Source organism: Andrographis paniculata, unplaced genomic scaffold (assembly GCF_009805555.1).
Source record: "Andrographis paniculata isolate CXL003 unplaced genomic scaffold, ASM980555v1 Contig69END, whole genome shotgun sequence".
NCBI classification, from domain to species: domain Eukaryota; kingdom Viridiplantae; phylum Streptophyta; class Magnoliopsida; order Lamiales; family Acanthaceae; genus Andrographis; species Andrographis paniculata.
The window spans coordinates 630,906-749,338 of record NW_026137605.1 but is presented as its reverse complement, the minus strand read 5'-3'; the positions used below and the strand labels follow the sequence as shown (position 1 = coordinate 749,338).

The following is a 118,433-nucleotide window of genomic DNA, read 5'->3' as shown; positions in this document are numbered from 1 at the left end:
AATCAATTAAAATAATATTACTCTCTCCATTCCAATATAATAGTCTTATTTATCATTTTTGTCCTTCACAAAACAATAGTCTCATTTCCATAAATAATCATATCACCATAAAATTATCCCTACCTTTTCATTATTATTACACAATTGTCATTACTTTTTACACTAATATACTCAAAGGGCAAAAAAGTCATTTATCTTTACTTTTTTACCAACTACCAATATAATACTCCCTCCGTCCCAAAAAAAGTGTCTTATTGAGAGTTTGCATGAGAATTAAGGAATAATAGTATTTAATTGAAGATGGATATAAAGTAAAATGTAAATGACTAAAATGCCCTTACTTTTTGAAGAATTTCAAAGAGTATGTTAGAGTAATAATTAGGGGTAGTATGAAAAAGTAAGAATAATTTTGTTATAAAGTGGGGACCACGACTACTAAATAAGGAAACAAAACAATTGTTTTGGGACAGACGAAAATGGAAAAACAAGACAAATCTTTTGGGATGGATGGAGTATCAATATTTCTTAAATCTCGTACCCAACACAACAAGACTATACTTTTGGGACGGAGGGAGTATTATCTATTATAATTTTATCCCATAAGAGTAAATAGCCCTATGTTTACTACTAATATTTATTATTCACAGCGAAAAGATTTTTACAATAAAAATATTATATTTAAAATTTATTATTTTTTAAATTTAAAATATCATATAAATAATATATTATTCATCTAAAAATTTATTTAAAATATTACATCAATAATATTTTTTATTTTTTACTTCTATTACTAATGTATGAAGTGTGTAAAAAAAAATATTGATTTACCGAACGTTAATCTAGTTAATATGTAAAAATCGTGAAGAAAGTTGGTCATGCGAATCTTACTCAACCTTCATAATACATTTACAGAACTTAGAAATTATTCTATTATGTTTAGGTTTCTGTTGTCGTAAAAAAATCGCCACCGACGGCTTAATCGGAAAAGTCTGTCGGAATTGATTTAATCGTAGGGTTCCCTGGCCTCCTCAAGAAATGATCCGGGCTACCTCACGATAACCGAAAAATTAATGAAAAAAGAAGGTAAATTAAACAAGAACGAAGCTGAAATTAAATTGAAATTAATCGAAGAAACTATAAAAATCTGGAAAAATTACAAAAAAATAATGCAGAGAAAAATTATGAAAAAAAGAAGAAGATTCATGATGAACGACGGTCCTCTTTCTGTTCTAATATGCTCTATTTATTTGTTTATTTTGAATCATATTTGGATTAGTCAGATCGGTAGCCCACTCGCTGATCTGGACCTTCTGTTGGGCTGCGAACTTCGAAGATTTGGGCTGCACTTGTGTTGGACCGGTCCAATTAATTTTGAGTGTGTACAGTTTCGAAGAAGAAAAAAGAAAGTGTACTTTGCATAAAAGACATCGATCATTTTTTACGAGAGCGTTTAAGACAATACAAGAAAATCTAGTCGTCAATGCCACATTTTATAACATTAATAATTATGGACCCCTTCAACGATCGAGAAGCCATGACAAGAACACAATAAGGGTGCAATTGTTTGTGGATTTGAATTTTTTAATAATAAAAAATTGAATTTAAATAACTGTTTCATATGATATTTTAAATATATAATAAATTTTTAGTATAATATAAAAAAATAAAAATAATTATTTAATTTAATATTTTTGAAAAAAAAAATTAAATAGTAAGAATCCGTGATAGAACTCACAAAAAAAACACAACCCAATGTGTTCTTTAGCGAACGAGTTTGTAGAGCATCGGCCAAATTGATCGAATGGAATTGAACCATGCTTGTTTCTTTTTAGATTGTATATAATTTTTTACTATACAATATATCATATAAAATATTATTTAAATAAAAATTCGAACTTCTTCTACGCAAAATTTTGAGGAAAAAAAAAAAAAAAAAAAAGATGATTTTTGGCCAATGATAATAGAATTTGATAAAAAGTTTCTTTCAAAATTTGGTTTAGGAACCAAAAAACTCCATAAGAGTGTGATGATTTGTTACAATCTACTATAAGGTTATTTATATGTCTTTTTGTATATTACAATTATTTTGGCTGTCCCCTAAATTGCAAGAATTCCGGCGGTGAAGATCTGGCCGTTGGCGTAAGGTGACGTGGAAACATCGACGGCTCTGGAAGCTTCCGAGCTGCAATTCTCTGTGCGCTCGTCCACCACAATTTGCCTGTACCTGCACTCAGCACTGCAGAAGGCTTTCTCTCCCCTGCAAAATTAAGAATAAAAATCCCCAAATCAGAAACCCTAATTTTGAATTTCAATTCACAAGACGACGTCGTTTAATGAATACGCTACCTGTACATATATATATCTTCGCCGTGAAGTTTCTTCTGGCATAAATGGCAGGAGCTGAGAAAATCAGACGGCGGAGCTCCGGCGGACTCGTTGATCCTTGCCGGAGAGATGTGGAAAACGCTGCTGCTGCTCTGTATCCTGAAAGGACTCCGATCGCCGCCGCGGTACACCGTCGTGAATGACCTGTCCGGCTTATGGCAAGTCACGATTGTGTACTCCTCGTCCTCCAAGCTTTCCATCTCCTCCAACCACGCCTTACTTCTACACGACGACGACTCCTTCACCGGAATCGGACTGGATCTGCTCAATTTCCGACCGAGAACCGCCGGAGTTTCGCTGCGACAGTCGCCGGATCTCTCTAGCGCCGCCACGATGCCCAATCCTACTCCTCCGCGGTCGAAATTCTTCAGCGGCTTGGGAGTTCTCGGAGTGGAGGGGATTTCCACAGCTCCAGATCTATTGCCGGAAATCAGCGATCCGGTGAGCAATCCGATCATCGGCGGCCTCGATTTCCTGCCTAACATCACCGGTAAACTCTGATTCGTGAACAAATCTCGAATTTCCGGCGAATTTTGAAAGATTGATTGCGAAGCTCCTGCCGTGAAGAAGAAGGAGATCTTCCAGACTCCTCTCTCCCAAAGTTATGATTGCTTTGAACTCGGGAAATTATATAATACCAATAATTCATTTAATAATAATAATAATAAGTTGAATTATTGAACAACTTTTTTTATTTAAATAATAACATAAATAAATATAATCATTGAGCTGCTTTATTGGTTTATTATTATATTTATATTGATTGATTAGGTTGTTTTTTAAAAAATTTAAAAATAAAAAATATTATGAAAATTACTCTCTTGCTAAAAAAAATAAAATACTCCCTCCCTCTCGTTCGAAATGTGGCATTTGTTTTTTCACTAGTATTATTATATTAGATTGCAGTAAAAAATAAAAATACTTTTATTAGTATTGTATAATATAAAAGTAATGTTATTTGTGTAATATATTGTAAGTTGAAAGGGTATTTTTTATGGTATATATAAATTAGGAAATGATAACCTTATCGAACGGATAAAAATAGAAAATAGTAACTTTTCAATGGGACGGAACGAGTATCATTTTTTATTTTTGTCGGTCTTAAAAAAAAATATCATTTTCTAATTTAGTAATTTACTATATACTTAATATAATTAATATCTTTACCAACTTTTAATATATTACACAAATGTCATTACTTTTTTATCACACAATTTAATAGGAACATTTTTGTCTTTTCTACTATAAACCAATATAATAGTAATATTCTAAAATCTACGTGAAAAAAACAAATGTTACTCTTTTTGCGAGACAGATGTAGTACTATTTTCGTCATACTTTAAAAGTATCGTTTAATTCTTGCGTGATAATATTTGAATATTAATTATTATATTAAAATGCATTACAAATAAAAAAAAAAAGACAAAATACTTATATTAGTGTCTTATAATACTAATATTTGTGCAAAAATTATACAAATATAAAAATATTTTTAGTATTAAGTAAAATAATATAAAAGGTAAATTAGACTTTTAAATCGGAATATTATTAATATAAAAGTAATATTTTGTATTAATATTAATTTTTTTTTATAAAAATAAAATAATTAATTGGTGTATAAATAGTTTATTAGTTATATTACTAAATTTTTAGTAGTATTGTATTTTTAAATTGATGACATTGTAATAATGATATATTAAACGTATTTTTTAAAGTTATATAGATAAGTTAAAATAATTTAAAATTATTTTTATTTAAAAAATATTACATTAAAAAATATTTATTGATATAATTTTATATAATTATTTATATTTAAAATTTTATTATTAAAAAGAATAACACTAGACAAACATAAATAATTTGTGTTTTCTTATTAAAATAAAATAATTATTAAACAAAATATTTTTATTAAAAATTATAGTACATTATATTAATATACTGTAGTTGCGATTGAGAAGAAACAAATAAATAATAATAAGACATTATTATATAATGTATGCATTTATTTATTAAATAAAATTAGATTCCAAATTAATTTATTAAAGCGACGTCCATTTCCAATGATTGGGACCCTCCAAGTGGTCCGGGCCCTCAGACTCGGTTCTGACTCAGCCGGGGGCACGTGGCGCGTTTTGATAGGGTATATTTATTAGGCTTGGTGTGTAGGGCCCTCTTTGATTTTGATTTTTTTGGACTGTTCAGACAAAGCCCACTTGTGGTGGGGCCCAAGGACTTTGTCACTGAAAGTGATGTCGTGTGAATTTACATATCTATCCCTGTATGTATTTCGTATGCATTCTGGGCCAGATGTAAAACATGGGAGAGATATTTTTTATATAAAAAAAATATAAAAGAAAAATCAGAAAATGATTATGAACAGGCTGTACCACAATATCTAGGACACCTGTTCGATTCCACTATTATTATTATTATTATTATTATTATTATTATTGCTTCTTATTTGTTTATTTGATTTTCTTTTACGAGTTCATTTATTTAAAAAAAAAGTTTTTATAAGATTTTTAATATATATATAACTTTTTTTATAAAATTCAATTTTCCATAAAATATTATTTTTATATTGTTCATACTTATATCACATATTAAAAAATATTTTAAATTAACATACTAAATAAACAAATTCTATACTTTCTTCGACTTATCTAAATTATTCTATTTAATTTAGGTACGAGGTTTTAGTTATTATGTAATTGGTAAGTAATTAAAAAGTGTATTAGTAAAAATAATTATAAATTGAAATTAAAATGACTAAATAATTTAGTTAAAATAAAAAACTATAATGAATTTTAAAATGTGATTAAAATGTATAATTATATTTTTTTTAAATGATAAATTATACGAGACGGACGAATATAGAAAAAATTGACAAATTAAATAGAATAAATAGAGTATTTTTTTTGTCCAATAAAATTATATAGATTTGATTGAAAACAAAAATTAAAAATAATGATATTTAAATATTAAATAAAATAGATAAAAGTAAAATAATGACCTACTAAACAAATTATTAAATGATTGATAAAAAAAAAAAACAATGGGATAAGTAAAACTTATGGACAAATATTATTTGTTAAAGTAGGTTTTGTTGATAGATAAAATTATTTATTATAAAATAATTCTACATAAATTTAACGAATTATATAAAGAAAAGATATAGATATAATTTTAACGGATAAAAAATATACTCCATCGGTCCCACGCCAAAGCGGTCAATTGGGATTTTTATAATAGATTAATAAAATAAAAGTATTTTTTTAATTAGTGGAAGTGTTTAAGAGGTTTTGATATTTTTTTCATTTGAATTTATATATAAAGTAATTGATGTGTAATGATATGTTTGTAATTTAGGTAAAATTTAAAAGTATTTTTATATTACTCTATTTTTCTCACTTAATTTGTCTACTTTTTCCTTATCCGTCCGTCTCATCTATTTTGTCTTTTTTTTTTTTGAAAATATATTTACACTTTAATTATATTTTAAAATTCATAACTTATTAATTTTTTTTATTTTAATTAAACTATTTAATTATGTTAATCTTAATATTTAATTATTTTTATTATATCATAATTAATTTTACTATTACAATTTTTAATTACTTACTAATTACATAATATCTAAAACTCCATGCCCAGCTAATGTGGACAAATTAGTTGGGACAGAGGGAGTAATATATGGTTACTTTTACTAAAATAAAAAAAATGATACTTTGAAATGTGATAGAAGAAAATTGTAAAACTATTATTTTGAGTTGGGCCAAGTAAAAAATAATTCAATTATTATTAAACTCCCTCTATCTATTTACGGTGTTCATCTTTCCATTTATGTCTGTTTCACTTATTCTGTCATTTTTATTTTTTGAAAAATAATTATATACTTCAATCTCATTTAAAAAATTATAATTATATTTTTTAAATTTTAATTAGACTAATTAATTATTATAATCTTAATCTAAAATTATTTTTATTATACGATAATTATTTTCACTAATACATTCTTAATTATTTACTAATTATACTCCTTAAATTCTCGTGTCTATACTAAAGATGATACGGTAGTCGGAACGGAGGGAGTACAATATTTAATAATCGATACTTAAAAACAATTTTCTAAACTATTCCATTCATTTCAATACAATAATATTATTTACTCATCCGTTAATGAAAATTAGCACACTTTGGGTCGATACAGAGATTAAGAAAAATAAATATTTTATTGAAAAAAAAATGATAAAAGTAAATCGTTAATTTGAGATTTTTTAAAAATTTAATTATAAATTAAAGTAAACTCAGAGATATAATATAATAAAGTTAGTGTTATTTATTGTAAATTAAAGTAAACTCAAAAATATAATATAATAAAGTCAGTGTTATTTATTGTAAATTAAAGTAAACTTAGAGATATAATATAATAAAGTTAGTATTATTTATTATAAATAAGTGTAGAATTGAATATAATAATTAAATATTAATTTGTTGACTTTGAAAAAAAATTAGTAATAAGATAAATTTACGAGACATGACTAAAAAGATAAATGAGAATAATTTTGACGGACGAAGAAAATATTATTTTTTATCCGTCTTAAAATAATAATGTCATTTTCGTCATCGTAAAATTATTCTTACATTTTATTATTATTGCACAAATACATAAAAAAAAAATAAAAAAATAAAAAAAAAATTGAAGAGAATGTATATATCTATTGAAATCATAAAACAAAGATAAAAAAAGATATGCAAAAAGAATAAACATATATTACGTTTATTTAACAATTACCACTGCGCTAAGAAAAAACTCGTCTGAAAGTCAACGCAATGAACTTTCTTCTCTAGAACAGACTATCCACGCCATCCCTTTTTTTTCTTTAAAAAAAAAAAAAAAAAACGAAAATCTTTATTGCTAGAGTCGGAGGCTTATTTATTTTGACTTTTGTTTTTAATAAAAAGTTAAAATATAAATATATTTTTTTTTTTTCTAAAAAAAAAACGTTCATAGAAGAATGGAGAAAATTAAATATAATAAAATAATAATAATAATAAATCGACTCCGATAAAAGACAGGTAAACCAATTGTGAAGGCTTTATATATATTGTTGACATATGAAGCTGATTATATTCTAAAACATAGGGATATGATTTAGATATGATTTGGATATAATATCCGAGATTTGAAGATATGGTTTGAATATTATTATCATAGGCATTGGCTATAAATATCCTGCGTAATAAAATTCCTGGCTTGACAGCGCCCCAGACATAGATCATCGTGATCGAACTGGGTTACCAAATCTTGTGTTCTTTTGTCTTTGTTGTCTCATCTTGATTTCCTGGGAATTTCCGTAACAAGTGGTATCAGAGCCTAGTTCGTTGATAGGGTGGATTGAGAGGAATCGGACGTTGGATCGTTGTGGGAATCCCTTGTGACCTGCGGAGGTGTCTTGTGTCGAAAGTCTCATGTCGGTGTTGGGTCGGTCCCGACTGGTAGGTCAGACAGCGAGTCCCTTTGTGATAGGTGGTGTAAGGTTGGTAGGGAAGGATAAGGGTTTCGGCAAACGCAGCGGAATATCCGATGTGCTCTCATATAAAGTGAGCCTTATGTTTGTTTGTGGGAGTCAAGATGGATGAAGTCGAGTAAAAGAAGATCGACAAGGAAGATGCAAGTCAGGTGGTATGTTGAAACTGCAAGGGGCACTTGAAACGATAGTGCGGGGCGCCGGAGAAGGATCAGGGTTCGGCAAACACAACGGAGGAGAGATATCCGATGTGCTGATTCTGAGCGTCAGCAGTCCAATGGAATCATGGATTTTGGTCTCAGGAGCGTCATTCCACTCATGCAGAGATTCGGGAATCATGAAATCCTATGCCACAGGTAATTTTTGGTATTATCTATCTTGCAGATAATGAGACATTGAAAATTGTAGGTAGAGGAATGATTCGAATCAGAACACCGAATGGTGGGGAGTGGAGATTGAATGACATGAGCCATGTTTTGGGTCTGAAACGGAATCTGATTTCCGTTGAACAATTGGATGAGGCAGGTTACTCGACAGTTTTTTAAACTCAGTCGTGGAAGGTAACCTAAGGATTCATTGTGGTGGTCCAACAGAGAAGAGATGGAACTCTCTACATGACGAAAACCATGCAATACGGAATCAGTTCCGTGGCCATAAATAATGACAAAAATTTATGGCATTCTCGTCTCGGACACATGAGTGAGAAGGAGATAGGGAAGCTCATGTCAAAGGGAAGATTGTCAGGTCTCAAGTCCGTCGATATTGGAGTATGCGAGGACTGTATCTTTGGGAAGCAACTAAAGGTGGCGTTTTCAAATGGTGGAAGAGACTTGGAAAAGAAAAAGTTGGAGTTGGTTCATACGGACCTGCGAGAACTAACTTTTGTATCGACCCTTGGAGGCTCATAGTACTATCCCATGGTAATTGACGACGTTACAAGGAACGTATGAGTATATTTCCTTAAGTGTAATTATGATACGTTTGATACCTTTAGGAGGTGGAAAGCACGTGCAGTGATAGAGCCGATTTATGAGCAATCTTGAAAGATAATCTAAGATGGTGACCTTAGATGAATTGAGGTTGTATTCAACCTCAATGGGCCTCCATGAGTGAAGAAGGAGGTTTGGCGTTGTCATTGCAGATTAAGTAAAATGTTGAAGTGGAAGATAAAACCAGTCTTCAAATGGGAGATTGTTGAGATATGAAGCCTGATTATATCCTTAAATCTAGGGATATGATTTAAATATGATTTGGATATAATATCCGAAATTTGGAGATATAGTTTGGATATTATTATCATAGTCATTGGTTATAAATATCCATGTATTCTCACTCAGCGTAGTAAAATTTCTGGCTGGCAGCGCCCCCAGACGTAGATCATCGTGATCGAACTGGGTTACCAAATCTTGTGTTCTTTTGTCTTTATTGTCTCATCTTGATTTTTTGGGAATTTTCGTAACATATATATATTAAAAAATTGATATTATTTAATAATAGTAAGGGTGTGTTTGATTATGATTTTAATTAATTTTAATATTGTATAATTTTTAATAAAAGTTTACTATTTTTACTACAAAATATTTTATTAAAGTATTATGTAAATTAAAACTTAAATAAAAACTCCAAATTTAAATAAAAATCAAATATATAGCTATCAATTATTGGTGCGTGAAATAAATCCAATAATAATAATAATAAAATACAATAAAAACTAATGGCGTTTTCTTTCAATATTTTTTTCAACACAATTGATAATATATATTTTTTATTCTTTTGTAAAAATCAATACTCAAATATAAAATATATTTTTTATATTACTGACACAATTTTCTATATTTAACATAAAAAAGATTCACATCAAAATACTAAACAAAAACACTCTAAATCTCAACTCATTTTTTTTTTCCATAGAAATATCAAAATATTTTAACTTTTAATTAAATTATAAACATATGATTAGACATACAATTATTTTTTACGGTTAAAGGACAAAAATATCAAAACCTCTTACACAATTTCACTAATTAATAAAATACTATTATTTTTTAATCTAATACAAAATTCTAAAAGGCTCATTTGGACCGGGACAGATGGAGTAATTTATAAGAAAAACATAATACTCCATTCCGTCCCAATAAGTCTTGTTTACCACTTTTGTCCGTTCTAAAACAATAGTCTTATTTCCATAAATAATCATATCACTGTAAAATTATCTCTATTTTTTCATTATTATTACACAATTGCCACTACTTTTTACACTAATATAGTCACAATGGCAAAAAAATCATTTATCATTACTTTTTATTCACTATCAATATAATATCAATATTTCTTAAATTATGTGTCCAACGCAATAAGACTATACTTTTGGCACGGAGAGAGTATAATTAATTATTATTTATTCAAGCACAATAATATAATACAAATACAACACATGACTTAACAACACATACAATACTTGATTTTATCATATGACATGCTCTCATACAGCATACGCTATAATTATTAACTAACAACACATATTTTTATTACAAACAACACATGTTGTATTTAATAAAGACGTGTGTTGTTTTCATTTTCCAAATCCAGTATCGTAGCCCTTTCCAATAATATAATGACACATATTCAGCACCTTACTTGGTGCGTATATATATATATATCTAATTATAATAATTATGTGATTTACTTATATATATTAATATAATTAAGTTTTAAGTAATTAGCATAGGTGTTTAATCAAGTCATTAGAATATACTTCTATGGGTTATTTTTACTTTATATATTGATCAGGTCAAATCAATATTTACTTTATATATATACAAAATTAATAATTTAAAAATATATTGATCAATAAAAATAAATTATCGTTAAACTCTATTATTTAGTTTGAAAAACCCTTATCACAAAGGATTTTGTGACGATCATAACAATGACAAAAATTAATATGATTTGTTCTAATCAACACATAAGAAATAAATCGACAATACATGATTTTAATTAATACATCAGATGTCGTGTCAATTGAAATTATATCATGACCTTTCATATTTTTAAAATGTATTATATGAACATACGTCTGTGTTTTGAGATTAATGAAAGTATATAAACAATTGTTTTGAGATTTTATGATTATATTTATATTATATTAATATAAATTATGGGTATGTTTCTTCACATGAGCGATTACTGTAGGTTTGGAAAGTCACGTGTTACTCATCCAATTTTCTTCTGTCCAACAGTTGTTGACATACTACAGATTTTTTAGTTAAATTCGAAAAGTTCAGGGGTCTTATGCACGGCCGTGCACAGGAACCTGTAATTATAATTATTTGATATTTATTTATATTTTAATTTAATAAAAAATATATAATATATATGTCTTTTTGTAGAGAATAAATTTTTTTATAATACAAATAAATAAAAATTTAAATATATACATATATATATTGGGTACATTATAAATTCCTAATCAGGTCATACAATATAAATTTTATCAATTAAATTTAATACTCATTTATATTATTTTATTCATTATCCATCAAATCAATACCCATCAAAACTCACAAAACCCCAACTAAACTCAAATACAAAAGAATCAACAAAATTCAAACTCATCCTAAAATTCAAATAAAAATAAAATACAAACCTAAATTCTGCCAAACCCCTCTAAAAAAACACACCCTATTGTAGTATTATATGCTATCAACATTACAATGAATTATGTTAAATTCTACTCCATCCGTCTCATATCTATATATCTATTTATTTTTTGCACGGAGTTTTAGAAATATTAGTATTATATTGTGATAAAGTAGAAATAAATGTAAAAAGACTAAATTAACCCATTATTATTGTATGATATAAAGGTAACGACATTTGTATAATATATTATAAATTAGAAAAATATTTGTAATGTTAGGTAGATAGTACAATTACTAAAAAAAAAATAAAAAAAATAAAAACTTTATTATGAGATGAACCAAATTAAAAAAATAGATAGATTGTTAACAGACGAAGCTAGTAAAATTTAATAGAGTAATTGCAACCCAATCACTCATACAAACATCTCACTTTCATATAGCTAGAAATTATTGATACGTGTAATTAAATAAATAAATAAGTGATGGTGAAATGTAGTAATTATTTGATTTCAAGAGTCAAGAATGACCACAATATTTTGTGTAGAAATTAAAAATAATTAAAGATATATGGATGTAGACATGTTCCCATTTTCTTTAAGGTACCTTTCACATACTTACCACATTATTAATAAGTAGACCTTTGTTTTGTACGTTGCGCATTATTCGTTTGATATGATTTATTTTACCGAATTTAATTTACGGATTATTAAATTTTATTAAAAATTTATTCAAAATATATTTAAAAAATAGCAAATGTGAATTCTTACATCATACAAATAAATAATTAAATAAACCTTCATTTACACACTAAAGTATTTGAACACTAATAATAATAATAATAAAATTTTTAAATATAGTACTATATTTCATAAACTATTAAATAAAATATTTAATTTTTATTATTCCAAACTTTTTAAAACTCCAAACACTAATTTTTTTTATTTTATTTTTTTTATCTAAACCTAATATATGATTCACGTTATCATTTTAATCTCTTTATCCAAAAATATATATATATATGTTTTATCTTATTTGATTGTATGCCATAAACATATATATAATTTATATTATATTACAAATTTATATTATATTAAAAAATTATATAAACTTTTATTTATATATTCAAATTCAACTTTTTATTGTTTAAAAATTCAAAATAAAAAACTAAAATTTACAATCAATCGTACCCTTATTGTTTTTTTCTTACTTAATGCTGTTATATTTATTAAATAATAATAAATTTCAAACTGGGTGTAATACACAAGTTACACAAATAAATATAAGATAAAATACTGTCTCATAAGGATGATCTGATAGTGTGGGGAGTGAACTTGTGATCATCATCTAGTCCATTTGCCAGAGTTCGTCTAGTATAATTTGCTTTATCGAATCTAATTTGCAAGTACTTCTAAGAAGTTATAAATTTAATTAAATTGATTTATATTTGTTAAGTATATTTAAAATAAAATATTTTATAAATATCTTATATAGGATATAAAAAAAAAAAATTGATTATCTATCGCTAAACAGAGAAAGTATTTTATAAATATATAGTATCTATGACGATTGGTTGATGGTACTGTCGTATCACCCAAACTTACCATATCATGTGACGAGTTCCATTAAAAGCAAATTTGTTATTATACTCACTCCGTCCCAGATAATTTATCTCTATTTTCTATTTTCGTCTGTTCCACATAACTTGTCATTTCTATTTTCGAAAATATAATTATGTACTTTAATCGCATTTTAAATTTTAAATGTTATAATTTATTTAATTCTAATTAAACTATTTACTTATCTTAATCTTAATTTATAATTATTTTTACTAAATAATAATTATTTTTACTAATATACTTCTTAATTACTTACTAATTATACTTTACCTAAATTTTCGTGTCTACAGTAATACACCTATATTACATGAGACGACGGAGGGAGTATATATATAATTTTATTTTATTTTATTTTTGCATTATTAAAAAATAATTTGAGTTTTGAAGATGCCCTTATTTATTGATTTTAATACTAACATTTACATATCGAATTGGGCTTAAGGCCCAATAATATTCTTGCTTTGGATGGCCCACTAAGCTGGCCGGTTTTGGTGTTCTAGAATCTTCCGTCGCGGAAGTTCTCTAGGGTTTCGCTATCCACTTCTTCTCAGACAGTCATCAATTCCGACGATCATCTTACCATTTCGTGTCGGCGTCGATTTTCCGGTTTCGAGGTATAATTTAGCAATAAAATTTGTTGTTTACAGCTTCGGATCGATTGGTTTTGTGTAAATTTGTTTTTCTTAAATTCAGCAAGCAATGGCGACTGCACCGCTTTCTTCTGCTGCATCCTCGATTTCAGCGAATAGGTTTGCTACATTTGAAGGTCTTAGAGGTACGAGTGTGGCGAAGGCATCTTCATTTTTGCCGCTGAAGTGGAATGGGCATCGCGTTAGGTCATTTCCTGGCCTAGCTGTCAAGGCTGTCACAACTGTTGCTCCGAAGGTACAGTTTGGTAAATTCAGTAGTATTGCCGATTCTGTGTTCGAATTCAGATTCTCGTTCGTTTGAAACTATTCGTGAATTCCTCCTTTTGTGTTATGAATATGATATTGACATCATGGACAGTGATTGTTGCCCCTATTTTAAGACCTCTACTGTATCATTTCATCGGTTCCCTAATTGTTCTTGCTTAGATTAATCCCGTGGGGTCTGATTTCTATTCTCCAATTGAATGCTCTTGCAAATTGAAATTTTCGATGTCAGAGAACGAATTTGTATTATTCTAGCAGTTTATTCATCCTTCTGTAAATTTTCCACGCATGTAAGCTATCTTTATTGACGGGAGATTTAACATTTCCTGGATGTAAAATTTTAACCCTTAAAATTCTTTGTGTTTCTTAATGTTGGGATGAATGTTAGTGCTCTTGTCCTTGATATTGAAGGGAACTATACTTATTTCGGTTAATGTTGTTGTGTTCTTGTGCTTGATATCAAAGGGATCATACTTAATTTGATGATGCATTGTGTTCTTGTCCTTGATATTGAGGGGAATTATACTTATTTTGATTAATTTTTTTGTGTTATTGTGTTGATATAAAAGGGAAACGTACTTAATTTGATGGATGATATTGTGCTCTTGTGCTTGATGTTGAAGGGAATTGATTATACATATTTTGATGAATTTTGTTGTGTTCTTGTGCTTGATATTGAAGGGAATTAATTACACCTATTTTGATGAATTTTGATTTGTTCTTGTGCTTGGTATTGAATGGAATCATGCTTAATCGAATAAATGTTATGGTATTGTTGTGCTTGATATCGAAGGAAATTGGCACAATTTGGTTTGTTCAATAACATTTGAACTTGCACTTATGCATTTTCAACCTTTCAGTACACTGCTCTAAAGCCGTTGGGCGACAGAGTTTTGGTCAAAATCAATACGGCAGAGGAGACGACTTCGGGTGGTATATTACTACCCGCATCAGCACAAACAAAGCCTCAAGGGGGCGAGGTGGTTGCTGTCGGAGAGGGCCGAACTCTAGGAAAAAAGAAAGTCGACATTTCCATAAAGGTATTCTCGGAATTCACTGCATTTTCTTTGGAAATTATGAACCAGGTGACTTATGAAATTATGATGCATTGTAGTCCGGAACCCAAGTGGTGTACTCAAAATACGCCGGAACAGAAGTGGAGTTCGACGGCGCAAATCATCTAATTCTTAAAGAGGATGACATTATCGGCGTTCTTGAATCCGACGACGTCAAACACTTGAAGCCTCTCAACGATAGGGTTCTCATAAAGGTTCGACATTTTTATTTCCATTCAATATAAACATCGTTCAATATAACCAACAACACAACTCCTAATTGAACTGCATTGAAATCAGGTCGCCGAGGCTGAAGAAAGAACTCCCGGCGGACTATACCTAACCGATTCAAGCAAGGAGAAGCCGTCAATCGGCACAGTACGCACGCTTTCTATATTTATCTAAATTAATAACACGGCGACACTCTTACGAATTCCCCCAAATGCATTATAAACTACAGGTTGTCGCAGTCGGGCCGGGCCTCCTCGACGACGAGGGCAACCGAAAGGCATTATCGGTAGTGCCAGGTAACACGGTTTTGTACTCAAAATATGCAGGAAATGAGTTCAAGGGCGGGGATGGGTCCGAATACATAGCTCTGCGAGTCTCGGATGTTATCGCCGTACTGTCTTGAATGTCCTCCCGGCGACCCTCCGGACATTGCGGCGCGATAATGGAACCGGTCGGAACTGGACCACCACTACCTTGTACACCTCTTCTGAGTGAGTATAATTAATTTTGCGAATTAGGCTGTCTTCTTATCTGAAGGATTTTTGCGAAATGGAATAAGAGCTTGTGAGGCTGTTGGGAAGTGTATTTGTTTCCAAGGTTTTTTAGAATTTGAATGAATTTCTAAAACTATAGACGAAATTTTACTTTCGATCTCATTTCATCAAAATGTTTTCAGTCCAACAGTACAAAAATATACAATTCCAAAAATGGAGTATAAAATATGATTGTATCATTATATTTTTATAATGGAAATGCTTTTATATTTTTTATCATTATAATTATTATTGTAAAATAACGTATCTAATATAATATATATTTACACTATATTCAAACAATTAAAATATTTTTTCTTTTTAAAAATACTCAAAATGTACTATTTATACAAAACATTACCCAACACTTTTACAATTGTACGTGCCAATTCTCATCGATTGTGCTTACACCACAAGGCCATGCAAGTCAAGAAAGAATGTAATAAAATCTATGACAACCTTAAGCTAAAAACACCAAATATATCTACAAGACTACAAAACAGAAAAACAACGTAGTCTTTACTACATTACCGGTTGTCGACGACGATGGCGACGGGCTTAAAGTGTGCAAACGCGTCCCAAAACCTGAGCCTTCAACCGACAATGTGCTACAACTCGTGCTGATGCTAACCCCGGGGCAAGCTCAGGAGGCAGTCGAATGGCTGAGGAGTCTATCGGAGTAGGCCTTACGCTCCACTCGCACTAGAAGATAAACATTCATTATATAGATTTAAATATTCATATATATATATATATGCGCTCGCGAATGGTTAAGATGTTGATCGAGCCTGACCGAATGGTTAAGATGTTGATCGAGCCTGACCAGCATATGCTCTGTTTTTATATTATACTCCGTACGTCCTATATTTATCTATCCGTTTGCTTTTTGAAAAGAGTTTTAGAAATATTAGTATTCCCTCCGTCTCATTGAAACGGTGGTGTTTACTTTTTACAAGTAAATTTTTGAATATTAATATTATATTGAGTTGTAGTAAAAAAGACAAAAATACTCTTATCTGTATTGTGTAATATAAAAGTAAATACGTTTATGCAATATATTATAAATTGGAAGGATATTTATTATGTTAGGTAAGTAGTACAATTACTATATTATAAAATGATAATCTTGTTTTGAGACGGGTGAAAATAGAAAATGACAAAGGACAAATAGAGTATTATATTGAAATATAGCAGAAATAAAAATAAAAAAGAAATAGATACTATACTTTGTTACGAGACAAATCAAAATGAAAAAATTGATTAGTTTGTTAAGGGACGGAGAAAATATAAACATATACTACTTCCGTCCGGCTATAGCGATCTCATTTACTTTTTGTATGTTGATATTTGAATATTAATTATTATATAAAAACGTAATACAAATTAAGAAAAAAATTGCAAAAATACTTCTATTAGTGTCTTATATACTAATAAAAGGACATTTGTAAAAAAAAAAATTATACAAATAGAAAATTTTTTTAATGTAAAATATAACGACACAAAAGGTAAATGTGACCCTAACGGAAGAAGTATCTTGTACTATCAGTGGCACTATACTAACCGACTAATTATAGTCAACACAATAACAACCGTCGTATATATATGATAAGTTGCGCCAATAAGATTGATTAACCAACATCGTCGTGGATAGCAAATAGTACCTTGATTATTTGACCGTGTAATTTTGTGCCGTTTCCCATCTGAATCGCAAGGCTGCTTCATATTGACTCGTGTACCTAACATAGCCAAGGCCCCTCCCCGGATCGAGCTGCAAGTGTTCGATTGTCCCGGCGTTAAGATTATTGAAGGTGCGCCGTAAGCACAGTTTTGTAACCTGCAAGTGTTCGATTGCTCGAACTTTTTTGTGAGATTGAGCTTAATATGAATGGATACGATGGATGTGCTTACTTACGCTCGGAGCAAGATTGTATACGCATATATTGGCAAACTGTGGATGGATTTCTTCGCCAATTCCGTATTGCAATTCTGCAAAAAGACATCAAAGTGTGCAACACAAATAAATGGATCTTAATGTTGGATTATAAATACAATTGTGGGTTAAATGTAACTATTTGAACTACATTAAATGATCTATTAATTTATCAGGATTAAATATATTTACTAAGTGCATGCCATAAGCAGAAATCCTGTAACTTATTAATCGGATGATGAGCCCAATTAATAATAAAAAATATAAATTAGGATTGTGATCCCACTTTTGGACGCAACATACATTACTTTTCATATCTCATCGCGGTCAGAGGGGTTGCACTGTACGCTTGAAGAATACAAAACCCTCAATTTATTTGTAGATCTGAATTCAACTACGCTAATGGAATCAGGTCAGATTTGTTTCCTTTATTCTTTATCTCAATTATTTCAATACCATAAATCTTGGGCTTAGAGTTAAATTACTGATAATTTCCAACACTTAGCAAGTTTAGACAACTATTTGAAGATTAAAAGGGAAGGACCTGGTGGTGTAGGCAACGATAGTTCGAGAGATTGTAGTGAATTTGTAACCGGGGCGATGCCAGCGCTCGATCCATCTAAAAAGCAGCGAATTGGTCCGCCATTGAGCATTGAACCTGTTGTATAAGAAAGATTGGATTTTTATCTTGTTGAATTTCAATTGCTTGCTCTGAAAATCTTGTGAACTCTTTGTTCGAAAGTGAAACATTCTCACCGTTCAATTCATGAGCTGCCCGGTAAGAATGCTGATGAGCGCCCACAAGTAATATAATGTTAAAACAAAGAGCGCGAGTTTAGCAACTGAAGTTCGAAGAAAATGTAGACAAAAAATCTTACAGACCTCCTGGCTGCGGAAAGAAACCAAACCAAGGTTCATCTACTGAGAGGTTGCTCCCCAAAGGCGTCTAGCTTCGCTACATTAGAGAAAACACACTTCTTAGAACTTCTCATTTGAGTAACTTAGCCATGGGATGTCGCCGGAAAGAAAATAGAAAAAACATTGCTTACACACAGCTGTCGTAAACAGAGAAGTATGCATATACCACATGATCAGTAGTCCATCGCTGAAGACCTTCAACATATACATAGAAATTCCCGACTGCGTATAGCCCGGTGGAGTTTCGAACATGTCATCAAAGATGAAATCTACGGACTCTATGATTGTATAATGAGAAACATACTTGTTTGATCCTCCTGCCGACCTCTAGGATTTGGCCAGCTAATTACTAAGGGCATTTCGAACCTGAAAACAACAAATTAGCCCAAACGAAAAGAAATATAAGGCACGGATAATTCTCCACGAGTTCTACTCACAAACTAATTCCATTCAGAACTCCTATAGCAATGATAGCTGATTGACGATTACGAAAGACCACATGACCATAGTGTCTCTGCTGAGTAACGAACCATTCATTCATACATGGAGTAGATCGTAAAATTAATAGACAAACTAAAGTATCACGACAAATTAAGCAAGTATAGCACACCTCATAATTGTGAATAATATTGCATCTGTAAACAGGACCAGCAATTATGAAACAATCCCGAAGATTGGCTTCAGTAACAGATGGATGGAGATTGTCAACAATGCTGCAATGCAGTAGATATCCTAATTTTATGATTTGAATCACATAGAAATAGAAAAATTCGATGCCGCGACAGGCTATGCAAAATGTACCAAGATTAGCCACGATTATAATTTATTCGCTGCTTTTGTTACGAAAAGCATCGATGTTTTATCAATGGTATAAAGAACTGCAGTGTGTGATCTCTTCCTCTACCTCCCTATAATGAAGAATATCAAGTGCCTGCAATCTGTGTTGCAGTCACTATTCTGTTATACAAAGATTAATAAGCAGACTTATCAAGGACACACCTATGGCATAATGCAAAGACATCGATCACATTAAAAAAAAAAAAAAGAAAACCGATATAGTAATTCTCTAAGATATGAAAGGGAAGTATAAAAACAATCTCACACACTGCAATGTTCTCTTGGATTGGGTCCATGGAGATTAATTTCTTCTGATACCTGTATGTTTAAGAAGAAACCAGAGTTAAATACAAAACTTGTTCTTCACAAACAGTGAAAATTAACCAAAACTTGTTCTGACTCTGCAACTCACTAAAAGAATAATCCATTAAGGGAAAGTAAAACAATCCTACTTTGACAGAGTTTGTTAGTTCCATTTTTAACATCACCGTATCCATTAACTTCAAGAAAGTTCCAAAACACAGTGTAAATACGCCTCTTCATTTACTTGTACATCTGCAAACCCTAATTCTTCGTTCCTTTCTTCCATTTTCCTCTCTTGAATCATCCTTTGTGTTTTAAACCAAGAAATCAGTAAATCTACGATAAAGGTACGACCGCATTTGGAAAAAATAACACGGAAATCGCGAGAGATGAACACAACCACAGAAAAAAGAACAACAAAAAATTCAGAGTTTCTTCATGTAACTGCTATTACGATCAGCTACCTAAAATGCTCAATCATCTCAACTAATAGAATCACACAGATTCAAATTTACCCCAAATTAATCTCTCAGCAAACCATTATTATGTTAAATTAATCAGTTACAAGTCGACAAACCTTACATTACACTCATTTCACGTAAAATTATTGGGGAAAGATAAGAAATTCGCAGGGAAGGCAACGGAAGGAGGAATCACCTGACCTGATCCATTATCTTCTTTCTCCAAGGAATGCAGAAACTCTCTCAAATGCAGAAGTGAACGTAGAACGAAAAAGAAGAGAAGCAGAGCATAGAGCATTCCATGCCGCGCGCTTTCGAGAGTATATTTATATCCCCACAAAATGGGCAATAATCTCCTGCTCCTGCGTAGCACGCTAGCTTCTTGCAACCGGTTTTTGATTGGAAAACATGTTGCTTTGAAGTTATTATAATAAATATTCCATAAATCTCACACATTACTATAGATATAAAAATACAAACTATCAAGTAATTAAAAAATATATTAAAAAAATAATTATTTTATAATAAAAATTATTATCGATTAAAATTAAACGTACTTAAATAGTTTAGTTAAAATTAATAAAATTATAAATTATAAAATTTAAAATATAAGTAAAGTATAAAAAAAATAACAACAAATTATGTGAGAGAGACCGAAATAAAAAGAGTAAACAATTTAGGTGAGACAAAAGGGAATAAAACTCAAGATTCAAATAGTACTTTGATTAATTATTTAGCTACATTGGTTATATCACTAAGCTAAAAATAAACTTGTGAATTTTGTACCATTTAAGTTTTATTTTTTAAAAATATTTTAGAATGTAACTTTTTAAAATAAACAGTATTCATTCAACTATGGTTTTTTTTTTTTTTTAATTTTCTTTTATGTTTTATATAAATATGATTCTTTATACATATTATTTAAAAAATACAATAAATTTGTATTATACACCATACAATATATATTTTATAAATTAAAAAATTAATAATTTAATATAAAATATTACTCATTCCATCCAGTAGCATGTTAGGTCAGACAAAAATATTAATATAAAGTGATAAATATAAAAATATAATTCAGGTTTCTTTTTAGATATAGTAACATTGCCAAAATGAATAATAACCTAAAAGTTTAACCGATTGACTAAAAAAACACTAGGGGTAAAATATCAATTTATTTTTATAATTAAAAAATTAAGATAAAAAAAAATGTCCAAAACTAAAACACTCTTTTTTATTACATTTTTAATAAATATTTTGCTCATATTTGAGTTTGAAATTAATCAAATTTCAAAATAACACTCCTAAATTCGAGTTCGAGATGAAATTTCATGTAATATGCCTAGCTATTGAAAGTTTTGATTAATAGATTTAACGGATTATGAATAATCAATAGAACATAATTAACATAAATAACATAAATTTAAATTTAAAATTTGTTGAAATCGATTAATTGGTTGGTGAAAATATATATAAGTCAGATAAATGTAAAAGTGGGTTTAAAGAATAATGGTTGGACTAATTAGTTAATAAGCAATGTAATTAACTAAATAGCTAAAAGGATTTTTATTCCGCATTGCTAATATAATTGATACTATTCATGAGCACACATACTTTACGTGAGTATGTTTTTTTTTATTTATTTAATTTGAAAAATTTTGGTTTTAGTTCAATATTAAAATAATGTATAATGTAATATTTTGTAGAAAAAAAAATATTTTTTTGAGAAAGGCATATTCTAAAATAGTCAAAATTTAAGATTTGAGGTTAAAGAAACACACTCCTTAGTTGTAGGGTATTAGCTTCGATTGGGTTTACTCAATACATACTTTCCGATAGGAACTGCGGATTCCTAAATTATCAAAATATATATATATATATATAATCATAATGAGATTGCTGATTTTTGTTTCTAGATGAATATAATTTTTATTTTGGATACAGAAAAATATGTAAATAATAATATTATTTTATATTAAATTATTAAATTTTTGTAAATAGGTAAAGTATATATATTAATAATATTTTACATTAATTTTTTTTTGTAAATAGATAAAAATATATATTTATTAAATTAATGTATATATATTATATATATATTTTTTAATAATATTTAAAAGACTCTCCCTCCATGAACATTTGATAAGTATTTATAATACTTCAGTGTCTATATTGTCGTTTCTATTCATTTCATATCTCATGTCATTTTTATTTTTTGAAAAATTATTACACATTTTAATTTTATTTTAGATTTTTTAATTTTAATTAACTAATTAGCTATTTTAATCTTAATTTATATAATAAAATAACTATTTTCACTAAAATATTTTAATTATTTGCTAATTATATTTATTGTAAATTTGTGTGTCTAAGTCGGAGATAGGCGAAAGTGAGTAATAAAATAAATGAAGCAAAAATAATGTAACACGGGCCAAAAGAGTGGTACTCAACGAAACCCGGTTGCACGGGCAGAGCGATGCAGGTGATTACTCCACCCTTGAGCTATAAAACACACTGTGAATGCATATGGTAACGAACTAACGATCCCTGCTATTCTTCTTCGTTCTTCGTTTTACTTCTACATCTTCGAAGACGCTTCTTTGATTTTTGAGGACATGCATTCCTTCGCCAACATTATGGATCTTGAAGACCTACAGGTTCCTACGTTTTCTCAGGTTGCCTTCCCTGCGTTTTTCTTTTTACCAATTTTGGTGAAATGTTTGTTACGTTAAGTGAGGTGAGAAGAGTATAATGTAATGTAAGACTTGTAGCTTGTAATTTAATTTCTTGAACATGATAGTTTTTGAAGAGATTGATTCAGAGTGAATTTGAGTTCTTTTGACTCTGTTACTTGCCTATGATTAATTGGGCATTTTGTGGTTGTTGGCGATGATAGCGGTTACGTGAAGAATAACTGTTTGTTTTGTTATGTTTTGTTGCTAATTGATGATTATGATTGTGTTTTCCTATTTCGACGTGCATTCTTGGGTACTTTTGTTGCAGAGCTTACCAATTTCTTGTTTTAAAATACGAAGAAAATGGAATACAGAATTTGAAAACATTCTTGAAGTTAATGGATTTGGTGATGTTAACAATTAATGGAATTATGGAACTAGCAGACTGTCAATTAAAATTGTTACTTTCTTTGTAGAGAAAGGATCGATTAGTGTTTATAATTTTTGTCAGGTTCAGAGTCGCTCGCAACCATTGATCTATGAGCGGTTCTTTATAATTAGTGCTTTGACTACTTTCTTTCACTGTTTGTGAAGAATAAATTTTGTATTTAAAGTGGCTTCTTCTTAATTTTACAGACAACAAGACAAAACTTTCTCAGTGGATCAGATCCAAGTAGACATTGTCGTGTGTGAGTTCCCATCTCTAGCTTTCTGCCTTTCCTTTTATTTCTTTGAGAATAATATGTTGGTTTTCTAAATGGTGATTAGTGTCTTCACATTATGCTATAGTCGTGTTCTTGATAAGATCCCTGGTAAATCTTTATATAACAGAAAAGTGGCTGAAACTCAGATTTTGGCTCTTGAGATTCATAGTTATTGGGAGGTAGAGTGAGAGATCACACACTGCAGTTCTTTATACCATTGATAAAAAAACACAGATGTTTTCGTAACAAATGTGGTGGATTACTTATAATGGTGTCGAATAATCGTATGTCCTGCATAGATTGTGCTGTATAAATTGAGAATTACATATAGAAAAGCATATTGTTCTACTTTGTCTTTCATTGTGTTTGGTTTCTAACTTAGTTTATTAAAAATCATCGTTACATTTACTATCCAGGATGATGATACCAGGTATCAAATGGCTTCATTGTGTTTTCTTTTTATAGTCATTCTGAGTCAAATCCTAAAATCTGGGTATCTACTGCCTTGCAGCGTTGTTGGTAATCTCCATCCAGCTCTTACTGAATCCGGTCTTAAGGAATTTTTCACTATTGCTGGTCCCGTTAAGAGATGCAATGTTATTCACAATGATAAGGTGTGTTACCGAAACTTTACTTTGTCCGTTCGTTAGGACATATTGTTGGAATAAAAGGAGGAAGAACACTACAAAAAAAACGTAAAGACATAAGAAGCTATTTTGTGGAGAGAACAAGAGATAATTAGAAGAGAACACACTTGATTGATCCAAATGACTTGCAAACTAAGTAATTAGGACTTCAAATCTATTTACTAATATTAATATTAATTCTATTTACCAACATAAAAAATATAAAATAAAATTTGTTCAATGCATAGTTGGTAGGTCACCAACTTTTCCACCAATCCCCACCAACGTTCATTAGAAACAATAAAATAGTTGATACTTTTATTTTCAATTTTTAATTTTATATCAAACATATTCAAGGAAATAGATTCTTTGTTTAGAACTTCACTTGGATTTATAAATTTATAGTTGAAACTTTTCCCTTTTTGTTTTTTTGGTGAAAACCGATGAATTGTAAAGTTCATTAGATGAATTTATTTTGAGTAAAGATATCTTTCTTTTTTTACTTTCAAAATAAAAAAGATAAAGTAGACAAATATGTAAAAGAGATTCTTTCATTTCCATCACTTTGGCGCATATCAAAAAAATATTATAACATTTCATTTCGTACAGCTTTGTCAAATTTATTATTTTTTATGTTGCGAAAGAGTCGATTCCATCGTTTTGAATGAAAAAGAAGAATTACAAAAAGCTTGTCAAAGTGAATGGGGATGTTTATCTTGCGTTTTTTTATCCAATAAGTTTAATTCTCAACATATATATCTTTGATCAGCTCCATATGTGAATGGTTCCTGTCTTACTCTACAGTCACATGGTTATGTTGTCTTTGAGAATCATCAATCAGCAATCATTGCTATTGGAGTTCTGAATGGAGCTTCTTTGTGAGTCGAACTTGTAAACGTGGAGAAATCATCCATGCGCTTGTACCTTTTCGCCATTCTAGTTAATATGCTGTTTTCAGGTTAGGTAAGAGCTTAATAGTTAGCTGGCCACAACCTACAAATCCGCAGGAGGGCCAAACAAGTATGCTTCTCATTATATCTTCGTTTCCATCTTTATTTTTGCATTCATATATATAGTTCCTAGACTTACGCTTCGATGATCTCCTCGTGGTCATGCAGCCAGCTACTACTATGTTACTGTCGGTGAGCTTATGCCAGAGATTACTGGCGATGTGTTATATGCGTACTTCTCTGTTTACGACAGTTGTGTGTAAGCACTGCACTGCCGTCGATCTATTTCATTTGGGGCGACATCCCGTGGCTGTATTATCGAAATGGAAACTTCCTAGAAGTGTGTTTTCTCTACTGCAGTGAGGCAAAGGTCCTTATGGATGCAAACTCTCAGCCATTGGGTGCTGCTTTGGTTTCTTTCCGTAGCCAACAGGTCTGTAAGTTCTTATTTCGACATTTCCATTGAACTTCGGTTCTACAAACTCATTACTGAACATTCTCTCGCTTGTGCCTCGCAGCATGCTTATAGGGCAGCACATGAATTGAACGGTGAGAATGTTTCGCTTACAAGTAATTAATGACGATGTCATAAAAAAACAACGAAACAACATCCTTTCTTATTCCACAGGTACATTGCTCGAGGGTAGACAAATTCTCTGCGCTTTGGATCAATCGACTGCTGCACCATGCAGCGCTGCTCATTCTTACAATATACACCATTTTTCCGGATTATCTTCACCTGAACTACCAGGTCCTTCCCTTCATTCCATACTTTAAATCTTCGGGCTTTCGCTAGCTGTAGGGTGAGCTATGAATATGATGACTTATTTCAGTAACACCATTCAATGTCGAAGATGAGGAACAAATGGATCCACAGTTCAGCCTTATACATGTTTCCAAACTTAATCCCGGCGTAAGTTCATCCATCGCAACTAATTAATACTAAAGGCCCTGTCTCGCGAAAAACGCTAATGTGCAGCGAATGTAGGTCACAGAAAAGCTCCTGTGGACCTTCTTCAACGATCTTGGTGCCGGAATGATCGAAAGCTGTCAGGTTGTGCAGGGCATGAACTGCGCGTTCGTAAGGTACAGCAGTCAGTACGAAGCAGCGGTAGCTATTCTGAAAGGATGCTGCGGAAGGTTCTTCGGGGCAACAATCAAGGTATTACACATTGTCACAAATATTTTATGCCTACATTGCCTTCCTTCGATTCACTCATCTGTGAAATTAATGATCATCTCACCTAAAAATTTAAGTAAAGATATGCATTATTAATTACATATTCCATCGGTCCGGCTCTAAGAGTCTCATTTACTTATTGTACTTAACATTAAAAATATCTTTATATGTGTATAATTTTTTGTACAAATATCATTATAATAGTATTACAAGACACTAATAGAAATATTTTTGTCTTTTTCCTACTACGTTTTCATATAATAATTAATATTAAAAAATTAACACGCAAAAAATAAATAAGACTTTTAGAGCCGAACGAAAGTAGTATTATATAGTCTTCCATCATATACTCAAAAACTATTGGGCAACAAATGGTACATTGTAATGGTTTTCTTGTAGTGTCAATGGTTTGAGAGGCCTACTCCGACACTGCGTCGGAGAGGCCTGGTGCCCCCCGAGCTCACAGCGATGTTAGCATCAGCACGAGTGCGTGCACATCGCCTTTTGAAGGCTCACCTTCGGCAAGCCGGACACTGAACTCGTCGTTGTCGTCGACAGCAGGTCAGGTAATGTGGTAAGAATGAGTATATACATTGGTGTTGTACATACCATACCTTAGGTGTTTAGTTTGAGCTTGTGTTCTTGATGGGCTGCCATGGACACAATTAAGAAGTTTCTTGTACTCCTCTGTCATTCAATTGTGTGCTGATTTGACCTGACATAAAATTTTTTAAAAAATAGGTAAATATAGAAAATTTTACTTTTTTGGTAGAAAGAAGTATAAAAATTAGTATTTTTTTTACTAAAAAATGAAACAAAAATAAATATGGATGACAATTAAAAAAGAAAGTGAGAATAGATTTGTACTAGAAGGGAAGATCATAGTTATATGTTTAGTCTGAGCTTATCCTCTTTAGCAGATTGACATAGGCACAATTAATACGAACTTCTTTAGGCTATGTTAATATAGAAACTGTAGTATTTTGGGAGATATTTTTAAGATCTTTATTATTATTATTATTATTATTATTATTATTTAAATTTATCAAATTAAATATTTATTTTTTATATTATATTAAAAATTAGTTTTACATCTATTTATATTATATTATACAATTATTTCAATTTAAATTTTTTATTGTTTAAATCACAAATTCAAAGCTCCAAAACGAACACATAAAGCCAATTAAATGAAAATATTTTTTAAATTAATTTATTTGGCTTACTTGCGTACCAATCAGTTGATTTCACTGAATTTTGAATTTAATTTATTTAAGTTATATTCTATTATTCATAATCGATTAATACCAATTAATCAAGGGTTTGTTTGTTTTGGGATTTTGGATTGGATTTTACCCCTTTGAAAAAATTTATTTTAAAAATATCAAAATCAAATTATTCTTTATTTTACATTATTTAAAACACATTTCAATTCAAAATTTATTTATTTAAATTTAAACTCAAAATCAAAATAAAAAAGAAAAGAAAAAGAGCTGCTAGATTGATAGATCAAGAAGAAGAAAGAACGAAATCGATCACTCAATATTTGGGGTAAGTAGTTTATTTCCACGACATAATATTTCGATGTTCCCTTTCTTTTTAACTATTAATAAATAAATCAATAAATAAATAAATAAATAAAATAATACTCAGTCAAGCCAAGCCAAGCCTAACTAACGTCTCTCCTATATATATTTATATAATATATATATTCAGCTCTTCTTCAGTTTAATTCTTTCTTCGTCTTCTTCCACTACAGGTGTACACACTAAAATTAATTGGGCCCGGTATTAGTACAGCCTGAGTCCTAAGGTTGGCGACACAGCAGAAGATCCACAGCAATGAGTTATCATACAGACCTTCAATGACTTAGCCGGCAAAAACACTTGAGGTTCGAGATTCATCGGAAGGTCCAGATCACCGAGTGGACCTGCGATCCCAACTAACCCAATGACCCAGCTGGCGAAAGCCCTCAAGATTCGTAGCCCAGCCAAAGGTTCAGATCAGCGAGTGAGCCTACGGATCCGACTAATCCAATGATCCAACTGGCGGAAATCCTCGAGATTTGCGGCCCAATAAAGTTAGATCAGCGAGTGGGCTGTAGACCCAACTAGCCCAATGATCTAGCTTGCAGCTGGTGCTCAATCAATGGATGAAAGATGATAGAAATGAAAGTTGTTGAAGGAAAATTAAGGATAAAATTTTATCCAAAAGAAATTCAAAAAATAACAACATTTATAGAAGAAAATCAAGAAGCAGAAAGAGACGCCATTCAAATTCATCAATCCTTATTTTTCCTAATTTTCTCTGCATTATTTTTGTGTAATTTTTCAAACTAGAAATTGTATATTCACCTACCAAACTTTTATTCTTTACAGTTTTCTTTGATAAAATTTCAGCATTTTCTTTAATTTCCAGTTTTTTCTCTGGCGTTAGATATATTTTTGACACGACCAACATATTTTCTTCTTTTCTTTTGGGATGGATTTCTTTTCTTTTTTTATTAATAATTCCTTGTGATAATTAAGTAATTAATGGATGGAGGAGGAGATCACTTCTTCATATTCTCAGGTTCCCTTCGTATTATTAATTATGAATGTTGTGTTTGTCTCATCTCTCGAATTGTGTATCTTGGAGGAAAAACAAAAAAAAAAAGAATTATTTACAACATATGTTTTGTTAGCAATCTCCATTCTCTTAGGGTGTGTTTGTTTGAAGGATTTTGGAGGATTTCCACTATTCATCCAATTTTTTCCCCCCAAAAACATCAAATCAAACACCTATTTTTCATTTTTTATATTATACTAAAAATTAATTTTACATTCAAAACATCGCATCAAACCCTATTTATATCACATCATACAACTATTCAAATTCAAAATTTTTACTATTCAAATCTCAATCTAAAATCCAAACCCCCAAACAAACACACCTTACTGAATCCCATGTTCAAGATCTTTTCATCAACCAGCTATTATTGCTCATTTCGTCCCATATTGAATGCTCGGGATATTGACGGAAGAATTTAAAATAATTATAATTCGTAGATAATTGAGAATGTATCAGTGAAAATAATTATCCTATAAATTAAAATAAAAAAAATTAATTAAAAAATTTAAAATAAAAATAAGATATATAATTATTTTTCAAAAAAAAAATGACATGAAACGACAATATGAATATGATATGATATAGGTGAGACTGATGAAGTATTATTATGAAAAAAAAATATATGATAATATAAAAAATAAAATAGTTTAGAATGATCGAGAATACCTCAAATTTGTGATAAAAAGAAGCCCAAACAATGGGTCCAATTGGCAAGACTATTGAAATCTACAAAGAACTTTCCAGAATTCTCAAAAAGAGTCAAAATCTTTAGGTTTAATCTATAATTTATCTAAATAGTAGTTTTTAGTTTGTTGATTAGTGATTCATAGCACAATTTTACAGACTCTAATACCGTTTCTAAATTCCGTCGGTATGGATTCCGAAAGTATTCTAAAGAGTTTGTCCGTCGTCAAATTGGCTTCGAGTCTAGATGGATAATTTTGAAGGATTTAAGCTAAAATCTACTGGAACTATAGATTAACACGAAACTAAATTTAAATTAACAAGAAAACAATACCAAGTAGGACATAATTGAATAAACTATTGAAAAAATTAAGAATGAGTTAAATTTGGATAAATTGGATGTTCTTGTCCTGTGTTGTGTTTTGTCAACCATCTCTAAATTCTAGGGAGAGTGGTGCAGTTATTCTTTCAAACTCTCTAACTTCTCATTTAGTTTCTCTACTGTCAAACATGGGCTTGAACTATGTCTTCCATGTCTTTGGGAGTTAAGATTAGGTCAAACCACCGCCTCCATAGCCTGAAGCTCCGTTGTTGTTGTTGTTAAGACAGGGATCAGTGGTTTCAACTTAAAACCAATTGATTATAAGTGGAGTGACCCTTCTCACGTATTTACCAATGTGAGACAATATTCAACACTCCCCCATCGAGATGATAATCTCGAAAATCCATACCGGATCAATACCAAATACGGGTAACCATGGCTCTGATATCATGTTATAACGGAGATCCGAATTTCCAACTTAAAATCAATTAGTTATAGGTAGAGTGAACCTTCACGTCGGAGAGTTCTCACATATTTACCAATGTGTGATAGTATTCAACAACTGTTGGGTAGTCTCCATGGATTGGAGGCTCCATTGCTGCTAGGCAGTCTTCATTGTTGTTGGACAGCTTCCACGGACTAAAGGCTCTATTGCTACTGGGCGGTCTCCATTGTTATTGGGGCAGCTTCACGGTTCCATTGTTGTTGGATAGCTCCACGGCCTGGGGGCTCTGGTTTCATTTTTTGTCTTCAAACCTCCTTCACGTTCAGGTATTTCTAGACCCATATTCAACAGATGTATAAAAGATGTATAAAAGATTAGCATGTGTGGTCAGCCTGTTAGCTTTATTTTATTATAACCATCGTCCTAAATTAGTATTGACTTGGGTATGTTTCTTTACCTAAATTTTTTTAAACTTTACTATTTAGACTCTGTATTTTTCGGAAAAAAAAAAAATACATTTTTTTCTCTAGCAAACAATATTTTAATATTGTTAACTTTGAGCCTCATACTAGTGACGTTTACTTTGAAACTTATAAGACTGAGAAATTTTTTTCACTTTCAATGTAAAACGAATTTGTACCCCAACATCAACCAAAAAGAACACACCTATACTTATCATGTAATACATAAATAAAGATTTTTGTAAATATATAAATATATTTTATTAACAAAATAAATAATTAAATATACGTAAGGATATTTTGTGCATTATCTGTACACTTCCGCAAGGTCAGGACAAATGTGCCACGTAGATGGAATTTAAATGGCTTAGCACAAATAGCTATTTAGACCTTACACATTAGAGACTTCACTTTAGCATTATATTTTCTTTCTTGAGTATCATAATTTATTTATTTTTAATTCGTATTATGTATATATATATATATAATTTAATTTGGTTCCAGGTGTTATATTCTAATAATTTTTTTTTTTTTCAATTTTGTAAATTATATTTAAATTTTAAGTTTTTGTCTTTGAACAATATTTGAGTAATTCATACACAAAATTAGCAGAGCCTAAAAAAGTTGTTATTAATTGTGCCCATGTCAACCTATCAAGAACACAAACTCGAACAAAACACCTAAGGTATGGTATGTACAACGCCAATGTATATACTCCTTACCTCATTACCTGCTGTCGACGAAAACGACGAATCCAGCGGGTTTAGTGTCCAGATATCCGAAGATGAGCCTTCAAAAGGCGATGCGCTCGCACTCGTGCTGATGCTAACATCGCTGTGAGCTCGGGGGGCACCGGGGAGCACATGTGATGTATCTTATTAGGCCACTCAGTCCAGTGACACTAAAAGAAAACCATTACGATGTATATATAATATGTAGTCAATGATGCATATTTCTACTTAATGTTTTAGATGAGATGATCATTAATTTAATTTAACAGATGAGTGAATCAAGATGTATGCATAAAATATTTGCGAGAATGTGTGATACCGTGATTTTTGCTGCTCCGAAGAACATTCTGTAGTCTCCTTTTATAATAGCTAACGCTGCTTCGTACTGACTGCTGTACCTTACAAACCCGCAGTTCTTCTCCGGCACAATATTACAGCTTTCGATTGTTCCAGCACCAAGACTATTAAAGAAGGTCCACATGTGCATTTGTGTGACCTACATTCGCTGCACATTAGAGTTTTTTCACGAGACAGGGCCTTGAGTATTAATTAGTTACAATGGATGTGCTTACGGGGGGACTAAGCTTGGAAACTAATATAAGGTTGAAATGTCGATCCGGTAGTACCTCACCCTCGACATGGAATGGTTCTACTGCAATAAGAAATCATATTCATAGTGAAAGCCCAAAGACAGCTATGAAAAGATTTAAAGAAAGGAATGCAGGGAAGGACCTGGTAGTTCTGGCGTAGATAATTCGAAAAAATGGTGTGAATTTTCAGAATGAGCAGCACGGCCCGGTGAAGCAGGAAATTGAAATAAAGCGCAGATAATTTGTCTACCCTCGAGCATTGTACCTGTTGAATAAGAAAATATGTTTAATGTTTTTTTACGATGTATTCATTAATTATTACTTGCAAGCGAAACATTCTCACCGTTCAATTCATGTGCTGCCCTACAAGCATGCTGAGAGGCATTAGCAAGAAAATGTTAAATAATGAGTGATGAGTTTGTAGAATGGAAGTTCAATGGAAATGTCGAAATAAGAACTTACAGACCTGTTGGCTGCGGAAAGAAACCAAAGCAGTACCCATTGGCCGAGAGTTTTCATCCAAAATGACAGTTGCCTCACTGCAATAGAGAAAACACACTTCTTGAAAGTTCCCATTTTGATAATTCAGTCACGGGATGTCGCCCCAAATGAAATAGATCGAAGGCAGTGCAGTGCTTACACGCAACTGTCGTAAACAGAGAAGTATGCATATAACACATCACCAGTAATCTCTGGCAGAAACTCGTCGACAGTGACAAAGTAGTAGCTGGCTGCATGACCACGTGGAGATCATCAAAGCGTAAGTCTAGGAACTATATATATGAATGCAAAAATAAAGATGGAAATGAAGATATAATGAGAAGCATACTTGTTTGGTCCTCCTGCGGATTTGTAGGTTGTGTCCAGCTAACTATTAAGGTCTTACCTACCCTGAAAACAACATATTAGCTAGAATTGCGAAAAGGTATAAATGCATGGATGATTTCTCCACGTTTACAAGTTCGACTCACAAAGAAGCTCCATTCAGAACTCCAATAGCAATGATTGCTGATTGAGGATTCTCAAAAACAACATTGCCGTAATGTGACTGTAGAGCAAGACAAGAACCATTCATAGATGGAGTAGATCGAAGATTTATATCATAACGTCCGGACAAAGTAAAGTTTCGGTAACGCACCTCATCATTGTGAAAAACAGCGCAGCTATGAACTGGACCAGCAATAGTGAAAAATTCCTTAAGAATGTTTTCAGTAATAGCTGGATGGAGATTACCAACAAAGCTGCAAGACAGTAGATATCAAGATTTTAGGATTTGACTCAGAATGACAATAACAAGAGAACACAATTGAGCCATTTGATACCCATTATCATCATCCTGGATAGTCAACTGAACGATGACTTTTAATAAACTAAGTGCAAAAGCAAACACAATGAGAGACAAAGTAGAACAATATGCTTTTCAAATGTAATTCTCAATTTATACAGCACAGTCTATGCAGGATATACTATTATTTGACACCATTGTAAGTCATTCACCACTTTTGTTACGAAAACATCTTTGTTTTTTTTATCAATAGTATAAAGGACTGCAGTGTGTGATCTCTCACTCTACCTCGCAATAATGATGAATATCAAGAGCCAAAATCTGAGTTTCAGCCACTTCTTGCTATATAAAGATTTACTTGGGATCTTATCAAGAACACGACTATAGCATAATGTGAAGACACTAATCAACATTTAGAAAACCAACATATTATTCTCAAAGAAATAAAAGGAAAGGAAAGTAAGAACGCTAAGGAACTCACACACGGCAATGTCCACTTGGTTCTGGTCCACGGCGAAAGGTTTTTCCTCTCATCTGTATAATTAAGAAGAAGCCATTGTTAATACAAAATTCGTTCTTCACAAACAGTTAAAGAAGTAGTCAAGGCTCCAAATCTGTAAAGAACTTCTCATAGATCAATGGTTACGACTCTGCAACTGACAAAAATAATAAACACTAATCGATTGCTTTGTCTACAAAGAAAGTAACAATCTTAACTTTGACAGTCTGCTAGTTCCATAATTTCATTAATTTTTAACATCACCAAATCCATTAACTTCAAGAATGTCCCCAACACGTCTTGAATGGCGAACTTCAAAGTGCAAACCCTCAATTCTGTATTCCATTTTCTTAGTATTTTAAACCAAGAAATTGGTAAACTCTGACAAAAGTACCGAAGCATGCACGTCGCGATAGGAAAACACAATCATCATAATCATCAATAAGCAACAAAACAAACTAAAAAGAAAAACAAGACAATGATTCCGTGATTCTTCACGTAGCCGCTATAATCGCCAACAACCACAAAATGCCCAATCATCTCATAGTCAACTAACAGAGTCAAAAGAATTCAAATTCACTCTGAATCAATATCTTCAAAAACTATTACGTTCAAGTAATTGAATTACAAGCTACAGGTCTTAAATTACATTATACTCTTCTCACCAGACCTCACGTAACAAACATTTCACCAAAACTGGTAAAAGACAAAAACACAGGGAAGGCAACCTGAGAAGACGAAGGAGTCTGTGGCTTTCCAAGATTCATAATGTTGGCGAAGGAATGCAGAAACCCTCAAAAGTCAAAGAAGTCTCTTCGGAGAAGAAGTAGAATGAAGAACGAAGAACAGAGAAGAATAGCAGAGATCGTTGCTGCCTGCGTTGAGTGCGTTCAGAGTGAATTTTATAGCTCAAGGGGGGAGTAATCACCTGCATCGCTCTGCCCGTGCAACCGGTTTTCGTTTGAGTACCGCTCTTCGGCCCGTGTTACTGGACCCGGCCCATATACTTCTAAGTCGAGTTTTAATTATAGTGGGAAGATAATGTAATAATAATTTTGCCCTTATTTTTTTATATAAAAGTAATGATGCGAGATATAAATTAAGGGTATTTGAAAAAAAAAAATAGAATATTCAATGAAATAGTTATTTTGTAATTCAATATCTCAAAATAAAAATATATATACTTTATAGGTGGACGAAAGTAGTATTATATACGTGTTCTTTGTAAAAGATTTATTTTCAAGCATTATATATATATATATTTTTTTTATTTTGTAAGCTATGTTAAAAATATTGAGTTTTTTTATTTAAAAAATATTTAGAGAATTCATATAGAATATTATAATAAATTTTAGGTATATATTAATTTTATTTTTATTGTTTATATGTTTTTTATTTTTTTTAATTATCAATCTTGTTTTCTTATTTTTTACGTATTAATTTTTTTCATTATTATTGTGTATGTTGTTTCCAAAACTTAAACACTCTTTCTATTACATTTTTAATAAATATTTTGCTCATATTTGAATTTTTTTTATAATAAAAATAAATATATATATATATACATATTTTCTTACAGAATATTTTTTTTTTTTTGAAAAAAAAAAAAAACCTAATCAAACTTCAAAATAACACTCTTAAATTCAAATTCGAGACAAATTTCCTGTAATATGTAAATATTGAAACTTTTGATTAATCAATATTAATCGATTATGAATAGCAGATAAAATATAATTGGCATAAATTAAACTCAATATTCATTGAAACCCATTAATTGATGAGTCGAAATGCATGTCAACCAAATAAATTAATTAATAAAAGTATTTGCAATTAATTGGACTTATAGCTTAAAAGTGAACTTAAGAATAATAGTTGGCCTAATTAGTTAATAAGTAATGTAAAATTGGTATGAAACTTCTTCTTGTCCAAAAACAAAATACGCAAATTTTATACAAATAAAAATCGTAAAATTTCTTAACTAATTTATTTTAATAAAATAAATAAACAAATCATTGATGAATAGTTTATTTTTATAATTTTTATAAAAATCAACCAAATACTATAAAGAATTAGTCAATTACATATTATTTATTTTATTCAAAATTTTTTTTAAAGATATTTGTAAAAAATTTGTAAAAATACAAAACTTAGATCTTTATTTAGTTTTGGTGAGGTGTTTTGTGCAAAATTTACATTAATATAAGGGAATTTTCCGCAATAAATAAAATACAAGAGTGTTTTGTGTGATGTTATACTATGTCCGGCCAGCTCCAAATGTCTCATTTACTTTTTGCTTATTAATTTTTGAATATTAATTATTATATCAAAACGGAGTATAAATTAAGAAAAAATTACAAAAATATCTCAATTAGTGTCTTATAATACTAATAGAAGGATATTTGTATAAAAGAATTGTTAGACGAAAAATTTATTGAAAATCGAGATGCTCAAATCAAAATCAAATAATAGATCTGATTGAGAATATATTCGAGTTTCGCGTTGTACGCGATCTCCTCGAAGCAAATTTGGTCCGTCATCGGTTGTTTTCTAGGATAAAACGAATCAATTAGGAATCCACGATCCCTTCACGAACCGAACCAAGAAAATTTTTTGGAATTTTTTTTTTTTTTTTTTTTCCAGAGGAAATTAGAAGAAAAGGAAAACAGCCCAAAGGGCCCAATCTTGATTATATATATATTCATGACAATGTAAGCCCATTTACAATTAGGCCCAATCCAAAATGTGACTTTTAGAAACCGACGAAAAGAGCATAATTTACCTATTAACTAATTTAGTTAAAAGGATTTTTAATCCACACTGCAAAAAAATGATCGTATTATTTGTGCCCATATCAATCTACCAAAGAGAACAAGCTCACAGACTAAACACCTAAGTATGTTCAAGAAAACTTCTTAATTGTGTCCATGGCAACCTATCAAGAACACAAAACACCTAAGGTATGGTATGTACAAAACCAATGTATGGTATATACTCATTCTTACCACATTACCTGACCTGCTGTCGACGACAACGACGAGTTCAGTGTCCGGCTTGCCGAAGGTGAGCCTTCAAAAGGCGATGTGCACGCACTCGTGCTGATGCTAACATCGCTGTGAGCTCGGGGGGCACCGGGGAGCACATGTGATATATCTTAGTAGGCAACTCAGTCCAATGACACTAGAAGAAAACCATTACCATGTACCATGTTTGGCCCGATAATTATGGAAGACTATAATATGTAGTTAATAATTCATATCTCTACTTGAGATTTTAGGTGAGATAATTATTAATTTAATTTAACAGATGAGTGAATCGAGATGTACGCATAAAATATTTCTGAGAATGTGTGATACCGTGATTCTTGTTGCTGAGAAGAACCTTTTGTATTTTCCTTTTATAATAGCTAACGCTGCTTCGTACTGACTGCTGTACCTTACAAACCCGCAGTTCTTCTCCGGCACAATATTACAGCTTTCGATCGTTCCAGCACCAAGACTATTAAAGAAGGTCCACATGTGCATTTGTGTGACCTACATTCGCTGCACATTAGAGTTTTTTCACGAGACAGGGCCTTTAGTATAATTAGTTACAATGGATGTGCTTACGAGGGGAACAAGCTTGGAAACGAATGAAAGGTTGAAATGTGGATCGGGTAGTACCTCACCCTCGACATGGAATGGTTCTACTGCAATAAGAAATCATATTCATAGTGAAAGCCCAAAGACAACTATGAAAATTGAAAAGATATAAAGAATGGAATGCAGGGAAGGACCTGGTAGTTCTGGTGTAGATAATTCGGAAAAATGGTTTAAATTTTGAGAATGAGCAGCATTGCCCGGTGCAGCAGGAAATTGAAACAAAGCGCAGATAATTTGTCTACCCTCGAGCATTGTACCTGTTGAATAAGAAAATATGTTTAATGTTTTTTTACGATGTATTCATTAATTATTACTTGCAAGCGAAACATTCTCACCGTTCAATTCATGTGCTGCCCTACAAGCATGCTGAGAGGCATTAGCAAGAAAATGTTAAATAATGAGTGATGAGTTTGTAGAACCGAAGTTCAATGGAAATGTCGAAATAAGAACTTACAGACCTGTTGGCTACGGAAAGAAACCAAAGCAGCACCCAATGGCTGAGAGTTTGCATCCATAAGGACCTTTGCCTCACTGCAGTAGAGAAAACACACTTCTTGAAAGTTCCAATTTTGATAATTCAGTCACGGGATGTCACCCCAAATGAAATAGATCGAAGGCAGTGCAGTGCTTACACACAACTGTCGTAAACAGAGAAGTACGCATATAACACATCACCAGTAATCTCTGGCACAAGCTCGCTGACAGTAACATAGTAGTAGCGGGCTGCATGACCACGTGGAGATCATTGAAGCGTAAGTCTAGGAACTATATATATGAATGCAAAAGTAAAGATGGAAATGAAGATATAATGAGAAGTATACTTGTTTGGCCCTCCTGCGGATTTGTAGGTTGTGGCCAGCTAACTATTAAGGTCTTACGTAACCTGAAAACAGCATATTAGCTAGAATGGCGAAAAGGTATAAGCGCATGGATGATTTCTCCACATTTACAAATTCGACTCACAAAGAAGCTCCATCCAAAACTCCAATAGCAATGATTGCTGATTGAGGATTCTCAAAGAGAACATAGCCGTAATGTGACTGTAGAGCAAGACAAGAACCATTCATAGATGGAGCAGATCGAAGATTTATATCCTAGCGTCCAGACAAAGTAAAGTTTCGGTAACACACCTCATCATTGTGAATGACATTGCATCTCTTAACGGGACCAGCAATAATGAAAAAGTCCTTAAGAGTGTTTTCAGTAACAGATGGATGGAGATTACCAACAAAGCTGCAAGGCAGTGGACATCAAGATTTTAGGATCTGACTCAGAATGACAATAAAAAGAGAACACAATTGAGTCATTTGATACCCATTATCATCATCCTGGATAGTCAACTGAACGATGTTTTTTAATAAACTAAGTGAGAAAGCAAACACAATGAGAGACAAAGTAGAACAATATGCTTTTCAAATGTAATTCTCCATTTATACAGCAGTCTATGCAGGACATACGATTCTTCGACACTTTTGTAAGTCATTCACCACTTTTGTTACGAAAACATCTGTGTTTTTTTTATCAATAGTATAAAGGACTGCAGTGTGTGATCTCTCACTCTATCTCGCAATAATGATGAATATCAAGAGCCAAAATCTGAGTTTCAGCCACTTTTTGCTATATAAAGATTTACTTGGGAGCTTATCAAGAACACGATTATAGCATAATGTGAAGACACTAATCAACATTTAGAAAACCAACATATTATTCTCAAAGAAAGAAAAGGAAAGGAAAGCAAGAGCACTAAGGAACTCACACACGGCAATGTCCGCTTGGTTCTGGTCCACGGCGAAAGGTTTTTCCTCTCATCTGTATAATTAAGAAGAAGCCATTGTTTATACAAAAGTCGTTATTCACAAACAGTTGAAGAAGTAGTCAAGGCCCGGAATCTATAAAGAACATCTCATAGATCAATGGTTACGACTCTGCAACTGACAAAAATAATAAACACTAATCGATTGCTTTGTCTACAAAGAAAGTAACAATCTTAACTTTGACAGTCTGCTAGTTCCATAATTTCATTAATTGTTAACATCACCAAATCCATTAAGTTCAAGAATGTCCCCAACACGTCTTAAATGGCGAACTTCAAAGTGCAAACCCCCAATTCTGTATTCCATTTTCTTAGTATTTTAAACCAAGAAATTGGTAAACTCTGTGACAAAAGTACCGAAGCATGCACGTCGCTATAGGAAAACACAATCATCATAATCATCAATAAGCAACAAAACAATCTAAAAAGAAAAACAAGACAGTGATTCTTCACGTAACCGCTATAATCGCCAACCACCACAAAATGCCCAATCATCTCTAATCATAGTCAACTAACAGAGTCAAAAGAATTCAAATTCACTCTGAATCATTCTCTTCAAATACTATTACGTTCAAGTAATTAAATTACCTTATACTCTTCTCACCAGACCTCACGTAACAAACATTTCACCAAAACTGGTAAAAGACAAAAAACACAGGGAAGGCAACCTGAGAAGGCGAAAGAATCTGTGGCTCTCCAAGATTCATAATGTTGGCGAAGGAATGCAGAAACCCTCAAAAGTCAAAGAAGTCTCTTCGGAGAAGTAGACTGAAGAACGAAGAACGAAGAACAAAGAAGAATAGCAGAGATCGTTACCGCCTGCGTTCAGAGTGTATTTTATAGCTCAATGGGGGAGTAATCACCTGCATCGCTCTGCCCGTGCAACCGGTTTTCGTTTGAGTACCACTCTTCGGCCCGTGTTACTGGACCCGGCCCAGATACTTCTGAAGTCGAGTTTGACCCACTCGTTTGCTACAATGCTCTTCAGTTTTTTTTATTATTATTCCCTCCGTTCCAAAACAAGTGTTTTAGTGAGAGTTTGGCATGAGAATTAAGGAATAATAATATTTAATTAAAAATGAATATAAAATAGAATGTAAATAACTAAAATACCTTTACTTTTTGAAAGATTTTAAAGAGTATGTTAGAGTAATAATTAGGGATAGTATGAAAAGGTAGGAATAATACAATTTTTTTGGGACCGAAGAAAATGGAAAAAAAAAAGACAAATATTTTGGGACAGAGGGAGTATTATATATGTGTTCTTTTTAATAAATTTATTTTATAGTTGTTGGGCACAAAATTTAAGGAATATTATATTATATTAATAATGGATAAAAATATAGATAAAAGATATTTTTGCCTTTACAAGTATATTAGTGTAAAAAGTATTGACAATTGTGTAATAATAATGAAATAGTAAAGATAGTTATACAATGATACGATTATTTATAGAAATAAGAGTATTGTTTTGTGACGGACAAAAATAATAAACAAGACTATTGAATTGGAACAGAGAGAATATATATTTGTATTTTTTATTTTTTATTTTTTATTTTGTAAGTTATGTTGAAATTTTAAGTTTTTTTATTTAAAGAAATATTAGGCGAATTAATATAGAATATTAGGTCTACTGTGACTTCACCGTCATAAGTCTACCACCACGCCATTCATTTTGAGACTATTTTCAATCTTTTTGTATATATTTCTTTTAGTTATTTGTCACTCTTTTTGTTCCACTTACTTTGTTCATTTTTTTATTTTCGTTTGTCTCACTTATTTTATAACTTATAAATTTTAGTTTCATTTTAAAAATATATTAAATTGAGTATTTTGGTATCATGTATGATTACATCCAAAAAATATTTGATTTGAAGGAATATCTAAAAAATTTATGCAAAAAAAATTATAATTAATTTTCATGTATAAAAATATAGTACTTTCAATTTTTTTAGTTATCTATTGTATTATTTTTATTTTTTATTAATTTTTTTTCATTATTATTTATTTGTCCTTTTTTTTTTCTAATTTATTTGATTATTTATATTCTAAGGTATAACACAGGTTTTCCATTCTTTTTTTTTTTTTTTTTTCAGAAAGTAACTTTTTAAAATATTTTGTAAAATGTCAATTTAATTTTTAAACTAAAATATTCAACTCAAACAAAAAATATATATATATATATATATTAAAAACTTAAACACTCTTTTTATTACTCACTTCATCTCACCTAATATGTCCAAAGCACTATAGACACAAAAATTGAGAATAAATATAATTAGCAAATAATTAAAAATATATTAATGAAAACTATTATTTTATAATATAAACAATTTAAAATTAAAATAACTAATTAATTTAATTAAAATATAAAAATTATAAATTAAAAAATTTAGAATAAAATTAAAGTGTGTAATCATTTTCCAAAAAATGAATATGACAGAAAATATGAGAATGACAAAAATAATAAAATGGACAGAGTAAATGGAACGGATGATATACACTTTTAATAAATATTTTTCAAACTTATTTTTAATATAAAAATATACTCCTTCCGGGCAAATGTATGCTCATTTGAGCGGACATGTGTTTTAATAAACGTGAATAATAATTGTTATATTTTTTTTATAATAAAAAAATATGTAAAAGTATAAGAATTTTTTATTTAAAAAAATATATTATTTTATGACAACTGAAAAAGAAAAGTAAGTATAAATTTAGATACGATTATTTTTATTTACAGAATATTAAAAAAATAAATTAATCAAACTTTACAACAACACACTCTTAAATTCAAATTGGAGACAAAATTTCCTTAATATGCCTAGCTATTGAAACTTTTGATTAAACTGTATTAATCTATCATGAAAGTGAATAGAATATAGCTTTCATAAATTCAATCGGTTAGTCAAAATGCATGTGGACCAAAAAAATAATTAATAAAAATATCTTCAATTAATTGTACTTAATAGTTTAAAAGTGGGGTTAAGAATAATAGTTGAACTAATTAATTAATTGTTAAAACAATTGATATTATTCATGAGCAAACACAATTCATCCCAATTAATCCACATCCCAATTAGTCCAGATCGGATCCTCTGTAATTAACAAATCCAATCCCTGTCCCTACATGCATAATATGTATACACACATGTATATGTAAGTAGAGTTGGCAATGGGTCAAATCACGTCAGATTCATATCGGATTGAACACTTTAAACGGTTATATTACTCAACTCTAACCCAACTCATTTATTATCCGGTCGGGTTCGTTTGTTGACTTGTATACAATGAATTAGATTGAATTATTTAAAACTTTAAACTAATAATATATGAGCAAATTATTAAATTATAATTATTTTACATATATAATAAAATATATTAATCAATATTAATATATTATAATCGGATTGTCGAGTCCGATTTGAGTTGAGATCATCAACCCTAACCCGACCCGTTTATTATTTTGTCGGAGTTCATGTCAACCCGTATATATAATCGGGTTGAAATATTTGACCCAAACCCAATTATTTTATATCGGATCATTTTTTGCCAGCTCTAATATATAAACAGACATTATGCCTGTGGGGAAAGGGGGGTAAAATTTATTTGAGACTGGAAGATCTCATCAGTCGGCTAGACATGATTAGGAGAGCCTAGAAAAGTTGTTATTAATTGTGCCCGTGTCAATCTACTAAGAACACAAACTCCAACTAAACACCTAAGGTATATACTCATTCTTACCACATTACCTTGTGTCGACGACAACGACGAATCCGGCGAGTTCAGTATCCGATTTCCCGAAGATGAGCCTTCAAAAGGCAATGAGCTCGCACTCGTGCTGATGCTATCATTGCTGTGAGCGCGGGAAGCACCGGGAAGTGCATGCGCCGTATATGAGTAGGCCAGTCAGACCATTGACACTAGAAGAAAACCATTACGATGTACCATGTTTTTTGCCCAATAATTACGGAAGACTATATAATATGTAATTAATAATGCATATCTTCACTTTAAAATTTAGGTCGAAGGCAGGCGATGTATGCATAAAATATTTGTGTGATACCTTGATTGTTGCTCCTCCGAAGAACCTTCTGTAGCATCCTTTCTGAATAGCTAACGCTGCTTCGTACTGACTGCTGTAGCTTATAAACCCGGAGTTCTTCTCTGGCACAATATTACAGCTTTCAATCGTTCCAGCACCAAGACTATTAAAGAAGGTCCACATGTGCAGTTGTGTGACCTACATGCGCTGCACATTAGAGTTTTTTGCGAGACAGGGCCTTTAGTATAATTAGTTACGATGGATGTGCTTACGCCGGGAGCAAGATTGGAAAAATATATAAGGGCCAACTGTCGGTCCATTAGTTCCTTACCCTCGACATGGAATGGTTTTACTGCAATAAGACATCATATTCATAGCTCGCCCAAAGTCAGCTATGAAAAGATTTAAAGAATGGAGTGAAGGGAAGGACCTGGTAGTTCAGGCGCAGGTGATCCGACAGAATGGTGTAAATTGTAAGAATGAGCAGCACTGCCCGGTGCAGCAGTCGATTGATCCAAGGCGCAGAGAATTTGTCTACCCTCGAGCATTGTACCTGTTGAATAAGAAAATATGTTTAGTGTTTGTTTTTTACGATGTATTCATTAATTATTACTTGCAAGCCAAACACTCTTACCATTCAATTCATGTGCTGCCCTACAAGCATGCTGAGAGGCATAAGCAAGAGAATGTTAAATAGTGAGTGATGAGTTTGTAGAACCGAAGTTCAATGGAAATGTCGAAATAAGAACTTACAGACCTGTTGGCTACGGAAAGAAACCAAAGCAGCACCCAATGGCTGAGAGTTTGCATCCATAAGGACCTTTGCCTCACTGCAGTAGAGAAAACACACTTCTTGAAAGTTCCAATTTTGATAATTCAGTCATGGGATGTCGCCCCAAATGGAAAAGATCGAAGGCAGTACAGTGCTTACACACAACTGTCGTAAACAGAGAAGTATGCATATAACACATCACCAGTAATCTCTGGCACAAGCTCGCCGACAGTGACAAAGTAGTAGCGGGCTGCATGACCACGTGGAGATCATTGAAGCGTAAGTCTAGGAACTATATATATGAATGCAAAAATAAAGATGGAAATAAAGATATAATGATAAGCGTACTTGTTTGGCCCTCCGGCGGATTTGTAGGTTGTGGCCAGCTAACTATTAAGATCCTAGCCAACCTGAAAACAGCATATTAGCTAGAATGGCGAAAAGGTATAAACGCATGGATGATTTCTCCACGTTTACAAGTTCAACTCACAAAGAAGCTCCATTCAGAACTCCAATAGCAATGATTGCTGATTGAGGATTCTCAAAAACAACATTGCCGTAATGTGACTGTAGAGCAAGACAAGAACCATTCATAGATGGAGTAGATCGAAGATTTATATCATAACGTCCGGACAAAGTAAAGTTTCGGTAACGCACCTCATCATTGTGAAAAACAGCGCAGCTATGAACTGGACCAGCAATAGTGAAAAATTCCTTAAGAATGTTTTCAGTAATAGCTGGATGGAGATTACCAACAAAGCTGCAAGACAGTAGATATCAAGATTTTAGGATTTGACTCAGAATGACAATAAAAAGAGAACACAATTGAGCCATTTGATACCCATTATCATCATCCTGGATAGTCAACTGAACGATGATTTTTAATAAACTAAGTGCAAAAGCAAACACAATGAGAGACAAAGTAGAACAATATGCTTTTCAAATGTAATTCTCAATTTATACAGCACAGTCTATGCAGGATATACTATTATTCGACACCATCGTAAGTCATTCACCACTTTTGTTACGAAAACATCTGTGTTTTTTTTATCAATAGAATAAAGGACTGCAGTGTGTGATCTCTCACTCTACCTCGCAATAATGATGAATATCAAGAGCCAAAATCTGAGTTTCAGCCACTTCTTGCTATATAAAGATTTACTTGGGATCTTATCAAGAACACGACTATAGCATAATGTGAAGACACTAATCAACATTTAGAAAACCAACATATTATTCTCAAAGAAATAAAAGGAAAGGAAAGTAAGAACGCTAAGGAACTCACACACGGCAATGTCCACTTGGTTCTGGTCCACGGCTAAAGGTTTTTCCTCTCATCTGTATAATTAAGAAGAAGCCATTGTTAATACAAAATTCGTTCTTCACAAACAGTTAAAGAAGTAGTCAAAGCACCAAATCTATAAAGAACTTCTCATGGATCAATGGTTACGACTCTGCAACTGACAAAAACAATAAACACTGATCGATTGCTTTGTCTACAAAGAAGGTAACAATCTTAACTTTGACAGTCTGCTAGTTCCATAATCCCATTAATTGTTAACATCACCAAATTATGTTCCTGACACGTCTTAAATGGCGAACTTCAAAGTGCAAAAAACCCTAATTCTGTATTCTTTTCTTCCATTTTCTTCGTATTTTAAACCAAGAAATTGGTAAACTCTGTAACCGAAGTACCGAAGCATGCACGTCGCGATAGGAAAGCACAATCATCATAATCATCAATAAGCAACAAAATAAACTAAAACGAAAAACAAGACAGTGATTCTTCACGTAACAGCTATCATCGCCAACAACCACAAAATGCCCGATCATCTCTAATCATAGTCAACTAACAGAGTCAAAAGAATTCAAATTCACTCTGAATCATTCTCTTCAAATACTATTACGTTCAAGTAATTAAATTACAAGCTACAGGTCTTAAAGTACATTATACTCTTCTGACTTCTCAACTCACGTAACGTAAGAAACATTTCACTAAAATTGGTAAAAAGGAAAACGCAGGGAAGGCAACCTCAGAAGACGAAAGAATCTTTGGCTCTCCAAGATTCATAATGTTGGCGAAGGAATGCAGAAACCCTCAAAAGTCAAAGAAGTCTCTTCGGAGAAGTAGAATGAAGAATTGAAGAACGAAGAACAACAAAGAATAGGAGAGATCGTTACCGCCTGCGTTCAGGGTGTATTTTATAGCTCAAGGGGGGAGTAATCACCTGCATCGCTCTCCCCGTGCAACCGGGTTTCGTTGAGTACCACTATTCGACCCGTGTTACTGGACCCGGCCCAGATACTCTGGCCCAACCTTAATAGAACTGGGCTCGGTCCGGTTCATGTTCGTGCAATTTGTTTGTCATTTTATTTATTTTTAACACTACAAAAAAATAAAAAAACCGCGAACCCAATTTAAGTTGTTAGGAACGGTTTTCCCCCTGGGATATAATCGTATAAATAGCCAGACTGCTCACTGTGTAAAAAAAAATAAAAATAGCCAGACTGCTCACTGTGTAACGATATTTGCTATTCTTCTTCGACGAATCTTCACTTTTGAGATTTCTGCATCGTAATGGATCCAGAAGGGCTCGGAATTCCTCCATGGACTCAGGTTCACTCTCCCTGCATTTCTATGTTTGTATTTTATTTTTTATTTTTTCCAATTTTCGTAAAATGTAACGTGAGATGTGTAGCTCACGAGTAAAATGTAAGGTTTATCAACGCTTGTGGCTTGTAATTATTTGATTGAATACAATGTTTCTTGGAGCAATTGACTAGGGGAAAATTCGAAACCAACTGATTTTGAAGTTGTTTACAATGGCAGCGGTTACGTGAAGAATCACTGGCTTTTTGTTTTTTTGGTTAATTTTGATGCTTATTGATGATTATGATTGTGTTCATCTATAGCGGCTTGAAATTTGAATGCTTCAGTATCGTTTCTGATTCTTGTTTCAGTCGAGACTGAGTTACAACATTCGTAACATTGTTTTAGTTTTACCAATTTACTGGTTTAAAATGCGAAGGATAATTCAAGAGACCAAAATGGAAGAAAAAAAGTAAGAATTTGGGTTTGCACTTTGTATGATCTGTTGAACTATGAAGAATCTATAGATAGTTTTTTGGATGTTTCTTTTCACTTTCGTGAAGAACAAGTTTTGTATTTACCTGTGGTTTCTTCTACTTAATTAACTATATACAGGTGGCAACAGAAAGTTTTCTCCATGGGCCCAATCCCAGTGGGAATTGCCGTGTGTGAGTTCCTTATTCTACTTACCTTCCTTTCTTTTTATTTCTTTAAGATAATATGTTGGTTTTTCGAAATGTTGATTAGTGCCTTAACATTATACTATAGCTTTGTTCTTGATAAGGTCGCTTATTAATCTTTATATATCAGAAAAATGTATTCGTAGTTTATTGGGAGGTAGTGTGAGACATTGCACATTTCAGTTCTTTATAGTATTCATAAGCATATCGATACTTTTTGTAAAAAAAAGCAATGAATATGTTATAATTGGTTGGTAATCTTGATGTGTTCTGAATAGCCTGTTGTGTATAAATTAAGAATTTAGACTCGGGACTGTGTATTTGTCTAACTTACTTCAGTAAGAATTGTTTTGTTATTGCCATTCTGATTCGAATCTTAAAATCTGTATATCCACTGCAATGCAGCTTTGTTGGCAATCTTCATCCAGATGTTACCGAAAAAATTCTTGGGGATTATTTCAGTATAGCTGGTCCCGTTCATAGATGCCAAATTACTCACAACGATCAGGTGTGTTAAACTCTCTGAATTCTTTGATAAATTTTCAATCAGCTGTCTACATATTAATGGCTCCTTATACTGCAGTTACACTACGGTCATGTGTTCTTTTCTAATCGACAGTCAGCTATAATTGCTATTGGAGTTCTGAATGGAAGCCGCTTGTGAGTAGAACTTGTAGATATACAGAAACATTATTGGTGCATCTATTTTGTTTTTAATATTTTCGGTTTGTTGTTCGGGCTAATATGCTATTTTCAGTCTCCAAAGGCCCTTACTAGTCTGCTGGCCAGAACCTAGAGACTGGCGGGAGATCAAAACAAGTATGTTTCCCTTTATTCCTACCATTTCCATCGTTATTGTTACATTTTTATATAATAACCACCCCCTCCCCGGCGATGCAGTTGGCTACTTCTATGTTATTGTTCGTAATCTTTTGCCAGGGATTACTGTCGATGTGCTATTTGCATACTTTTCTGTTTACGACAGTTGTGTGTACGTTAGCACTGCCTTTTTATTTCCTTTAGAGCAACATCCCCTGTCTTTCCCGCCGAATCATTCAAATGAAGGATTTCAAAGAAGTGTACCTTTTTTACCTATTGCAGTGAGGCAAAGATCGTGGTGAATGAGAACAATCTGCCACTTGGCTTTGGTATGGTTTCTTACCGCGGCCAACAGGTTTGCAAGTTTTTATTTCGACATTTTCTTTGAACTTTTTGGTTGTTACTTATCGATCATTATCTAACTTCCTCTTGCTTGTGCTTCTCAGCATGCTTATAGGGCCGCGAATGAGTTGAATGGTGAGAAATGTTTACAATTTTTTTCCCCGATTGCAGAAAAGAAAAATCGATCTTTCTTGTACAACAGGCACAACGCTTGAGGGCACACAACTTCAGTGCTCTTTGGTGGAAGATAATGCTGTACCAGGCATGCATACTCCGGTTTTCGGTTTACAACATTTATCCGAAACAACTTCGCTTGGACTACCAGGTCCTTCCCTTCCCTGTTTATATGAACTTGTTACCGTTCATTCATGTCCTGGGTTCGTATGTAGATTTCTGCGTTAACTATCTGCTTATTTTGATGTGTTATTGCAGTATACCCATTCCATGTCGACAATGAGGAACGGATCGATCCACAGTTCACCTATATATATGTTTCCAATCTTGCTCCCGGCGTAAGCACCTCCCGGCATCTAATCATATTGCCCTGCGTCGCGAAAAGTCTAACGAACATTTACGTATGCTGCTGCAGGTCACAGGAGAACTCCTGCGAAACTTCTTCGATAATCTTGGCTCCGGAAGAGTTGAATTAGCCCACGTTGTACCGGGCAAGAACTACGGCTACGTAAGGTTCTGCAGTCAGTATGAAGCAGCTGTTGCTATTAAGGAGGGATCCGGAAAAATGCTTATGGATTCAACAGTACAGGTATTGTATCTATACGGTATTCACGAGTAATTATGGATGCGACATACCGTATATCTGTATATACGGGACTAGTTACCATGCTGATTGGAAACCGATTTATTCAATCAGCACATGAAAATCCAGCAAGACATCACATGTTTTCAAATAACATAGCGTATTATTTGAAATCACGTGTTGTGTTGTTTATTTGTATATATAGAATGTACTGTATGAACATATAGTATGTACTGAAATCAATAGTAAGATGTACGTATTGTGTAAATTATTTTTATGTATTGCTAGTTCATTTACTATATTTTTATTATATTAATATAGGTTGTATATTGCCTATTATCGTATCATGTAATTTTTAGTGCATGTGGAGTAAGAGTCTTATTTCATATATATTATCTGTTATTATGTGTTGAAATGAATAGTAGTATATGTTGTGTAAACTATTGTTACTTCGTGTGTTGTATTTATATTATATTAATATAAATTGTATTGTCTATTATCATATCATGTACTATCTGTAGTGAGTTGTAGTATTGACACAACCGTATATATATTTATTATAAAACCAACTAATGTTTATCTTATAGTGTATATGTACTATCTATAATTCATTCGACACATTAAGTGCAGCGCTCTCTCTCTATATATGTATATATATGTATGTATAACAAACGAATGTTTATCTTGTAGTGCACGTGGAGTAAGACGCCTACTCCGATAGACCAGTTGGTTTTCCCTCTACTTCCACAGATTGCGCCAAATGCAGCATTAATACGAGTGCGAGCGCATAGTCGTTTGAAGGCTCACCTTCGGGAACTTGGACATTGAACTCGATCGTTGATCATCGAGCGACTTGCATGCGCTTAAGCCCGTTATCGTCGTCATTGTCGAAAACTGGTAATGTAGTAGTGAATGCATTGGTGTTAGTATGATGATATTTGTTTTGTTTTGTACATATCTTAGCTTAGGTGTTTTCGTTTAAGGATCTCATATTGGCACCCCACATTGCTATACATCACATTCTTTCACGCCTGCTTTTTTGACATGTACACAATCAATGAACATTCTTTTGTTCAGTGGCCGAGAAAAAGTTGGCGAAGACCATTTATTTTTTCAATATATAATATAATTAAAATTATAAGGTTTATAAATTTTTTAATTTTGGATTTTATAAGTAAATGGATTAATATATTTGAATAATTAAATAAAATATTTATAATAATTATTATTTTTATTAAACTATTAGGGGTGGTTAATTATTCAAAATTTTAAATGTATTATTCAATTTTTTAAAAAATTACATATAATATAAAAAATAATGATAAGAATATAAATTTTTTTAAAGAGACAGATTTTATTATTATTTTTTAATTTCAATAATTTTTTTCTACTTGCAAAATATCACATCAAATATCAAAATTTTTACTATTTTCTAAAATATTTTCAAAACTTTCAAAATTTCTATCTCAATGCCGGGTGTAAGTAGTTAATGTGAAATATTCTTTAAAAAAGAAATACTGACAATAAATATGCTAAAAACTAAAAAAGTATGTAAACATATTCATACAAAATAGAGCAAGTTAACCACTTGATATTAAGAAGAAGAGCATTACAGTTACTTAGGTAGGTAGGTAGTTATACCTCACTAAACTTGTGTGTTGTATCTTTGGGTCGTAGAAATTCCCAATTCGTTTCCTATATGTAATTAAATTGGTTGGGGAAATTAATTAATTAAAATCTATAAATAGAGCTGGGGATTTTAATTTCATTATCTTCAATTAATTTAGGGTTAGGGTTAGGGTTAGCTTGAAAACTATGATAGAGGTGGTGCTGAACGATCGGTTGGGGAAGAAAGTAGGCGTCAAGTGCAACGACGACGTCACTGTCGGAGACCTGAATAAGCTCGTCGCAGCGCAGACGGGCACTCGCGCCGACAAGATCAAGATCCAAAATGCCACACAATCTACAAGGACCACATCACCCTCAAGGACTATGAGATCCACGACAGCGTGAGCCTCGAGCTCTACTATAACTAACTGTTTACTGTGTATTAAGCTCGACCGGAGATTTACTTATAGTGTATTTAAGGAATAGCGATTGTAAATTTTTATGTTATGATATAAAAAAATTTGCACAAAATTCTTATAAATGGGTTCTAAACATTTTATAGAAAAAAAAAAAATCCTCGTAGATATAAATAATATATTTGAAATAAATAATTTCTCATTACATTAATAAAAAAAATATATAAATGAAATTGAAATTCAATTTTACCACCACAAAATAGGATAACATTTGTAAGGAATTCAACTTAAAAAATATATATTTCGAACAACCGTACAAAAGTATTTACATATTTTTTATAAAATATTTGAATATACTTTTTACAATAGACTCAAAAAAAATGCTCCATTAATTATGAATAGATTAAGGATTTTACGTAAAAAAAAAAAAAAAAAAAAAAACTAATATTATATCTGTTAAGTATACAATAAATTAAATATGAGAGATTTTTACAAATACATAAATATGCCATAGATGTCTATTAAAATTTATCGAAAAAAAAAAATCAGATACTTCTTATATCTTACAAAAATGTATTCAAAACATTTCAAAACAAATTTTAATGCATAAGATTTTGATTGATACTTTTTATTACTTTTTTCATTGTTTATAATAAAAAATATAAAAAATCATATAACTTTTATTAAATGAAAAAATAAAAAAATAAAAAAATAAAAGACAAATATAAATGGAAAGTAGACAAATTTTTATTAGAAGGAAGAAGTATAACCTATTATATTTAACAAGAGATCCGCAAATTAACACAAAAAATTTAGCAAATAATCACATAATATATAGTACATTAATAAATTAGCACATTAATTTGAAACAATTAGTAAATCATCACAAGACATATATCATATATATAGTGCTGCATAATGTACTATATATTGTGTGATGATTTGTTATTTTCTTTATGAACATTTGCTATTTTGATCAAATTACAATTGTATTAAAATTAAAATATATTTAACTAAAATCAATATATATTTTAATACATATAATTATATAATGTGCTATTCAAATATTTAATATATATTCTATATCAATTGTTAATTGAATCAACTCAGTATCATACTGATTTGACTCAGTCAACATATTAATGCATTATTAAATAATATAATTAATACGAGTATATGTAATTAGGTGTTAAATAATTAAAATAATCAACACCCGATCCAAGCTAGGATATTAATACAACAAAATTACATATAATTCAAATAATTCTTCTACAACAAATCTAATCTTATAATATCTCATTTAGATCTCCCCGAGCTGAATCCCACGCCTAATAAATTAATAAAAAAAGGTGATCACCGCACCCTAAATTGCACGTGCCCTAAAACTATAAAAGCATTAATACCCATAAGGTAAACAGTAAAACTTTAAATAAAAATTATTACTATAAGACTACAAGTTAATAAATAATTACAAGAAGCATACAATTTTAGGAGGACTAAAGGCGGCGACGTTGGACCGGGAGCTCCGGAGCCAAGCCGAGCCACGGCTCGCGCCGAGCCGGCTTGCTCGCCTCGTACGGCGCGTTAGCCGCGATTCTATCTTTCCTCTTCTCCAAGAAACGAGCCAGCGACCTCTTCCTCGTGATCGGTAAATCTGAAATCCAAAATAAGCTTTTAGGTATACAGAAATCCAACGTTGATGTGAATCTCAAGCATTTAAATCTCGATCTACAATGGAGATTTGATAAAAAAATTGCTTACCGGAAGCCAGAATATCGGAATGGTGGAGGCGAGGAGTGCTGGTGGCGGATTCCGCCGGACTCGGCGGAGCAAAGGCGGCGCTGGAATTCCTGGCCAGAATCATGACTTCCTCCACCTTCTCCGCCGGAAACTCGTCGTATACCATCACCTGACCGCCGTAAAATATGATCATCTGACCGATCTCCGCCGATCCACTACGAAATCACAAATTACTCACCAATTAACCTAACGAATTCGACAAAATCACCAATCGAATATTAGACACAGAAACGCAGCTCACCTCAGTTCTCCAGCACCTGTTCGGTTCGATTTCTCAAGCTTCGGCAACAATTCCATAGTTTCTGTTCAAAATCGAGCAAAAATAAATAAATAAATCACAAATTCAAGCTACACGATGCAGTCATGCAGCCTACATCGAATCAAAATCTTCCAAACCACACATTCATACCTCTGCGTTCATCCGTCGCCAAGCTCGGATTCAAGCCAAGTGTGACGTCACCGAAACTGCCTCTCTCCTTCAAGTACTGACTCAGAAGACTACACGTCTGCGAGAAGTTATTAGATCTCCGTCCGGAAAAAGCTTTTCCCGTCGAATCCATCTCTTCTCCGGCGAGAACAACAATCGCCTCCACAATTGACCAGTTGGAACTAAACGGAAAGCAATTATGAATGAAATGAGCATTGCCATACACACATATAAAGATATATATATATATACATACGACGAGTTAGGCCCTGTTTGGATGTCACAATAAAGAGCACGAGCAACACATGGATTTTGAATTTTAAAAGCTGCGGGTCCCCATAGCCGACAGTTCAGACTAGCTGTAATTTTGCACCTTCCAAACAGATCCTAATCAGCACCACTCATGAATATTCTTCATCATTTTTTTTATTATTATTTTAATATTTTATATATTTAGAAAACCAACGTTTATTGTTTCGTGAATAGTAAAGAAAGCGGTATCGAAGTTCGTGCAGCTTTCGTACATCGAAAAGGCCCTTCGTTCTAACACTATTTACATCTTTGCCACTACTGTGTTGGGAACCGTCGGATCAAATCGAATATCAAGTCAATCAATCAGTCACTATATCATTTTAAAAATTGAAACACAAAAAACACGTGGTTATATTGCAATATAATTAATTAGTTATTAGGTTTTACCATTTCTATAGTCGGCTCGTGCTCTAGTGACTAGTCCAAACATTGACTTAGTTTAAGTCATTACTATTTGCTATTGTGATTTGTATTCGTTTCTTAAGTACCTAACTTAAGCCTATGTTTATTGTGGTTTTAATCCTTTTAGTTAATTAATTTTTTTTTAAAAAAATCTTCTTTATACAACATTTTATATGATTTTCCCACTATTCAATTTCTTCTAAAATATCAATTCACATATATTTTTTTATTTCAGTTTCAATATTTTTAAAATTTTTACTTATCCGTTACAAAGTACTTCTTCCGTCCTAAATATCTTACAACAGTTTTTTTTTCCCAACTCGCAATATTTTTTAATTTAAAAATAATTAATAATATTTATATACATATATTAATATATATTTTACTTTATCCCATCACAGTCAAATAAAAAAATAAATAATAATTTCTCTCTCAAATCGCATCACTTAATATCCAAATTATCTCAAATTATTATATTAAATACTCTCCACCTAAATTCTCGTGTCAAACAAAAATATTGCATGATGTTTGAGACGGAGGGAGTATTTCTTTTCTAATACTCCCTCCGTCCAGTCAGAAAGTATACACATTTCTATTTTGGGACGTCCAATTACAAAGTAATCATTTCATTAAATATCCAATTTTTTCACAAATACCCCTACTTTACATCACATCATTACTTTTATACCAAAAAAAGTAAGGGCAAAAATGTCATTTTACTACTTTTGTCTATCCCTATAATTAAAATACTATTATTCCTTGATCTCCGCGCCAAAAGTAATTGTATACTTTTAGCTTGGACGGAGGGAGTATAATAAAAATAATTCTATTCTAATAATAAAGTATTCTTTATTTTTATATAAATTACAAATATATTATTACATGTATAATTAGTTTATGCATAAATATAAATGACAAAAATATCATAGCGATCTTACATATTTTCACTGGCCAATATTAATCCAACTTAAAGTATTTTTTTATCATTTCTGTTTATTCCAATAAAAGAAGTATTCATTTTTTTATTTTGACATGTTAATACCAAAATTACAAATAAAAAATAAAAAATTATTCAGGTGACACTCATCTGATGAAATGTCCGCCAACATGCTACATAAGTGCCACATAAGCATCACATACTAAACGCGAAAATTTTTCACTTATAAGACTATTTAATGAAAATCTCCGATTACTATACTAAAATAATAAATAAGTGAATCAAAAGTCATAATTAGGTATTCATTTGTTTTTTCATGTAGTTTTAGAAATATTAGTATTATATTGAAATATAGTAGGAATAAAATAAAAATGACTAAAATAACTTATTGGTGTGATATAAATATAATGATATTTGTGTAATATATTTTAAGTTGTAAAGGTATCTGTAATGTTAAGTAGATAGTACAGTTATTAAAAAAAAATGAATACTTTGCTATGAGACAGATTAAAATGAAAAATGAATATTTTGTTAAGGGACGAAAGAAGTAATTTTTATATTTTATTTATGTTTATGAGTTTAAATTCTTAAATTCATATTGTAATTTTTTTTTCGGACTTTTCATTTTTATTTTTCAACTCAACTTCTTACTTTTCATTTACCTTTTTATCTACTTAGGGTGTGTTTGTTTGGGGGTTTGGGTTTAGGGGTTTGGATTTTGGATTGAAATTTGAATAGTAAAAATTTTGAATTTGAATAGTTGTATGATGTGATATAAATAGGGTTTGATGTGATGTTTTGAATGTAAAATTGATTTTTAGTATAATATAAAAAATGAAAAATAGGTGTTTGATTTGATATTTTTGGGGGGAAAAAATTGAATGAATAGTGAAAATTCTCCAAAATCCTTCAAACAAACACACCTAATTTCCTCTTCTGCAATATTTTTCAATTCAATTCGTATCCGGTCCATCGTTAGCACCAGTCTGCCATTCCCCAATCGGGATGCTGCTAGAGCTCAATGACATTTTTCTCCAAGCACAAACGGGGATTGACAATGGAAACTTGAAATTTTGTAAGGGTAATGGATCGGTTATTAATACATCAGTAGAATTGTACTGTCGTGGCATTTCTGCAAAAACTTTGCGGTCAAATTACTTTGCCGAAACCTGTCAAAAGCACTGCAGCTTGGACCCTCGATCGAGCTTCAATACACGAAGACATGGCTTCGACAACAGTTACGAAGTCGGCGATCATAGCAAAGTTGAATCTGAAGCCGAATCCGGAAGGAGGACTTTACTCGGAAACTTTCAGAGACACTTCGATTATTCTCTCCAAAACGCATCTCCCTGCGCAGTGTAAGCCTTGTTTGTCCTTCATCTTCTTCAACTACATCTTTTCTCTGATCATTATTGGTAGGCATAATAAACCTGTTGTCTGTTGATCCTTAACAATTATCGGATTGTGGTATAAGATTGAACCCTAACGGTGTTCGAAGAAATGCCGCAATAACAGTTTCTAAATTCTGCTGAGTATTCAGCTTTGATGCAGATAAGGTGGATCGGCCCGTCAGTACGTGCATCTATTACTTGCTGCCTTCTGGAAGATTTTCCCACCTCCATCGAATCCCGTGTGCCGAAGTCTGGCATTTTTACTTCGGGGAGCCTATAACGGTATCATATCTTAATGCTTACGTTTTGCCAAATTTTGGGTGATAAAAATTTAGTGTGTCCGTTGCTTACAAGTAATTTTGGGGAATTTTTGGATAAATTATCGTTTTTAGGACACTTTTTCGAAATTTGTATTTGAATCCAAATATTGCTGGATTATGGAATGATCAACACATCATTCTCTCCGTTTAGACACTGATTTTTGGAGTTTTTGAAAATTTGAAAGATAGTAAAAAGTTAATTATTTGATTCAATGTTTTACAAGAGAGAATATGTATTTAGACCCTTTGTTTGTTTTTGGGCCAATATGACGAGCTTTGTTCAGTCCCAAATCAGCTGGTTTGTATCCTTCCTTAAAGTTTGATATACCTTCTTGAATCTAGAAAAGAGCAGGATCCTGTAATCCTGAACATTACATTTCAATGCTACGGAGATTGGCCAAAGATCATGTTAACTTTCTGTCTGCCCTCTCTATTTCAGCAATTTGTAAAAAGTAATACTCCCTTGGTCTTATTTATTTTATTATTTTAGAGTAATTTTTTAGACGTGTTTAAGTCGTCAGCAACGAAATGTCACAACAAACATGCCTGTGTTCCAACTAGTACACGGCTGTGTTTGAACACCAGACGTGTTTATGTACATAGATGGATGTGCGTGCCAAAAAAACTGAAAATGGCTGTATTCATGCACGGCTATGTTAGATGAAATATGTCCTATTTTTAGGCTGTACACGGCCGTGTTTCAATTGAGACACGACAAAATAGGGCATATGAAACACCTGTTTTGTAAGGTGTGTTTGATCGTGTTTTTAATATTCTGCCGCATTTAAACACGGTTACAAGAGCGTGTTCTTTAATGGCGTGTTTTTTTAATTCTCTCTTGTGTTTAAAAATGGCTAAACCAAAACTGAATAAAATTGTTTAAGGTAAACTAACTTTTTAACTTTTCATGTTCGTTTTATCATTTTAGGACCATAAGTGTGCCTTGTATAAAATAATCTCCCAACTTAAATTTTTTTGCACAAATAATCATCTGGTACCATAGTTGCACGAGGGTGCCAAGCATGCAATTCCAATACCGAAGGACTAATTTTTGCCAAAAATTTGAATTTGCAGGAATATTTCTAAAAGAGTCCACTTGTGATCCTGAAATGATAAAAGGGTTCCTTAAGTGACTTGAAAAACATTTTACTCAATTGTTTATATTTGGACCAATATTGATGACTTTTTTTCAATATAACTAAAATTTATTAATTTCTTTCTCAATGGGATCACTTTTTTTTTTTACTTTAAATAACTTTTTGTCAATTCTCTCTTTATTTTTTGTTTGGAATGTTTTTATAAATGAGTAAAACTTTATATAAAAGGGTATGATCTGAGGAGTGCCATCGAGGAAGGGCTTTAAAGCATTCTTATCTTTGCAATCATCTTAGAAATTGTAATACTTGGTTCTTGCTCTCCAAGGGAGTTTCAGGGGTTCCATGTGTCTGTTCATTGTCGTATTCTACCATTAAATCTACATTCTTCTTCCCTGTTTGTTTAAGGTATATAATTTTGAGATTTGTTTGTTGTTTTTATGGATCTCCTTAGAATTGGATTACTTTATGATTTATTCTGCAATTGTTCAATGTGTGAAGCATAGTTGTCAATAGTATGCAAATAGTGGTGTAGTGGAACAGAGCAGCAGTATGCCGCTACCGCCGCTCTGCGATGTTTCTCTTACACATTAACGGCTTTTGCGGAGCATAGCAGAACACCTTTTAAATTGAATAATATATATTATAAATAGGTTTAAATCTTACAACATAATAGTATATTTGTTATTTGGCAAATATAGATTTTATACTATTATAATATAGCTATTTTTAGCTGAGTAGCTCAATAGAGGGATAAAATATTGTACGAGGTGACACCCGTACAATAGAAGAAACTGATGAAAATGAAACATGATGGAAAAAATTATTTATCAGATTTTTTATTTTATTAAGTTTTGATTATTTTTTTACAGTTTATTGGATTGAATGATTCTATATATTTTTCTTATGTATTTTATTGTAAATTTTGTTTGATGCTGATTTTTATTATCCAATGAAGGTGGTGGAGCTACATGACGATGACGGGAGCATTGAATTCACATGCCTTGGACCGGATCTTCTTGCTGATGATCAAGTAATGCAGCATATAGTGCCGCCAAATGTTTGGTTTGGCGCATTCCCCACTAAGGACTTCGTAGTATCATCTGAACTTACACCTGTTAAAACAGCTTCAAGGAATCCTGAAGAGCACTTCTCTCTTGTTGGATGCACTTGCGCCCCTGCATTCCAGTTCGATGACTTTGAGATGGCAGCTCGTACTGAGCTAATCTCACGTTTTCCCAAGTACGCACCTCTCATCTCCATGCTCACCTTCCCTGACTAAAATGCTTGCATTGTTCATTTTGTATGTGGAAATCGTAGCAACTGATGTTTTATAGTTCCTGAGTTGTACTACAATTATTAGTCTTTATGTGTGCACTTTTTTTCTGCTTGTTGGATACATAAATCGCTAGTTGTTAGATTCCTCATATATATGTAATTATCGAAATGTACAGAAGATTCAGACTATAATATTATCCCTGCTTGATCGATGCTCTTCATATTGTTCTGTTGGCCTTTAAAGCCTTTTCAGGCTGTGTTACATATTTTCTTCGTACAATTTGTTCTTGGTTGAGTTTCTTACGAACCATACAATGTAAACCAATGATCTGAGGATACTGTTATTTCCTCAGGAGATGAAAATTGTTATAGAACTCTCGAAAGCTTTTAGTGGATACCTGCCTTGACTCTGGGATGTATAGAGCATTCGATTCACAGCTCTAAAACAATATCTGTAATTAAAGAAAATTGTAAACTTACAAATGATCTGCAGAATAGTTTTTAGGGGTTATGTTGTTTACTTACATTCTGAGTCTGTTTTGATCCAATTCTCGCGCCTGGCCTCCCTTTCCTCAGTTTCGGAATATAGGTACTTCTGTGTGTAGCAATGTTTCTTCTTGCAAAGCATAGACCTCGATATCTGTCGGAGAATTTGGAATTATGGCGACATTTGAGGTAATGAGTTTGTAAAACTGTGTTAGAAAGCGAGAACGAACCTTCTCCATTGTTGAGTCATCGGCTTTATTTTCTGACTCTTGTATTACATACTTAATCTTGATCATTTCCTCCTCAGGTAAGGTGTCCAAGAGCTTCTCCATCAATGACATATACTGCTTTTTTTTCGATTCCCTGGAAATGGTCGAATCGAGAGGGACATGCTTATAGCCATCTAATATTATCTTCAGCTCTTTGTTGCCTTCTCCAAATTCTTCTGAACCACTGTTTTCCAGGGAATCGCGCGCCATTCCCACCGGCTCCGGCCTGATTGGATTATCCTTTCCGTGAAGAATCCTGCTTTTGATCCGACTAAAGATCTGAATCACCAAACCCCCGAACAAAAGGTCAGTAAGAAACAATACAATCAAATCTTACCTGCTATATATCAATCCATACCTTCATCTTCTTAAAACTTCAATATCTCCGAATCCCTCGACTACACTAATGAAAAAAGTTCTATCAGTTATAAATAACATTGGCTCCCAGTCTAACAGGCTCTAGCAGCTCGAAAACAGGCTGTGTGACATGACGGTGATGAGGCCTGCCTAACAGTGGCTGGCAATGGCAATCAAGAATGTCGACGGATGTTTGTTTCATTTCGAGGATTTGTTTGTGGTTTTTAAGGCCGCAGTCCGAAATTGTTAATGCAGAAGGACATTCGTACATTCATTGGATGGAAAAGCAAAGACATGGAAATGGAGATGCAAGTTTTAGGCATGACTGGTTTGAACCACTCCTCCATAATTGGATCAAAAATAGGGATAAGTTTGGTGAGGATGATAGATTATCATTGAACAGATTCTTTTGTGTTTAATGAGTAAAGAATGTGTGAATCTGCAGCTGTTAGTTACTCTTCGAGTGTATATATTGGAGAAATTTTTAATTGCTAGTAAAATAAGTCATATTAGGCGAGTCCTGTGTACAAGACAAGCCTTGTGCTTTCTACTTTATTTTGTCTATTGGAGTTTCGATTTTATTTATTTTTTTGTTTAAATATTAGTTTTGACACAATTTCTCGTATATAGTATATAGTTGCATTGTAAAATAATTAAAATCAAAGTGTTGAATTCGATCTAATAAAACCCTTTCATTTTATGTTTTTTTTTTGCACTTACACACCTAGTTATACACTTCAAGGAAATCAAACATTCAACTTTTAGCATGCAATGCAAAGGAAAGTTCAATCGTTATAGTTATTCTCCTTTTTTTTTTTTTTTTAATATTTATTTAAGCCTTAAAAGGTACCATTGAACTCGAAATCTAATTTGAATTTAGAGTGTGTTTTTTTTATTAAAAAAAATCAATACATTATTCTAAAAAAATTGATATATTTTCCTTCAAATCAAAATAAACAAAACAAACAAACAAACTCTGAATATATGATTTTCAATTTTAAAAAATATTCATTCCGTCTCAATTCAAAATAAAATTTTACAACTTATGTCTCACTCTAAAATATTATTTTTTTTTTAATCATATACTAATATTAAAATATCTTTTAACTTTTCTTTAAATTACAAACATACTAAACACACATAAATTACCTTTTACATAGCAAAAATTGTAAAATTTGTTACACAATTTTACCCATAAATAAAATATTATTATCTATAAAACCACAACACCCCTTTCAAGTGGGAACGGAGTGAGTACATACGCAAACACATTTTTATTTTTTTTGTTTTTTTAAAGGTCAATTAAGATGGAAATAGTTGTTTAATTTTTTTTTAAAATTGCAGCTTAAATTCTAAAGATTTCCACGTCGGATGTCACGTGTTCTGCCTTTTTATCGTGCAAGTCTGCATGCATATAACTATGCCCTTCTACAGTTACTCAAAATCCATTTCGTTGATTCGTCGCACAAAATTGTTACCAGTTTCCACCGGCAGATTCGTGGAATTCTTGCAAGTCCAAAGTACGTGTCTGCAACTGTTGATCAATTCCGCTTTCGTTATAAAAAATGCAGTTTGTGTATCGAACTTTTGGATCGTCGTTTGGTTTACAGATTATTTGTGTACGTTCTTCGTTTTTTTTCACCGTTTTCTGATGAGGCATAAGTTTCAAAATTGCGTGTGCGCGGAAATAGTTGTGTGTTCTCTTCAATTTCTCGCATTCAGTAATATGTGTGGAAGATTTGGCGTTGGGGAGTACGAGAAATCCAGAAGTTAATCGCGGAATCCCTAGAGAATTGGCTTTTATGAAATAGGAGAAAATCCTTTTTGTTTTTTTAATGCCTAAATTAGAGCAATATTATTGTGGAATTTCATTTCTGTGTAGACTTATTCTTTATCGATAACCTCAATTTCCAGATTTTGAGTGAAATGTTTATAGTTGGGATTCCGATTCATATGTTTACATTGTTAAATTTGAATACTGAAATTTCATGTGGAACTTTTGAAATAAAAGCAAATAAATGAAGAAACTTACAGTTTGGATGGACATGGACATAGCCGATGACTACAATAATCTGTTGGACTTGAAATCTTCCAAATCTATACAACATTTGATTTTTTTTGTTTCTGAAAAGAACAGTTGTAGGTATAAGTAAAGACTCATATATGTGTTTGTTTGCATATATGTGTCGGAGAAGTACAAATGATATCCCTTCTCTAATTGGATGTATTAAACTTGAAGCTCTATATAAATTGTGTTAATGGGGCCTAATCTTTCTTAATGCCATTTACACAATTACATTTAATTGGGTGCTTTGATCACTTTTTGTACTATTTGTTCTTTGCTTTCTATAATGGCAGATTAGATCCCTCATTTGACCTGAACGTAGTCGAGGAACTTCCTAGAGCATGATAGTTGATGGCGATAACAGAGTTGCTTATGCATCGCCACATATACAAATACCTTCATCTGCCAGCCATTCTCATTGCAGGGTGCTTTGTTTTTGTAGCATTATTCCTTTCTCTCCTCCTTACTTTCCAACATCTCAGCTTCTACACTAAACCTTCGGTAAGTTCCTTGAAATCGTGTTTCTTGTAATAGTTCAACTCCACTCAAATATGTTGAGGCTTGTCCTTTCAGGTTTTATTATTATGGGGATACACCTGGATATATGGTTTAATCCTCTTTTATAATTGAGGATTGATTTCACTTTTTCATTGATGAAGATTGATGTGTTTTGTACTCATATTTAGTGTTGAGTGAGGAGCAATACATGTATGTAGTGCAATGTAAACTGACCATCTTTGATTACTCTTACAACAGGAGCAAAAATGGATTGTTGCTGTTATTTTTATGGTTCCTGTCTATGTTACTGAATCGGTAAGAATCTTACAGTTCATGAGCAATTTAGATCGGTACACATTGTTTCTGCAATTCAAAACGTCACGGCATAAACTAGTCACAATTTCCCTCAGGAAGCTCAGTTCAGATGCAGTTTTTATCATCTAACACTATACTAATTACATGGAATTCTTCGATATGCATAAGTGTTTTTTGTTAGAATCCTAGCCAAAAAGTCTTGTATAGAAATATATGTTCATAGTATTCAAAAGTGAATACTTTTATAATAAAACCACTGAATGCTGAGCTTCTATATGCTGGAAAATTGAAAACAAAGAATGATAGATTTCATCTTGTCACAGTTCTCGAGTTTACGTGTTAATTTGATCCATTTCCGATCTTTTGCAGATTATATCCTTGTGGGATGCAAAGCTATCCGTTGCTTGTGGCATATTGAGGAGTTGCTATGAAGCATTTGCTCTCTATTCATTTGGGAGCTATTTGATTGCTTGTCTTGGTGAGGCCACTGTAACTTAAATGTTTTAGAACTCATTCTCTCGATTTATGCTCCGAGTTGCTATGCTGTTATATTTAGCAACAGAAAAAAATGCAAGATATCGGGATTTAGATTAAGTTCAGTTACAAGGATACAATTTGACAGGTGGTGAAACAGAAGCCATAAATTTTCTTGAAGACCAGGCTAGAGGACAAGGTAGCAAGCCACTGCTAGAAGGGAAATCGAATCCTAAATTACGACATAAAACTTTTCGCAACTTCATCTTCAGGCCGTCTGTTCTTGGAAAAGAATTATTCGCAATAATAAAATTTGGTCTCGTGCAATATGTAAAACCTCAGTACTTGTTGTAATGCATTTCTGTTTTCGCCTTTCTTGGTCATCCTTGACACCTCTCCTGAGTTTTGCTCGTAGATGATTCTCAAGACTTTCTGCGCATTCTTAGCGCTCATCCTCGAGCTATGTGGAGTGTACGGTGACAGGGAGTTCAAATGGTACTATGGGTATGTATATATGCATGTGTCCTTAATCTTTGAGGCTCGCGCCTTTTTTTTCATGTCTGGTTTTAAGGTTGCCTAAATCGAGCTTTTGTTTATACTTCAGGTACCCGTACATAACGGTAGCTTTGAATTTCAGCCAAATGTGGGCGTTGTATTGCCTCATTAGGTTCTACAACGTAATTCACGACAGGCTTGAACCGATCAAACCACTCGCTAAATTTATCAGCTTTAAAGCCATTGTATTCGCGACATGGTGGCAAGGTGTTGTCATTGTCTTGCTATGCACTTTCGGCGTTCTTCCTAAACAGGACAAACTTCAAACTGGACTTCAGGATTTTCTCATCTGCATCGAGGTATGCGTTCGGAGGTATCATTCAAATTCAAATTCAAATTCAAATTCGACGCCATTTTTAAATGATCTGTTTTACATTTGAACAGATGGCTATAGCAGCTGTTGCTCACATTTTTGTATTCTCTGCCAAGCCTTATCACTACGTCCATGTCTCCGGCTACGAGCATTTTTCAGCCTCGGCGACAACTGCTGCGCTCGACATAAAAGGAGGCGGCGAGGATTCGCCAGCAGATGTGGAAAAGCAGAAAACTGAAGTGGAATCTCCCGGGACGAGCATTAAAGAAAGCGTTCATGACATTGTTGTCGAGGGCGGCCAAAAAGTTATCTAGTCTCACAAAATATTAAATCAAATATCTATTTTTTTTTAAAATTTTATTTATGGTGTCTAACTCACTGATCGATCGGCAGGTGGTGAACGACGTGGTGCTGACAATTAACCAGGCGATCGAACCTGTGCACGAAGGCATGACAAAGATTCAGGAGAACTTCCAACACATATAGACGTGTTTGATGATCGAAAGAGGAAGAAGATCGAGTCAAGGAAAGATGAACTAAGCATTCGATAAAGGACACCTCAAGTATAAGACAGCAAAAGCTAAATAAGTCTGACGCTCAGGTTAGTCCTATGCTTGATTGAGTGATTCCAATTTTGTTCATCTCAATTATTTTATATAAATTTCTAAGTTTGTTTATCAATATTTCTTTTTACATAGGTGAACATTTGGTTTTTCTTTTGCATGTAAGCTTTTAAATTTATTTTTTTTGTTTTCATGTAAGCTTTTAAATATTAATATTATATTGTATTTAATACAAATAGATAAAAATAGATAAAATATAATATTATTGTATAATAATATGTCGTAAATTGTAAAGATATAATATGATAGTTCAATTAACAAATAAAAAAATAATAATTTTGTTTTGTTTTAGGACGAATGAGCGACGAAAGAAGCGTATATTCTATTGTTTAACAAAAGAATCAAACATATATCCGCTAAAAATATTTATTTTTTATTTTAATAAAAATAATTATAAATTAACGACAAAATTATCTTTAATTTGTATTTTAATTATAAATATATATTACAAATACATATAATTAATTTACACATACTGTTTAATTAGTTAATAATAGTTTATAATATATTTTTTTTATTTTGTTATGTAATTAATAATATTAATAATTTTAAAATAAATTCAATATATATAATTAAAAAATATAGAATATGTATTATATGACATAAATATTACTCTTTTCCGTCCACCTAGAAATATACATATTTCTAAAGTAAATATTTCATTAAATATTTCACTTTTTTTCACAAATATCTTAACTTTACATCACATCATGCAAAAATTCATTAAGATACCAATTATAATTAAAATATTATTATTTCTTAAAGTATGTGTACAAGTAAATAAAAAAGAAATATGTTTATTTATTTATAATTAATATAAACTAAATATGTAATTTTAAATATTGATAAAAATATGTATTTTTTGAAAAGTTTTGAGTGGACATGTTATATTGTCCCTCTCGGTTCGTTAACAGTCAACTATTTTTCTATTTTGATTCATCATATTCATTTTGTTTTTAATAATTCTATTATTTATTTTAACATTACAAATATTATTACAGTACAATACTAATATTTAGATAACTCCGTGCAAAAAAATAAATGGAACAGAGGGAGTATTATGTACTTAATTAAATTAATTTTTTGTTAAATATATTTTAATTTAATAAATTTTATTAAAATATATATATAGATAAAAATAAAAAATGACACACAATACTGTATGTGCGGTACCGATTTGCAGTGCAGTCTTAAGTCTAAACCCTGCCTAAATACTTATCCTCCATCGCCGCCGTGGAGCCTCCCTTACTCCACCGCCGATCAGTCCACGGCCTCCCTATAACCTCCGACCGGATTCCGAGGTACAAATCATGCTAACGCTCAGATGCGCCCGGCAGACGCGTGCCTTTCTCTTCTCTCCTTCGGCCTTCAATGCCGCTGTGTCGCACCTCCTCATCGCCTCCTCGTCCTCTTCCTCCTCCTACTGTTCGATCCAACCCTACGCTCTCTCAACGACGGATTTGAGTGGATCTCAATCGGAGATACGCCGGAGTGAGATTGTGAATTGTTTTCGCGAATGGTTCATGACTCGGAAGATTCCCCTATTCGACCGTATCTACGAAATACTCCGCACACAAGAGGAGGCTTCGATGGATTCCTCCCTTTCCTCACTCAATCTCTACCTCGACGAATCCCTAGTCCTCGATGTATTGAGGTACGATCCGAAAGACGTTCTTTCTTGCTTGAAATTCTTCGATTGGGCGGGCAGGCAGCCAGGGTTTCACCACACTAGAGCCTCTTTCGATGCCATGTTTCGGATCCTATCCAAGGCGAAGCTAATGAGCTTAATGTTAGATTTTTTAGAAGTCTTTGTGAAGCAGAATTACGCTCGTAAGATCAGGTATTACAACATCTTAGTAATTGGTTATGCTATAGCTGGAAAATGTGAGACTGCACTTCTAATGTTTGGTAGAATGCGATTCCTTGGTGTGGATTTGGACATGTTTTCATATCATGTGCTTATGAATTCACTGGTTGAGCATGGCTATTTTGATGTGGTGGAGATGGTGGCAAATGAAATTCGAAACAGGGGGTTCCAGAATGATATTACACATTCGATAATGATGAAGAGTTTTTGTAAACAGAATAAGTTAGAGAGGGCGTCTGAGTATTTGCACAATCTTGCTCAGGATGGAAATGGACAAATAAATGGAATTGCCGTGGGTACGTATGTCGACGCCTTGTGTAAGCAAAATCAGTTCGAGAGAGCTGGAATGCTTATCGAGGAGTTACGAAGTAATGGTTTGGTGCCGACAGAGCATGCCTACGGTGTATGGATTAGGCACCTTGTTGTTGCTGGGAAGCTCGATGCAGCTCTTGAGTTTTTGAAGGATAAGCAGGGGATAGAAGGGTATGTTCCCGAGGTCTTTCGTTATAACATGTTGATTGGAAAGCTTTTGAGGCAGAATAGGATCGAGGATGTGTTTGATTTGTTGGCGGACATGAAAGAAAGAGGAATAGTACCAGATAACGTTACTATGAATTCGATATTGTGCCTTTTATGTAAGGTGGGAAAAATGCACATTGCTTTGGAGTTGTTTGACTCAAGATCTGAGTTTGGCCTTTCTATTAATTATATGGCGTATAATTATCTTATAAATAGTCTTGTTGGGGGTGTTCGTGTCGATGAAGCTTATAATGTAATGAGGAGTTCGATTGAACATGGTTATATACCTGGACCGAAGACACTCTTGATTGTTGCCGATGCTCTATGCAGGGAAGGAAGGCTTGATGAGATGAAGGATTTGGTTTCTTTTGTAATAGATCAGAATATCATGCCCAATAAGATGGCGTATGACAAGTTTGTGTTAGCTCTCTGTAAGGCGAGGAGAGTTGAAGAAGGGTACATGATCTACGACATGCTTAAGCAGACAAAAAAGGAATTTGGGCAGGGTACTCGCAACGAACTGGTAAAAGGATCTATTGAGTTAGGAAAAGGTGATATTGCTGTAAGAATACTCGTAGACATGATAGAGAATGGTTATATGCCAAAGCGCTTGCTGTTTAGAAAGACATTAGCCTGCTTATTGAGAATGGATAATCCCGAGGATAAATTTCTGCAACTCCTTGAGATGCTACTTGCTCGCCAACAGCTGACCCCCTCTGTCATTTACAATTTCTTCATTGATGGGGCTGGCTATGCGGGTAATCCTGAACTAGCCGGGCATGTATTTGAAATGATGAAAAGAAGTGGTGTGGAACCGGGATTAAGATCTCACATTCTACTGTTTTTCAGTCATCTAAACACTGGCCGAATCAGCAGTGCTTTGCATATATTCAGTGAGATGTCCACTAAATGGAATAATAAGAAATTGTGGCGGGCTATTGTTGTTGGTCTTTGTAGGATCGGGAAACCTGACCACGCATCACAGGTGATGGATTCTATGAAGGCAAAACTGTTAAAACCAAGAGTCGAATGCTACGAGGCACTTGTGAAGGCATACTGTGATATAAAGCATTATGAAAAAGCTATAGAGTATGTCAATGAAATGACTCGAATGGGCCGTCCGATTTCTTCCTTTATTGGGAATGTTTTTCTGTTAAATGCCTTGAAGAGCAGGGAATTATATTATACTTGGGCTTATTTAAGTCGCAGAGAACACCTAACTCCGGCATGTTGGATGTTGGGTCACATGGTTGGTGTATTTTCCGGTGCTATTAGAGGTGTTGACACAGAGGAGTTGGAACAATTGATTGGCGAATGCTTCCTCATAGACACTTACACCATCAATATCCTGTTGAGAAGAATGAGCATGTATGGAATCGACAATGCATTAGAATATTACAATAAATCGCTTGAAAAAGGCTATGAACCAAACAGATGGACTTACGATATAATTGTCCATACTTTAGCCAAAGGAGGACGGTTTGAGGAGTGTAGAAAATGGAGGGATGAGATGCTTAAGAAAGGGTTTGAGGTAACTGAAGCCACAATAAGACTACTTTAAATAAATGAAAAGTCGATGCTCCTATGCTGGAAGCGTACAAAAATAATGCCCTGAGCTGCTCTGCCTTTCAAGTCTGGTGAGCGAGTAAATTGTAAGACTCGTTATAATTTTGTGTTATTTAATTGTGTTTGTGCTCGTGATTATTTAATAGTTGTATATTTGATTGAAATGAAATTGTAGATCGAGTTGAGTTAGTTCTGTGTTTGCTTCTTTATATCTATCTCTACCACAAGTATTATGATAATTGCATTGTGTTTGTTTGAAGAATTTAATAACCGACTTTGAGCTGATTCATAGTTAACTAATATCTTATAGAATTAACTTGTTAGTTGTTATGGTAAGTGAGTAATAGATTTCTTTTTCTAGCATATGCTCTTTTAATTTGTGTTTATTTGATCGTTTAGGCATTGGGTTTGGGTTTTAAACAGTAAAAATTTTGAATTTGAACAGTTGATTGACTTGATATAAATAGATATTGATTTGTTGTTTTTAAAATAATAAGAATTTGATTTGATTTTTGTGGAGGGAGGGGGGGTGGAGTAATGAATAGTAGAAAATCTTCACAAAAAACCCCAACCGAACGTGTGTAATTGGTGCAACTTTGGTCACAATGAAAAAGAAAAAAGGAAAAACCAAACAGTCATTAAGGAATATTAATTGTCTTTTCCTCTTCGCCTTAGGTGAAGTAAAAATGGAGGTAAAAAGAATCAGGAGACGGCAAAGTGAAATATTTAGTTACATGGCAAAAAATGTCTGTCTGTTGGATGAATAATGACAGACTGGTTGGTTAAGCTTCATGATCTGATGCTGATAGTTCGATTTGTGACCAAGGGGGTAATATTGCATTGGACTTTATTTTCCTTGTTATTCTTCCTCTCAGCATAAAATTCTATATGTTGCACTTGTGATATTATGCTTTATATTTGAATATGGTGCTTCGATCTCTTTATGACCTGTCTATTCTGTGGATTTTTATTTTATTTGTTCTCTTTCTTTCTTTTTTGTCCCCATGTTTGTCCAGGCTATAGATCCTGCAATGGCTCGATTCTGTATTCTAGGATCGTGCAGAAAGAGAATCTATAGGGGATTGAGGAACATTCGAACTACAAAAATACACATGGGCCGTGGCTATGGTTCCTCGTGCATAGATATATGATTCCAGAAGTTAGTCATCGACATTTCCTTCCAATGCTTCTCTGTGTGCCTTATAAGCTCGGAATACATATATCTGTGTATGTGTGTATATATATATATATATTTGCTTTTATTTTAACAGTATGTTTAACGTGTTACTGTAGCGCAAAAGGGTCCTGATTCTTCAACAATCTCTCGAATGTGCAGGTGATACCTAAAGGTGTGTATGTGCAGTCTTTTTCTCCAAAATTGGATTAATTTTATCATTTTTGTAGAGAGCTTTAAATACTCTATTCTGAAGTATAATACCATTATTAGGTGTTTAATACACATGTATTTCTGAAGTTTGAATTCCTCTTTCTTCGGAAACAGGCTTGATCGTTCTCGTTGTATGTGATTTTCTTCGCTCCAAGAAGCACTGTCTACACTCGATTCAGCTTCAGCAGTCAGTCCTACACTATGCAGCGCAAAATGGTGGAAGTCGGAATAGTGTTTTCAGGTGAGTCGAATCAATGCTTTTCTGTTGTTCTATCATTGCATTACATCTTTGAAGAATGACCGATATCATCCATTAGAGTTGCTATCGATTTTCTTGTGAAATTTTAGGTATAGAGAAGTGTGTTTGTATAGTGCTTTTAGTTTGAGGTGTTTCTTATGTTAGGTATGGGGAAGTTTGTCGATAATATGAAGAAATAATATTGTGATAAATTATTGAATTTATGTCACAATACATATATTATGAGTTGTATAGGTTTATGTATATATTGTATTTTTGTATTTTTTTATAATATTAATCGGGAAGTTTTGTCTTTTTTTATTCTTTTGTTGAGTGGACACACTAATGTATATCTCATGCATTTGATTTTAGTTTCTTGATTCTCGCTGAGGTTTGCTCACTTTGTGTTTTTCCATGAATGTGTACTTTATGTTAGTATGAAAATTGCGTCGGTGATATAAAAAATAATACTCCTATATTTGTATAATTTTTTGTACACTAATCGAAGTATTTTTGTAATTTTTTCTTAATTTGTACTATATTTTGATATAATAATTAATATTTAAAGATCAACGAGGACTCTTAGAATTGAACGGATATAGTATTTAATACTTTGTGTTGAATTGTTTTTCTTTCTTTTTTTGAGTGAATAAAATATATATTATATATATTTTGTTATGTGTATATATTATATTTTTTGTAACATTTATAGGAAATCGTGAATAAAATATATATTATGTTATGTGTATATATTATATTTTGTGTAATATTGATAGGGAATCGTACCACCCAAAACATGTTGGGTGAGCAAACCCATTTTGTTTTCCAAAATTGTGCAAGACTAGGGAAATTAGATCACTACTTTGAGAACTTGGAGAAAAATTGAACTTATGTCCTGGCAAAGAAATAGTCAGGATGTTCAATAAATTACAAAATATGTTGCTGAAATTTTTATGATCAAGTTGAATCTTTTGTCGACTATAATGTTGGTTTTATCGAGCATTATTGTTTCATTGTCAGCTTTGCGTTGGAAAAATGATCCTTGGATTGGAATTTCTTTTTTTCAACATGGAAATTTACAGCCGCTACTTGAAAGGACTGGAATTTCTTTCTTTCAACGATGGAAATTTACAGCCGCTACTCTTCGAGTATGTACTGAGTAAACTCTCACAAATCGAATGAAGTAGCCTGGAAACCATGTCAGCCGAAAAAGTCACCCCAGGCAAGTAAGTTCTATGTGACAAGTTTGGCCGAGAAAATGCTAGTAGGATTTGGTTATGGTGCTAAATCTGGTTCAAACCGAATCCTCCTTCAGTTGCTTGGCTTCCATTTTTGTCAGCTGTCGAACAAGAGACCAGCTATTGGCCCAAGTCGAAAGACTGGCCGGGCTTAGCTTAGCTCAGCTTGGCTCATTGGAGAGACTCAAGTTTCACATTAAAAGTTTATTTAAAAGAAGTATATCTATAACTCATGAGAAAGTAACAAGAATATTTTAGCACTAAAGTAGAGATTATTTTTATTATATTATCTCCGTCTAGCTCTAAGATTTCATTTATTATATTTGAATTTTAAATATTATATCAAAATATAGTACAAATTAAAAAAATTAAAAAAAAAAAATTGCAAAAATACTTTGGTGCAAATGTAAAGATATTTTTAATATTAAGTATTTAATATTAAGTACAATGACGCGAAGAGTAAATGTAACCTTAGAGGCTGACTGAGGGACTAATAGAAAATATTTAAATTTTGAGTAAAAATTATTTTTGGTCTCATTCAATATCATAATTATCAATTTTGGTTTTATTAAAAAAAATTATCAATTTTGGTCCCACTCAAATGAAAATTTATCAATTTTAGTCCCAAATTGGTTGACTGTGCGCCGTGTTGAATGACTCAAAAGGTGACTGGGCATCCCAGGCAGTCAGCACGGCCGTGTTGATTACCCTGCACTTCTGAACACGGTCATGTTCCCGATGTTCCTGTCCATGTTCTCAACACAGTCATGTTCTAAGTCATCTTCACGACCATATTTTCAATATAATCATATTGTAGGTCATATTTATTATTATTTTCATTTTTTGGTTAAAATTATTTGATTTAAATATGTATATTTATAATTCAACAAAAATATTTTTTACAATTATTTCAAAATATAAAATTAAAAAATTGTGTGTAAAAAAATGAAAGTGACATGGGATGTGGGACAACAAAAATTGCAATGTGGACATGGTAAATGAGATAGAGGGAGTATTATTAAATATATATATATTAATATATTATTGTTTTTATATATTTTAAAAAATATTAAAAATTGATTATTCTTTGTATTATGAAATAATTGTAAAAAATATTTTTGTTGAATTATAAATATATATATTTATATCAAATAATTTTAATCAAAAAGTGAAAATAATAATAAATATGGCCTACAATATGATTATATTGAAAATATGGTCGTGAACATGGCCTAGAACATAACTGTGTTGAAAATATGGGCAGAAACATGGCCTAGAACATAGCCGTGTCGAGAACATGAAAAGAACATGGGCAGTGTTCATACAGGAACACGGCAGTGTTCAGAACACGAGCTGGAACACGGCCGTGTTCAGAAGTGCAGGGTAATCTCAACATGGCCGTGTTGGCTGCCTGCGACGCCCAGTCACCTTTTGAGTCATTCAACACGGCCGTGTTTAAGCCAGACCGTGTTCAGTCCCAATCAACCAATTTGGGACTAAAATTAATAAATTTTTATTTGAATGAGACCAAAATTGATAATTTTTTTTTGAATGAGACCAAAATTGATAATTTTTTTTGAACGAGACCAAAATTGATAATTGTAATATTGAATAGGATTTTCCCTTAAATTTTATATGAAAAAATAAAAATAGCAAATTGTATATATGTGGATATGAAGAAAAAATATATATAAATATGAATTATGTACAATGGCCCTGGTCGAAGACCCAGCCTATGGGTGTGTTTGTTTGGTGATTCTCCCCAAATACACTATTTATCTCAAAAACATCAAATTAAACACTTATTTTGTATTTTTCATATTATACTAAAAAAATCAATTCTAAGTTCAAAACATCACATCAACACCTATTTACATCATATTATACAACTATTCAAATTCAAAATTTTTACTGTTAAAATCTCAACTCAAAATCCAAATCCCCAAACAAACACACCCTATAAACTGCTGAAGATTCTCTGCTCATCCTAATCAGGATATGTTTATATATATTCATGTTATAAGATAGCATAAGATAATTATATTATATTATAAATATATATTGATCATTTTTTATAACATAAAGATGTTAGATCCGACCAGTACTATGCTAACTTAACCATATCTGCAACCAATTTATGCCCTATATAAACATATACCTATCAGTTTATATTGCAGGCATATATTATAAGTGCTACAACTACAAGCACTAAACTTACTAATTATAATCAGCTCTGTAACAGTACACATATATCATATTACTGTGGTGTAATTTGGGCTGTATTAGAAGAATCCAATCTCCCACAACTATGATATATCAATCAATTGATCGATCTATCTCTCTCTCTCTCTATATATATATTACAAAGTTAAAATTCAAATATAGGATAGAAATGCAGCAGAAAATTACACTAAGGGCCAAAAAAATTCATTCATATTACCTTACAAAGAAGTTAGGCCTCAATGCTTCAACAACCCTGCATCATCATTTCCGCGTTTCCGTTTCGATTTCGATTCCGACTTCGATTTTGATTCTCTTCCTCCCGGCAAAAACAGCGAGGGAAGAACTCAAACAAAATATGAGTTAGATCAATCATATTTGATTAAAAAGAATTTCATTCCAAGTATCGGGAATACCGGGTAAGCACCAATGCAAGCAATCCTGCACGCCGGGAGTCGCCTTGATGCTGTACCGCGAAATATGGCCCTCGTCTCTCAGCTGAGAGAGCGCCGTAATATCTAGAAGCTTCACGAAGGTTCCGTTCACGGCCGCTGCCGCAAGACGGTCGCTCGACTCGTCTTGCGCGACTTCCTTCCCGCCTGACAGCGGAGTTGTGTTGTCGCAAGTGCCGCCCGTGTTCCACTCCCCGTTGAAAAAGTGCCTCGGCGCCAGGGTACGTAGAAACGCTTTCAGCCCCGGGCGCGACGGGAGCTGCGAGTCGACCCATTTGACGGTGCTGCGGACGGTGAAATCCTTCGCACCCCCGATCGTCGCGAGCTTCCGGTTAGTGTTGGGTACACCCCCGACGTGCATCACCCACCGGTTAGCCTTAAGCTTTCCCCTGTTCCAATGGTGGCCTGTGTTAAGAACAAGAACGTCGAATTTGTGAAGAAAGCGCCGTAGAAATGCCGGGGGGCGATCAAGGTGCATAGCGATGTCGGAAGATGAAGCAATAGGCTCCAAATCACAGAGACTTGCCGACCAATAGTAGAGAATCGTCGTGTTCGTCTGAGGGAATCGATAAGCCCATCCATCTGGCCTGATAGAACCCCGGGATTTAACGAGACCGTAATCATGCCCCACGTCAAGAACATCGGGATTATGTTGTCCACCTGTCACCATGCACATGAGGGACTGGAATTGCTGTCGGCCGAGTGAATCCCCAACAAAAGCCAAAGTTTTGTCCGTCATTCTGTAAGAAAGTGAAAATCGAAACTAGTTTCAAAGCCAAAATGGTAAATATTATACCGAGAAACTAATGCAAATCTTATCAGCTTGGTGTCGGAATTCACAGCAACCAAAAGATAGGAAAACAATATTAGACTATAGCACCTTCAAGTTTAAAAAATACGACATACCTCTCGAGGAATTTGGAACCCGTGAATCCCTCCATTTTACAATCTTTGGGTTTCCAACGTAGTTTTTCATATTCAAAGTCTGTACGTTGTGTCAAGCGACAAGCCCACATCGGTGACAACCATTGGCTACAACCAAACCCAGAATATACCGGCCAGTTATCATCAATTACCCATTTGCCTTTGGCGTAATTACAACCTGAAAAGCAGAAAAGGTGTTAGGCTATAAATAATTATCTTCTAATCATCATAATTTGGATGTCTGCAATATACCGAATCTATAACACACCAAAGTCATGAGCAATCCGGGAAACAGTATGCCACTAATTCAATTTAGTTCAGACTATGTAAGCTCATTCAGATATAATCCTATATACAGCGTGCAGAAACATAATTCTTTTCGGGTATGATATGACCTTCATTTCTTGTAGTAGCTGACAAGTTTCTTGGTTGATCTCTCGGTACAACTGATTTTACAGTTGGAGCGTTCTCTTGTACAATCTCTTCCTGTTTTGAATTGTTTTGTCTTCCTGAAAGTTCATATGATTCTTGTTCTGCTATAACACCAGTCACTGTAAGAACAGTAAGAAATGTTAATCCAGGGGGCCATAAGTATACAGCGCTTCTTAAGACAGATTGGTTGAGAATAATCCATAAACGATGAAAGGCTTAATGTTATGCTAGGATCTATCAGTTCTCCCAACTCAATATAGGGCTTCAACAGGCCAAAAGAAATGCAGATCATGGATAGAAACTACGGTATGTAAAGAAACTTACGATGAATGGTTTTAAAAGTAGCAAAATATGTTGATCCTAGTGATGCATAAATGTGCATAGAAGAAATTGAAAATATGAAAGTATATATTTTACATGAAAGAATACAGATTGATCTATCCTGTGAATGATACAACCGATTAAAAAGTATCTTGACATATAGTATAATTTTGCATTTAGTGCTCCAAGTTCAAATATGGTGATATAAAGCAATAAGAAATCCAAATTAAATCTTAAATCCCACCTTCCTTTCCTGTAATTGTCACATTTTCTGTAAAATCCCTCTCTAATTCAACTTGTTTCAATCCTGCGTGCGCCGAAGTATTGCTCCCAGAGATTTCTTCTGGACCTACTACATGCATGACAAAAGATCGGCATCACTAAAATTAGGTACCAACTGCAAGACCTTACAATTATTATAGCATTCTACACATACCTAAATATGAGCATCACAAACATGTTAACATGGGAAATATGTGTATTTTTATCATAAATAAAATAGGAAATATGAATTGAAATAATATCTTCTTGGAAATATTCAGTGCCCTAGTTTCGACATCACTATTTTCTACAGGACATGTGTATCGTATCAGGGCAGCATGAGCATATCATACAAAATACTGTGACTGCTGTGCAAGAAACAACACTTTTGCAGCCATGGAAATGCAAGTTCACTCAATATTCCCAGGGAACGGAGTCCTTTCCCCCAGCTTCTACAAGTACAAATCACACTTTTCTCATGTTTCAACTTCCAAGCACAATCAACATGGATGAACGAGCAGAATGTTTGTTGAGGTATTTCAATCATAAATAAGTGAACTAAAATTTTAAACTTCTATAGTTCCGAAAGCACAAGAGATAGCAAAATGAGCTACCAGATTTTACGAATCCCAGCTTAACCAAGCACAATCAACATGGATGAGCGAGCAGAATGTTTGTTGAGGTATTTCAATCCTAAATAAGTAAACAAAAATTTTAAAAACTTATATAGTTCCGAAAGCAATAGATAGAAAAATGCTTTCCATTGACATGACAATTCAGTCTACGGTCAAGTTCTAATGAGCTACACATAACAGATTAATGTCTTAGGATGCAAATAGACATTTTTTTTCAAGTTCATAAAAGAAAAAATCCCACTAGGTTTCTCATTTGGATGGCTGAGAATCTCCTGATTTCAGATTCAAAATCAAAATGGAGTTAATGAAGCAAACTTATACCAAGCTGCAGCACCCGATTCTGTATAGGAATGAAAGAGGCCAGAAATGTTGTCTTGGACCATGTCAATGCAAGCACAGTAGCGCACACTAAGCCAATCAGGATGAAAGAAACCTGTGTAACCTTCAGCCCTTGCGTAACTCCTTTCATCCTCAATGAATTAGCAGATTCAGAAGCATCCGTACTATCAACAATGAATCTTCACTGGAAAATAATCTGTACACGACAAAAATCACAGAAAGTGGTAGGAATTAATGATTCGAAAAGTTCAACCAATAGCCTAAACAGAAACCTTCATATATAACACATGATAGAAAGAAACATGGCATGTTGTACTACTGACTTTCAAAGTTCAACATAACAAATGATACGAGCCAATTACAAAAAGAACCATTCTACCAGTCTGCTAACACCATTTCCATATCCACCACAACAATGCCTGCATTCACACTTCTAATTCACCTCATCCATGTTCAATTTTCAGAAACACAGCTCTCAGCTACACCAATTTCAGATTATCACCAAATAATAATTAACTAATTGATAAGTTATCACGCTTCTCTGAACAATAAAATTCACAGAATTCGTATGCAGAACATTACAGAAAAAATATACAATAAAATAAGTTCCAGATCAAACGGTCGGGTAATTACGCATAATAAGGCCAAAAATCGTCACCACGAAGAGCAGAATAATCCCCAGGCTTGGATCAATCAATCACGGCGCAGATTTAAGTACTCAAACTTCATAGGATCACACGCTTTACCGGAAATGGAATAAACCTCCAGAAAGCCTCGGATCTCTCGGCAAAACACGCGAAGAAATCCACTCGAATTCCGCGCGTCACAAATCCAAAACACACAAACAAAAATTGCCGCTCACACCAATCGCAGAGACGAACGCGATTCCGCGTGAGGCAACAATTGATGAAAACTGCGTAACGCCAAACTAAGATGAAAAAGAAAAAAATAGTGACAGACAGATTTAAAGACTACGGCAGCGCTACAGCTGGTGAGGAGGTGTCTGTACGGCGGAGATGGCGGTGAGAATCTCGGCAGAAATACTCTCTGGTTTTTTGTTTTTTGTTTTCTTTTTTACAAATATATATATATATACATATATATTTTTTATATACATAAGTGGCAATATTTAAATATTGTTGGGGGGAATAATATAAATCTGGGAAATGGGAAAATATGTTTTGCTATTACAGTCTAATAATCCTTTTTGAAATTTTTATAATTGTGTTTACCATTAATACCGATTTCAATATTATCCCCAAATCATATTTCGGCAAAATTGTATTTTAGGAGATGTATTAAATTAAAATTTTAGGATTAGTCTCAACATTTAATTTTTATTTTCTTTTTCTGTATAAATCTATTTCATTTAAATTTATTATTTTATTACAAATACAAAATTATCTATGTTAAAAGTATATAAGCTTTGTTCACATAATATTATTTTTCAATTACGATTTTCAAAAAATAATATTTTCTTCGTCCATTTACAATATTTAGATATTTTTAGGATGTTCAATTACAAAGTTAACATTTTATTGAATACTCTATTTTTTTTTCACAAATACTCTTATTTTACATCACATCGTTACTTTTACGCAAAAAGTAAAGGCAAAAATATCATTACACTATTTTTAACTACTCATTATAATTAAAATATTATTATTTTTTAAACATCGAGCCAAAATTAAATGTAAACATTGTAAGTGAACAGAGGAAGTAATAATAAACAATAAAAAATATTTTTTATAAAAGTAATTAAAAAAAATTCCTTACAAAATAGAAAAGTCAAAATATTCAATTTAAAATCATATTCAGTCACTTGACAATCTATTCATTTTTTTCATTTTGATCCGTCACATGAGTATCAATTTTTATTTTTTATTTTTTTTTAGTAATTGTACTATCTACCTAACATTACAAATACCCTTTCAATTTACAATATATTACACAAATGTCATTACCTTTATTTCATACAATACTAATAATATTAATTTAGTCTTTTTATCTTTATTTATACTTTATCTCAATATAATATTAATATTTCTAAAACTCCGTGTAAAAAGCAAATTGATATATAGATATGGAACGAAATGAGTATTTTCTATATTTGACATAATTTTCCATATCATATGCTAAAAATCAATTCATCAATAAAAAGTTACTCAGTCATAGTTGTTCGGTATAAATACATTTTGTGTTGAATTTAATTGTAAATTGTTGTACTATAAGATAATGCTATGTATTATGTTATTATATATTAATCCCTCCATCCCAAAATTATAGTCAGTGAGTAAAAAGTACGGGTAAAATATTTTTTTGTCTTTACGAGTGTATTAGTGTAAAAAATAGTGGCAATTGTGTAATAATAGTGAAAAAATAATTGTAATTTTATAATGATATGATTATCTATAGAAATCAGATTATTGTTTTAGGACTAATAAAAATTGTAAACAAGACTATTATATTGAGACGGAAGGAGTACAATTTTTTTATAACTAAAAAATCTACCGTCGTTACTATTATGTGCTATAGCTAAATCTCGACCAAACCTAATAACTTGTAATTTATGTATTGTTTGTTGTTTGTACCATATTTTGTATTATTTATTTTTACATAAATTATTTTTTATTCTTTGTACTGTAATTATTAATATAATTATATATTGTATATTTGTGACATTAGTTTATGTATATTATTTGAACTCTATATTTAACAATATATATAAATATCAAATATTACATTAAATATTTATAAATAAATACTCAAACTCAATTTTCTCACACCTATAAATTTTTTTTAAAAATATAAATTATAACAAATTTTTAAATATTTATTTTAATATTTTTTAATATATATTTAATATAATAAATTGTAAATAGGATTGGATGCAATAAGGCAGAAAGAACGTGACAAGAAATGTCTAGCACTATCAAAGTTGGTGTTCATAAAAAAATAAAATAAAATGGTGTTCATAATAATAATAATAATCTGGTATCGTATGATGGCACGTCTTTGTTAATTTTGAATTAATCAACCCTTTTTATCAATAAATAAGGTTATGGTTCTTTAAAATTAGGTAGATTTAATTAGATAAAATATTAAAAATAATAATAATATTTTAATATTAAATTCAGTATATAAAAATTTAAAATGACATTTGAATTTACTTAAAAAATAAATATAAATTATAAGCAACAATTTTTTATAAAATATTATTTGAATATAATAAAATTGAAAGTTATTTTAAACTGTAAGGGCAAAAATATTACTCTCTCCGTCCCAAAATTATAGTCAGGGTTGTGTTCGACATGAGATTTAAGAAATATTGATATTATATTGGTAGTAGGTAAAAAGTATAGGTAAAATACTTTTTTGCCCTTGTGAGTGTATTAGTGTAAAAAGCAGTGACAATTGTGTAATATAATATTGATATTATATTGGTAGTAGGTAAAAAGCATAAATAAAATACTTTTTTGCCCTTGTGTATTAGTGTAAAAAGTAGTGGCAATTGGGTAATAATAATAAAAAAATAATGATAATTTTATAGTGATATGATTATTTATGAAAATAAGACTATTGTTCTGGACGGATAAAAATGGTAAACAACACTATTGTATTGAGATAGAAGGAGTATTATATTATTTTAACTATCAATTATAATTAAAATACTACTCCCTCCGTCCCACATACAGTGTAGCTGACAGCTACACTGTAGACACTGTATTTTAGGAGGGGTGTAATTAATAGATAATTAAAAATATATTAGTGAAAATAATTATCCTATAATATAAATAATTATGAATTAAGATTAAGATAACTAATTAGTTTAATTAAAATTTCAAAAAAATAAAATTAAAAAGTTTAAAATGAGATTAAAGTGTATAATCATTTTTTTAAAAAAGAAAAGTAACATGATATGTGGGACGGACAAAAACCGTAACGTGGACATGGTATGTGGGACGGAGGGAGTATTATTTATTAAACTTCACGTCAAAAGTAAACATATAGCTTTGGACCGGACGGAGGAAGTAAATACTCCCTCCGTCCACTTACAAAGTATACATATTTCTATTTTGGGACGTCCAATTACAAAGTAACCATTTCATTAAATACACGACTTTTTTTCGCAAATACCTTTACTTTACATCACATCATTACTTTTATACCAAAAAGCAAGGGCAAAAATATCATTACACTACTTTTACCTATCCACTATAATTAAAATACTATTATTTCTTAAACTCTGCGCTAAAAGTAAATGTATACTTTATCCGTGGACGGAGGGAGTAATTTTTTTCTGTAAAAATATTATGGCAACGTTTGTTTTAGGTTTCTAAAGAAATTTGATTGAATTATCATTTTTTTATATTACATTTTTCGTCCTCTTTTATACAAAAAATTAATTGAATAGTGTTAAATGAAATGAATTAAAAATTAAGTAATGTCATAAAAAGAAATCTATATTTATTTTGTTATTTAAATTATGTAATAAATAATTATTTTTTATTTTATCTTATTTTTAAAATATTGCATGACCAAAAGGAAAATATTGTAAAATATATAGAAGGGAGTTAGTAAATATAATAAAATAAAATAAAATAATGGCATTTTTTTAAAAGTTTTTTTGAGTGATTAATTTGGTACTTCATGTTGTCGAGAATCAAGATTTAAAATTTTCCAAAATTTGCTAAGGTGAATTTATGCATCAAACGACGTCGTGCCACTGTCCAATCAATTTGATAGTTCTTTTCCAAGGAGCAGTGCTGCTTCGTGCCGCTTTGAGTTTACGGAGGAGAATTTATGCCTTGGAATCTTTGATTTTACCCTTTGTGCCTGATTCGACTGGTCTGTAATTGATTGATTGTTTTGCTCTCTCGCTTTAATTTGCTTTGCAGGGCCAAGGCGGAGGAAGATAGCAGCCATGGCGAATGGTGTGGAGCAGGACAAGGCGCTGCAATCAATATTCTACAAGCACGGTTCGCTTCAGTTGCTCGATCAGGTATGGCTTTTCTCCAGCTCTACCTCGAAGGTGATTGTGTTTTTGTTTGGTTTAACAATTGATTGAGTGAATGGAGAGGGGGATGGATTTGTGTGTGGGAGAGTTGCAATTACTCTGTTCCTAATCCCCAAATTTTAGGGTTTCTCATGTGGCGTATGTTTGTTGCTTGCTGGTTGTTGTAAGATTACATCGTGTTAATCTTGAACTTTTTTGTGATTTGTTGAGCAGAGGAAGCTTCCGTTTGAAACTCTGTATCTGGACATCAAGGATTCCCAAGACGCATGGTAAAGAATGTTTGCTCAAATTAATTAAGCTTCTGGATATTGTTTGCTGTGTTCTACTAGTTTCATGAATCTGAGATTATGGTGCTAATCATTACCAATGGATTAATTCATTATGTTCATACAGTTGTTTATCATTATTTTGTTAATCGAATAGTGGAATAATCGCAACATTTTATTGGAAATTATACCACTTTGCGAGCTGTTCTATCACTCAATACTTATAGAGTTATCCATTGATCATCCTGTTGTCTAGTAGATTAGTACTTAGCTATTTCGAGAACTGTCTTTGTAGAAAATGATTTGTCGAATGAAATATGGTGCAAGAATTCTGGTGTTATAACTTAACAAACATCTAATGGAAATTTATGATATGGGAAGATTTGGAAATTGATTATTGCTGATTTGCTTCTTCATTTACACATCTATTATCAGGGTAGCAATACAGGATATGGTTGTTCGTGGTGCGCCTGCAATTGCGATAGCTGCTGCCCTTTCCTTGTCCGTAGAAGTTTCCAAGTTAGGGGATTTTAGCGGCACAGCTAGTGATGCAGCGTACTTTCTTAGCGACAAATTAGACTATTTAGTTTCGAGGTGATGAGGCACTAGAATAATCTTCATTTTATTTCATTCAACCGATTACTTTTTCTTTAGTTGCATTCGAACTGAGGAAAAATGGGTACGCATTGTGCAGCCGTCCAACTGCAGTCAATCTCCATGATGCCGCAACAAAACTTAAGGAAGTTGTGCGAAAGGCTGCAGCCACTGTATCCGATGCACAGACCATCTTCCAGGTACGACTTTCTACCTGCATCCGATGAACTGATTATGTTTCTTTCGCGCATCGTGTAAATAATTTCATCTACATGTTCTGCCCAACACAAATTGTTTGAACAGATATATATCGAAGCTGCTGAAATAATGCTTGAAGAAGATGTGGCTTCCAATAAAGCTATTGGATCGTACGGCGCTAATATCATCCAACAACAGCAGAAAGATTCGAAGAACGTATCTGTTTTGACGCATTGCAACACCGGAAGGCACTTACCCTATTTTGCACTTCACTCATTATTGCGAGTAGCTCAAATATTGTGTCCTTTTGGAATTCAACGGTTAATTGTTGCCATTGCCATCGTCCCGAAGTTCTTTCTGGTATCATGTAGCTAATTGACCAACGTCAACTTGTCCATTTGTTGTTAGTCTTGCAACTGCTGGATACGGAACAGCTCTAGGAGTGATCCGAGCCCTTCACGAGAAAGGAATTCTAGAAAGAGCTTACTGTACAGAAACGCGCCCCTTTAATCAAGTGACTATTGCTATCTTTAATTTTATTACATATAATGTCGTTTATTCAAAATTTAAGTAGTTTATCGTATGCTTTTTTCTTCGAATCACCTCAGGGATCGAGACTCACTGCATTTGAATTGGTGCACGATAAAATCCCCGGAACACTCATAGCTGATTCGGCTGCTGCTGCACTAATGAAAGCCGGTCGAGTAAATGCCGTGACTGTTGGAGCTGACCGTGTTGCTGCCAATGGTATTCGAATTACATTCTTTCGATTCTAAAACTTGCTTCGCTCATCTGTTCTGTTCCAACACTAAACCAGCGAATATCTTTGTTTATATATATATTTTTTCCGATGTGGCAGGTGACACGGCCAATAAAATAGGGACTTACAGCCTCGCCTTGTCGGCAAAGCATCACGGCATCCCGTTTTATGTGGCTGCACCTCTCACTTCCATCGATTTATCACTCCCTTCCGGGGATAAAATCGTTATAGAAGAGAGATCCCCTAAGGAGCTACTGAATGCTCGTGGCGGCCTCGGAGAGCAAGTTGCTGCATCGGGTATCTCCGTTTGGAACCCTGCCTTTGACGTCACCCCGGCTTCTCTCATCAGCGGCATTATCACTGAGAAGGTCCCGACTCCGGCTTTCTCTCTCCATCTCTCTCTATCTCTCTCCATCTATCTATATATCTATTGTTTCTCATTATTGTTGCTATATATATATATTTGTGATTATACAATGCAGGGTGTGATTACAAAAGATGGGACAGATTGTTTCGACATCAAAAGTTTTGCTGAAGGAGTTTCGACATCCACCATGAACAAGGCTTAGAATATAGTAAGAATCAAGTTCTGATTTATGTGATATGCCTTTTTGTTAAAATAAAGTTTGTTTGAGGGAATAATTTGGGACTTAATGTTGTCGAGAATCTAAGATTTTAAATGGTTATGGGTGTGTGATAATCACACTTTGCAATTATTTTTTTTAAAAAAAATTAAATTAAATTAAATTAATTAGTTGAGTGTTTTCCTTATTATTTATATTTGTTTTTTAAAAAATTAGTGAATGATATTATTGTGTACATGTTAAACTTGTAACATATGGTTCGCTGGTCGGGGATTTATTTGTGTTTAAGTAGCGGCAGCAGGATTCAACATTATAAAAAAAAATAAAATTTAATGACTGATAAATATGTTAGTAAAATAATATCTTTATAATATATTATATATTAATATAGTATATAATTTTTTAGATCAAAAATAATATTCATTAATTAAAAATATTTTATTATAATAAATTATGAATAAAATTAAATATATTTAACTCATATACTAAAAGATTATATAGAATATGTATACAATTCTACCTGAAATCGAACTCGAGCTAGAGTTTAACCCTTACAAGTTAAGCTCGAATTTGAGTCATTGTTTTAATTTGAATTCTTAACAAGTTAAGTTGAATATGTACTACTAACAAGTTTGAATCGAACTCGCTCCGTTCGTTTAAGAAATCTAGTGAAATAATGATCTCACATTGCAAAAATGAGGACATATTTTAAACCCATGGCTTGCCAAGGAATAATTTTAATCATTTATTATAACGCATTTAAAATGAGTAGCTTATTCTTTTTTTGTATGTGAAAATTAATCTTCAATATCAGGGTTCTATATTCAAAAGAATTTGGTTTTGTACATATATATATAATTAAAAATAATTTATTTTATTATTTTTTTAAAAAAATAAAACATCTGTAATTTTAAAAAAAAAATAAGAAAATTGCATCATTACTGTATGTCACTATCAACATACTTCCTATTTAGTTTGTATTTGATTATTTTTATTTTAAAAAAAAACAATATTTCATTGGTTCACAAAATATATATTAATTAGCACAAATATTAATAAATATAATATTATAGCGATGATTGTATCATAAAATAAAAATATTTTAGAGATCATATAAATAAATTAATAAAAAATAAAAGAAAAAAATATATAATATTACTTCCTCTGTCTCAAAAATAATAGAGACATTTGAGATAGATACAAAAATTAAGAAATAGTATTATATTAATAGTGAAAATAAAAGTATCTCTAAAAAATCAAAATGTCTTTTAGTTTATATAATTATTGTAAAAAGTAAAGATCGTTTTGTAAAAATATAGTAACTAATTATAAAAATAGAAATAACACTATTATCTTAAGACGGAATGGACCAAAAATAACAAATCAGATGGATACATTTTCTAAACAAAAACCTAGAAAATGGATACATTTTTGTAAACCCTCACAACATATATACACACACAACACAAAATCTAATATACTCATATAGTAAAGTACCAGAAAATTTACAAACGAAAAAACAAAACACTACCATAAAATCATCCGGCCAAGTCATCAAGCGACCCATCCGCCATCGCCACGCTCCCTCTCACCACCAAAAACCCTCCGTACAACGCCATCAGCCCCACCCCCAACACCCTCCCCGGCCTCATCCCATTCCGCGACAGCACCGCCGCCGCCCACCCCAGCGCCGCCACCAGAAACCCCAACGTCCAATACAAGCTCCCGTCCCCCGCCACCCCGTACCCCCCCGGCCCCCTCGACCACGCCCCGATCGCCATCGACACCCCCAGCCCCACCACCACATTGAACATCGGCCCGGCGTAGCATCCCGACATCGCCATCTGCACGCCGTGCCCCGAGTTCATCGCGATCGCCACGTTCGACATCAAATCCCCCGTCGAATTCCCCCACGCCAGAATCGTCAGCGCCAAAAGCGACGGCTCGATCGATAGAATCGACCCGATCGCCGCCAGCAGCGATATCAGCTCGTTCGCGATCATGTAGAACCACACGATGCTCATCACAAACCCCGCCAACACCCACGGCAGCTGCCGCTCCCGCCGCGGCGGACGATCCGCCGATGTGTATTTCACCGTCGCCGCGCAGAATATCGCCCCCATTGCGACCCCGATCACTCCCGCGACGACGTAATCGTTACTCCCCTGACTACTTCTACTATATAACGCGGATAGTAGCACCGGCGCGAAGAACACGCTCGCCGCGGCGTACGGCTTCGACCACCGATCGTCCTCCACGATCGGGATCGTTAGCCTTCTCGGGATCGCGAGCGGTGCTTCGATCAACAAGCACAATGCTCGGCTCGAAAAGCACGAATTTTGATCGGTACTTTCGCGATCGTTCCAACCCCAAGTCGGAGATGCGATCCGAGATTCGTCATCGACTTTGTCGTCGGTGTAAATCGCGACGTGCGACGCCCACACCCAATGCGGCAAATGTGGCACGCCGCCGTCGTCGCTACTTCCGTCATTGCCGTCGATTCGCTCTAATAGCGGAGCGTTTTCGTTTTCGCTTATGGGTAACAATTTCATCGAATAGTTACGGAATTTCAACTTTCCGGCGCGCTTCCGCAACGCCTCGCCGGCGGCGACAAACAGCACATAAACAACGTAAATCGATACGAAGGCAATGGCGCCGGCGAGGCTAACCTCGCCGACGAGCAAGATGATCAGCAACGACACGACGGCGACGAGGAAGAAACTAACGTCTCTAAAGAAGCATTTCTTATCAATCTGTATATTCCGGTCGGCGACGCAGACGGAGATAATTCCGACGACGATACAAGTGACGAAAACAGCTCCTCCGAGCACACTGTTAAGGCCGACGTCGCCGGAATCTCTGCCGGCGAAGGCAGCAATACTAGCGAAGACGTCCGGCGCGCCATTGCCGAGCGGAAGCAGCGTCACGCCGGCGACCGTCGGCGGCAATTTCAACAGATCGGAAAGCTTTTCCAAACAACAACAGAAGTAATCGGCGGCGGTGTTTCCGAGCAAATAGAACAGAGCAAGCAACCAAATCGATAGAACAACGTACCCTAACGGCTTCAAATTCCGGCAATCGCAGTAGAAGAAGACGAGATAATTGAAAAATCCGCCGGAATCGCAGTCAGGATTCGCTTTCAAGTAATCGCAAGGGGAATCGTAACCTTCGTGCCGATGAATTCCAGTGCAGATCGTCGGGTTCTGCTTCGACTCCAAATCCGTGGAATTAATCCGATTCAGGTAAATCCTCGTCGAATTCTCGAAATTTCGAGTGAATTTCTGGTAGGGTTTATAGGAAAGAGGATTTTGAAGAATACCTCGTCTGTCAACAACGAAGAATAGAAAAATCAACGCGTAGACTCCATTGAAGCTTCTCTGAAACTTCCTCATCCCCATCCTCCTTCACTATATCAACTCAATTCAGCCAACAAAATCCCCCCCCCCCCCCCCCCCAAAAAAAAAACAAACCCTAGGGTTTCAAAATCCCCAAAATCGCTCCAATCAAATTAAGCCAAATTCTGAAATTAGATTAGGATCACGACGCTAAACATTCCTTCGGAGGAATCGAGCCGAGAGGAGATCCACGAGTGGCTGTGGATCCTTCCACATTAAGACGAATCGTGATTGGGACATGAAAAAGGGATAAAAGAGAGAATGGGAAAGGAATCGTCATTTCATCAGAATGTGACCGCGTAATCGGTCGGGAGGAGAGAGCTTTCCTTTCCACACTGCGAAAAAAGAAGCAGAGGCGACGATGGCGACGGCTGACACGTGGCGGTTTCAGAGAAGTCGGTATTCGGGTGGCCCACGTGGCGTTTGTTGGGTTTCCATTTATTTATTGAAATTGATTGGATGAATACTACCGAACGAACTGATTGGATATGTTTTTCAACAATTTTCGATTTTTGGTTTTTACATTGCTTAATTTGGAAGTTTGCTTACCATTATACTGCCGTTGTTTATTTATGGTAGTTGCGTTTTGCTATAAAGTAATCTTTCTATTTTTTTTTATTTTTTTATTTTTTTTAAAAAATTAATATATTATATACATTCATTCCTTCTTACTTCATCCGTCTCTCAAGTAAATATTTATTTATTTTTTTAAGTAATTTTATAAATATTAATATTATATTAAAATATAGTAGAAATGACTAAAATAACTTTATTCGTATGTATGTGTGATATAAATATAATGACATTTGTGTAATATATTAGAAGTTGTAAGTATATTTGTAATATTAGCTAGATAGTTCAGTTATTAAAAAAGGAAATTGATACTTTGGAACAGACTAAAATAAAAAAATAGATACTTTATTATGGGACATAAAAAGTATTTTTTACACAATTTTTTATATTTCATATAAATTATTTTTTTTCAACAATCTCACTGAACAAACATACCCTTAAAGCCATATTGAAACATTTAAAAATTAAATGAGTTACTAAAAAATTGTACAATATCTGGAGAAATAGTATAAATTTGAAAATACATATACTAAAATGACCCTTAAAGCCATATTGAAACATTTAAAAATTAAATGAGTTACTAAAAAATTGTACAATATCTGGAGAAATAGTATAAATTTGAAAATACATATACTAAAATGTATGTGGTAGGGAGATATTCATTGTAGCAATCAATTATAGAAATATGTAAGAGTTTTTGACTCTTGATGTACAATATTTAATATGATACTTTTAATTGGTAAATTATTAAGTTCGATCGAATATTTATTAGAACGTATTTAAAAAATAGTGATTGAAATTCTTTTTGTCATAAAATATAGATATAAATATGCTATAGTTATTAATTTAAGGAATATGATTTATCATAAAAATACGAACAAATAAATCTTTAGCAGCTTTAATAAAATATACTATCTATTTTTAATTAAACAAAGTTATCACCGTAAATTAAAATATTAATTTAAAGGATAGTTACATCTAAATATATATTCCCAATCGAAGAGAACGACAATCCTCAAAGGTCAAACTAATTTATTCAAGCCGAAAAAATCGACAAACGTTTCAATATGTATAAAGTTATGGATGTATCAGTTTATTTTTATTTCTTTTACTGCTATTTTTTTTGGATGACATAAGAACCTACCGTCGCTACTTGAAAGTATATATTGGATAAACTTTCGGTCGAACTTAATATCCTACAAATCAGATCCGGCGAAAAATAACACTAGACGAATCATGTGTGGCAAATGACCTGAGACAGGAGTTCAAACCATGATCACAAATTCAACCCCTACACAATATTTATTGATTAGTGAAAATATATAGAATATATTGATTTTTTAAAAAACAAATACAGAGAAAAGAAACTTTTGTAAAAATTAAATATAGTTTGAACGAAAAAGATTATATTATGTGAAGGAAAACTATTGAAATAACATATTTAGTTTAGGTTTCAAATTCAAATTTTTGTAAAATTTTTAATAAAAATATACCATAAAAAATGCTTATGTATTTGTTTGTGAAATTTTGGTTAGATTTTATTATTCCAAAAGAAAAATTCTAATGAAACACTAATCTATTACATTTAAATTTAATTTTAATATGAAAGTATAACAATATATATATATATATATATTGATTACCTTTGGCAATGCAATGGAAATTGGTAGAGACCTAAAACCGTGAGCATACTTTTATTATTATTATTATTATTATTATTATTATTTTGTAGTTGTTGGATATTATATAATATTTTTATTATATTAATTTGCATATAAAACACAAAAAAGAATCAAACATATATGTTAAAATCAAATACTATAAATCAATCATGGAGTAGATAGATTTAAACTCTATTAACATAGGTGGGAAGTTAGAAATTAAGTAAGAGTAATTTATTTAATTAATATTCAATTTATTATACAATCTATATAAAATTTTAAAAATTAAATTTATATTTAATTATTTAATAACTATATTTTAATAAAATAAATACAATATAAATATCATTTTATGAAAAATAAAAATTTACATAATTAAATAAATAAATACAAATATTTATTTTATAGTTAACATAAACAACCAATTTTGAATATATATATATATATTTATATTTATTAATTAAAGAAAAATAAAAATAAAAACTTCCAATAAATTTGAGTAAATCCCAAATAATGTAATATTTTAAAAAAAATAAAAAAGTCAAAAACCATATCAAATTAGAGCCTAAATTTTCATTTCTTCTACTACCATCCAATAATCTACTTATAACCTTCCTCAACATATCTACACAAATATCAATTTTAAAAATTATTGTCTATAAAAATTGGCTCTATTGACATTCATATTTTGAAAGCTTTGACAACAAGAACTTTTTCGAAATTTCTTTTACAAAACATCATATCAAATAATCAAATTTTAACCATTCAAGATTTTCCAAAATAAAAAATAAAAAATATTCTCAGTCAAAATATATCATACAAGCACAGTATGGTATACAACATTCTTGTAAAAAATATTATACCAACAGCTATTCTCCCCTCAAAAATATCAAAATAAACACAATTAAATCATACAAATGAACACACCTATAGATTTTCGACAAAGAAGGTTGAAACAGACCAAAACAAATCCAACCAAATGAATTCTCAAGCCATGTTAGACACATACTTTTAAGGCATTTCCCAATCATGAAAATAGATGATTCTCACAAATACTCGGCTTAACTTAATAATAGTGAAAGGGCGCAGATAGGCAATGTCGATTAAAATCACTAGCGAAATTTCAGAAATGTAGTAAAATATCCAGCAAATACAATAAGCATAATAAGGGGGGTGGTCCAACCAAGAACATAAGATTCAGATACTGAAATGTACACGCAACGTTATGCTCGCAAGAAATATAGTGCAGCCATCGAAACTGTAACTAGTTACCATATTTCCCGAACTTCCAGATGCTGTAGAACTTACAATCCAAGACAACAATGACTCTTTTGGAGACCAGGTAGCACATGCAGTACCGTCTAGTGGCCATACTTCTGAAACTCCCACTCGCTGTTATCTGTACAAATTAGTAAATTAACTGTAAGCTACGGCATCAAACAATTTCATGATTCCGGCATGAATAGAGAACAGCAACAGGTCAGTGTATTACCAAGAGGGCAGACTTGACGGGTTTTCAGCCATCTGCTGATGCAGTGAAAATGGAAAGCATGGTTGCAAACACCTGAATGAATCAAAGAAAAAGGGTAAAATGTATTTTATTTATTTTCGCTCTCAATGACAAAAACATCCACTAAACAGATAGAGCATCAGTATGTCAAATAAGGAAGATTGATTAATAATAATAAGTTTAATTTTCACTAAAACATTCACTTCGCAATTTAAACATATTGAAGGAAGCAGCCATTACAATATAAGTAACAACCAATGAAAAAAGAATTAATATACCAACTTTCAATTTTCCAGATGCATGTGGTACATTTGCAGTGAACTATTAAGGCAAACAAGTAAAGCATTACAGTTATACTCAACCAAAAACTGGATGAACATTGTAGGGCAGAAACTATCAAAAAGTCCGGCAGCATTAGTTAAATGGACATTGTATGATAGACAATATCAAAAAGTATGCTGCAGCTCAACAGAACAGTGGGGCCTGTGGAAACTAATGTTTTAGATTAATTAAGTACATGTCAAAGCACATTTTAGTTTGTCCAGGCAATGCTAGTATCTGATAACATGCAATGTCATCGAGTATCTTCAGAGGAGAAATATAAATTGCAACACCAAACGGAAACACACACCCAACATATTAGATATAGTACCCAAATTTATATCATTTCAGTAAAATCCTTGATCAAAAATAAAGAAAATGTAAAGTGTGATTTAACCTCTGTAATATACTTAAATACAACGTGTTTTTAAATTATATTCTGCCCCATTCATGCATCAAGTAAGTCATTTATTAAAAATCAAAGGACAACAATGAAAGGACACTATAACACTCAAAACTCTGATTAATTAACCATATATCGATCATACATATTATTCTGCACAAAATCAAAGAAGACCAGTTGCGTTAAGTTTCCAGAATTCTACCAATACAGTTTTTCGGGGGCAAAATCTATTGGATAATTGGATAGAGCTATAATTCATACATCTCACAGGTTATACCCGGAAGGGGTGGCATTTTCCACAAAGGACTATTCCACTTAGACAAAGAGCACTTTTAGGGGACAAAAACATTTCCTTCAAGCAAATTGGCGGAAAACAAAAGGATGAGGGACATTACTCGTTGGAACGCAAATCAATATTGGGAAATGCCACATAATATAATTAAAGGAATGCTACTAAAAGAGAATCATGAAGAAACATAAAAAAGCAAATCATACAATGAAAGCATGTATAAACAGATTTCATAGTTGAGTTTTCAATATCCATATTGCTTTTAGACAAATATCCCTATAACAAAGAATCCTATAAAAATCTATTGATTCAACACTGTTGTCCCCAGAAAACACCACAAATCATCCTTCATTCATAATAAAACAAATGGCATCAATACCCAAACAACATTACCACAACGAAGCCAAAAATTATAATAATTCAAAATACGTTATTAGCAATACACCATACCCCAAGCAACTGTGCATTCTTCACTCGTAGCACTAGCTTGATTCGCCTGACACTCGATGCCTAGTTACAAAACCAGAAAGATTAACCAACAAAATTGAGTCTAAAAAAACCTCAACAGATTCACCGAAGCATAAGAAGTCTCACAGAGATCCATAATATGATTCCTGCAAATCGCACAATTATCGACCACGATATCTGCGCACCAGCAATTAGGGCTTACTTAGAAACAATCTCAAATGTCAAAAACACAATCCGCGTACACACAAAATTCCGAACTAAACCAAACAACAGATATTACAGTTCGAATTCGATTATATACCCCAAGCCCACAGAGCGACGGCGTTCCATTTCTTGATCTCGAATCGCTTCGCTTTCTTGGAGGAGGAGGAGGACGGATTACCGGTGGAAGGACCCGCGGCGGACGATCCCTCGCCGGCGGGAACCATATTCACGTCGGAATCGAGAGATGCCATCTTCGACTGACTAGGGTTTGCTGCGTTCCTTGATTTTGCTTCGAGTTTACTTTTTCGTCTGTTTTGAAATATGCAGTTTTCCAAAATTAGAATAAAGCAGATAGATATTTATACGCCTTTATTTATTTTATTAATTATTTAGGTGGGCCTAAGCCCAGGCCCGTTAAAAGGCCCAATTCACGTTCTCTTTTAATTACACAATACCCCTCACGCCACAAATAAATGAGCGTACATATTTGTAAAGTCAAGCAAAATATTTTGAATAATTAAATCAAAATTTAAATGTGGTTCATATTTTTAAAATTTTCGAATTGAAAATTTCTAAAGGAAATTTTTGATCAATTTGGATCGATATTATAACAATTCAAACAAATCTAAAATTTATAATACTATTTCTATATATGTTTCAACTTTTACCTACTTCCTCGGTCCCATCGAAAGGTTGTCATTTTTTATTTTTATCTGTTCCAAAACAAAATTACCATTTTCTAATTTAGTAATTGTATTGTCTACCTAACTTAATAAATACCCCTTCTAACTTACACTATATTACACAAATGTCGTTACTTTTATATTATACAATACTAATAGGGATATTTTCGTCTTTTTTACTACAACTCGATATAATACTAATATTTAAAAATTTACGTGCAAAAAGTAAACGGTAACCTTGCACCGACACAGAGGGAGTATTTATTTATTTTTTTGTTGTTGTATATTAAAATATAATACTCTGATATTCTAAAATTGTGTTTATATTTTTAATATTATTTTTTTTATAAAAAATATTATTTCAAGTAAAATATTATACCATTTTCTATAGTTTTTTTATTATAAAAAGTAAAAATTGAAAAAATATATCAATCAAAATCTTATATATTAAAAGTTGTACCTAAAAATTTTGAACACAAATTTGAATAATAAAGAGGTTATTAATTTATTTATTATTATTATTTTTATTTATTATTGAAAATATTAAAAGATAATTTTAGTATTTGTGTCAAACAAAAAAAAAAGAATAATTTTTTTATAAAAAATTAAAAATATTTTGATATTATATATAAATTGTTTTTGCTATAGTATAAAATGAATAATTTATAAATTATGTGATGTGGCAAATATAGAAGTGTATATTCTATTTTTTTATTTTAATAATGTAATAAAATAAAATATGAGGTAGAATTAATATAATTAATTATTTTTTATTTTTTTTTTTAAAAAATAGAATGTATCTGAGATAGGTGAAATATAATGAGAATTTGTACATATTTCATATTTGATTTTTTAATTAATATTTATTTTTAAATATTTAAATACTAACTAGTAATCCGTGTACCAAGTATTTTGTATACTAAATTATATGTGATGAAATCACTATGATCATAAGTGGCTTTATTTTGGGTCTATTAGTATGATCATAAGTTAAATTAGCTCAAATATTAGCTGATATAAATACTTTTAAAGAGTGATCTAGGGTTTGGTGTTTTATCATTTTAAATTCATATCAACATTATTTACCTTGTATATTTTTTAAATAATTTTTTTCATAAAATATTATATTAAAATATCATTTAAATAAAAAATCAAATCAAAATAACTGGCGAACAAATAACTAGTCATTGCATGAAGTTTGAGCTCTTGTCCATTCACGAGAAAAATCTATGTATTACTATAATTTTATACTCATTCTGTCTTTTAACAATCAATCTATTTTTTTTTTTTTTGATCCGTCTTGTAACAAAGTATTAATTTTATATTTTTTTAGTAATTATATTTTTTACTAATATTAAAGATATCCTTACACTAATCATTATAATAAATATTGTATCATTTTATCATATAATTATATAATTCATTAAAATAACTATGTATTATAATTCTATTTCATAAACTAACACACCCTCGTCACGCTATTACTAATAAAAGTATATTATTTCTTATGATTTAGTAAGATGACCATTTTAGTTAAGAGTTATATTACTTTTAAATAGTATAAATTGGTAAATTATCAACAATAACTTATGATATTATTTATTTATATATATAAATAAGAATTTTGAGTTGATTGTAAAATATTAAAAATTTAATTAAATTAATTTATATTTGTTAAATAGATTTAAAATAAATAAATTTACTTAAAAAGTTATATATTATAAGAAAGATAAAAGAAAATAATAATAAAAAAAATATGTTGTGTTTTATATATATAATTTGTCAAACAACAAAAAAAACATCAACGAGAATGTATCTAACAAAATTGAAAAAAAAAAACAATATACTTTCTGAAAATCAATTTAAGAACACAATCAATCTATGCAAAAAATCAGAATTCAAGATTAGACAACGCAGAACATGAACTTCCCTCTTTTGACAGTCTTCCGGCGAACACACCCAGTCATGCGCCGCAGCTCCGGCAACTTCCTCTTCCGGCGATTTCCAAGCGACTCGACAAAGGATAGGGGAAACTATTCTTACGGCTCAGTCTACAACCTAATAATTCACATTTAGGGACTAACTCAACCGCCTCCAAACAAAACCCCAAACCAACGGACTCGATCGATCCTAAAGTCTAATCGACCGATTTCCCCCAAAACCTCACAAAAGCACCCAGATGAACAACTTACCGAATGAATCGAACAAGAACGACGGCGATTTCGGCGAAGAAGAGAACCCAAAACTTACAGAGAAGAAACCCTAAACCCTAAAGATGAACCAAAGGGAGAGAAAATCAGACTCTAAATAGCGCAATACACTATCTAATGAGAAAACGGGTGGTTTGGGGGAGTTATAAGGTGTCGGTCGGGTCGGCTCGGGTCAAAGGGTTTTGAGTTGCGGGTTAGACTTGGTATTGAGTTGGGCCAAAATATATCTAACAAAATCCTTAGTGATAAGACATAAAGAATATTTTTTAATAAAATATTATATTAAAATAATATTTAAACTAAAATAGAAATTTGAGGATCAATTTCATATACAAACCAAACAAACCCATTATTACATATTTTCATGGATTTTGTTTGAAATGAAGATATTAGTATGAATTTTGATTTAAATAATACTCCTTTAATCTGATATTTTTGAAAAACAAATCATACTTCTTTGATTTTATTTAAAATTATTGTAATTTTGATTTTAAATAGAAACCAATTGCACCCCATCTTCAACTTTGATTTGGAAATATTTTTACAATATTTTTTTTTATTATTTTAAACTTAAATTAATATTACTCATCTTATACGATTTTTAATAATAAAATATAATTTTTTATTTTATAAAATATTATATCAAAATATTGTTTAAATAAAAACTAAAATCAATACCTCATTTTAAATCAATTTTAAATTACAATCAAATGTTTCAAAAATATTAAATTAAAATTTTATGTTTTATATTATCCAACCTAATTATATAGTAAATGCACCCTACGTATATTTTTATCATATTAACATTATTTATTATTATTATTATTATTATTATTATTCTTAATCAGATTCTCATCCATAACCAAATTGTTATCCGGACAATTATAAGTTATAAGCGTGTTGGGCTATTTTCGGAAACCTCACGGCAGATTTGTTTGTTAGCTTGCTTTTTCCTAAAAAAATAAATAAATAAATAAATATTTTTTTATCTCGGTATAACCAAAATTCATCATTTTTTGTCAGAATATAAATATCTTATCAATTTTGGTTTTAATATAACCAAAATTTATCATTTTTTATTCCAATGTAACCAAAACTCATTATTTTTGGTCTCAATATAAATTTTTTTATCAATTTTAGTCCAAATATAACCAAAATTCATAATTTTTTGTTCCAATATAATCAAACCTTATTTTTTTTTGTCCCACCATCACCAAGCCAACGAAAAATGTTGACGTGGACTTGCAAGATTGTGCAATTTCTTCAAATATAAATATAAGGTTTGATTTTTTTTCACGTCAATATTTTCCGTTGGTTTGTTGACGGTGGAACCAAAAAAAATAAGATTTGATTATATTGAGACAAAAAATGATGAGTTTTGGTTATATTGTGACTAAAATTGATAAAAAAAATTTATATTGGGACAAAAAATAATGAGTTTTGGTTATATTGGGACAAAAATGATGAGTTTTGGTTATATTTAGACCAAAATTTGATAAGATTTTTATATTGAGACCAAAATTGATGAATTTTTGTTATATTGTGACCAAAAATGATTTTTTTCCCTTTTTTTTTTCTTTTTCTTTTTCAAAATTTAAAATTCTACTCTCTCCGTCCCGATTTTTTTACTGTAGACACATAAATTTAGGAGATGTATAATAATAAATATTAAAAAATTAATTAGTAAAAATAATTGTCGTATCATAAAAATAATCATATATTAAGATTAAGATGACTAATTAGTCTAATTAAAATTTAAAAAATTTAAAATTTAAAATTTAAAATAAGATTAAAAGTGTATAATATTTTTCCAACAAAAGAAAGTGACAGAATATGTAAGACAAATATAAATAAAAAGATAAACACACGTAAGTATAATTTATTCAATACGATTTTCAATAAAAATATACTCATTTCGTCTGTCTTTAATGGTCACATTTACATTTTGTGTTATTGTACATAAAATATTAAAAATATTGTTATATTTGTATAATATTTTGTACAAATATCATTATATTAGTGTTATAAGACATTTATAAAAGTATTTTTGCAATTTTTCTTTAATTTATTCTACATTTTTATATAATGATTAATATTCAAATATCAATATGCAAAAATAAATTAGACTTTTAAACACGGACGAAAGTATTTTTTTTACAAAATATATTTTAAATTAAAATCAAACAAACCTACAACAGTCATTCAAAAATGTTATGACAATGATCTTTGGAATTTTCAGAAACATTAGCCAAGGAATTGAAAATTCTTTGATATGATAGATCTTGATTTTTATGGGATCAAGACAAAATAAATTGACCACCTATTATTACTCCCTTTCTTCCATAAATATAATCTTAATTAGATTGGATATGAGATTTAAAAAATATTGATATTATAGTGGCAGTTGGTAAAAAGTATGAATAAAAGACTTTTTTGCCCTTGTGAATGTATTAGAGTAAAAAATAGTGATAATTGTGTATTAAAAATGAAAAAAATAGGATGTTGATATAATTATTTATGAAAATAAAACTATTGTTTTGGGACAGACAAAAATGATAAATAAGACTATTGTATTGAGACATGATGAGTATTATTATTAGTAGTAGTGGAAAAAATAGTAAAGAATTTATTGCGTGGTTTATGAAATTTGCTGAAAATATTTTATAATCTTAAAATTTTGTTTTACCTATTCGTAATTTAAACAATATTGTAAAGAATACCTCACTCAATAGAACTTAAATAAATAAATAAATAAAAACATTTAGTATTATATAATAAAATATTTATAAATTATAAAATTGAAAATGTGATTAAAATGTCGAATTCTATTTTTAAAAAAGAAATGACAAATTACGTACAAGTGACGAAAATAAAAAATAAAAATAAATGAAATACGTGGGACGGAAGAAAGATAAACCTATTATTCCTTCCATCCCACTAAAAATGTCTACGTTACTGTACACACAAGAATTTAGATATAGTATAATAATAAGTAATTAAAAAATATATTAGTAAAAAAATAATTATTATATATAAAAATAATTATAAATCACGAATAAAATATCTAAATAATTTAATTAAAATTAAAAAATTTTAAATTTTAAATTTTAAAATATAATTAAAATACATAATTATAATTATATTTAAAAATGATAGTAAATGAAATAATAAAAATGAAAAAAAAAAAAAACAAAGAATATGTTTACCTAAGAAGTTTTTATTTTGAATTTTGATTTTAAACAGTAAAATTTTAAATTAAAATAACTGTTTGACGTGATATAAATATATATTAATGTAATATTTTAAATATAAAATTAAACTTTAGTATAATAAAATAAATAAAAATTAAATATTTAATTTGATATTTTAGAGAAAAAATAAAATTAAAATAATAAAATTAAAATTAAAATTTTACAAGTAAATGAAGCCAAATATTTTACATAAAGGAATGTCAATAAATAATTTTTATACTAGTATGATAATGAAAACAAAATAGGCATAATTATTACAGAGTACGTAGTACTTAAAAAATGAAAAAAGAACTTGTGGACAAAAAAGGACACGTCACGTGGTACTGCAATAAATTATTGTACGTGGTACAAAATGAAATGGCACTGTCTATCACATGGTTGAATCAGATTCTTTGATATCAAATCCATCGTAAAAAAAAAAAAACACGAAGTAATAGCTGCTCCCTCTATCTGTTTCATAATTAAATATTTATTTATTTTTATACATAATTTTAAAAATATTAATATTATATTAAAATAAAAATAAAATAATAATTAAAATAAAATAATGACTAAAATAATCTTATTAGTACGTGATATGAAGGTAATGACATTTGTGTAATATATTGTAAGTTATAAAAGATTTGTAATGTTAGGTAAATAGTACAGTTATAAAAAAAGAAATAGATACTCTGTTATGGGATGAATTAAAATAAAAAAAATAAATATTTTGTTATGAGACGGAGAAATTTTGTTTTTTTAACCAAATTTCACCCCATTTTACCATTTGAATTTTATGTTTTTCGAATTTTTTTTTTAATCTCATAAATGTTTTATTAAGTATTTCATCCGTCTCATATCTATATATCTATTTACTTTTTACACAAAATTTTATAAATATTAACATTATATTAGAATAAAGTATAAATAAAGGTAAAAATACTAAATTACCTCTATTAGTATTGGATGATAGGAATGTAATGATATTTATGTAATATATTGTAAATTGGAAGATATTTATAATGTTAGGTAGATGATACAATTATTAAAAAAGGAAATCGATACTTTGTTATGGAACGGACCAAAATGAAAAAATTGATAGATTGTTAAGAGACGGAATGATTATAAAATTATAATTTTTTAAAATTACTCTTAATTACTCACTCCGTCCACGTAAAAAGTAAATATTTACTTTTGGCGCTGTATTTTAAAAATAATATTATTTTAATTATAATAGATAATTAAAAATTGAATAATGAAATTTTTACCCTTGTTTTTTGTGCAATGATGTGATGTAAAGTAAAGTTGTGTTTGGTACAGAGAAATAAGACCAGAGAAATGAAAATGATATCATTTCTCTTGTTTGTTTGAGTCAATAGAAATGGAACTTGAGAAATAAATCATTTCTATTTCTCTGTTTTCATTTCTCTGCTATATGCAGAGAAATGGAGAGAAATGATGTTGCAGTATATATATTTTTTAATTTTTTAAAATTTTTTTGTACTATTTAATTTTTATAATTTTTTAAAAATTATATTATTTTAATTTTACAAAAAACAAACTTAATTTATTTTTAAAGTATTTAATTTTTACGATATTTTAAAAAATTGTACTAAAATATAATCTTAAAAAACATCGTATATAATTTATAATTTTTTATTAAAAAATTTACCAAAAATATTTTTCATGAATTCTCATTCGTTAAAACTCTATTTTTATCGTATTAATAATTTATTTTTGTTTGCTCATTCATATATCTGTATTTTTTTTTAGATTTTCCAAATCAATTCTCTGTTTTATCAAACAACAGAATTAATTCTCATTTTCTACTCAATTCCATTTCTCTCCAATTCTATTATCTACTATCATTTCTTTGTAATTCAATTCTATGTACCAAACGCCCCCTAAGGGTGTGTTCTTTTGGGAGATTTCCCCAAATTTCTACAATTCATCTAATTTTTTCCCTCCAAAAATATCAAATCAAACATCTATTTTTCATTTTTTTTTATATTATACTAAAAATCAATTTTACATTCAAAATATCACATCAACACATATTTATATCACATCATACAACTATTTCAATTCAAAAATTTTACTATTTAAATCTCAATTCAAAATCCAAACCCCAAACAAACACACCCTAAAAGCATTTGTGAAAAAAAATTAGGTATTTAATGAAATGTTACTTTGTAATTATACGTCACAAAATAAATATATATATACTTTCTAAATGGACCGATGTAGTATATAATAAAACTAATACTAAATTAACTATTAATAAAAGATAAAATAGTTTTTTTAATATTAATAATATATTGTACTATTATTTAATCTTATCTATAAGAGGAAGATCAATCATCTGCTACTATATCCGATTATACGAACTATAATAATGAATAGTAAACATGTGATTCACCTAATTCTGCAAAGTAAATACATCTAAATAAATACTCCCTCCATCTCACATATCATGTCCGTTGACGTTTCTGTCCCATATATTATGTCATTTTCTTTTTTTTAAAATGATTACACACTTTAATCTCATTTTAAAATTTTTAATTTATTTTTTTTAAAATTTTAATTAAATTAATTAGTTATCTTAATCTTAATTTATAATTATTTATATTATAGAATAATTATTTTCACTAATATATTCTTAATTATCTACTAATTATACCCATCCTAAAATTTTAATTAAACTAATTAGTTATCTTAATCTTAATTTATAATTATTTATATTATAGAATAATTATTTTCACTAATATATTCTTAATTATCTACTAATTATACCCATCCTAAAATACCGTGTCTACAGTATAGCAGACACGGTATGTGAAACGGAGGTAGTAATATTTTTCTCGTTTTGTCATTCCCTAAACTTATGCACAATTCATTTACAACGTTATTCAATCACAACAATATTATTATTCTTATTTTTCTATTTTTTTTTATCAATTATTTAATAATTTTTTTTATAATACCTTATTTTACTTTTATCTACGGTATTATACTTCAATAATAAAATGTTACTATTATTTCTATTTTTGTTTTCGACCAAACATAAGTAATATTCCAAGGATGGAATATGAAGGGTGTGTTTGTCGAGGGGTTTTGAATTTTGAGTTGAAATTTGAATAGTAAAAATTTTGAATTTTAATAGTTGTATGATGTGATATAAATAGGCGTTGATGTATAATTTTAAATATAAAATTGATTTTAATATAATATAAAAATAAAAAAATAAGCGTTTGATTTGATATTTGTAAAGAAAAAAAAAAAGGGATAAACAGTATATTTAAAATCTAATCCCCGACAAACACACCCGAAATAAATTTGAAATTATAACGGAACACAACAAATGTACTTCGGTACGGACAAGGTACTTTTAATCACAGCCGTTGATTTTCATCCATCGTCCAATCACTAACCTGTTCTATTGGCTCGCTCGTGATCCTCTAGATTCCATTCCACAGAGGCGACAAATTCCAACCAATTATATCTCTCCACGTCATCATACATACTGGCCCACAAGCCAATTAGATACCAAAATAAGTAGTATAAATAGTTCTACTCTGCTCTGTGCAATCTACCGATCCACTAGAGTAACTGTCAACTGCACAATCCACATGGCTCATACGTTGCAGCTCCTCCTCGTCGCCGGATTTCTGATCGCCTGCGCCGCCGCGTCACTCCGCGGATCGGATTTCCTCGAGGAAAATCGTATCAGACAGGTTGTCGATGGCATGCACGAGTTGGAGACCTCTATACTCGGAATTGTAGGCAACTCGCGCCGCGCTCAATCGTTCGCTCGCTTTGCTCGTAGGTCAGTTAGTGTTTTGGACTTTTCTAGTTTTGATTTTTGACTTATTTATTTACTTTGGTGCTTTGTGTTTGTGGTTTGTTGAGGATTCGGATAGATGATTTAGGTTTAGAGTGATTTGGTTTGTTGATGGATTTTCTCTGGTAAAAGGTACGGGAAGAGGTATGAGAATGCTGAGGAGATTAAGAGAAGGTTCAAGATCTTCTCAGAGACGTTGAAAAAGATCAGAGTGCATAACCAGAAGAATCTGTCTTACACTTTGGGAATTAACAGTATGTATATTCTCTGTTTTTGCACGTGTATGTGCATACAAATATTCTATGAACTTCAGTTGATGACATTGATGTTGCTTTGTTTTATTTGCATGTTTACTTGTTTACTATTTGATGCCTCAAGCTTTTGTGCGATGAAAATGCTGATGAAGGAAGTAAAAGGATTCAATTTGTAATGATAGTTTCCTACATTCATACAAATGTCCATTTTAAGAGTTCATGACAATAATGATTGGAAGATTCTTAGAGGAATGCTGTTTTTGGTAATATATATATATATAATATGTTTGCTTGTCATATATAATATCTGCAAACATGACACAAGCTATTACAACAAACTTTTTTCCATCTGACATTTCTCTGCGTTGATCAAACTACACAATGCTGATTTTATCATGCATGTTATGGAGGTTATTAATCAGATTGAATCCTTCTTGTTTCTTCTAGCATTACACTTTCGAACAGTTAATACGAAGCTTATTGAGTTTATAAGCTGTTTTCATACGTTAGAAGTACTTGACTCTTTCTTGATGATGCGTTTGCAATGGACAGAGTTTGCTGATATGACTTGGGCTGAGTTCCGCAAGCATAAGTTGGGAGAACCTCAAGAGTTTGACTGCAGCGATTCAAGAAAAGGCAATCACAAGCTAACTCACGAAAACCTTCCTGAATCGGTAATCCTTCAGCTAATTAGACTAATGTCCATTTCACACTGTTTTAATTTTGCATATTGGAAACTTGTGATGTTTCTTAGATCTGCAAACAGTTTTTCGTTGTAATTATATTTTCTAAGAGATAAGATTCTGATAAGGGCTAGGCTTTGCAACAATATAATGCTAAGGAACTATAATATGAACAAAATCTAAACCTTACTGATTCATTCAATTTGAGATGGGTTGCAGGTAGACTGGAGGAACTCTGGCATCATCGGCCCTGTCAAAGATCAAGGTCACTGCGGATCTTGCTGGGCTTTCAGGTAGGTTCAACTTGGTCTATGGAGACGATGATTAGATCGAAAACTAGTTTTTTTTGTTTAATTAATCACTATGTAAGTCGTCGTACTCTACAGCGCAACGGGAGCACTTGAGGCTGCATATGCTCAAGCATATGGTGTGAACATTTCTCTGTCGGAGCAACAGCTCGTTGATTGCGCTGGAGCATTCAACAACTTTGGTTGCAATGGCGGATTGCCTTCTCAAGCCTTTGAATACATAAAAGACAACGGTGGGATCGACACTGAAAGTTCATATCCCTACACGGCAGAGGATGGCATTTGCCAATACAAACCCGAAAATGCTGTAGTTAAAGTACAGGACTCCGTCAAAATCACTATGGTAACATAATCTGCTTCATCCCTTTTGTCATAATCTGCTATGTTCGATTGGATTCAATACTCCTGACAATGTACATGAAAATAACCACAGTACGCCGAGGACGAACTCAAGAATGCAGTGGCATTAGTTCGTCCGGTCACCGTGGCTTTTGAGGTTGTTGACGACTTCCGTTCATACAAAAGCGGCGTTTACACCAGCGATGAATGCTTCGCCGAACCGTGGGTGAGTTCTTCGGCATGGTGCCCCCAGGCCGGGTACCATGTTTGTTGTCTGAAAATTAAAACTGAGAAAGGGATTGGATTGGATTTTTTTTTTGGCAGGATGTGAACCATGCTGTTCTTGCGGTTGGCTATGGAGTCGAAGACGGCGTCCCGTATTGGCTGATCAAGAACTCGTGGGGCGACGATTGGGGCGATAACGGCTACTTCAAGATAGAGATGGGCGAGAACATGTGTGGTATGGTTCGATCTTACGTTTTCGCCGTTTTAGTTGAGATGATCGTTTAATATTATATTTGAGAATTTTGATTGAATTTAATTTTTACGTGAGATTGTTATTATTTTTGCGTACTTTGCTCGAACTCGATTCTCTTGCAGGCGTCGCCACCTGTGCATCGTACCCGATTATCGCGTAGTCGGCGGCGGCGGCGGCGGCATGTTGCTGGAGAACTTGATGCATATGTATCTATCTATGTATGGTTGTAATAAAGGTGAAGAAGAACCAGGCAGGTATTGGTATGGTACGTTCTATGTTGTCCCTTCTTCTTCATGCATTATTAGCTTGGAATAATTCCTGTATCATTTTAATGATAATTAATTATTGAGGAATTAATATTATGTTTAACTTGAAGTATTAAAATTATTATAGTTTATTGCTATATTTAATAAAATATATGCAATAAACGAAATAACTATAACAAAAAGATCACAAAGGAACAAATGATTTTATAGCCCATTTTTTAAAGTTATGTTTGTAATGATTACGTCTGATTTATCAATATTACGGTTCAATACAAGCAACTGCTTATGTTTTTATAGGACGTAGGTCGTGATTGTGATTGTTTTCACAGTTGAATACGTACATATGAATTACAGTTTGTTCTTATCTTATAATTATGATGCATTGTTTTGATTGTTTTCTAATTTGTTGCATTCTTCTAGATGACTTTCAATTGATCTAGTTTGAGATTGTCGCCTTCTTTGTACTATGTTCTTTTGCAATAATATTTCATTTATTGTATTAAAACGAATTTTTTTTAATTTTTTTTTGCATCTTAATCCTAATTGAGAACCCTCTATTATGTGCATACTTTATATATAGATATATTAGATAGTGAAAAACGTCAAACAATATATTGTTTATTGAATTTTAAAATATTTTACATGACTTAGAAAATGTTGAGTTTTGTTTTCAATCTCATTACATATCAAGTTGTATAATATAGTATAAAATGCTCCTTATTCTAATTTATTTCAATTACAAATAATTTCAATATTTTAATACAAAAGCGATCACTGATACATTTTATCCAAATTCTTTAACATTTGGAAACAAGATTCTAATGGTTTAACTCCTCTCTAAACCTTGAAAAGTCATTATAAAAAATAATATTTTATCCGACTCATTGAAATGTTGTCATTTTTCATTTTCGTCCGTCTCAGAACAATGTTATCATTTTCTATTTTAGTAATTGTACTATCTACCTAACATAATAAATTCTTCCAACTTACAATATATTTCACAAACGTCATTACTTTTATATTATACGATAATAATAATAGGGGTATTTTTATTTTTTATTTTTTATTACTGCAACCCAATATAATATTCATATTAAAAAATATACGTACAAAAAATAAATATCACCCTTTCAATGGGACGTAGGGAGTAATTAGGTTCACACAATTTTATAAATTATTTTTCACATGTTTTAGGCACACAATATTTTTTTCTATCTACTTTTCTAGCATTGAATAATATACATGTTCACACAATTTTATAAATCGAATACAATATATTGGGTGATTTTGACTTGGTCATTCGGTTTCAGTGAAGGGAGATGAAATTTTAATTTTTTGGATATCTTTGTTGCTTATTGAGCGATTGATTGAGATTGAAATTAGAACAAATAAGTTTTGCTCGTCCATGTGAACTCTATTTGCTGCGTCGAAATTCAAGTCATGAGAGGATGAAACCTTGTTCATTAGATTATGTTCGAATAATACATGCCGTTGGATCAATTGTTGTAATCTAGTAGTGTTATTAATGAATCAACATGCTGCTGATAGTTGTGGGTCAACATTAAATCTCACATGACATATTATATATATATATATATATTGAAAATTGGATCATTTTTTTTTTTTTGAGCAGAAATACCCTATATATATTTAAATTTTATTTGGTATGTTTGATTATTACTTGGAATAATTTTTTTTTTTGTGTGTGTGTTTTTTCTTATTATTATTTTTAAAAGGAGAATTATGAAATTATAATTTTTAAAGTTGAAATTGTGTTATAAATATATATATTTTTAAAAAATAATACAATATATTGTTGGAGAAATTTTATTTAAAATGCACCAAATACATTTCTAATTCGTATATCATATAGCAATTTATAAATCACCGTAATTAAAATCAATTAAATCAAATAAATTATTGATTATTTCTATAATTAAATCATATATAATTTAAGTCAATCAAATAAATTATTAATTATTTCATAATTATATTACCTAATCTAATTAATCAAATGAACCAGAACAACTTATATAATTATACATTATTATTTGCTCATATTTAGATAAAATATACTCTATGTATTTTCCTAACATTCATTAGATGAAAATAAATTAGAGTACGTTTCGGAATTATTCCTTAAAATTTATCTAAAAAAAATATATTAATGCATGCATGTCATTTATTGAGAATAAAAAATTACCTAATAAAATATTAGAAAAGTTAAACTATTTTTTAGTTCTTTTATCATTTTAGAATTTCGAGTAAACTCTGAAAATAGTTTCGCAAGTAAAATTTTTTAGCTAAAATGATTTTCTGGTGCCCGACTCGTCACGCTGACTCGCCGTTATTGACGCGGCTGACACCGAAGGTTGAGCTCGCCGTGACATTCGGCGAAGCCGATGGAATAAGGCGAGTACCAATTAAACACAAACAGGGGAACCGGAGGGAAATACCTAGAATCCAAAGACAAACCCGGAGGACTGGAGTAAAGGAGAAAAGCAACAATTTAACCTTTAATCCGGAGGTTGAATAGTTCTTTATACCTCACACCGGGGGAAAGCTTGAATGCAAATATTGTGTAGTTCGTGTTCCCCTCTTCCGGGGGAAAGGGGGGTCCAAACTCCTGAATGCACGAGCTGCGGCGAGGGCTTCCCTCTTGCTCCCTCCCTGCCCCAGGGGATAGGTAAAGGGAGTTATCAAGAGGGAAAAACAAGAAAAAAAAAAAAATTTATTAGTAGCTAATCCGAGGGCAGCAGCTTCAATTTTACATGTGGATTTTTTATTTTTATTTTTATTTTTTTTACAAAGTGTCTTGTTAAACTATTTTTTTAGTCTTGTACATGATATTTTTTTTATTATTTTTAGGACATTTAAGTGGACTTTGTTTCAAAATAGTCTTGCAAGTAAATTTCTTTCGCTAAAATGGTCCTACAACGTGGCATCTACGTGGCAATGCCCTGTCATCCGCGTCAGTGCCACATCAGTGACGGCTGCTAGCGTGACGAGTCCGGCACTAAATGACCATTTTAGCAAAAAAAATTTATTAGATATGAAACTGAAAAAAAAAAAAAAAAAGTTTAATTTCAAATATATACAAGAGAGTGAAAGGAAAAAAAGCTTATTTGTTTGACTTCTCAAAGTCATTTATGTAATAATTTAATTTTAGTAAATTTATTTTTAATGTATTTAAGAAATATAAATTAATTATTTGTGTGTTTGTTTGGGGTTTGGATTTTGAGGTTGAATTTGAATAATAAAATTTTTGACGTGAAATAGTTGTATGATATGATATAAATAGGTTTTGAATATAAAATTAATTTTAGTATAATATAAAAAATAATAAATACTACTATTTATTTGATTTGATATTTTTTGAGAGAAAAATGTTAGTGAATAGTAGAAATTCTACCAAATCTAACAAACAAACACACCCAAATTAAATTTATAACATTTTAAGCATGAGAATTTTTTTTATAATTATTTTAATAATAAATTAATTTTATTTACATTTAAAACTCCTTAATATTTTATAAAATTAGTTTATATTAACCGTAAATATATTTATATTTTTTATTTACTTTTATCATAAAAAAAATTTATTTTATATTCATATTGTATATATTTTATAGAATATGTAAAATATTTAAATATGTATTTTAAATTTTTTTAACTATATATGTTAATTTTTATTTTAAAAATATCAATAATATTACTCACATAAAAAAAAATAATACTCCCTCCATATTAAAAGAGTTTGAAAGACATGAATTATGAAGTATTAAGGTTAATTAGTTTTGTAAAATTATTTGAAATTATATTTTTTTTTATATAAGGTATAAAGAATAGTAAATAATATAAAAATAATAAATTTGTGTATTATAGTATTTTTTAAAAAAATATTATTTTTTTACAAAAACAAACAAACCTTATTCTTTAATTTACTAATATTAATAGAAAAATATCTTAGAAATTTTTAGATAGGAAAACACAAACGTGCTTTAAAAATAATTGAACACGCACACAAAAATTTGATATGGACATTTGTAAGTGGACAGTGCCATTTCATTTTGGACCATAAAATATCATTTCATTAAGGTTTTTTTTTTTAATTTTTAAAATAAATTGATTTTTTGTGTGTAATATAAAGACTACGTTGGTAATATAAATATTATATTTTTAATGATTGATTTTTTATTAATGAATAATATATAGAAATTTCTCCGTCCCAGATACCATGTTCACGTTGCCGTTTCTGTCCGTCCTACATACCATGTCACTTTTCTTTTTTGGAAAATGATTACACACTTTAATCTATTTTTAATTTTTTAATTTTTTTTTAATTTTTAATTAAACTAATTAGTTATGTTAATCTTAATTTATAATTATTTATACTATAGAATAATTATTTTCACTAATACATTCTTAATTATCTACTAATTACACCCCTCCTAAAATACCGTATCTACAGTGTAGCAGACACGACATCTGGGCGAAAAAAGTATAATATTAATGTGTGTGAATATTGATTTTTTTTTTAATAATATTTATGAAAAATTATTTTATTAATAAATGTTGAGTGAATAGACCGAGTGTATCATGCAGTACCACGTTTGACGTGTCCTTTTTGCAACACTTTTTTTTTTTCTACTATGTATCCATATGTTCGAAATGATTTGGCCTATTTTGTTTTTATTAACGATATTTATTATTTTGTATAGATATTTTAGATTTAGTATATTATTTTGTTTAGATTAGTTTGATTTAATTTATTTTTGATTTGTTAGTTTTAGATTATAATTTGTTCTTATCTATAAGTTAAATTTTTTTTATATTAGTATGTCAAATTTGTTTTATAGTATCTATATACAGGTGATCAATAATAATACAGTCTTTGAATTTTTTTAAAATATTTTAATATTTTTGTAAGGAATAGTAGATATGTTTGATTAGTAATACAATATTTTATTTTTTTGGGATAAACTGTTCTTTAGTCTAGCAATTGGACCCTTTATCATTTTAGTCTCGCAAGTGGAGTCTGTCGCAAACTACTCCAATAAGTGAAAAATTTTCGTTGTTTTAGTCTTCCGGCGCCGGAGATGCCCGCGTGGCTCATCGGAGGTGACGTGTACGCCAGGTGTCCCGCCAGGTCAGCGACACCTGGCGGACACGTGGATTTTTTTTTTAATTGGACCAAATAAAAAAATAAAAAAATACAAATAAAATTAAAAATAAATTTAAAATAAGTTTTAAAAAAATCCACGTGTGACCTGGCGAACACGTCACCTCCGGCGAGCCACGCGGGCGTCTCCGGCACCGGATGACTAAAACAGCGAAATTTTTTTACTTATGGGACTAGTTTGCGACGGGCTCCGCTTAGGGGACTAAAATGATAAAGCGTCCACTCGCTGAACCAAAAATAACAGTTTACCTTATTTTTTTTAATGACATGTTATTTAAAATCATATAATTTAATAAATATAATAATATTGAAAAATAGTGATTTCAAATAAAAAGTAAATACACTTATATTTGAACATTATTATAAATAATAATAATAATAATAACAATAATAAAGGTTCTTGATTGATTTTGTCTTGACCCCATCAAAATCAAGAACCATCGTATTAAAGAATTTTCAATGCCTCCACCAAAAAATGTGTTTGTTTTGTGTTTTTATTTGAAGAAAATTGTTCATATAAAAAATTGTATAAATAATATAAAAATAATGAATATACGCAGTGTATTGATTTTTTTTTTTTTTTGAAAATAATGTATTGAAAATTTTTTTGAAAAGAAAACATACCACAAGTTTTCTGATAATTCTAAAATTGAAATATTATTATATGTGATATATATATTAATATAATATTTTAAATATAATAAAAATTTTAATATAATATAAAAAATTAAAAATACAAGTAAACCTCTATAAACAAATGGAGCACAAACTTGTAAGAGCTTGAATTTGTTCATCTAATATTTTTTGGTGATACAATTTCACATAAATATTACTCCCTCCGTCTCACATATCATGTCCACGTTGCCGTTTCTGTCCGTCCCATATTCCATGTCACTTTTATTTTTTAGAAAATGATTATACATTTTAATTTCATTTTAAATTTTTTAATTTATTTTTTTTAATTTTAATTAATTATCTTAATTTTAATTTATAATTATTTATATTATAGAATAATTATTTTCACTAATACATTCTTAATTATTTACTAATTACATCCCTCTTAAAATACCGTGTGTAGCAGACACGGTATATGAGATGGAGGAAATATAAGAAAGCAATATATATAATATATTTTATTTACTTATCAAAAAATCAATAATTTAAAATAAAATAGTGGTACTATTTTTATATTACCAACACAAATTTTTATATCTAATATAAAAAATAAATTCATTTAAAAATAGTATGTAAACAAACCCTTTATATATAACTGCCAACATTTTGTTTGAATATTTTTTTGGTATATATATAAATATATACATTTAATATCAATATATCTACTAACAAATTAAAACATTTGAATATTTTTATTTTAAAATATTAAAATTTAAATACAAAACAAGCACATTGGATGTTTTTTTACCATATAGTAAATTATCTATATACATTTAATTTGATTTATTGATTTGTGTTTCAAATTGAAATTGAAATTTTAATATGTATTTGAATTTAAATAATTTTTCTTCCACTTATAAAATATATATATTTATTTTGAATGGTTTAATTACAATAATCATTAAACATAATTATGGACCTATTATTTTTTTTTTACAAATATTCTATTTTACAGTCACATTATTATTTTTACACAAAAAAAAAAAATAAAAAATATTTTTATATTATATTTACCTTCTAATTATAATTAAAATACTATTATTTTTAAATTTTTATATTAAAAATATATGCTTCCTCACTTCTATATAGAATGTCTATATTTTCTATTTAAGTTCGTCCCACATAATTTGTCTTTTTTTCTTGGAAATATAGTTAGTTATACACTTTAATTATATTTTAAAATTCACAATTTATATATTTTTTAATCTTAATTAAACTATTCAGTTATCTTAATATTAATCTATAATTATTTTTATTATACAATAATTAGTTTTATTAATATATTTTTTAATTACATACTCTCTCCGTCCCACCTAATTTGTCTGCTCTTTCTATTTTGATACGTCTCATATAATTTGTCATTTTTTAAATATATAATTATATATTTTAATCAGATTTTAAAATTCGTGTTTAATTAAATTATTTAGTCATCTCAATTTTAATTTATAATTATTATTTTATTTTAATTAAATGATTTAGTCATCTCAAAATTAGAGTGAAAAAATAAACTGGGACAAAGAAAATAATAATTATACTTTATTTAAATTCTCATATCTACAATAATTTGGATAATTTACATTGAATTGTGATAATATCCCTCCGTCTCATAATAAGAAGGATACTATTTTCTATTTTTATTCGTCTAACAAAAAAAAATATAATTTTCTAATTTAGTAATTTACTATTTACCTAACATAATTAATATTCCTACAACTTTCAATATATTACACAAATGTTATAGATATTTTTGTCTTTTATATTACAAATCAATACTCCCTCCGTCCCACCGTGTCTGCACACTGTAGACACGGTATTTTAGTAGGAGTGTAATTAGTAAATAATTAAGAATATATTAGTGAAAATAATTATCATGTAATATAAATAATTATAAATTAAAATTAACATAACTAATTAGTTTAATTAAAATTAAAAAAATAAAATTTAAAAATTTAAAATGACATTAAAGTGTGCAATTATTTTCCAAAAAAAATAAAATGATACGTACGAGGAACGGAGGCAGTATAACCCTAACATTAAAATATATACATTAAAAAATAAATGCTATTTTGCGGGACTGAGGTATATATAATTTCAAATTAAATTACGAAAGGAGTATTATGAGTCAGCACGGTTGAAATAGAATTGATATCGCAAGGAAAACCAATATACTTTGGGCAAAGAACAACGTGCTTTAATCACAGCCGTTGATTTTCATCCATCGTCCAATCACTATCCTCTCTTATATTGGCTAGCTCGTGATCCTCTAGATTCCATTCTACGGACGAGACAAATTTCAATCAATTAGATCCCTCCACGTCATCATACCTACTGGCCCACAAGACGATTAGACACCCATATAAGTAAGTAGTTCTGCTCTGCTCTGTGCAACCCACCGATCAGATAGAGTACACACTCCACATGGCTCGTACGTTGCAGCTCCTCCTCGTCGCCGGATTTCTGATCGCCTGCGCCGCCGCCGGCTCACACGGCGGATCGGAGTTCCTCGAGGAAAGTCGTATCAGACAGGTTGTCGACGGCCTGCACGAGTTGGAAACCTCTATACTCGGAATTGTAGGCAACTCACGCCGCGCTCTATCGTTCGCTCGCTTTGCTCGTAGGTGAGTTTGTGTTTAGAATTTTCTAGGTTTGGTTTATGATTTATTTATTTATTTGTTTTGGTGCTTTGTGTTTGTGGTTTGTCGAGGATTAAGATAGATGATTTTGGTGTTAGAGTGATTTTGGTTTTGTTGATGGATTTTCTCTGGTTGAAGGTACGGGAAGAGGTATGAGAATGCTGAGGAGATTATGAGAAGGTTCGAGATCTTCTCAGACACGTTGAAGAAGATCAGAGCGCATAACCAGAAGAAGCTGCCTTACACTTTGGGAATTAACGGTATACTCTCTGTTTTTGTCCCTCATTCATAATCATACACAAGTATTTCCGTAGAAATATTCCATGAACTTCAATTGTTGAGATGGATGTTGCTTTGTTTTTTTCCCTCATTCATACGCATGTGTTTTCGTACAAAATATCTCTTGAAATGAAGATCAGAACTATGGATGTTATCAATCAGATTAAATCCTTGTTTCTTCTAGCATTAAACTTTCAAATATTCAATGAACAGAGTTTGCTGATATGACCTGGGACGAGTTCCGTAAGCATAGATTGGGAGCACCTCAAGAGTGCTCTGCTACAACAAAAGGCAATCACAAGCTAACTCGTGGAATCCTTCCTGATTCGGTACACCCGTCTCTATTCAATTTTGATTAAATCTTGTTCCGGTGTTGATCATCATTCACCTAATTAGAATAAGAACAAATGACCTCTTCGATTTGAAGATTTTGATATTTGTTAGATCTACAGGCATACTTTGGATATAATCATATTCAAATTATTCTAGGAGATAAGATTCTGACGAGGGCTAGTTAAACAATACTATGAACAAACTCTGAACCTTACTGTTTCATTCAACTAGTTAAACATTAACTTGTATCGTAAACAATATTCGACAATTTTGAGATGGGTTGTGCAGGTAGATTGGAGGAAAACTGGCATCATTGGCCCTGTCAAAGATCAAGGTTCCTGCGGATCTTGCTGGACTTTCAGGTAGGTTCAACTTGGTTCCAGCACGTCGAAACATAGCTTTTCTGTTGTGTCTAAGTTTATGAATCACTATTATCGTCGTAATCTACAGCACAACTGGAGCACTTGAGGCTGCTTATGCTCAAGCATATGGTGTGAACATTTCTCTGTCGGAGCAACAGCTCGTCGATTGCGCTGGAGCATTCAACAACTTTGGCTGCAATGGCGGATTGCCTTCTCAAGCCTTCGAATACATAAAATACAACGGTGGGATCGAGACTGAAAAATCATATCCCTACACGGCAGAGGATGGTATTTGCAAATACAAACCCGCAAATGCTGTAGTTCAAGTACGTGACTCCATCAACATCACTCAGGTAACATAATCTGCTCGATCCATTTTTCATATTGTCTCGACTATATCTCCATTCGTTCGTGTGGTTAAGTCGATTTTGTGCTTCGATCCCAGTTGAAAATTGTCTTCGGCATGCTATGTTCGATAAGATTCAATCCTCCTAACAATGTACATGAAAACGTAGTATGCCTTCAATTTTGTTTGTCACTTTGTTGAATTTTCAATGGGATGTCAAAAATAAGCACAACTCGAAAGCCCGACTGAGCACAGTATGAAAAAATCGTGTTTGGATCTCGAAAAAATGCCCGAAAATTTTCAAACAGTGCTTGACCAGATCTGGTTTTTAAAATTAATATTTAAAACTTTAATAAATTAATATATATATATATATATTAAATTTTAAAATAAAGACAAATGTTATAATACGATGGGAAAGGTCTTAATTTGTATATGTTTGGTTGTGGGTTCAATTTTTCATTTATATTATAAAAATATATTTTGTTCCAAATTAATTCAAAAATAAACAAAATAATTTAATTTTTTTTAAAAAAAAAATGGGCCGGCCCGGCGGAGTTTCCGATTGCAAATCGGTTGTGCTGGCCCAACACAATTTGGAATTGGATCGGGCAGATCCGAATTGTCACCCCTAGTTTTCACGGGTCTCGCTGCCCGTTCAGCGAGTCGGGAGGTCAAAGGGGGCCTCTTGGCTGGGTCCGGGGGCGCAGAGTGGCTCCGGCCCAACGGTACGCGGTATTGGGCTTTTGAGTTCGCATTTAACTAATATTCTCTTAGGGTGTGTTTGTTTGGGGGTTTGGATTTTGGATTGGGATTTGAATAGTAAAAATTTTGAATTTGAATAGTTGTATGATGTGATATAAATAGGGTTTGATGTGATGTTTTGAATGTAAAATTGATTTTTAGTATAATATAAAAAATGAAAAATAGGTGTTTGATTTGATGTTTTTTTGGGAAAAAAATTGAATGAATAGTGGAAATCCTCCAAAATCCTTCAAACAAATACACCTTTAGTCTATATGAATAGATTTAGATATCAAATTTGTAATATGTAATCTCGTTGAATAAATTTGTTCACAGTTTATGTCGGTGGACATATCCATTACATTTTTGGTGAATCACGATAGATAAATCTGTGTCTTCTTTACATTTTTGTTTATTTATTATTCGATTATTAACTCTAATCCGTCACAATACCACAGGGCGCCGAGTATGAACTCAAGCATGCAGTAGCATTAGTTCGTCCGGTCAGCGTGGCTTTTGAGGCGCTTGACGACTTCCGCTCATACGAAAGCGGCGTTTACACCAGTGACGAATGCGGCAGCGACCCATGGGTACAATGTTTGTTGTCTGAAAACAAAAACAGAGAAAGAGATTGGATTGGATTTTTTTTCTAAGTTGAGAGAGTCGATATGTGGTTGCAGGATGTGAACCACGCCGTTCTTGCAGTTGGCTATGGAGTTGAAGACGTAGATGGCGTCCCAACCCCGTATTGGCTGATGAAAAACTCCTGGGGCGCCAGTTGGGGTGATGACGGCTACTTCAAGATGGAGATGGGCAAGAACATGTGTGGTATGTTTCGATCGATCTCTCGTTTTCGCGATTATATTTATTAGTTGACTTGAATATATAATAATTAATGATATGGATCCCTCATTGTTTAAATTTTTAGGTGAGATAATTATTTAATATTATTTTTTTGCGAATTTGATTCTCTTGCAGGCGTCGCCACCTGTTCGTCATACCCGATTATCGCGTAGTCGTCGGCAGCGGCGACATGGTGCCGGAGAACTTGATGCATATGTATGTATGTATGTAATAAAGGTGAAGAAGGACCAGACTGGCCCTTCTTCACGCATTATTCGCATGGAATAATTCCTGTATCATTTTAATGATAATTAATTATTTGGGAATTATTAATATTATGTTTAATTTGAAGTATTTAAAATATGATAATTTGTTGTTATATCTAAGAAAATATATGTAATAAACTAAATACTCATAACAAAAAGATGCAATAATGACAATATGACAGTGAGGTCATGAGCTGCATTCAGATCATCCTGTCACATATGATTTGTCTAGTGTGGTTTATTTTGTGAAATTTAGTTTGCAGGCAGTGACGAAATTAACATCTAAATTCCGGAAGCAAAATGTTATAATTTATTTAATATTT

The 118,433-nt window shown here is 31.6% G+C and overlaps 17 protein-coding genes and 1 pseudogene across 46 annotated transcripts; 10 read left to right on the top strand and 8 right to left on the bottom strand.

Annotated features, from left to right (window-relative positions):
• Positions 1 to 1,958: 1,958 nt before the first annotated feature.
• LOC127264111 (FCS-Like Zinc finger 13-like) lies at positions 1,959 to 3,007 on the bottom strand. The gene is made up of 2 exons (XM_051293499.1): positions 2,347 to 3,007; positions 1,959 to 2,257 (listed from the first exon to the last, which is right to left on the bottom strand). Exons 1-2 carry the CDS (start codon positions 2,868 to 2,870, stop codon positions 2,098 to 2,100), a joined length of 684 nt encoding a protein of 227 aa, XP_051149456.1. The 5' UTR covers positions 2,871 to 3,007; the 3' UTR covers positions 1,959 to 2,097.
• A 10,638-nt stretch (positions 3,008 to 13,645) lies between these two features.
• On the top strand, positions 13,646 to 16,136 carry LOC127264181 (20 kDa chaperonin, chloroplastic-like). The gene is made up of 6 exons (XM_051293623.1): positions 13,646 to 13,787; positions 13,867 to 14,058; positions 14,948 to 15,127; positions 15,202 to 15,357; positions 15,443 to 15,520; positions 15,603 to 16,136. The coding sequence occupies exons 2-6, from the start codon at positions 13,873 to 13,875 to the stop codon at positions 15,774 to 15,776; spliced, it is 774 nt and encodes a 257-aa protein (XP_051149580.1). The 5' UTR covers positions 13,646 to 13,787; positions 13,867 to 13,872; the 3' UTR covers positions 15,777 to 16,136.
• A 328-nt stretch (positions 16,137 to 16,464) lies between these two features.
• Positions 16,465 to 20,198, bottom strand: LOC127263576 (oligouridylate-binding protein 1-like). The gene is made up of 13 exons (XM_051292681.1): positions 20,139 to 20,198; positions 19,859 to 19,909; positions 19,659 to 19,711; positions 19,365 to 19,467; positions 19,192 to 19,268; positions 19,059 to 19,120; positions 18,886 to 18,949; positions 18,719 to 18,725; positions 18,593 to 18,623; positions 18,381 to 18,494; positions 17,819 to 17,892; positions 17,582 to 17,740; positions 16,465 to 16,608 (listed from the first exon to the last, which is right to left on the bottom strand). Exons 1-13 carry the CDS (start codon positions 20,196 to 20,198, stop codon positions 16,465 to 16,467), a joined length of 999 nt encoding a protein of 332 aa, XP_051148638.1.
• Positions 20,199 to 22,936: 2,738 nt separating this feature from the next.
• Positions 22,937 to 28,815, top strand: LOC127263469 (oligouridylate-binding protein 1-like). Its single transcript, XM_051292507.1, has 13 exons — positions 22,937 to 23,030; positions 23,667 to 23,719; positions 24,246 to 24,348; positions 25,165 to 25,238; positions 25,319 to 25,380; positions 25,479 to 25,569; positions 25,671 to 25,743; positions 25,829 to 25,859; positions 25,939 to 26,061; positions 26,144 to 26,223; positions 26,299 to 26,472; positions 26,890 to 27,064; positions 28,250 to 28,815. Exons 1-12 carry the CDS (start codon positions 22,971 to 22,973, stop codon positions 27,025 to 27,027), a joined length of 1,062 nt encoding a protein of 353 aa, XP_051148464.1. The 5' UTR covers positions 22,937 to 22,970; the 3' UTR covers positions 27,028 to 27,064; positions 28,250 to 28,815.
• A 2,820-nt stretch (positions 28,816 to 31,635) lies between these two features.
• Positions 31,636 to 34,975, bottom strand: LOC127263471 (oligouridylate-binding protein 1C-like). The gene is made up of 12 exons (XM_051292510.1): positions 34,846 to 34,975; positions 34,100 to 34,152; positions 33,472 to 33,574; positions 33,305 to 33,381; positions 33,163 to 33,224; positions 32,974 to 33,064; positions 32,800 to 32,872; positions 32,677 to 32,707; positions 32,476 to 32,598; positions 32,316 to 32,395; positions 32,063 to 32,239; positions 31,636 to 31,913 (listed from the first exon to the last, which is right to left on the bottom strand). Exons 1-12 carry the CDS (start codon positions 34,882 to 34,884, stop codon positions 31,776 to 31,778), a joined length of 1,047 nt encoding a protein of 348 aa, XP_051148467.1. The 5' UTR covers positions 34,885 to 34,975; the 3' UTR covers positions 31,636 to 31,775.
• A 1,969-nt stretch (positions 34,976 to 36,944) lies between these two features.
• On the bottom strand, positions 36,945 to 46,465 carry LOC127263470 (oligouridylate-binding protein 1A-like). Its single transcript, XM_051292508.1, has 12 exons — positions 46,418 to 46,465; positions 45,671 to 45,723; positions 45,043 to 45,145; positions 44,876 to 44,952; positions 44,734 to 44,795; positions 44,545 to 44,635; positions 38,214 to 38,286; positions 38,091 to 38,121; positions 37,890 to 38,012; positions 37,723 to 37,802; positions 37,471 to 37,647; positions 36,945 to 37,294 (listed from the first exon to the last, which is right to left on the bottom strand). The coding sequence occupies exons 1-12, from the start codon at positions 46,454 to 46,456 to the stop codon at positions 37,157 to 37,159; spliced, it is 1,047 nt and encodes a 348-aa protein (XP_051148465.1). The 5' UTR covers positions 46,457 to 46,465; the 3' UTR covers positions 36,945 to 37,156.
• A 430-nt stretch (positions 46,466 to 46,895) lies between these two features.
• On the top strand, positions 46,896 to 50,563 carry LOC127264031 (oligouridylate-binding protein 1-like). The gene is made up of 12 exons (XM_051293368.1): positions 46,896 to 47,002; positions 47,591 to 47,643; positions 48,061 to 48,163; positions 48,239 to 48,315; positions 48,413 to 48,474; positions 48,556 to 48,646; positions 48,757 to 48,829; positions 48,921 to 48,951; positions 49,019 to 49,141; positions 49,249 to 49,328; positions 49,406 to 49,579; positions 50,264 to 50,563. The coding sequence occupies exons 1-12, from the start codon at positions 46,964 to 46,966 to the stop codon at positions 50,399 to 50,401; spliced, it is 1,044 nt and encodes a 347-aa protein (XP_051149325.1). The 5' UTR covers positions 46,896 to 46,963; the 3' UTR covers positions 50,402 to 50,563.
• An 825-nt stretch (positions 50,564 to 51,388) lies between these two features.
• On the top strand, positions 51,389 to 51,609 carry LOC127264034 (ubiquitin-like protein 5; annotated as a pseudogene).
• Positions 51,610 to 52,828: 1,219 nt separating this feature from the next.
• LOC127263360 (protein TIFY 10a-like) lies at positions 52,829 to 54,046 on the bottom strand. The gene is made up of 4 exons (XM_051292344.1): positions 53,807 to 54,046; positions 53,639 to 53,699; positions 53,359 to 53,552; positions 52,829 to 53,251 (listed from the first exon to the last, which is right to left on the bottom strand). Exons 1-4 carry the CDS (start codon positions 53,955 to 53,957, stop codon positions 53,094 to 53,096), a joined length of 564 nt encoding a protein of 187 aa, XP_051148301.1. The 5' UTR covers positions 53,958 to 54,046; the 3' UTR covers positions 52,829 to 53,093.
• Positions 54,047 to 56,416: 2,370 nt separating this feature from the next.
• On the top strand, positions 56,417 to 61,255 carry LOC127263931 (uncharacterized). Of its 23 annotated transcripts, none has more exons than XR_007841582.1 (6): positions 56,417 to 56,833; positions 57,016 to 57,148; positions 59,239 to 59,313; positions 59,408 to 59,522; positions 60,135 to 60,233; positions 60,509 to 61,255. XR_007841582.1 is itself a non-coding variant. In XM_051293250.1 (5 exons), exons 1-4 carry the CDS (start codon positions 56,481 to 56,483, stop codon positions 59,504 to 59,506), a joined length of 660 nt encoding a protein of 219 aa, XP_051149207.1. In that variant the 5' UTR covers positions 56,417 to 56,480; the 3' UTR covers positions 59,507 to 59,522; positions 60,509 to 61,255. The 23 variants fall into 23 exon arrangements, 8 of the variants coding, with proteins under 8 accessions (XP_051149207.1, XP_051149206.1, XP_051149208.1 ...); XR_007841581.1 differs by having other exon boundaries at positions 56,420 to 56,833; positions 59,239 to 59,522; positions 60,509 to 60,619; positions 60,791 to 61,255; XR_007841580.1 differs by having other exon boundaries at positions 56,420 to 56,833; positions 59,239 to 59,522; positions 60,509 to 60,619; positions 60,780 to 61,255.
• An 881-nt stretch (positions 61,256 to 62,136) lies between these two features.
• Positions 62,137 to 65,593, top strand: LOC127263513 (protein LAZ1 homolog 2-like). Its single transcript, XM_051292581.1, has 9 exons — positions 62,137 to 62,190; positions 63,029 to 63,236; positions 63,492 to 63,548; positions 63,918 to 64,026; positions 64,171 to 64,352; positions 64,438 to 64,526; positions 64,627 to 64,876; positions 64,962 to 65,195; positions 65,284 to 65,593. Exons 2-9 carry the CDS (start codon positions 63,087 to 63,089, stop codon positions 65,374 to 65,376), a joined length of 1,164 nt encoding a protein of 387 aa, XP_051148538.1. The 5' UTR covers positions 62,137 to 62,190; positions 63,029 to 63,086; the 3' UTR covers positions 65,377 to 65,593.
• A 1,090-nt stretch (positions 65,594 to 66,683) lies between these two features.
• LOC127263511 (pentatricopeptide repeat-containing protein At1g71210, mitochondrial) lies at positions 66,684 to 72,614 on the top strand. 5 transcript variants are annotated; one of them, XM_051292575.1, is made up of 6 exons: positions 66,684 to 69,536; positions 70,141 to 70,294; positions 70,482 to 70,624; positions 70,759 to 70,814; positions 70,967 to 71,093; positions 72,111 to 72,614. In XM_051292575.1, the coding sequence occupies exon 1, from the start codon at positions 66,824 to 66,826 to the stop codon at positions 69,458 to 69,460; it is 2,637 nt and encodes an 878-aa protein (XP_051148532.1). In that variant the 5' UTR covers positions 66,684 to 66,823; the 3' UTR covers positions 69,461 to 69,536; positions 70,141 to 70,294; positions 70,482 to 70,624; positions 70,759 to 70,814; positions 70,967 to 71,093; positions 72,111 to 72,614. The 5 variants fall into 5 exon arrangements, with proteins under 5 accessions (XP_051148532.1, XP_051148533.1, XP_051148530.1 ...); XM_051292576.1 differs by lacking the exon at positions 70,141 to 70,294 and having other exon boundaries at positions 72,173 to 72,614; XM_051292573.1 differs by lacking the exon at positions 70,141 to 70,294.
• Positions 72,615 to 72,858: 244 nt separating this feature from the next.
• Positions 72,859 to 78,971, bottom strand: LOC127263512 (protein trichome birefringence-like 16). 4 transcript variants are annotated; one of them, XR_007841488.1, is made up of 7 exons: positions 78,546 to 78,971; positions 77,895 to 78,108; positions 76,922 to 77,029; positions 76,320 to 76,475; positions 75,907 to 76,102; positions 74,769 to 75,740; positions 72,859 to 73,072 (listed from the first exon to the last, which is right to left on the bottom strand). XR_007841488.1 is itself a non-coding variant. In XM_051292578.1 (6 exons), the coding sequence occupies exons 2-6, from the start codon at positions 78,040 to 78,042 to the stop codon at positions 74,921 to 74,923; spliced, it is 1,428 nt and encodes a 475-aa protein (XP_051148535.1). In that variant the 5' UTR covers positions 78,043 to 78,108; positions 78,546 to 78,971; the 3' UTR covers positions 74,559 to 74,920. The 4 variants fall into 4 exon arrangements, 3 of the variants coding, with proteins under 3 accessions (XP_051148535.1, XP_051148537.1, XP_051148536.1); XM_051292578.1 differs by lacking the exon at positions 72,859 to 73,072 and having other exon boundaries at positions 74,559 to 75,740; XM_051292580.1 differs by lacking the exon at positions 72,859 to 73,072 and having other exon boundaries at positions 74,559 to 75,740; positions 76,922 to 77,026.
• Positions 78,972 to 82,620: 3,649 nt separating this feature from the next.
• Positions 82,621 to 85,622, top strand: LOC127263660 (methylthioribose-1-phosphate isomerase). The gene is made up of 9 exons (XM_051292796.1): positions 82,621 to 82,914; positions 83,143 to 83,198; positions 83,631 to 83,789; positions 83,890 to 83,989; positions 84,093 to 84,235; positions 84,396 to 84,501; positions 84,596 to 84,734; positions 84,847 to 85,115; positions 85,230 to 85,622. Exons 1-9 carry the CDS (start codon positions 82,837 to 82,839, stop codon positions 85,314 to 85,316), a joined length of 1,137 nt encoding a protein of 378 aa, XP_051148753.1. The 5' UTR covers positions 82,621 to 82,836; the 3' UTR covers positions 85,317 to 85,622.
• A 1,074-nt stretch (positions 85,623 to 86,696) lies between these two features.
• LOC127263659 (cation/calcium exchanger 4-like) lies at positions 86,697 to 89,149 on the bottom strand. The gene has a single exon (XM_051292795.1). It carries the CDS (start codon positions 88,727 to 88,729, stop codon positions 86,870 to 86,872), a length of 1,860 nt encoding a protein of 619 aa, XP_051148752.1. The 5' UTR covers positions 88,730 to 89,149; the 3' UTR covers positions 86,697 to 86,869.
• A 2,899-nt stretch (positions 89,150 to 92,048) lies between these two features.
• Positions 92,049 to 94,501, bottom strand: LOC127264161 (RING-box protein 1a). Its single transcript, XM_051293589.1, has 5 exons — positions 94,253 to 94,501; positions 94,078 to 94,128; positions 93,934 to 93,993; positions 92,453 to 92,524; positions 92,049 to 92,359 (listed from the first exon to the last, which is right to left on the bottom strand). The coding sequence occupies exons 1-5, from the start codon at positions 94,404 to 94,406 to the stop codon at positions 92,322 to 92,324; spliced, it is 375 nt and encodes a 124-aa protein (XP_051149546.1). The 5' UTR covers positions 94,407 to 94,501; the 3' UTR covers positions 92,049 to 92,321.
• Positions 94,502 to 103,875: 9,374 nt separating this feature from the next.
• Positions 103,876 to 106,556, top strand: LOC127263719 (pro-cathepsin H-like). Its single transcript, XM_051292902.1, has 8 exons — positions 103,876 to 104,104; positions 104,252 to 104,373; positions 104,926 to 105,047; positions 105,276 to 105,349; positions 105,443 to 105,707; positions 105,798 to 105,929; positions 106,028 to 106,163; positions 106,304 to 106,556. Exons 1-8 carry the CDS (start codon positions 103,908 to 103,910, stop codon positions 106,339 to 106,341), a joined length of 1,086 nt encoding a protein of 361 aa, XP_051148859.1. The 5' UTR covers positions 103,876 to 103,907; the 3' UTR covers positions 106,342 to 106,556.
• Positions 106,557 to 114,685: 8,129 nt separating this feature from the next.
• On the top strand, positions 114,686 to 118,207 carry LOC127263718 (cysteine proteinase 3-like). Its single transcript, XM_051292901.1, has 8 exons — positions 114,686 to 114,922; positions 115,076 to 115,197; positions 115,430 to 115,545; positions 115,838 to 115,911; positions 116,000 to 116,264; positions 117,460 to 117,591; positions 117,682 to 117,829; positions 117,980 to 118,207. The coding sequence occupies exons 1-8, from the start codon at positions 114,723 to 114,725 to the stop codon at positions 118,015 to 118,017; spliced, it is 1,095 nt and encodes a 364-aa protein (XP_051148858.1). The 5' UTR covers positions 114,686 to 114,722; the 3' UTR covers positions 118,018 to 118,207.
• Positions 118,208 to 118,433: the final 226 nt, after the last annotated feature.

Excerpts from the sequence above, each read along its gene's own strand:
- LOC127264111 (XM_051293499.1), bottom strand. The coding sequence starts at position 2,870 with ATGTTAGGCAGGAAATCGAGGCCGCCGATGATCGGATTGCTCACCGGA. Across the intron at positions 2,258-2,346 it reads GAAGATATATATATGTACAG|GGGAGAGAAAGCCTTCTGCA; the intron begins GTAGCGTATTCA and ends TTAATTTTGCAG.
- LOC127264181 (XM_051293623.1), top strand. The coding sequence starts at position 13,873 with ATGGCGACTGCACCGCTTTCTTCTGCTGCATCCTCGATTTCAGCGAAT. Across the intron at positions 15,358-15,442 it reads ACGATAGGGTTCTCATAAAG|GTCGCCGAGGCTGAAGAAAG; the intron begins GTTCGACATTTT and ends CATTGAAATCAG. Across the intron at positions 15,521-15,602 it reads AGAAGCCGTCAATCGGCACA|GTTGTCGCAGTCGGGCCGGG; the intron begins GTACGCACGCTT and ends TATAAACTACAG.
- LOC127263576 (XM_051292681.1), bottom strand. The coding sequence starts at position 20,198 with ATGATTCAAGAGAGGAAAATGGAAGAAAGGAACGAAGAATTAGGGTTT. Across the intron at positions 18,950-19,058 it reads TCGGCAGGAGGATCAAACAA|GTCTTCAGCGATGGACTACT; the intron begins GTATGTTTCTCA and ends TATATGTTGAAG. Across the intron at positions 17,893-18,380 it reads ATCGTTGCCTACACCACCAG|AATTGCAATACGGAATTGGC; the intron begins GTCCTTCCCTTT and ends GTCTTTTTGCAG.
- LOC127263469 (XM_051292507.1), top strand. The coding sequence starts at position 22,971 with ATGCATTCCTTCGCCAACATTATGGATCTTGAAGACCTACAGGTTCCT. Across the intron at positions 24,349-25,164 it reads ATGTTATTCACAATGATAAG|TCACATGGTTATGTTGTCTT; the intron begins GTGTGTTACCGA and ends CTTACTCTACAG. Across the intron at positions 26,224-26,298 it reads TTTCCAAACTTAATCCCGGC|GTCACAGAAAAGCTCCTGTG; the intron begins GTAAGTTCATCC and ends CAGCGAATGTAG.
- LOC127263471 (XM_051292510.1), bottom strand. The coding sequence starts at position 34,884 with ATGAATCTTGGAAAGCCACAGACTCCTTCGTCTTCTCAG. Across the intron at positions 34,153-34,845 it reads AGACTCCTTCGTCTTCTCAG|ATGAGAGGAAAAACCTTTCG; the intron begins GTTGCCTTCCCT and ends TTAATTATACAG. Across the intron at positions 32,599-32,676 it reads GGCAGCACATGAATTGAACG|GTACAATGCTCGAGGGTAGA; the intron begins GTGAGAATGTTT and ends CTTATTCAACAG.
- LOC127263470 (XM_051292508.1), bottom strand. The coding sequence starts at position 46,456 with ATGAATCTTGGAGAGCCAAAGATTCTTTCGTCTTCTGAG. Across the intron at positions 44,636-44,733 it reads TCCGCCGGAGGGCCAAACAA|CCCGCTACTACTTTGTCACT; the intron begins GTACGCTTATCA and ends GTGGTCATGCAG. Across the intron at positions 37,295-37,470 it reads TCTCAGCAACAAGAATCACG|TGTCATTGGACTGAGTTGCC; the intron begins GTATCACACATT and ends GTTTTCTTCTAG.
- LOC127264031 (XM_051293368.1), top strand. The coding sequence starts at position 46,964 with ATGGATCCAGAAGGGCTCGGAATTCCTCCATGGACTCAG. Across the intron at positions 47,644-48,060 it reads CCCAGTGGGAATTGCCGTGT|CTTTGTTGGCAATCTTCATC; the intron begins GTGAGTTCCTTA and ends ACTGCAATGCAG. Across the intron at positions 49,580-50,263 it reads TTATGGATTCAACAGTACAG|TGCACGTGGAGTAAGACGCC; the intron begins GTATTGTATCTA and ends TTTATCTTGTAG.
- LOC127263360 (XM_051292344.1), bottom strand. The coding sequence starts at position 53,957 with ATGGATTCGACGGGAAAAGCTTTTTCCGGACGGAGATCTAATAACTTC. Across the intron at positions 53,553-53,638 it reads ACAGGTGCTGGAGAACTGAG|TGGATCGGCGGAGATCGGTC; the intron begins GTGAGCTGCGTT and ends GTGATTTCGTAG. Across the intron at positions 53,252-53,358 it reads TTCCGATATTCTGGCTTCCG|ATTTACCGATCACGAGGAAG; the intron begins GTAAGCAATTTT and ends TTTGGATTTCAG.
- LOC127263931 (XM_051293245.1), top strand. The coding sequence starts at position 56,481 with ATGCTGCTAGAGCTCAATGACATTTTTCTCCAAGCACAAACGGGGATT. Across the intron at positions 57,149-59,238 it reads ACTTCGGGGAGCCTATAACG|GTGGTGGAGCTACATGACGA; the intron begins GTATCATATCTT and ends TATCCAATGAAG. Across the intron at positions 59,523-60,508 it reads CTAATCTCACGTTTTCCCAA|GGAATCGCGCGCCATTCCCA; the intron begins GTACGCACCTCT and ends ACTGTTTTCCAG.
- LOC127263513 (XM_051292581.1), top strand. The coding sequence starts at position 63,087 with ATGGCGATAACAGAGTTGCTTATGCATCGCCACATATACAAATACCTT. Across the intron at positions 64,027-64,170 it reads CTATTTGATTGCTTGTCTTG|GTGGTGAAACAGAAGCCATA; the intron begins GTGAGGCCACTG and ends ACAATTTGACAG. Across the intron at positions 64,353-64,437 it reads AATTTGGTCTCGTGCAATAT|ATGATTCTCAAGACTTTCTG; the intron begins GTAAAACCTCAG and ends TTTTGCTCGTAG.
- LOC127263511 (XM_051292576.1), top strand. The coding sequence starts at position 66,824 with ATGCTAACGCTCAGATGCGCCCGGCAGACGCGTGCCTTTCTCTTCTCT.
- LOC127263512 (XM_051292578.1), bottom strand. The coding sequence starts at position 78,042 with ATGAAAGGAGTTACGCAAGGGCTGAAGGTTACACAGGTTTCTTTCATC. Across the intron at positions 77,030-77,894 it reads GAATCGGGTGCTGCAGCTTG|TAGGTCCAGAAGAAATCTCT; the intron begins GTATAAGTTTGC and ends TCATGCATGTAG. Across the intron at positions 76,476-76,921 it reads GACAATTACAGGAAAGGAAG|TGACTGGTGTTATAGCAGAA; the intron begins GTGGGATTTAAG and ends CTGTTCTTACAG.
- LOC127263660 (XM_051292796.1), top strand. The coding sequence starts at position 82,837 with ATGGCGAATGGTGTGGAGCAGGACAAGGCGCTGCAATCAATATTCTAC. Across the intron at positions 83,199-83,630 it reads AAGGATTCCCAAGACGCATG|GGTAGCAATACAGGATATGG; the intron begins GTAAAGAATGTT and ends ATCTATTATCAG. Across the intron at positions 84,236-84,395 it reads ACGCATTGCAACACCGGAAG|TCTTGCAACTGCTGGATACG; the intron begins GCACTTACCCTA and ends ATTTGTTGTTAG.
- LOC127263659 (XM_051292795.1), bottom strand. The coding sequence starts at position 88,729 with ATGGGGATGAGGAAGTTTCAGAGAAGCTTCAATGGAGTCTACGCGTTG.
- LOC127264161 (XM_051293589.1), bottom strand. The coding sequence starts at position 94,406 with ATGGCATCTCTCGATTCCGACGTGAATATGGTTCCCGCCGGCGAGGGA. Across the intron at positions 93,994-94,077 it reads GAATCATATTATGGATCTCT|GCATCGAGTGTCAGGCGAAT; the intron begins GTGAGACTTCTT and ends TTTTGTAACTAG. Across the intron at positions 92,525-93,933 it reads AGAATGCACAGTTGCTTGGG|GTGTTTGCAACCATGCTTTC; the intron begins GTATGGTGTATT and ends TGATTCATTCAG.
- LOC127263719 (XM_051292902.1), top strand. The coding sequence starts at position 103,908 with ATGGCTCATACGTTGCAGCTCCTCCTCGTCGCCGGATTTCTGATCGCC. Across the intron at positions 105,048-105,275 it reads ACGAAAACCTTCCTGAATCG|GTAGACTGGAGGAACTCTGG; the intron begins GTAATCCTTCAG and ends GATGGGTTGCAG. Across the intron at positions 105,350-105,442 it reads GGATCTTGCTGGGCTTTCAG|CGCAACGGGAGCACTTGAGG; the intron begins GTAGGTTCAACT and ends CGTACTCTACAG.
- LOC127263718 (XM_051292901.1), top strand. The coding sequence starts at position 114,723 with ATGGCTCGTACGTTGCAGCTCCTCCTCGTCGCCGGATTTCTGATCGCC. Across the intron at positions 115,912-115,999 it reads GGATCTTGCTGGACTTTCAG|CACAACTGGAGCACTTGAGG; the intron begins GTAGGTTCAACT and ends CGTAATCTACAG. Across the intron at positions 117,830-117,979 it reads GATGGGCAAGAACATGTGTG|GCGTCGCCACCTGTTCGTCA; the intron begins GTATGTTTCGAT and ends ATTCTCTTGCAG.